We start from the raw sequence: 142,465 nt of genomic DNA, 5'->3' as shown, positions 1-142,465 counted from the left end.
TCAACATGCGTAATTTCTGCGTCTTCAAATGCTCCTGAAAACCGTATGCAACACTCGATTAGTTAATAAAGATACAACAAAACGATGTGTAATTAATTAGTTAGTAACTAAACCTTGCTAAAGAACATAAATTTGAGAAGTGAATTACATGGACTAGTCATTTTGGGGTCCATTAGAACTACAAAATATTTATCATTTTTTTATATGTAATACAAGGTATCAGCACACAACGAGAAACAAAAAGGGAAAGGATGCTAAACCAATTATTCAAACAGCTATGCATATGTTGTGAATAGATAACATATATACTGATAAGAATACACAGTTGCCAGCTTCTTTGATTATCACTCATTAAATAATCACAGATGTTGTTTGCAACAAAATGAAGCAATATGGTAGCCCTATTTTCACTTAATATCCGAGCAAACTTCTAGTTTATATGTAGTACAGACTAAAGAAGCATTAGATCAATCGAACAACTATAAGACTGACGGTATCTTAAAAACCAAATGCATGATCTGCAACACAGCAGTAGATGTTGATTAAAATAATGCATAATAATTTGTTAGAATACTAAATACCAACATTAACAACATTAGAACAAAAACATACTTAGGACATGAAAGATTCCATCAACAGCACGTATATGTGAGAGGAATGCATTGCCCAGGCCATCCCCAGCGTGAGCGCCTCTAATAAGCCCAGCTATGTCAGTTACTTCCAGATATGCAGGCACCTGCACAGAATTTCAACGACCACAATGCACATGAAACACGATTTGAACAGTCATTGTACATCTGGTGATCTGAAACATAACCTTAGAAGCTAGTCATTACAATATGAGCCCCCTCCCCCCATTGTCTCTGCCACTGAATATGAGTAAAGAAAAGAAACAAACCTCACTCTTTGGCTTGTAAAGTTTGCAAAGCCAATCAAACCGTTCATCTGGAACATTCACACGCGCCTCATTTGGTTCAATGGTACAGAAAGGGAAATTCTCTGCTGGGATTGCCAACTTTGTTACTATGTTGAAAAAAGTTGATTTGCCAACATTTGGCAACCCAACCTGCAGAAACATCAATCCGGAAACTGAATTAGACCTCATCTTACTGACTTACATTGCCATCTTATCAATGACAAACATGAATGAATTAAATGTCCAGTGATGGGATTATAGCCAAATACAAATGTAATTTTGTCACCGAGCTAATCACATTTGACCACAAAACTTGATGCATAGTCAGCACTCAGCGCAGAATGACCAAACAATTGAACCATTCGTAGCTTAAAGAGTGACCAACATGCGCAATCTAAAGGTAGGGCATTATGATTTGTGAAGCCATGATAGTATACTACTCCCTCCGTTCCAAAACAATAGCTGACTTTAGATTTGTCATAAGTCAAACATCTCCAACTTTCACCAAGTTTTTGGGAAAAAAAAATATATTAACATCTAAAAGTTCAAATAAATGCACTACCAAGACATATTAATGAAACTAATTTGATGCATTTTTCTATAACTTGGTTAAAGTTAGGATAAAGCTAAAGTGAACTATAATTTAGATCGGACGGAATATATAAGACTCACAAATGCCATAGGCCTCTAACATGCCATTAAAGCAAGCAGTACAGCACCACAATAGCTACAAGAGAAACATACAGAATTACTGCAAGATATATGCTACGTCACTACATGCACACAGCAAAAACATGTATCAGTGCTATTATGCCAAGTCATATCCTCAACGACCACAAGTAAAAAAAGAACAACAAGAAGCACAGAAACCAATAATAACAATTCGATCACACCTGGCGCTCACTATCCAACTTCCAAGGAACAACACGATAGCAGGATCAGGTAAATCCGTGCCAACAACAACCCGAGCCTCTGAAGCGAATATCTCCGTGCACCAGGGGCAGCACGCGTAACGCGTGCCTCGAATCAATTAACCACGAAATCAATCAATTAACCACGAAATCGAGGCATCCACAGCTCATTAGCTCAGAGCCCGTAGATACTACCCAGAACGTCAGGCGAGCACGGACATGGTCACACGGACGACGGCTACCAAACGAAGGCCTTAAAAATCCAAACCCCCGGCAGCCCCACAGCCGCGCTGAGCTCGCTCGATCCATTCGAGGTGCCCCAGAACGGCTACAAGATCCAGCAACTCGCAGCGGCTACAAGTAGAACTAAGCGGAGGGGAGTGTGCGTGGGGGAGGGGGAGGGGGATGGAATTGGGCTTACGATCCCGATCTTAAGGTGGGAGGAGAAGCGTCCAAGGATGGGTCGCTCAGCCGGCGCGGCGTCCTTCTTGGCCTTGGGAGGCATCGTCGGCGGTCGGCGGCGATGCGGCCGGAGGGATGGCTAGGGTTTTTGGTGGGAAGCGGAGGGTCGGCTCTTGCGGTTGCCGATCGAGTGGGGGAGATGACACGGATTCGCGGCGGCTGGGCTGGGCTGGGCTGGGCTGTCAGATGGGCGATAGAATGAGGTGCTGTGGGGAGATTTTTTTTTTCTTTTCCTTTTCTTACACTAGGTTTTATGCTTGTGACTTTGAGTTGTAACTGGAGCAAGAAATTTAGGCCACTGTATTCTGTCCATATAACATTTTTTTATTGGCACCCTAAATGTTTCTTAGCTGGCTGTACTTTGAGATAGGAGCAGTGACGGATGCAGAACAGGATTGAAGAGGGGCTGATCTCTTCTTCCTCTCTCTATTTTTCTTCTTCGCTCCACCTCTTCTTCTCCCTTACCCTCCCCTTATTTACATTGATGCACCAGCTGTATGGGGGCTGGAGCCCCCAGCCCCCTATAGATCCGCCCCCGGATGTGAGGCACTTAAACCGTGACCTGTCATAATATACATGGAGCGCGCCCATTGGCCGCCCTCGCCCTATTCATCTCCGTGGGAGCACCCACACTGTTATCATACCCACACCAATATCTTTTTTAGGACTTTTTTATGTTTTTCGGGGCAAGAGATTAGTTGACAAAAGAAAAAGGAACGTAGACACGTACATGTTGCATTTACCTTACTTCATAGCGATGACATTACTCTACGAGTACGAAAACTTTAAGATGATGAGTGATGAATAGTAGACCTACTGCAAATCAATGTCCTTGTACACAACACATACATCTGGATCTTTTTATACGACTCTAGAGCTCAAACAGAAATATTGTGCCATGTGTGCATGCCCATTGTGTTGAGTCTCATCCTGTTTCACCATAAGAGTAGAGTGACAATAATAAAGAGGGTAGATCAAGAATGGGAAGTGAAATCAGTAAGTAAGGCCTCGTATAGATCTAGGGTGTAAAGTTTTGAGGTGTCACATTGGATGTTATATAAAGATGTTGCATGGGGTGTTCGGATACTGATAAAAAAATAAATTATAGAATCCGTCAATAAACCGTGAGAAGAATTTATTAAGTCTAATTAACCCGTCATTAGCACATGTGTTACTGTAACATTTTATTGTCAAATCATGGACTAATTAGGTTTAAAAGATTTGTCTTGCAAAGTAGTCGCAATCTGTGCAATTAGTTATTTTTTTAATCTATATTTAATACTTCGTACATGTGTCTAAACATTCAATGTGATAAGATGTAAAGTTTTAGTGGATGATCTAAACAAAGCCTAATTTAGCCAGAGATGCGTGCATATGCAATCATCCGAAAGGGAGGCATTAGGAATCGCATTGAAGCTAGACTTCACATGCTTCCGCCTAGCAAACTGTTGAAGCGAGATGCAGTGATCGAGAAAGGAATCTATTAGCTGCACAAGCTCAGTGTTGTACGTACCCTTAGCGAAAGAGTGAAGGAGTTCAGACGCATATCAACACCAAAGTGAGAAGCCTCTTAATCTTCACCCCGTTCGCTGGATCGTATCAGCCATGTTTATCAGCTATGATATAATATTTTTCTCTCATAATAAAATAATATCAACCGGTTTATAAGCTACAGAAACGATCGGCCAACAAGATACCTCTGCCAAATGCCCGATACAACGAGCTGATGAAAAGAGAGAATTTCCGTGAACGGCGACGCTTCCGGTGGGAGCAGTACCATCAATAATGGCACATCTCTCATGTATACTAGTTTAATCATGCATCTTTTTTAATAAAAAAAACCGAGTCCAGCTTCATCTCTTATGGCTAAGAGAATCGGACCAACCATTACAAAAAATAGTCACAAGTGTCCACATCGAAACTCAATTCTAAAATATTATACAAATTTAATTTGCAGTGCATCCAAATAGAAGGACTAATAGGTGAGTTAATTTTTTAGCTAAGTTTCCAACTAGTTTTCTTTTAGAAAAAAAAACTAACAAATTTAAAGATTTTAGGCACAATAAGTATAGGAGCCCAAGTCTCCAACTAGTTATTAGTCAACTAAGTAGTCAATCATAGCTAATTTAAGCTAATTTTTAGCCTAACTAGTAACTAACCCTAACTCATCAAACAGGTCTTAAATTGTGTTCTCTAATTTAGATGGGAGTAACTACTATCTCCTGCTTTATTTGGTTGGCCAGAAATAACGCGGTATTTGACAAAAAAAAAATTTCTCTACTTACAGATAAGCTTCAATGCCACCTAATGGTAGTGTTTCTAGTCCATTCTTCATAAGGAGCACAACAAAACAATAAAGAAGCAAGCTTGTCTTTGCTACAAACTGTGGCAATGGAGATCTTCACAAGGAATGAATGAGTATCTTCTAATAGGCTTAGTGCTTAGTACGTACGTCATTGAGTTTGAGTTTATCTCAAAATCTACTTTAGTTTTTGTGAGTCTTTAATCAGCCACAGGCTGGATCTGTGATAATGAATGGTTGGGTACCCAAACTGTTATCTTACCTGCACCAATATCATTTTTGGACTTTTTTCCATGTTTTTTTTTCGGGGGGAAAAACTTCGTACATTTTCTTTATTTATTTTAGGAGAAAAAAAGGGAGGTAGACACATACATGCCTCGCCTTACTTTATAGCGATGACATTACTATAGGAGGGCGAAAACTTTTAGTTGAGTGATGAATAGTAGGAGTACACGAAAACTACTATGAATCAATCAATGTCCTTGTACACAATACACACAGATCTAGATCTCTATATATACACACGACTCTAGAGCTGGGCAAACAGAAATACCGTGCCATGTGTGCATGCCCATTTTGTTGAGTCTCATCCTGTTTCGTCCTAGAGTAGAGTGACAATAATAAAGGGGCAGATCAAGAAACGAGGAGTGAAATCAGTGAGTAGTTTAGCTAGAGATGCATGTATATGCAACCGGAATGGGAGGCATTAGGAATCGCATTGAAGCTAGACTTGAGGATCCGTGCGCCAAGCAAGCTGTTGAAACGACACGCAGTGATCGGTGACGCTTTCAATGGAGGCAGATCTCACAACTACTTTAGGTAAGTAGTTTAATCATGCATCTTTTTTTTAATAATGAAAATAGAGTTCAACTTCATCTTTTATGGCTAAGAGAATCACCAATCATTACAAAAAATGGTCACAAGTGTTCAACTCGAAACTCAATTCTAAAATGGTATACAAATTTAATTCGTAAGTATGGCTAAAGTCTCAACACGTACATACTAAATTGTGTTCTCTAATTTGGGTGGGAGCAATTGCTATTTACTGGTCAATTTGGTCAATTCCTACTTACAGGTAATCTTCAGAGCCGCCTAATGAAAACATTTCTGGTCTATTCTTCATTTGGAGTATTCACATGACCGCACCGCGTCATCGTCTCGTCAATGCCTTGGCTCTCTTTTGTCTCGGGCACTGCACTGCACTTGAACACGCCAGAGACCCAGAGTTGGCCGAGATGAGTAAGAACGCCTTTTGCAAAAAAAAAAGAGGAACGGACGTATCCTCCCTTCCCTCTTCTTTTTCTGCTGGTGGTTCAGAGTTCAGTCATCGAGGCCAACATGCTGAAACGTTCAGTTTTTCAGTCGTCAGGACTTAAATTTTGTTTGCCTTATGAACGTGTCCGCTCAAGCCTCTACCAATTTCTCTGCAAAATCAATACTTTCATCAGCATGAATCCACAAGAAAAAAAATCTGTTACTAAATGATTTACCGAGAATACATGTACGATGGGTTACTTTCGTTAAGGATAATGGTGTGGGCAGGAAGTCTGTCCGGACGCCTAATTCCCCGCGCAGCGTTTGGGCCCAAACAGACAATGGGCCTGTGGCCTCCTAAACTCATCTGCTTGCTATGAATATTTTTCCACTCCTGTGGCCTCCCCAACTCATCTGCTTCCTACGAACATTTTTCCACTCCTGTGGCCTCCACAACTCATATGTCCGCTGCGAACATCCCCCACTTCCGACTACAGCGGCAGCTTTCACCGTGTCCACTGGTCCCACCTCGTAGCGACCATCCCCGTTGCGCCCCATCCCGTGCCATGCCACGCCGCGCCGCGGCTCCATCCCGCGTTGTGTGGGGTGTCCTCTACCGCGCCCCCGTCCACCTTGGTAGTCGCAGCTATGGCGTGCACCGCACCACCAGGAGGAGGTCGCTAGCTGTTGCTCTCAATGTCCCTATTACCTGAACTTGCTGGCTACCATAGTTCCACACCAGGTAGCCCGTGGCCGCCGGCAATGTTCTGTGTTTCAAGTGTTTCAGGCGTTTTCAGACGTTGTGTTTCAAGTGTTTCATCTGGATGTTGTAAAAGTAGATCTGCGATGTTGCATATGTTGCAATGACAATATATACATGTTGCAAGCCTATGTTTCAAGTATTTCAGGTATTTCAAACATATGTTTCAAGTTTTTTATCTGAATGTTGCATATGTTTACTATGGCTCTATACGCATGTTTTAATCGTATTTCAGATGTTTCAGACTCATGTTGCAAGTGTTTCATTTGGATGTTGCAAAAGTAGATCTCGATATTGCATATGTTGCTGTGGCTATACACGCATGTTTTAAGCATATATTTCAAGTGTTTTATCTGATTCAGACATATGTTGTAAGTGTGTTATCTTCATGTTTCAAAGTAGATATGGGAGAGCACATGTTTCAATGACGCCGGTGGCTGACGAAAGCTGCCTGTTGGTGTTGGGGGCACCATCGTGGATCACTGTGCGGGCACCTGTGGCTAGCAGACGCCTCTGCGCCGTGCATCCGCAGGCAGGGCAGGTGACAGGACCCACGTGCCTGAGAATGGGTGCGGGTGCGGGATGGGCTGCTAGGGCGTGGGATGGGCGCTAGATGGGATGCGGACTCGGGTGGTGGGATGCGGTGTGAGATAACTCACAGGTGCTGTATCCAGATGCGTCGTCCGTCCGTCCAGACGTTCGGGCGCTTGCCCTTCTGTTTCGTCAATGTAAAAAAATCTAGATAACACGCCATCATGTGTGCGTCTTTTCTTAAGTCTGACGAATAGCTAACTCATCTCATTCATGGTCATCGTGCACGCGCAACTGAATTACAACTGACGATGCTAAAATCAAAGAGGTGATCGTCGTGCATGCTTGAGCCCCGCTAGCTCCAATTCTCAGCCATGGACCATGGTGATGTTAGCCATGACGTCCACAAGGGAAAGGTAATTCCATAGATGAATCGTTATCGCAGCACCATTAATGTTTTTTTTTCACAAAGAAGGTTTTGCGATTAAATTATCTTTCAAGACATGCAACGGTAAACTTTGTTTTCGATGAACCAAAAAATTAACGGGAGGGGAAACTACAGCTTGGACCAAAGGGTGCTGGCACCAGCGACACAGCAGCGTTTTGGTGGCTAAGTGTGCTCTAAACCCCCAATACCAATGTGACAGTCTCAAGAACCGCGGTGACAAACTTTCCTATGGAGATGCAATAGTAAACCTTGGTGGGTAAGAATACTTGGGATTACTCCAACAACTTAACCGCATCAAGCCACCAAGAAGTGACTCCCATATGTCAGTTCTAATGGATAGATGAGAAGTGCCTGCTGAATAGTGTAAGTCACTAGTTATAATTCACAAAATAAACATTTATTCGGTTGTTATCCACGCTCTTGGTATGTATATATTTCATCTCTTATGATTGTTTTTCACCTCTATATTTAAATCCTGGCTCTGCCCCTACATACTTCAAGTAGGAATTGAAGACAATGGCAATGCATATGAGCTGTTAGGCTGAGCTCAGCGGTTTTGCTTTATTATAAAAATAGGACTACCCAAACTGTTATCTTACCCACACCAATATCATTTTAGGACTTTTTTCGATGTTGTGGGAGGAGATTAGTTGTCAAAAATTCATATAGGTCCTTTCCTTTATTTATTTTAAGAGAAAAGAAAAAGAAAAAGGGAGGTAGACACATATATGCTACATTTGCCTTACTTTATAGCGATGACATTACTGTACGAGGACAAAAACTTTAAGATGAGTGATGAATGGTATACATACTGTGAATCAATGTCCTTGTACACAATACACATAAATCTATATCTATACATACGACTCTACAGGGCAAACATAAATACTGCGCCATGTGTGCATGCTCATTGTGTTGAGTCTCATCCTTTTTCGTCTTAGAGTAGACTGACAATAATAAAGGGGTAGATCAAGAAATGCGGAGTGAAATCAGTGAGTAATTTAGCTAGAGATGCATGCATATGCAATCGGAAAGGGAGGCATTAGGAATCGCATTGAAGCTAGAATTGAGATCCATGCGCCAAGCAAGCTGTTGAAGCGAGACACAGTGATCGGCGACGCTTTCGATGGAGGCAGATCTCACAAGTACTATAGGTAAGTAGTTTAATCATACATCTTTTTTAATAAAGAAAACAGCTTCTTCTTTTATATGCCTAAGAGTATCGGACCAATCCTTACAAAAAATATTCACAAATGTTCAACTCGGAACTCAATTCTAAAATGGTATACAAATTTAATTTGTAAGTATGGCTAAAGTCTCAACATGTACATACTAAATTGTGTCCTCTAATTTGGGTGGGAGCAATTGCTATTTACTGGTCTATTTGGTTGGCCGTAAATGATGCTGTGTTTGACAAAAAGAAAGTATTTTCCTACTTACGGGTAATCTTCATAGCCGCCTGATGGAAGCGTTTCTAGTCTATTCTTCATAAGGAGCACAACAAAATAATAATGAAGGAAACTTGTCGTTTGCTAGAAACGGTGACAGTGGAGATCTTTGTAAAAAAAATAGGTTGATGTCTTTTAATAGGCTTAGTGCTTAGTACATTATTGAGTTTGAGTTTGTCTCAAAGCCATTTTTAGTTTTTGCGCGTTTTTAATCAGCCACAGGCCAGATCTGTGATAATGAATGGTTGGGTGCAAAACTCTTGCAAAGGTCGAAATAAACTTTACTTTTCTAAACAAAAATGGCTACAGCCTCAAGAAGCGCTATCAGCCTGTCACATTTGTGCTTGTGACTGATGAAGCAAAAGAAGAAACCCGCTGACTGTAGAACTACACACATCTGATTGATGAAGCAAAAGAAGAAACCCGCTGGCATGCAGGCACACTTCAGATGCATCCAATATAAGATCGATTATTCAAACAAACAGAGTAAGAACAAACTAATTGTGCATGGTGAGTAAGCTGCTCTTTTGTACCACTAAATGTGCATGGTGAGACTTGTTGCATCATCCCTTAGGAGAGAGGGATCTGTGTTTTAGTGATTACTCATAAAATTTAGGTATTAGAGCTATGATAACATAAAATTTAGGTATTAGGGATAAGATAAGTAATCTGTTGGAGCAGCACAAATATCGATTTTTTAGCATTGGAGATAGGATATGTAATATGTTGGAGATGCTCCAAACCCCCAATATAAATCTGGTTTGTAGAGGCCAGAAATATGGTCACATGCTTTCCTATAGAGATGCAATATTAGACCTTGGTGGGTGAGAACTTGTACTCCAACAATTAACCGCATCAAGACACCAAGAAGTGACTCCCATATGTCAGTGCTAATTGATAGATGAGAAGTGCCCGATGAATAATTTAAGGCAATAGTTATGAACTTATGATTCACTTAACACAAAAATCAATATACAGTATGTACTACTCATCATTCATCAAATATAGGTTGCAAACAACACATGCACGTCCACAAGAGCTTGAGCACCGCGTCATCGTCTGGTCAGTGGCTTCGCTCTCTTTTCTCTCGGCCACTGAACTCAAACGACGCCAGAGTTGGCCAAGAGCCCAAGATGAGTAACAACACTAGCCTGTTCAAAAACAGAGGAACGTCTAGATCCCCTTCCGACTTCTTTTTGGTCCAATGGTCTAGTCATAAATGACAACGTGGTAGAAACCTCTTGTAAGCACGCCATGGAGCAAAGCCGCTCTGCAAAACCAGCTTAGAGGGGAAAGTGGACAGGATTAGCAAATTCAGGTTGTTCAAACATGGAGTTAGTTTGGGGCATGTCCAAAAAGGTTAGACAAGATGCTTCTGTAACAAAGCTAGATGCTTTTGGCACGTTATGTGCACCATGTGCTTATATAAGGAGGATATTATGTTTATGTTTGCTCTATGGTGTTTAGACTGTGTTGAAAAGGTAGCTGAGTGCATTTAAGCACCGATGTGCATTGGAGAGATTAATCTTTTATACAGGTGTTTAATGATATGGCAATATTCTCTGTTTCTTAAGAACTCAAGCTTTAGCAAGACTTGTAAGTAAAGTTCATAGAGTATATGGATTTCCTCCAAAAAAAAAAAAGATACCATCAGAACTTAAAATTATGTTACCTTGTGACCATGCTTGCTCAACCCCATCTAGTAATTATCTGCAAAACCAACAGTTTCATCAGCGTGAATCCTAGTTCACAATGATGTCTTGCGGGTAGCAGGCAGTCATTAAATGGTTTATCTGTTGTAATATAAAAGACAAATTTCAGAAGGAGATGGACAATTGCGTAGTGAAATTTATCAAAATTGAGCTGTCCTTTTGATACAGATCATATAAAATTAAATGTCATATAGTATTTCTCTTAAATACAGAACAAAATAACATTTTAAGTATAAAAAATAACATCATGAGAAGTGCAGTCAGTGCAAAATAAGAGCACGGTATGTGAAGCTGTCCTACCTTTTCATGACTATGAGTGCTGGTGTTCTATGATGTTACAGCAGCTCAACTAATGAAAATTATTCTCTATCCATACTCCCATCACATCCAGATTCCGGACTACAAATCTATCCAGTTGTCTTCTCTCTTCTGCTTCCAAGAGGTGAGGCCAATTTTATATGGACAACATATGAAACACAGAGCAACCAAAATGTCTGAATTGTCCACACAAAAATGTAGTCTTACAATGTCGTCTCAACAGAAATAAAATAACTATAAAAGTTACCTATATATTGCCATAATACTATAATGGAAAAAAATAAAGGCACACTTACGTACCTTTCAAGTGAATCAACAACAACATTCATAACTCACATGAGAGTGTCAATATCATACTTATTTCTTCTTGCTCTCTTGATTATTTCCCTCTACATAGTGAGTCAGATAGTCACAAGTGTGCAATATAGAAGATTTCCTAAATCTAGTAAAGAACTAACCTGAATCTGTGTAGTAATGCATCCAGCACCCTAGTTTTGAATTTCGACAAATATACAAACAGGCTTTAATATCAGCAAAAAAGACACTAGGAATTGCATACCTGAAACTTCTTCACTGCCCAAGGTACATCGCTCCAGGTTTTAGATTGTATGTAGTCCCAAAATAAAGGTATTTGAACTGACTCTACATGCTGGATAAGCCTTAAACTACCTGTTACAGTTATAAGGTATACGTTGTATCAAATAGCAGCAGGCGATGTTCAAAATAAGGTCATCATGTACCAACAGGCCTTGTTATCCGAGATTCTTACTTGTAACGGGAAATTTACATTTTCACCATTATAACGATCGCCACTCGTCCGATTCTCATCCTTAGAATTGAAATTACATATTACCAGAGGAGAGAGACGAAATCTTACAAGTTTGCCAAAAACGAGTGTTTTTGCGTACGTGGCGTGCAAGGTAAAAAATGTTCGTTTTTGGCAAACTTTTAAGATTTCGTCTCTCTCCTCTGGTAAATATGTAATTTCAATCCTAAGGATAATCGGACGAGTGACGATCGTTATAATGGTAAAAATGTAAATTTCCCACTTGTAACAAAGGCCTCTTTCCAACATTCATTCTTGGACCATGACGGAGAGATCTCTCGTACTGGGATTCTAATATCATGGCACACCCTGTTTAAAACAAAATACAACTTCTGTTACAAGGCCTCAGCATTTGGTAGTATCTCTAACTCATAATATCTCAGTGTGGATTCCAGTGTCAACCACTCTCACTTATGCAACCCGTTTAGTATGCAATTATTAGGTATAGCTACTTTTACCAGTATCCTGAAATTTTAGGATGTGCAACCCGTCCACTGCCTAGTACAGAGAGTGCAGAGGTACAGAGTGCAAAACTGTGAGATGAAATAAGGTAATAGCAAAGTAGGCATAAGGTTACTTCTAGCAACTTTTATCAGTACCCTGAAATTTCTCTCTTTAAAATCATATAACAAATAAAGCCAAAGCACGTGAAATTCAGAATAATCAAAGAATATTTACTCTATCACTATCTGACTTATAATCCCAGGAAGGACTCCATCACTAAGTGGCGCTGTTTGCACTTCAAACTTAGCAGCCATTGTTTCATGATTAGAGAATTGCCCATTCCTCTCACGTTCTTCCTGTAGATAAATACATCAGTTATTGTATAAAAGGAAAATTTTATTTAAAATTCTAACATAACAATGCACTTGGTTGGATTCAAAACGTAGTGTACACTCATAATAGTGAAGATCCATGTGGCTGGAAACAGTATGTTGCGAGTGCTTTTAGAGAGATCAAATCAAATCAAAATAGAAAATCTGACATGTGTAAAGATCATTGGTCATTAGGTGGAGAATTGGACATCGTAAAATCAATTCATATGAAGTCACCAAGGATCATCATTTTGGCCCAAACTCTAATCAGTGCATCTATATGATGACAGAACAACAACCAAGGCAACAGGGACATGAAGAGTAGAGTACAACTGACTAGAAATGATGAAAAATAAAATTTGTGAAAGGAAATAATGCATACGACTTTCACTTGTGCCTTGCCATTACATGGATGGTTATACTTCATTTCTCTGTTCTGGTTGAACAAAAATAGCATGAGACGAATGAAGTAATGAGTACCAAGAACTCTATAATATAATTGACATCCAGTGTAAGTTCTAAGTGTCATTGCACACAGAATATTCTTGCCTGAGTATTTATAAAAATCACAAGAACATGTCGCTCATAGACAACTAAGAATTTGGACTCGCCTGTTGGCAGATAACAAAAAAGTTCGTGACAGCGCCTTCAAGGATGCGATCCCCGTCATTAGTCAACAAGAGCTCTGTGATCCCAGGAGGCCTCATCTTTTCCATATTCTTCCGCATCCTGCATGCATAATTGCATACAGAGGTAAAGAGAATGGAATAATAGCTCAACGAGGCACCAACCAAAATACTTGCAGCAAGATTGACACTGAACAATGAATTACATTAGACCGAAGAGAAGAAAATAAAAGAAGAATAAACGGTACAGTGGAGCACCCACCTGACCCATGGGGCGTACTTGGCGGCGGCGGCATCCCTTCCCCTGCGCCGGCAACAGCAAGTCTAGCCCCCTGCAGGCCGAGCAGGTGAGGGTGGGAACGGGCAAGGAGGGTGGCTGATTCGGCGAGGCGGCGAAGGTGGCGGGGCCACCAGAGGAGGGTGCCGCGGGCGGTGGTGGTGTAAGCGCCCGGGGTTGAGTTGAGTAAGGCGGCGTGTAGAACGGGCCAGTGTGGCGCGTCGTTTGTTCCATCGAGGCTTTCTTCGATCAAGAGAACGCCAACTGCAATTGCGCTGTTATCAGAAAAGAAAGTGCAATTGCACTAAAAGCCATCGACTACTACTTTGTTGCCATTAGTCGCTGTAATTTCTTATACTGTTCTATAAGTCATGTCCATATCATAGGTATCTAGAAGTCGTTAGTGGGGGCGAAAAATGTCGAGGGATATGTGACTTCGAGTCAAGAAAACCAGCTTTTTTAATATCCCTCAGCATTTTTCGTCCTCGTGAACGAGTTCTAGATACCTGTGATATGGACCTGACTTATAGAACAGTACATGAAATTGCAGCGACTAATGGCAACAAAGTAGTGGTTGATGGCTTTTAGTGCAATTGCACTTTCTTTTCTGATAACAGCGCAATTGCAGTTGGCTTTCTCTTGAGTCTTGATCGAAGAAAGCCTGGAACAAACGACGCCCTTTTCCGTTTACATACATGGCCGAAGCCCAAGGGCAGCCCACGTAACGCGGACTCACGTAGGCCAGTCGGGGTCTGCGAAGCCCAGGCCCACTGAATGGAAACGGCCCACAACGACCACTACCCGCATCGCGGCTGCGTTCTCTCGTCTCCCGTAGCGACCGACTCCCGCCGCCGCCGCCGGCCTTCTCCCCTCATGCGGTGCGGCGGCGGGGGTGGGAAAGTGCTGCCTCACCATACTTGGTGAGCGACCTCTTCTTATTCCTCGCCTGCGTATAACGCCTCCGCAGCCACCACAGTAAGATACTGTATTCTTCGGTTCAAGCAAGCAGCCATGGACGAGTGGGTTCGCCAAGCCAAGGTGTGGGTCGGCCAGGCCGAGAGCTGGACCCGCAGCAGCCCCCGGAGCAGATCTATTTGACTTCACAATCCTGGTGCGTATCGTAGCCTCGTAGGTGCGCTGCCAAACCTATACTTCTCTTTGGTTGTCCTTCATTCAATTTAATTCACTGGAGAATAGAATGGTTGCTCATCGGTAATTGCATATTTAGCAACATATGAGATAAAGAAAAAGCACAGCATAGTTTCTTATGAAGAAACATACATTTCTTGACTGCAATATGTTTGCTAAACCTTCCTATTGCCCTTTCCAGAATGGCAAAGCAAAGCAAAACCTGTGTGTGTATGTTGCTGATGTCCCAGGCGATGCAATGCAAGGCTCAAGCCCAAGCTTGATGAAATCCTGTCTAAAGCAGCTAGAGCTGTTTTCGTTGTTGATGCTCAAGATTTCTTGTCTAGCATGCAAGCTGCTGCAGAGTAATTCTTGTGCCCTCTGTTTTACTTTTTATCAAATTACTTTGGTGTTCATTATTGAAATTAGTAGTGTGTTTAGAATCCTACCTCATATCCCAAGATTGCAGAAACTATTGTGTTTTCAATTTCTTATTGTAGTTAACATCGTGTGACTATGTGAAGAGAGATCGGGAAACACCGCACACCCTTTTTTTGGGTTTGGGTGACTAGGTTGAAACAGCTTATGTTACAAGACATGTGTACACGCACTCTATCACCCACCCGCACTCAAAAGCAGGACAATAACGGATGCAAAAACTGGACCTAAACTGAGGGCCCATTTGGTACGGCTTCGAGGGGGCTTCGGCTTCATACACTGTTTACTCACTGTAGCATGCAAGGACCGGAGCCGTGGAGCTAGAAATCCGCTGCTACAGTGAGAGGAAAAAGGTGGGAATAGAAGAACAGCTCTGATGCTACAGTGTTGCTACAGTGTGTTGTAGGGGTGTCAGCCGGAGCTGCCGGGAGCCCGGCCAAACAAGGCCTTAGTAACTTACAGCGTGTTTGGTTAGGCGGAGGCGGAATGCTCAAATCGGAATCATCCGATCCTAGGTCCAGTTTAGTTCCAGAAAATTTTACAAAATTTTTCAAGATTCCCTATCACATTGAATCTTTGGACATATGCATGAAGCATTAAATATAGATAAAAAATAAAACTAATTACACAGTTTAGCCATAATTCACGAGACGAATTTTTTAAGTCTAATTAGTTCATGATTGGACACTAATTATCAAATAACAACGAAAACGAAAAGTGCTACAGTACATTTGCAAAAAAATCGTCATCTAAACACAGCCCTAGCTCCGAACCTAAAATGGGTGTTTGGTTTGCATCTTCAGTCCACGCGGACTGCTCAAATCGGAATCAATTTGTTTGTAAAAAACGACGGACGATTCCGTATGCATGCGGAGCCAACCGGTGCCGACGGAGCCAATCCACGAACCAAACACGCTGTAAAGTGATTCAAAGAATTTCGGTATCTAGTTGTTAGTTAAAAGATACTATTTATTAAAATACAAAAAAAAGATTGAATAATTTTACTTTCTAATTATTTTTGTATTTCTTTCTGTTAAAATAAAAGAGCTCTCTTGTTTTGTTTCTAAACATCGTGTCTCGTTTCCACAAACTCTGTATGTCTATCTAGACAGTAGAAACGAAAACCTTTTGATTTTTCTGGATAGCCAATGAAATGACAACTCACTGTTTTGAGATCTAGCTTTCCAATGTTCGGATTAAATACTTTAGCCTCAGCAGGACTCTCCCACACACGAAAGTGGTTTAGTGAGGGTACTTTACCTGTCCACAACTCATACGGTGTTTTGGCCACCGACTTACTTGGTACTCTATTGAGAATATGAATGGCGGTTTTTAACGCCTCCATCCACAGGCTCAATGGTAAGGTGGAGTAACTTATCATACTACGTACCATATCCATCAGTGTACGATTACGTCTTTCAGCTACTCCATTCTGCCGAGGTTCGTCCGATGTAGAATACTGGGCTACTATGCTATTCTCCTATAAGAATCTTACAAAAGGTTCAGGAACTTGGTCATATGGGGTATGCCGACCGTAGTACTCTCCTCCACGGTCGGACCTGACTATCTTAATCTTTAAATTGTGTTGGTTTTCAACTTCTGCCTTAAATATTTTAAATTTATCCAATGCTTCTGTTCTTTCTTTGATTGGATAAATATAACCATAACGGGAGTAATCATCTGTGAATGTTATGAATGAATCATAACCATCCACACTCTTTATAGGAAACGGACCACAGATATCTGTGTGAATAATCTGTAGAATTCCTGCACTTCGTTTGTTATCTTTCTTAATTTTCTTTACATACTTTCCTTTTATGCAGTCTCTGCATTATTCTAAATCCGAGAGCTTTAATGGAGGAAGAATATTATTTTTAACTAGTCTTTCTATTCTCTCCCTCGAAATATGGCCTAAACGACAGTGTCATAATTTCGACAATGCATCATGAGCTCTCTTTCATTTTCTGTTTACATCTGCAGACGAGGATACATTCACAGTGTCGCACGCAACGTTCCTATTATCGCATACAACATTCACATCATCACGTAGTGATAACAAATAAAGCTCATTTTGTAAGATAGCAAGACCAACACATACATCATTAAATGTTATCTTACATTTGCTATTTCCAAAATGACTAATCATAACCATCATTGTCCAAACATGACACACTAATCAAATTCCTCTGTAACGAGGGAACATAAAAAAACATCTCTAAGTATGAGGTTGAAACCATCAGCAAGCTCTAGAGAAAGATCGCCAACGGCTTCAACTTCTGCTTGGACTCTATTTGCGACTTTAACGTGTCTTTCGCTTCTTTGCATAATCATCGTCGAACAGAACCTCTATAAAGAATTAGCAACATGAACAATTACACCTGAGTCAATCCAAGTAGATTTCGAATACTGTACATACAGGGATTCATTTATGAACGTAATAATGTTTTCACCTTTCTTTGCCATGATCATCTTTAGGTAATCGGGATAATCTTTCTTATAATGTCCCATCTTCTTGCAGTAGAGACATTGATCTTTCTCTACTGTGAACTTAGTTTTGCTGAGGCTGATGCAGCATAGGGACCCTTTCCCTTTGACTTTGAGGAGAAGTTAGCATTAGTATTCTTTTTCTTGTTATCTTTCAGATAATTGATAGTGCCACCATTGACAGCTTTCATTCTCTCCTTCTCTTGCATACACATAGACATGAGTCTCTCCATGTCCTATTTTTCAGGCTGTATGTTATAGTTGACAACAAAAGTGTCAAACTCTTTTGGCAAGGAAGCAAAAACCAGATGGATAAGGAACTCATCCTTGAGAGCCAGATCCATTGGTTTTAGCTTGGATGCCAAATGACTCATCCTTAGTATGTGCTCTCTTATGCCACCATTGCCTGAGTATCTCTTTGTCACCAGCTAGGTAGCATATGTCTTTGAAGAGCCAGTGAACTGACTCTTTATTTTTTCGAGATACTCAGTGACGGTGTCACACTCTGGGATTGAGCTGTCACACCCAATTTTAAGGATAAAATGGGGATGTAAAACCTTATGTGCGCCCAGAGATCAGTCACACACATAAGCCGACAAATTATGAATAGTATCATCACCAATGTTTATTACATCATGAATAATACAGAGTTATTACATAAGTATAGCAGAAAATAATAAAAAGATCTATCGCGGAAGCTCCAATTCACTAGGGACATCGACTAGGTTGACCACAAGTCTAATAGTCCTCAGGGAAATCATCATTCTCAAGGTCATCTGTTATCCATCCAGGATTTTTATCCAAATAATGAAAATAAACAAACATAAGTACATGTCGTACTTAACAAGTGTAACACGGGGTTCATGAGTCTCAAAAGGCTAGACACAGGTTTAACAGCGTTCAGATTTTAGTTGTCACAATTTTAGCTTATGAGTAGCATCAAGTTGTTTCAATTCCCCTTGCCAAACACATGATCAAATGTAAACATGAGTAATGAATAGTATAAACAGATATTACTTAGTGATCATCTATTCTATAAATGTTCCAAGGCCACTCGTGACCGTGAGCACGACTGATATACCAGTTTTACACTCTGTAGAGGTTGTACACTTTCACTGTGAGTCGTGATTCCTATATGCCTGGGTTTATAACTTCCAAAACACTTCCAAGGTGAGCAGGCAGGGGTCACTATGAAGCCTTTCAAAGGTTTGTCTAACAAGTTAGGGCCGCTAGGTTTCTGTGACCTATGAATGTAGAGCTCTCCTTCCGACAGGCACAATGACGCGCAGCCTATACACTGACGGACAGAGGTCGCACTATATCGAACCCGGAACACACCCCTCTTGCGCCATAAAGGTAACCACTAACAAGCTAGAAAAGGTCCTCATACTAAGCTAAAGCCAGAGCTATGTAGCACTCACAGCTGTACTGTAAGTCTCGGATGATCACTTACAGATAAGTCCTTAAGGAGAGGAATCTAAGGCATTTAGAAAGCAGCTAAATACTCTAGCCCCCTGTTTCCATGTTGCTAAAAAGTCATATTTTATGTTTATTGCATATACCATTAGTCAAGTTATAAGATCATGGTTTAACCGAGCTCTAGCAAAGCTACCTAGATGCATAACCCATAGGTGACAAGGCAATAGTCCAATTCTAGGAAATTCCTAACAAGAAGACACATGCAACATGAATTTAATGAATTAAAGTGAATAGGAAACAAGGATGATCTCATGCTATACTTGCCTTGAGCAACGTACTCCTGCTGGTCCTACTCGTCAAAGTCGTACCCTTGACCTTTCGAGAACTGCTCATCGTCTATACTCAATAACCATAGCAACATACAAGCATCTAGGAGCAATCATGCAAAGCAAACAAGGCTATAGATTAGAACAGTACACCAACAACAAAGAATCAAGATGAAAAGTTTGGAAAACGAATCTACGTCTCGCTATGAATACACAGACGCGAAGATCACAAAAATCAGATCTAAAACGGAAAAGTTATGATTTATACAAGATTTCCTATAGACAAATAATAGATTAGATCTAAGCTCGAATTATAAAAGTTGGAAACCTACTTTACAGTAGCGTAAACGTGTAGATTACTTAATTACGAACCCAACACAACTTGAATGGATCAAATCGGAGTTAAAACGGAGAAATTATGGCTAAAACAAGTTGAATGGCAAAACTGTAAATCATTGAAAATGTATTTCAGTCCAAACGAACGAAAATACGCTTTTGAAAGAAAGAAACGTAAATGGTGAAACACGCAAAGGACCACGGGTTAACACCAAAATAATTATAAGGGTGTAATTGCAAAATCGGCATCGAAAGGGTATCTGTAGATCTGGGCCGTTGGATTAGAAATCGACGGCTAAAAATAAATCCGGCGGAAATAGAAAGAGAGAGCTCCGGAACAGTGCTCCGGCGGCTTGAGCAACGGCGGCTCCATGGCCGGCGTGCTGGAGCTCTCCAACCTCGACCTCCAGTGCACCATTCGATGAAATAAAAATACAAGGGGAGAGAGGAAGGAACGGCGAACTCACTGGACCCGAGCACCGAGAATGAGAGGCAGTAGAGGCGGTCCGGCACGAGCTGTCAGCGGAGGTCGGTGGCGGCGCTGGATCGAAGCTCGGCTGTGGCGGCTAGGGCAAAAAAAAAACGAGCGCTAGATGGGATAGGGGATAGAGGAGAGGTGCGGCCGCTATTTATGGGGATGGAATTCCTTGGGCGCGATGGCATCAAAGATCGTAGCAGCGTCGGACTTAACGGCGACGGCACAGTGTCCGCCTGGGACACGAACAAGAGGAAGGAGGTGGGTCTAACTTGTGGGCCCGGCTGGTCAGCGGCGGAGGAGGCTTGCGCGGCATGGCTTGCAGCTGGCACGCGACTGGGCTAGGGGAACTAGGCTTTGGCCCAATCAGTGAAGCGCGCGGGCCGGCTCTGGGGTGGCCGAACGGAGCACAGCGGGGAGAGAAACGTAGGCCGACGCGGGAAAAAGATGGGCCGCGGCAGCAGCAGGCCTTCGGGCCAAAAAGAAGGAGGAGTGATTCCATTTTTTTTCCAATTCCTTTCCAAAGCAAATTTTGAAAGCAAGAATTCAAATCAAATTCAAACTTGTGTTCAAATCAAACCACTCCAAAAATTGATATGCAGCAGCATGAATGCACATTCATTGTTGTTAAACTTTATTAAATTTTAATTTGGCATACTTTATTATTCTTCCTAAATTTAAATGCTCACAAAAAATGCTTAGTAAATCAATTTCCCCTATTTAAAAGTGTTGAAAAATTTAGGGTGTTACAATTCTACCCCCCTTAAAATGAATCTCGTCCTCGAGATTCGGACGATGCTTACTCAAATAACGGTGGGTATGTTTTCCTTAGATCCTCTTCTCTTTCTCAAGTGGCCTCATCTACTGTATACCGATTCCACTGAACCTTGCATATCTTTATAACTCGGCTCCTTGTAACTCTTTCTGCCGTCTCCAAAATCCTTACCGGAAACTCCTCATATGTGAGATCCTCCTTAACTGTAAGCTCTTCTAATGGTATCTGCTCCTCGGGTACACGCAGACACTTCTTCAGTTGAGACACATGGAACACATCATGTACACCTGACAAACTCTCGGGCAATTCCAACTGATAAGCTACCTCTCCATGTCTCTCTAAAATCTTAAAAGGTCCAATATACCTTGGCGCTAACTTCCCTTTCATGTTAAACCTCCTCACACTTCTCATAGGTGACACCTTCAAGTACACATAATCACCTACTTTAAAAACCAATTCTCTTCTTCTAGTATCGGCATAGCTCTTCTGTCGAGACTGAGCCACTCTCAAGTTATCCCTGATCAACCTTACTTGCTCTTCTGCGTCTCTCAAAACATCTGGCCCAAACACTTGAGTTTCCCCCGTTTGGTTCCAAAACAACGGGGTTCTACACTTTCGTCCATATAAAGCTTCGAAAGGTGCCATATTGAGACTTTTCTGATAACTGTTGTTATACGAGAACTCTGCATAAGGCAAACTCTTGTCCCAACTTGTACCATACTACAACGCACAAGCTCTCAACATATCCTCTAATATCTGATTAATTCTCTCAGTTTGCCCATCCGTCTGAGGATGATATGCTGTACTAAAATTTAACTTGGTTCCCAACGAACTATGTACTTGCTGCCAAAAATGAGATGTAAATTGGGTACCTCGATCAGACACAATTTTCTTGGAAACCCCATGTAGACAAACTATTCTCTCCATATATAGCGCAGCCAATTGGGGTCCAGTATAAGTAGTCTTAACTGGTAAGAAGTGGGCAACCTTAGTTAGCCGATCTACTATTACCCAGATGGAATCATATCCTCTCTGAGTACGTGGTAACCCAACTATAAAATCCATACCAACTTCTTTCCACTTCCACTCAAGTATCTTCATTGGTTGTAACAATCCTGTAGGCCTTTGATGTTCAGCTTTGACTCTCTGACATGTATCACACAAAGCAACATATTCAACAATATCTCTTTTGAGTCCGTACCACCAATACTTCTCTTTTAAATCCAAATACATCTTGGTACTTCTAGGATGAATAGAATAAGCAGACTCATGGGCCTCACGAAGAATTGCCTCTCGTATAGCCTTATCGTCAGGCATACACAGTCTTTTCCCAAACCACAGAGTTCCATTGTCATCCATACTAAAACCTGGTGCCTTACCAATCACTATGTTTTCCGCTATCTCCTTCAACTTCACATCCTATAACTGTCCCTTATATATTTCTTGCTCCAATTTAGGCTCCAACACCAACTCCACTGCATTGGTAACAAAGCCTAAATTCAGTCGCTCAAATTTAGCACACAACTCACTTGACATCGATGTCACTTGCACCTCATTGACATAACTCTTCCTACTAAGAGCATCGGCAACAATGTTCGCCTTCCTAGGATGATAGTGTACCTCCAAATCATAATCTTTGATCAACTCTAACCATCGACGCTGTCTTATATTCAGATCTGTCTGAGTGAAAATGTACTTTAGACTTTTATGATCAGTATAGATGTCACTCTTATGTCCAATGAGATAATGCCTCCATATTTTCAAAGCATGAACCACTGCTGCTAACTCCAAATCATGGGTAGGATAATTCAACTCATGCTTTCTCAACTGCCGAGATGCATAAGCCACTACTCTGCCTTCTTGCATAAGAACACATCCAAGTCCCTGATGAGATGCATCACAATAGATCGAAAAGCTTTTATTCAGGTCTAGCAAAGTCAACACTGGGGCTATAGTCAACCTCTTCTTCAACTCTTCGAAGTTAGCCTGGCACTTCTCGGACCACACAAACTTAGCATTTTTCTCCAATAAGGCTGTCATTGGCTTGGCAAGCTTAGAGAAACCTTCAATAAACCTTCTGTAGTATCCAGCTAATCCCAAGAAACTACGTATATGTCCCACATCTATTGGTGGCTTGTAATTCAACATATCTTTCACCTTACCGGGATCTACTGCAATTCCACCGTTAGAGACAACATGACCAAGGAAAGAAACTTCCTTCAACCAAAATTCACACTTGCTTCGCTTGGCATACAACTTGTGTTCTCTGAGCTTCTGCAGGACCAACCTCAGATGTTTAGCGTGCTCTTCTTCTATTTTGGAGAATATCAATATATCATCGATGAACACCACCACAAACTTATCCAAAAGCTCCATGAACACCTTATTCATCATGTACATAAAGTAGGCAGGTGCATTGGTCAAACCAAATGATATAATAGTGTACTCATACAAACCATACCTCGTAGTAAAAGCTATCTTGGGTATATCTGTTGCACGAATCCTCAATTGATGGTAGCCCGAACGAAGATCAATCTTAGAGAAAACATAGGCACCTCTCAACTGATCAAACAAATCATCAATTCTAGGCAACGGATACTTGTTCTTGATGGTAACCTCATTGAGTGACCGATAATCAACACACATCCTCTGAGTTCCATCCTTCTTGTCAACAAATATAACTGGTGCTCCCCAAGGTGATGAACTAGGACGAATAAAACCTTTCTCCTGTAACTCCATAATTTGTTTCTTAAGTTCTTCTAATTCTTTAACCCCCATTCTATATGGATGCTTAGCTATAGGTGCAGTTCCAGGTAATAATTCAATAATAAACTCAATATCACGGTCAGGCGGCATACCTAGCAAATCATCGGGGAACACATCTGGAAATTCATCCACCACTGGGTCCTCCTTGTTACCGCTATCATCAAGCTAGTTCACTGTGGCGGTCGGCTGTGCTTGTATGACAACATCAACACGGATTCTTTCTCCACTGGGTGCGGTCACAACAACTACCTTTTCTTTACACTAGATCACTGCTTGTTGTTGCTTCATCCAGTCCATACCCAGAATCACATCTATACCAGATGCTCTCAACACAATAGGGCTCACTTTAAACTCTACCCCCCTTAAGGATAGACTAGTTGGAAGACAACGATATGAAGCTTGCATACTTCCACCCGATGAGTTTACTAACATAGGATTTTGCATGACACATAATGGTATGCTGTGGTTTCTAACAAATGCTTGTGATATGAATGAATGCGAAGCTCCAGAATCGAAAAGAACAGTAGCGGGGGTTGAGTGGACATTGAACGTACTGAGCATGACTTCTGGTTCAGCAACCGCCGTCTCTGTAGACACATGATTCACCTTTCCATACTGTGTTGGCTTCTGGTTGCTGTTCTGCTTCTGAGGGGTTTGCTGATTGGGCTTCTCAGGGCAATTATAAGACAGGCGACCTTCTTTGCCACAACGGAAACACTTGCTGGGGGTGCTAGGGGCACTAGTCTTCATAGGAGTGTTATTGGGTGCTCCCTGTCGTGGTGTCTGCTGACCACTCTATTGCTGAGGACGTTGATTAGCATTCTACTGCTGGTTCTGGTTGCGCTGGGGATACTGATCACGATTCCATTGACTGGGTGGTCCCTGAAACCTCTGCTGGAAACCTTGTTGAGGATTGGTACGTGGACGAGTATTGCTCCCAAAGGCCTGACCCTAAAGCCTCCTCTTCTTGGCCTCCATTTCTTTGCGCTTGTTGTCAATAACAATGGCGCGATTTACCAGTGTCTGAAAGTTGGGATATGTGTTTGACATAAGCTGGAGTTGCAGGCCATCATACGGACCCTTGAGAAAGCGGCGTTGCTTATCAGCATCGTTAGCCACTTCATTCGGAGCATATCGTGACAACTGGGCAAACTTGTCATGGTACTCAGCGATGGACATAGATCCCTGCTTCAAAGCTCTGAATTCCTCTTGCTTGAGCTCTATCAGTCCCTCTGGTATGTGATAAGATCTGAAATTCTCCTTAAACTCCTGCCAGGTGACAGGAGGAGCGTTGGTAGGACATCCATACTCGAATGACTCCCACCAATCATGAGCTTCTCCCTGGAGCTGTCCTGAAGCGTACAACACTTTCTGCTGATTATCACATTGAGCTATGTTGAGCTGCCTCTCCATCGCACGAAGCCAATCATCTGCTTCCAGTGGATCAGCGACACGAGAGAACACTAGGGGACGGCCCTTCAAGAATTCACCATGCTTATCACGTGGTGCTCCACCACCCTATTGGTTCTGCTGATTCTGCACCAACGTTTGCATGAGCTGCATCTATATTGCCAAGAGTTGTTCAATAGTCGGTGGTAGTGGTGGTGGATGTGGGGGAACACCTCCATGACCTCGGCCTCTTTCTCTTCCAGACATCTGCTTATCAAATATTCAAAATTTATACATTCCCAGGTTATAATACATTCTGAAAATTTTCTGGACGAGTCTCAACATCAGCAGTTCTGTAAAACAGTCATATCTCGAGTTCCAGAAATCCAAATAGGGTGTACTTCATATGGTTGGAAAGCTTACGAAATTTTCTACAACTTTTATTCAGACCACTTTCCCAGATTCTGTCGTTAGATTATTCAAAAACAGGATACAACTGAAACTGTTCCCAGATTCCAGACTGTGCAGTAACTTTAACTTGAAACAGAGATATCTCACGAACCAGATCAGATATGGGGGTGATTCCAGAGGCATTGGAAAGATAATTAAGTCTAGTTATTCTCACAACAATTTCATAATTTTTGGTCGTGTATATTTTATTTGGTATTAAGATAAAGGCAGACTGCTCCGAAAAACAGATTCCGAGAAAGCAAGATGTAACAAACCCAACTATTTATTTATTGACCCAAACTTTAATATTCTTAAATATGAAACTTGCGGACATGCCCACAAAGTTCCAGCACACATTACAAAGATCCAACTCATGCATAAACATAATATCAAATCAACTAAACACACAATGTTCACACCGCACTAAAAACTCGACTCGACCCGACTCGACTCACTCGTTCTGCTATCGTGTTATTACATAAAGAGGGACTCCAACATCTAGGGGCAATACCTATGAGGAAGCTCCTCATACATCTTGGGCAAATTGAGGCACACCCTTTGCTCGTCTATCACTTGCTGGTGCCTCTTGATTGCTTCCTGCTGCGCCTTCAATTGATTCTCCAATCGGCGAATCCTTGACATAGACTCATAACCAAAGTGTACCATCGCTTCAGTGGTTGGATCCGTGCCCTACGGGTCCATCATCGCCCATCCCAGTTCTGGGTGTTGATGAGGAAGGAATCGATATTGATCATCCTTCCTATCCTTGAATCGGTGACCACGGAGGCCTATGCAAGCTTCAGCGGCTGCATCTTCTATGCCGTCCTCCATGGTAGCGCGGTGACCATGGTGTGCATAGTTTGAATCCAGCTGATACGCGTCTTTCTGCTCATCCTTGATGGTGATGCACACCCTAACCTTCTAGTATGCTCTTCGCAAGCGTATTCTACAGCTGCATCCCAGTCACTGTAGTATGTCTGAAGTAGGCTCATGAGTCGGTGATGTGAAATGGAGAATTTACATCCCGGCTTATACCACACCTTTATCGTCCACCTCAATGGCGGGATCGGCTCATCCTCTTCATTTTTGGACAAGTCAACGATCTCGACTTCTTGAGGGTCATCCTAGGCTGGCTCAGGTGTGGACTCAGGCATTGGCGGTGTTGGTGAATCCAATTCCTATTCCTAAGGTTCTTCCTCCTCAGGCTCCATGGACAAACCTTGTGGCGGGTAGTACCCCCCAGTGCTGATGCGGGCAGTCTTATGGGCACGAGGCATCTACAGAATTAGATTTAGTTAGATTAGGTTAGAAGCAAAAGTTTTCATAATAGAATAAGACAAAAGAAGCATAAAACTTTAGCAAATACCAAGGGTGAGATAGAAAGCATGAAATGAGTGAAACAAAAGAAGCTAAAAAAGACCATTGCTAACTAGGCTTGCGTCCTACAATCAACACGGCTCTGATACCAATCTGTCACACCCAATTTTAAGGATAAAATAGGGTGCAAAACCTTATGTGCGCCTAGAGATCAGTCACACACATAAACCGACAAATTATGAATAGTATCATCACCAATGTTTATTACATTATGAATAAGACAGAGTTATTACATAAGTATAGTGGAAAATAATAAAAAGATCTATCGCGGAAGCTCCAATTCATAGGGGCGTCGACTGGTTGACCACAAGTCTAGTAGTCCTCAGGGAAATCATCATTCTTAAGGTCATCTATTACCCATCTGGGATTTTTATCCAAATAATGAAAATAAACAAGCATAAGTACATGTCGTACTTAACAAGTGTAACACGGGGTTCATGAGGCTCAAAAGGCTAGACACAGGTTTAACAACGTTCAGATTTTAGTTGTCACAATTTTAACTTATGAGTAGCATCAAGTTGTTTCAATTCCCCTTGCCAAACACATGATCAAATGTAAACATGAGTAATGAATAGCATAAACAGATATTACTTAGTGATCATCTATTCCATAAATGTTCCAAGGCTGCTCATGACCGTGAGCACGGCTGATATACCAGTTTTACACTCTGCAGAGGTTGTACACTTTCACTGTGAGTCGTGATTCCCATATGTCCGGGTTTATAACTCCCAAAACACTTCCAAGGTGAGCAGGCAGGGGTCACTATGAAGCCTTTCAAAGGTTCGTCTAACAAGTTAGGGCCGCTAGGTTTCTGTGACCTACGAATGTAGAGCTCTCCTTCCGACAGGCACAATGACGCGCAGCCTATACACTGACGGACAGAGGTCGCACTATATCGAACCTGGAACACACCCCTCTTGCGCCATAAAGGTAACCACTAACAAGCTAGAAAAGGTCCTCATACTAAGCTAAAGCTAGAGCCATGTAGCCCTCACAGCTGTACTGTAAGTCCCGAATGATCACTTACAAATAAGTCCTTAAGGAGAGGAATCTAAGGCATTTAGAAAGCAGCTAAATACTCCAGCCCCCTGTTTCCATGTTGCTAAAAAGTCATATTTTATGTTTATTGCATATACCATTAGTCAAGTTATAAGATCATGGTTTAACTGAGCTCTAGCAAAGCTACCCAGATGCATAACCCATAGGTGACAAGGCAATAGTCCAATTCTAGGAAATTCCTAACAAGAAGACACATGCAACATGAATTTAATGAATTAAAGTGAATAGGAAACAAGGATGATCCCATGCTATACTTGCCTTGAGCAACGTACTCCTGCTAGTCCTGCTCGTCAAAGTCGTACCCTTGACCTTTCGAGAACTGCTCACCGTCTATACTCGATAACCATAGCAACATACAAGCATCCAGGAGCAATCATGCAAAGCAAACAAGGCTACAGATTAGAACAGTACACCAACAGCAAAGAATCATGATGAAAAGTTTGGAAAACGAATCTACGTCTCGCTATGAACACACAGACGCGAAGATCACAAAAATCAGATCTAAAACGGAAAAGTTATGATTTATACAAGATTTCCTATAGATAAATAATAGATTAGATCTAAGCTCGAATTATAAAAGTTAGAAACCTACTTTATAGTAGCGTAAACGTGTAGATTACTTAATTACGAACCCAACGCAAATTGAACGGATCAAATCGGAGTTAAAACGGAGAAATTATGGCTAAAACAAGTTGAATGGCAAAACTGTAAATCATTGAAAACATATTTCAGTCCAAACGAACGAAAATACGCTTTTGAAAGAAAGAAACGTAAATGGTGAAACGCGCAAAGGACCATGGGTTAACACCAAAATAATTATAAGGGTGTAATTGCAAAATCGGCATCGAAAGGGTATTTGTAGATCTGGGCGTTGGATTAGAAACCGACGGCTAAAAATAAATCCGGCGGAAATAGAAAGAGAGAGAGAGCATCGGAACAGTGCTCCGGCGGCTTGAGCAACGGTGGCTCCATGGCCGGCGTGCTGGAGCTCTCCAACCTCGACCTCTAGTGCACCATTCGACGAAATAAAAATACAGGGGGAGAGAGGAAGGAACGGTGAACTCACTAGACCCGAGCACCGAGAACAAGAGGCAGTAGAGGTGGTCCGGCATGAGCTGTCAGCGGAGGTCGGCAGCGGCGTTGGATCGAAGCTCGGCTGCGGCGGCTGGGGTAAAAAAACGAGCGCTAGATGGGATAGGGGATAGGGGAGATGTGCGGCCGCTATTTATGGGGACAGAATTCCTTGGGCACGACGGCATCGAAGATCGTAGCAGCGTCGAACTCAACGGCGACGGCAGTGTCTGCCTAGGACACGAACAAGAGGAAGGAGGTGGGTCTGACTTGCGGGCCTGGCTGGTCAGCGGCGGAGGAGGCTTGCACGGCATGGCTTGCAGCTGGCGCATGACTGGGCCGGGGGAACCAGGCTTTGGCCCAATCAGTGATGCGTGCGGGCCGGCTCTGGGGTGGCCGAACGAAGCACAGCGGGGAGAGAAACGCAGGCCGGCATGGGAAAAAGATGGGCCACGGCAGCAGCAGGCCTTCGGGCTAAAAAGGAGTGATTCCATTTTTTTCCAATTCCTTTCCAAAGCAAATTTCGAAAGCAAGAATTCAAATCAAATTCAAACTTGAGTTCAAATCAAACCACTCCAAAAATTGATATGCAGCAGCATGAATGCACATTCATTGTTGTTAAACTTTATTAACTTTTAATTTTATCATACTTTATTATTCTTCCTAAATTTAAATGCTCACAAAAAATGCTTAGTAAATCAATTTCCCCTATTTAAAAGTGTTGAAAATTTTAGGGTGTTACAATTGAGCCTACAATTACAGGCTCAATCGTGTTCTTTATCATAGCCAAACAGTTCTTTTTGGCAGTGACCCATTTCCTATGCTCAAGGTCATAGGACATTCTTTGGGATGCAAAATCCCTGTCTCTGGTTGCCCAAGCGGCATCAGCCCCGTTTGTCTCCCTCACCGGTGCCATAGGCTCCGTAGGGCACGGTGTTGTGACTACCCAGTCCACCTCAACAAGGATGAAAGCTAGGTCGATCTTTTTCTTCCACTCAATATAGTTATCACCTTTTAGAGTGGGGATCTCTTTGATACAACTCATCAAGTTGTTTCCGCCTGAAACCACAATTCAAATAGAGTGAGAACATAAATATAATAATAACAATTGCATGCCTTACTTCCAACGTTGGTCAAAATTAAAACATACAATTGTCCTCTACACTAATTCTACATCACCGTTGGGCAGAAATAGAATTAATGCAAGACAAAACATCATAATATTGCCATTAATCAACGTTGGTCAGAATAATAACAATATTATAATAAATTAAACCATATCCATTTTTCAAAATTAAATTTCCCTGTTGGTTCGAATTTAATAATAAAAATAACATCTTTAAATACGCAGCGGAATAAATGAACTCATATTCTTGAATTTTAACCACAGGGAAAAATACTTTTTCTATTTTTCTTTTGAGCCAATTTCTATTTTCAATTTTCTGGAAAAAAGAAAAAAAACAAAACTGGGCTCATTCTTTACTGTTTCGGCCCAAAACCGGCAAAAGCCGGCTCGGCCCATCGCTCCGCGCACGCGCAGGCCACACCCAGGCCGCAACCTAGGCCTAGGCCGGCAAAGTCGCGCGCCCGCCTAGGCTACGAGTTGGCCTGCTCTATCTCAGTCGTCCGTGCTGATCCGTTTAGATCCGACGGCCGAGCGGTGAGATCGGGTGAATAAAAAACCCACCGACGCCAGCCTCCTCAGAAACCCTAGCTCACTTTCTCCTCTGCTCTCTCTCTTAGCCGCTCTCGATTCTCTTTTCAGTACCGCAGCATCGAGCGACAAGCAGGCGAAGCGCTGGAGCAACAACAGTGGAGCAACGGCGCCGTTGCCGGCCCCCTCGCCGGCGTGCGCGCTCTCCAGCAGGTGAGCGCGTCGCCGTCGAGTGGCCTGGCCACGGTGCCTCTTTGGCTGGAGCCCGGCGAGCAGTGCCCCTGGCTAGGCCCTTTCTTTTCCCCGCGTGCCGGCGTGACAGCAACGCTGCGCAGCGGCGAGGTAGGTCTCCCTTTCCCCTTCTTCCCCAATCAGATTTGGATCAGTTTGCTCTTCTTGGTTTTGACCGATTAGGATGGGTTAGGGTTTAACTGTGTTAAGGTTAGGGTTTCGGGATGACACTGTTTATCTTCCCCAGAGGGGGACTCTATGATTTTAGGGTTCGGCATCTTACATTCTTAAGGCCAAAAAACCCTCGTCTTTCTTTTACCTAGTTAGGGTTAGGGTTCATTCGAACCCTCTTCTTTTCTCAGATCTGAAGGGATCGAAGTTAGGGTTCAATCAAACCCTTTGTCGGCCGAAACCCACTTCTTCTTCTTAGACCTGCACTGGATCTAATCTACTTTTTCCTTTTCTAATCGGTTTACCCATTCTAGATCTAAAATCCTAGAAACCGATGGCTTCGATACCATTGTTAAACTATTCGGATCGTCTAGGAGTGGATCTAGCCGGGGTGCTTGATGAATCAAAGACCTAGGATACATTCTAGTGCAGCAATAGAGAGAGGGAGAGGGAAGGGGAAAGGTACCGAACCTAACACGGTTGAGGGGGAGGGTTCGGAGGCCGCCATTGGGTTCGTTGATGTAGTTTGCGCACGGGCAACGGCGGTTGGGGAAGACGTGTCGGAGATGCGGTGCCGGCGGTGAAGATGACGACGGCACAGTGCTGTGGCGGAGGTACTTCCCATCACTAGCTGTGCCCCTCACTTAGATCGGGTTTAGGGTTTGTCGGTGGAGAGGTCGGCTCAGGTCAACCTCGTGATAAGAGCCATTGGCCCCCCACCTCTTTTTATAGCATAGGGTGACAGTAGCCCTTCACCCATGGTGGGCTGGGCGCCCCTGATCAGAGCGCAAATCAAAGGCCCAATTGGACCGTTGGGTCCAGTTAGGTTAGAGATCAATCTAACATGGAGCACCAGCTGGGGATCTCATCTTCTACTCCCTGGTCTATACCGGTGTAGGGAAACTCGGATTTGGGGACTAGCTGCCGATGAGCACCGCATCATCATCTCGTCGGCGGCTTTTCTACCGCTGCACTCGAACGACGCCAGAGGGCTTGATGAGAATGTCGTATCCCCTTCCCTCTTTCTTTCTTTTTTTCCTATCTGGTGGTACATTCACTAAGGCCAGCAAGGCTGAAACATCTAGTAGGCAGGCATTCTGGCAAAGCAGCCCCGCAAAACAAGCTTAGGGGCTTAAGTGGACTGGATTGGATTAGCAAATTCAAGATGTCAATCAAATTGTACTAAGCAACCACTAGCACCATACCCACCTAGAGGAGGAACCGAGACTCAGCGGTGCGCACCTCCTCCTAGCCGCTCTTGGTGTCACCTACGACGCCGCCGGCGCTGGTCGGCCCTCCTCCTCTCCGGCAACCCAGCCACCATGGGTGGACACCATCGATGCCCCGCCTTTAGTTGCTCCTTCGCTTCATGAGGTTCCTGGCTCTAACTCAAGCAGCTGCTGCCATCGTCGGGGCTTCCGCTACTGGTCATGGAGCTCTAGGGCATAAACCCTCGTCCTGGTATTGGTGTCCAAAAGGTGATCAAGAGCAAGTTTGGCTGCTCGGTGTCCCCGACAATATGGGGCCAAGCATTCTTCTTGGTCGCTTCTTTTGGCCGCTGTAAGTACAAGCTCTCCCCTTCTTCAGTTGGAGCCATTCTTTAGTCTACGATCGGGGGTGTGGCCTTGGATTTTGTGGTTCTTCAGCTTTCTGATAGGGTGTTTCAATTCTCGGTTTCCTCAAAATCTATTGGTTTTCATGTTGCCAATTTGTGTTCTTTTGAGTGTTCGTCTTTCAAAGTCTTTTTCCACCTCTAGAGCAATGGCGGCTTGAACTGGATTTGGGAGTGGAGAAGTTTCTATGCCGAGGAAGAAGCCTTGTGGACTGCTATCCAGAAAAGTGCAGTGACCGCAAACGGAAATCTGATCAGACCTTCAACCACCTTTGCTGATGCCGTGAAAAGCACTCTGCTCACTAGAGCCAACAAAGTTCCAATTGCTTCTCATCAGCCTCGAATTAGCGTTTTTGATCATTTGCTTTTCCCTGCTAACAAAGGGCCTACTTCTGACAAAGGAAAGAATCCTATTGGGCAAGTTCATCAGGCTAGGCCAAAGCCTATTGGCTCCTATTTGAATTTGGAGCCTGGAGCAGCCTTGGGTCAATGCTCCGCTGCAGGCAATCCTTCAGCAGCTTTGACGTCTAGGATTTGTTCACGCTGTTTGACCGTGGGACATGTTAGGGAGGCGTGCAAATCTCCCATAAGATGCTTTGTTTGCCTACATGGGGGACACATCGCGTTTAATTGCCCAGGCAATAGTTATTGGGGAGGAAATGGAAAAGGGCCGAGCAGATACGAGAAGGTGGCCGGGGTTGATTTAAATGAAAGGCAAATTGTTGAGCAACCCGAGCCCGTTGAGTTGGAAACCGATTTGGGGACTAGGCCGCATCACAGCCCGCCAGTCTTTGGTTTACACCAAAATTTAGAAGGAGTCTCGCAGAGATTTAAAAGTTCCTAAGATCATGTCATCAAGAAAGCAATTGTGTGTAGATTGGAATTAGCTGATTCGAATGTATCATCAGAATCATCTTTCTTCGGGTAGCGCTGATAGATAATGACAAAGGCTATAATCGGCGCCAGGACAAAACATGATGGACTCTACAAAATGGGGAAGATTAGGGTCCAAGTTATCTTAAATTAGGAATGTTTTCTTTTATACCGGAAAATTGTAACGAATCGTGCTCGAGTAGTATTCACGTTTAGACTCCAGGAATAAATACCAAACCCTAGCTATTGTAAAGAACAACAATCAATCCAATATACAAGTCATTTACTTTTTTGGCTTCGGCCACCTCTTAGGAGTAGGAGTAGAGTAGATCTCGGCGAGTTCTTCAGCAAGTATGGCTGCATCGATCCGGTCGACCTCCACTGCTTGTTGTAAGTAACGTCATGGCTTATACCTCTGTTCATATGGCTGCATCGATCCGGTCGACCTCCACTGCGACTCTGGTATAAGTTAGTTATCGATTCTTGCCTAGTTCAAGTATGACTGCATCGATCCCGGTCAAACCCCACTGCATGAACTAGATCAAGGTCAAGTTATCGGCTCTACCTTAGAATGACAGTCTTTGGTAGATTCATTAAGTTATCGATATTGCTTATTGCTTTCATTATTCATCTAAATTACAACAATATCACTCTGTCCGATTGGGATTATCTAGATCGGCTTTATATCATGTTTAACCCATCGTTTGTTAATCTAAAACCGATCTAATATGTACATTAAACGATGAGTTACGTTTTATCGGCTGTTTTACATCAATCTTGATCGTGCATAGCGTGCGGTTAAAGCATGTTACGTCTTGAGTAGATTTATTGGCTAGGAAAAACCGTTCCATGGCCCGTTATCATGGCCTGTGTGATTCTGTCTCACACCCCATTGTTAGCACTGTGAAGTGGGGATCATTATTCGGTAGATCTATTCCTGATAAGGCATGACTTTAACTGTGCGCTATGCCTGAATCGACTATTTAGCCGATATCGAGTGCTTTCACGAGCAGTTCGCATCATGAGACCATTGAAGTAAAGATAGGTTGAAAGATATGTTAGCCCTATGATCTTATTATTGTATTACGGCCTGCATGATTCTACCACATGCCCCACTGATATTAGTAATGAGTTAGAGTCGTTGAGTCTATTGTTATTTCTATGGCCTGCATGATTCTGTCTCATGCCCCACTGGTCATAGCGATAGATGAGATCTAACATATTTATTAGATTTATCTTTATTAAACAGTTAAATGGTGTTGAATTGTTTCTTTATATAAAATGCGTTCGGTTGCTTGTAATCATTGGCTCAGCATAAACCAATCATTATTGACATCTTATTGCCATTGATTAATATCTGCTCAAATAACGACATTTATCTTGAATGATAACCGATTCTTCTTATATAACCCAATGAGCTTTAACTGATTTATTCTCATGAATATGCTGGAATCGACTGTTTAGTTGATCTCCTTTCATATCGGCTCTCAGAGCCGCACATTCGGGACTGTTTGGCAACACCGGCAAGTTCTGCCCTTAATTACTAATAAGCTTTCTCTCCTTGTCAATTACAGGATCAAATTGATTGGCACGTCTCGGGAGGAGTGTGTAGGATCGACCATCCCTACGCTGAAGCTAGGTGGATTTATAGCTCCATCGAGCAGACCCTTCCGGCTTGCTGCATGTGTCATCGGCACGGGACGAAAATTCTGTGTCGACACATGTTTTTGGCATGCCCGGTGGGACCCCACAATCGTCATGGCGGTTCACAACAACAACGACATCCTTATGCTGCATTATGAAGATCTACCTGATGGGGTTAAGGGTATCATCAGCAAAGCTACAGAAGAGTTTCAGAAAAAATATTTGTTGTCCTACACCAAAACACATGACAACACAATTGTTTAGAAATTTCCACTATTAAGAGTTCTGTTACACGGGCAGACAGATACAACTGAAGATGAAGACAGGCGTTTCTTTAAGGAAATTGTAGACAAATTTGTTCGTGATGCCATATCAAGCCATAACGAAGCTTTCGTGGACATATTCCACAATGCCATGAGAGAGGCGATTCATGGATTTCTAGTTGGTCAAGGCAAATCGGCTTATTACAACATTCCAGATCCATAGACCCAAGGGACTAATCAAGTTGACACCAGCCATCAAGAAGCAGCACCAGTTGGTAATGGTGATGTCCAGACAGTTCAGGGTTCATCTGAATAGGCTCAAGGAACTACTACGAATCAGATATAGTACAATCCTAGACTGTCTGTACAACATATGCAACAGCCGGCAGGGCAAAGTCAGAACCAGGTGATCAATTTTGGCACAGGCCACGTATCGTCGTCGACTCAAAAAATAGCACCATCAATTCAAAGGATCCATAGGGATATAGATCCTTATGTCTACAATCAGAGACTTCAAGCAGTAAGCCAGCAAAGGACCTAGCAGATTGAGATTCCACAAGGATATCACTATGGCACAGATTATAACACCCTTCACATGATGCCAAATCTAGGATACCAAGGCACACGAGATTTCATTCCACAGATGGGTCAGTAGGTGCAAAGAAATCTAAATCCGTAAGCTGATGAATTACTGTTGAGGGTGACCGAGATGATGAAGAATCAGTTCAATCTGAAGCCAAAAGGGCTGACCTTTTCATACAAACGTCATATCCAGAATAGTATGATTTGGTCGCTTTTCCCACAAATTACAGGCTTCCAGAGTTTGCTAAGTTTACTGGCCAAGACAGTACAAAGCACGATAGAACATGTCAGTCGGTATCTTACATAATTGGGCGAAGCATCAGTTGCGGATGCCCATTGAGTTTGTTTCTTCTCCTTGTCCTTATCAGGGCCAGCCTTCACTTGGTTTTCATCATTGCCAGTCAATTCCATTGCCAATTGGGCTGACCTGGAGAAGAAATTTCATACATATTTTTACACTGGGACTAGAGAAAAGAAGATTACCGATCTAACAACTATAAGACAAAAGACTAATGAACCGGGCACTGAATTTCTTCAGAGGTTCCGAGAAACCAAGAACTTGTGCTTCTCCTTAAACTTAGCCGATGATCAGCTAGCTGTTTTAGCTGTTCAAGGAATGCTGCCGATGTGGAAAGAAAAGCTGCTGGGACAAGAATTTGACAACTTAGGTCAATTAGCTCAATGAGTAGCAGTGCTCAATAGCTAATTCCAGACTATACGTAGAGATACCTAGTTCCAGAAGAGTACCACAGTAGCCAAAGCTTATGATCCATACTCAGTCGATGACAACTATGAAGATGAAGAAGAAGAGGTTGCTACGGCTGAATGGAATTGGGGCAAGAAGAGAGTGATGGTGCCAAATCCTTGGGGAAGAGGAGTTGAGGAGAGCTATGACTTTGATGTCACCAAATCAGACAAGCTCTTTGATTTCTTACTTGAGAAAGGGCAGATCAAGTTGCTCGATGGTCATGTCATGTTGCCCCCTGATTAATTAAAGAATAAGAAATTCTACAAGTTCCATAATGCTACTTCTCATTTCACCAACGAATGTAGAATTTTCTGACAGCATATACAGAGGGCTATTCAGTAGGGGAGGCTCAAATTTGATACGCCTCGGAAAATGAAAGTTGACGATAATCATTTCCTAGGAGATCTAAACATGGTTGATGCTGGGCTATTCAAAGGAAAAACTAAGGTCCTAACGTCAACCAAATCAAAAGAAGCTAGAATAGTCGATCCCTAGATGCAAATATCGGTTGATGAGTACAGAGAGATTAGAAGACATCGTGTCGAGCAAAAGAGCCGAAACGAGCAGGGGGAGACGTCAAAAGCAGAGACGACAAAGCCACGGGTTACATCTCGGATTCTGTTGAATAAGTGGCAGCGATAGAAAGAAAAGGATTATCAGCGTTGGTTAAAGGATCAAGCGTACCAGCATCAACTGAAAGAAGAGAGGTATGAAAGGAAACAAGCCAAATTACATTGGAATTGTCCTTTCTTCAGACATTGCTGGAATGAAGATTTGAAGTTGCCTACCAGATATGACTATCCAGAATGTAGCAATCAATATCAGAAGTATAAGCAGTCTCAAACCAGTCGCCGGTCTATCCATGCTCAAGATGCATATCATCATAATAACATGGATCGGCGCTTAAAAAATAAAAGAGTTCATGATTGGCTTGGAAAAAGGGTTGTTGACCAGGACTGGGCTGAGCATAAAGAGGAAGGCAACAAAAGAAAGTATGTTTGGTAGGGAGGTCAATGGTGTCTAGGTGGTTTAACAAGGAGCCAAAAGAGAAGGGTGTAGCGCCTAAGGAATAAAGAGATGGAACAGGCTCAGGCATCCAGTAAACCTCAAGTATGGCGTACCAAGCAGACAGCCGATAGAAAGCAACCATTGGCTAATATTCAAATAGCTTTTCTGTTGCCATCAGAATTCAGAGCTCCGGTAGATCAAGAAGTTTATTTGGATTTCGATGAATCAGAGTATGAGGAGATAGTTGCCAAGTTAACGGTTGTACAGCAAGCAATATTTGACAAACCAGTCAAACATCGATACTTAAAAGCTTTATATATGAAAGGTCTTGTTGATGGGAAGTCGATGAACAAGATGTTGGTGGACGGAGGTGCTTCTATCAATGTTATGTCTTACACTACTTTTTGTAAACTTGGCAAAGGACTAGAAGATCTGATGGAGACTGATATGATGCTTAAAGACTTCGGAGGTAATACGTTAAGACCCGGGGGACAGTAAACATTGAACTAACAATCGGGAGCAAGACTCTGCTCATAACATTCTTCGTCATCGATGGAAAAGGGTCATACAGTTTGCTCCTCGGTCACGATTGGATTCATGCGAACTGCTGTATACCATTGACCATGCATCAGTGTTTGATTCAATGACATGGAGATGATGTCAAACTGGTTCATGCTGATGAGTCCGTAAGCATCACAACAGCCGATCCAGTCTTTTGGGAACTAGGAGACTTCGAATGTTTTTCAGGCAAGTCATGGGAAGGAGTCTTCATTAAGATCAGCAATGAAAGCCAACAACCGATGCAAGCAATCAACTCTGAGAGTTTGTTTTAATAGAAAAGTCACAGCTTCACGTCGGCCGTCAGATTAAAGGAAAAATAAGCATTGAGTCTTGGAGATGGATTTAGGCCGATGTATGTGAATGTTGAGTCAAAGTGTAAGTGTGATTCAGTGTTAATGGATTTCTTAAAGAAGTTCTATTTCACTTAACAGGATGCTTGACCTAGGTTTATTTATCGTTTGACCTTTGATATGAAAAGTTCTGCGGGGTGTTATCCTAACATTTGATCAACACTTGATAGCCGATTCGTTCTCGGCTCTAATAGCCGGCACCAGGAGGGTATCGCCTCTAGTTTAAAAAATGAAAATCTTCAAAGACAATGAAAGCCGATACGATATGTATCGCCTATAGAGCAAAAACAAAAAGCAAAAAATAGTCATACACAAGGGCATTGCACTGAGGCGCATACATGAAAGAACATGAGTCTTTGTTCATTAGATTATCCTAAGTATAGACTAATCAAATACCTTGTTCACCACATCCTAAGCGGATGTGATGTCTACTATGGCCTCCACTGCCATGAATTCTTCGAGCAGGTCCTCATGCTCCTTAGGGCCATTGCCCATTGGGAAACCAGTCTCCATGGCATGGAGCTCGTACCTAGTTTGGACTTGTGCCGCGGTCAGCGCCACCGCCGCACCATGACGAACACCATGGAGGGCTATCTCCCAAATGCGGATCGGGACGTCTTGGAGACGAGCGTCGATAGGGGAACCCCATGCGTTGACAGCATCCGTGACCATGTTCGTCGCCAGTTGGAGAGACTCTAACTGCACCATCAGGGCTGACAGTCGTAGGAACAAAAGATTATCATGATAAAGATAATGAAAATCGGAATGAGGCATTCTTGGAATTTATCTTACCCGCCACCATGGCGTTAGACTCGGCCAGCCGCGCTCAAATGGCGCTGGCCTCCTCCTCAGCCATGTGAAGGGTGGCTTGAGACCCCAAGGTGAATCTCCAGTTGGTCGTTCTCCCAAGTCGCCTCGGAATAACAATTTTGAGCCATCCTCCACTCATGAAGGTAGCATCGGTCGTCGTCGCCATTGTAGGAGTTGAAAGAATCCGACGACGAGGCCGGCACAGAACATGCGGCGTCAGAAGGCCTACCGACCCTAGAAAGAGGATGGAGACTGTCATTCACAACAAACCTATAGGCGAGTCAGAACTGTTCATCATCATAAACAAAAAATATCAATCTCACCTCATGCGTCGGAGACACTGGTTCATCGGCATGTTCTCCTTCGAGATTTCCTCCGCCACATGCTTGCCTCGGTTGTTTTCGCCGGCCATGAGGGATGATTGGATCTATGAAAGGGAGAAGGAAAACCGCTATAGGGTTTTGGCAGGTGGAGAAGAGCAAAGGAACAGTTGCGAGTGGAGATGTGTTCAAGGCCGAAGCCACTGGCTAGTATTTGAAGACCTGAAGCGAAGAGGTGGACGCCCCGAGACACGCAAAAGGCAACCATAATTAATGGAAGGCAAAGCGCCACTTCACTAATGTCGATGGGAATACGGCGTTGAGCAACTGAAGGCAGGAAATCGAAGGGTTCTCTTAATAAAAGCCGTGTTTTTAGACTTGATTGGATTAGAAGTCTAGGATCGGTTGTATCAAATCGGCTCTTTAGCTGAAAAAAGAAATGTAATTAAATAACGGAGAGTATGATCAATTCTACACAAGATACGTGTTGACATGCAGATTTTTGTCGCTCTCAAAATTTCTAAGCCGAATAGCATCAGCTCCCACGATCTGTTTGACTCCTTCGGCTGATCTAGGGATGCTCTCGAAGATGTACTTATGACGGTCAATGGCAATGAGACTCCAGAGAAAGCTGGGATGGATTACCCTTGATGGCCAAAAGTGAGATAGCCAGTATGGTTGCCTAATCGGGAGAAACCTTATCGGATCAAACATTGTGCGCTTGGTAATATTTACATTTTTGGAAACACTAAGAGGAGAAGAGGAATTCGGCAGAGCAATCGAATGGGGAATATTTAAAGGAATATTACCCTAATGTTTGGAGTAATACTTGACAACCAATTTGCTCAGTTGTCAGTTCTAATAACCGATACCAGAAAGGTATCGCTTCTAGTGCGAAGATAAATCTAGAAGGATAAAAGCCGATACGATACGTGTCGCCCGCAGGAGCGAGGCAAACACGGACAAAGTGGTGCATGAAGTAAAAGGAAAATCATTAGAGACGATGGAAGTTTTTGCTTGATGTCACTTATTACAAGCTATAGACCAGAAAACACTTTGTTCACTATATCATCGGCCTGGGAGGTTAGGACTATAGAGTTGGCGGCGTCGGAGAAATCCTTGACTAGGCGCTCGTAATCTCCATGGTATCCGGTGGCTGGAGTTCCACGGGGAAGAAGCCGAAGATCGTGGCCGGAGTGAACTTGTGCAGCAGCTAATGCCATGGCAGTGCCATGACAAACGCCATGAAGAGCAACTTCTCTAACGTGGTTTGGGATGTCATACAAGCGAACTACTAGAACAGCGCCCCTAGCATTGACGAATCCCGCCGCATGGTCTGTAGCTAAATGGAGGCTTTCCAGCTAAGCTGATAGATCTAAAGGATTTAAGGAAGAGGTGATCAGGGTATTGGAGGCAAAAGTTAAGAAGAAATAGAAAATTATGGTAAATGTCTTACCAGTGATTTTGGCTTCAACCTTGGCCAACCTCTCGCACCGGGTTAGCCTCAGGGGGTGATCGACCCTGAACTATGGCCAGAGCTGACTCCGCAATAGCGAGGCAGTCGGCAAGTTTCTTGTTGGTTCGATCAATGGAAGCGATCAAGTCATCGTTATCTCTTTGCCTCCTCAGATAGCGGGGAAGCTAGCGACAAATTGGTGCTGAGGATGACCCCAAAGGCTGAGCAGAGTCAGCCCTCTGCTCTGAAATGACAGGAGCATCACGAGGTGCACCCTCTTGACGATGGATGCGCTGGCATGATGATGCAGATCCATCAAGAGCCTCCTCAGCAGATCTGTTGCTGTTCTCCATGATCTCAAGCCTACGGAAAAAGCAAAAACTATACTAAGGATGTAGGAGGTTTGAGACAAAGCGGGTGGTTTTTCAATCCAGAGCCATGGCCCGTATATATAGCCTAGGAAGGCAAGAAGATAGACTTCGCCGGGGGTGTAAAATAGAAATCAGGAACGAAAACGGATCGACACTCTAGAAATTTAGGGGACAGATAACGAAGAAATAACAAATTTGGACTTATTACTTCCCCAAATTACAAAAATATCATGGGGCGGATACAAAGAATTTACATTAACCAGAGACCGACCCACCAAGACTTCTTTGGATTGAAGGGAGTGGTGGATCCCCACAAGGCCAAAGGTCATCGTGAACCGAGTCACGTCGACCTGTTGATAGAATTATGCCAGGAAAAGGGGAAAGGTCACCCAACAGATGCCCAACTGATTCTCGGTGGCTAGGAAACTATGGGAAAGAAGCCTGTGGCTTTCTCGGTGGGCATTTGGTGGAACGAACAAGGGGAAGGTGTCCACATATTTTAGCCCTTGCAAACACTAGAACAGCTCTACGAGCATTGTGAGAAGACACAGGTGATATCACAAGACTTCTTCTAGCCGCAGTAGCTGATCCTCTTGCTCGACAAGGCGCTAGAATAAGCGACACAATCACCCTATGCACAAGGATTCTTCTAACCACTCAAGATCTTCATAGTAAAAGAATGGACCATGGAGGGTCCGGTGGAGCTAGAAGCACTCGAGGGAACAGTTGGAAGAAAAACATGGCTGGATTGTTGAGTTGCTCTCACCAGGGCCGGATAAACATTTTATAGCCGACACAGAAAGATGAATCCAAGTGCCCGTGAAGCAGTGACGCTCTTGTAAAAGTTTTGAGGCATAGGTTCATGAGCTGCGGACGGCGACAAACAGTAGACCCTAGATCATGATTCTCTGCCCGTGACAGCGGACGAATCAGGGATACAAACATGATAATTTTGGAATAAAATTACTTTTGTCCCAAAATTGGGGGGCATGTGTTTACACCAAAATATGGAAGGAGTCTCGCAGAGACTTAAAAGCTCCTAAGATCATGTCATCAAGGAAGCAATTGCGTGCAGATCGGAATTAGCTGATTCGAATGTAGCACCAGAATTAGCTTTCTTCGGGCAGCGCTGGCAGATAATGACAAAGGCTATGATCGGCGCCAGGACGAAACATGATACTCTAAAAAGAGGAAAGATTAGGGTCCAAGTTATCTTAAATTAGGAATGTTTTCTTTTATGCCAGAAAATTGTAACGAATCGTGCTCGAGTAGGATTCATGTTTAGACTCTAGGTATAAATACCAAACTCTGGCTATTATAAAGAACAACAATCAATCCAATATACAAGTCATTTACTTTTTTGGCTTCGGACATCCCTTAGGAGTAGGAGTAGAGTAGATCTCGGTGCGTTCTTTGGCAAGTACGGCTGCATCGATACGGTCGACCTCCACTGCTTGTTGTAAGTATCGTCATGGCTTATACCTCTGTTCATACGACTGCATCGATCCGGTCGACCTCCACTGTGACTCTGGTATAAGTTAGTTATCGATTCTTGCCTAGTTCAAGTATGGTTGCATCGATCCGGTCGACCCCCACTGCATGAACTAGATCAAGATCAAGTTATCGGCTCTATCTTAGAATGACAGTCTTTGGTAGATTCATTAAGTGACCGATATTGCTTATTGCTTTTATTATTCATCTAAATTACAGGAATATCACTCTGCCCGATTGGGATTGATCTAGATCGGCCTTATATCCTGTTTAGCCCATCGTTTGTTAATCTAAAACCGATCTAATATGTACATTAAACGATGAGTTATGTTTTATCGGTTGTTTTACATCAATCTTGATCGTGCATAGCGTGTGGTTAAAGCATGTTGCGTCTTGAGTAGATTTATTGGCTAGCGAAATCGTTCCATAGCCTGTTATCACGGTTTGTGTGATTCTGCCTCACACCCCACTATTAGTACCATGAAGTGGGGATTGTTATTCGGTAGATCTATTCCTAATAAGGCATGACTTTAACTGTGCGCTATGCTTGAATCGACTGTTTAGCCGATATCGAGTGCTTTCACGAGCAGTTCGCATCATGAGACCATTGAAATAAAGAGAGGTTGAAAGATGTGTTAGCCCCATTATCTTATTATTGTATTATGGCCTGCATGATTCTGCCTTATGCCCCACTGATATTAGTAATGAGTTAGGGTCGTTGAGTCTATTATTATTTCTACGCCTGCATGATTCTGCCTCATGCCCCACTGATCATAGCAATAGATGAGATCTAACATGTTTATTAGATTTATCTTTATTAAACAGCTAAATGGTGTTGAATTGTTTCTTTATATAAAAGGCGTTCGGTTGCTTGTAATCATTGGCTCAGCATAAACCAATCATTGTTGACATCTTATTGACATTGAATAATATCTGCTCAAATAACGACATTTATCTTGAATGATAACCGATTCTTCTTATACAACCCAATGAGCTTTAATCGATTTTGAAGCGACCCGATTTCCACGAAGGGAAATCCACAGAGTCGTAGTGTAATAAGACCGTTGTAGATCATATTACCCAAATTCCAGTCGAATATCACATCCATACAACGTAATTTTAGAGTACAAATAATGCGGAATAACATAATTTATTACATCGCCGTATCGGCGGAATCAAAAGTAGCATTCATTCAGAACAGCTTGAAGATAAGATCGCCAAACTCGAGCGTAGGAACGAACCCCTCAACCATCAAACTCCTTGGAGCTATATTTCTCAGCAGAACCTGTGTGCCAAAATTTATTAGTATGATTTGTACTGGCCACTCCCACCCTATGAGCATTACTTTGTGGAAGTTGGATGCAAGTTGGATATAATTAAAAAGGAACCTATAAGGCTGGGGTTTCCTATGTTTTAGCATATCAAGTAAATAATAATAGTTGGTCAAGTTTTAACTCCATTCCCACACACATTCCACCCCATTCCCTTTCTAGAGCCATGTTTTGATCCTGGGATCGATATACCACCATTCACACCATCACCATACCATCACTCAGTCGATAGGCCAACTCCCTCTCGGCACTGTCTCAAGGCTCGTAGCCCCTGGCTACGACCGACACTCTCTCATAGGGGAAGAAGAGAAGGACTCATCTCACTATCTAGTTTAAGCGAAACCCAGGAAATGTCCATAGCCAATAAGTCGGCACATGTATCGATCGATCAACCATACACTCTGCAGAGGTTTTACATAACCACAAGATCTGCCTTCTTCGCTGGCTGTCGTCAGCTGGGCTGATTCTGGCCGCTTGCTAGCCTAGGATTATGCCACCATACCATTCAGCCTAGGTACACCCCAAGTCTAGTCTGGGGTGGCTGAAACTGTGAGTCATGAGCCGGGTCCATAAGGTCTCCATGAAGTCTCGGAAGGGTGTGGGGGAAATCCTCTATGCCCCGTACCTCCTTACACTATCCGCTATCAACCTAGCAGTAGTGGCAATACCCTACCTAGTAGTCCGGCCATCCCGCACCATATAGGGTGAGTGGTACGTAAGGCTTCCTAGTGAATCCGAGTACTAGTAAGTCCTTAGGGATGACCAAGCCAGAATGTCTCCATCAGGGTTTCCATTTATCGTGCCACCATAGCACCTCCATCCTGGGCTCCTCCCATCACAGGTTCACACCCAGGACCACCTCATATACCATTTACCCACCACAGGTATCCATTCTAGGGGTGCCCAGGTAGCACCCCATGGCAAGACTTGCCCTAGGCTCGTCGTATACTCCAACTTGGTCGACACAACCCTCACCCTCCACACACCCAAGTCACACACACAGCACTCTCCCCATAGTCCAGATAACACCAGTTTCCACCACGCATTAATGTAGTATAAGCGTAGTAGAAGTGTAAGCAATGATATATAGCAGTAAGTGCGTGTCTAGCCTAATAGCAGGGTATGCAGGGGTAAGGTTGCGTCAAGGTAAAGGCCATCAAGTAAGCATACTACCATGCAAGTCCCATCATTGTATGATTATAATAGTAAGTAAAGCAATAGCAGTTCTATATTAGCCATACGTAATAGGTGCTACAAGATTGGGTGGGACGTGGCACCTTCAGTGTAGTCATCTCTGTTCTCCTCACAGTACTCATGATCCTCGTCTGTCTGGTTCTCCTCTGAGTCTGCAACGATCGTATTATAGTCGCGTTAGCGACGTCTATAGAATAGCACAAAGAGCAATGAAAATTCTAAAGAACCAAATGCACTCAAATATGGGTTCACTGCGAAGGGCTCGATTTTAGATGAATTTTGGTCCTAGTTTCGTATTTTTCTAAGGTCGTATGAATTAGTTATGAATTTCTGAAGTTTAATTCCTCTCTAAAAATGAAAAAGACTGAATTAATCCTCAGCTGACACGTGTCATGCTGTGACTGGTCCACGGGGCATGCTGACGTCAGCATGACGTCATCATTTTGATTCCGAGCTGATAGCTGGGGTCCTGCTAACGTCAGCTTGACGTCAGCATGACGTCATCAATGTCATCCGTTCCGACAGGTGGGGCCAGGGTCACTGACTTGTGGGTCCAGTCAAAGTCAACGTCAAGTCAATGGGTGAGTCAACGATCAACGATTCATAGTCACTGACGTGTGGGGCCAGGGCTGCTGACATCATCGTGACGTCTGCATGACGTCACCTCGGCTGTGTCGTTACTAACAGGTGGGACCCGTCTAACGTCGTCATGACGTCAGCATGACGTTATTTACTGACAAGTGGGTCCGGAGTCTCTGTGTCGCTGACATGTGGGGCCAGGTCAACCATCAACATTGACCGGTCAACGGTCAACACGGACCGGGTCTCGACTGGGCTTCGGTGGCCTGGACAGGGCTAGATTTGGGCCGGGCTCAGCCCACCACGTCGCCTCGTCACAGAGTGCCATGTCGCCTTCTAGGTTTCGGGTCGAGCTCGAGTCCACGGCTCGTGGTCCACGGTGGATGCATGCGCCGGTCTATGGTGGGCCGCTTCTCCTTTCGGTGAACCACGTCCACCCTTCTCCTTGTCTCTCTGTGGTCTACGTGCACCGGGTGTACGAGTGGGCGGTCCAGGGAAGAAATTTCCCCCCTTCCTCCAAGCGGTGGGTTCCCACCGGTGGCGTACCTCACCGGCGAGCCTTGCCAGAGGCATAGGGGTGTGGTAGTGTGGTGCTACGGCTTCTCCAAGGTGCGGTGACTCCAACGATGGCGCTATCACGACGGCCAAGGTTTCCTAGGGGTCTAGCCATGGCGTCAGCTGCTCAAGCCGGACATGTGGTGCACGTGAGCATCACGGTGCTCCAGTGGGCTCGTCGGGCAGGTCGAGGGGACTTCTAGAGCCTCCAGTGGCTTTGGCCACGGTGGCGGCTTGATTCGGCCATGGCGGTGATCCGGTGGTGAACGGCGCAAGCTAGGTGGCATAGCAGCGGTCCCCTTTTCTCATGAATGAGCGCGTGGCATGTTCGTTCCTTGGCCAGTGTGCATGCGTGTGTACCCAGAGGCCGGAGATGGCCTTGGCCTACGCGCTCCCGGTGTGGAGCGCCATGGCCGAAACAGCGAGGTCTGGCAGCGAGCAGGGAAAGACCGAGGCTCACCGTTGGTGTCATGGGAGATAGGATGGTGACACAGTGGCGGGTCGTGGCCATGTCGAGACGAAGCTGTGCAGTGCCGAGCAACGTCGACGTGGTGGATCGAGGCGTCGTCCTCCGCTGCGGCGACACCGATGACGCCGGGCGGCTTCGGCGCTCCTTCTTCTCCCTCTATCCCCTCTCTCTCTTGGCTCGGGTGTGTGGTGGATGGCCACAAGGTGGCGGCGGGCACGGGGACGCGTTTGGGCAACCGGGGCCAGGGCTTTTATAGCCGAAGCTTGGCCAGGCATCGAGCGAGTGGCTGTGGATGGCCAAGGGGCGCGCGGAGGGCTATGATCGCGTCGAGGCCAGGGCTACGGGGTCATGACGCGGCCGCGGGTGCGATGGCGAAACCATTTTCGTGTTCCTTGGTCAGCAAGGCAGGGGACAGGGAGGCAACAAGGTCATGGCTCGGCCATGGCCATGGCAGGCGCACGTGAAGGGGGGCAGGGTCACGCCATAGGCGTGACTTCTGTCAAACTCAGTCGGTCTGGCTGGCGTCCTTGAGCGCGTCCGATCGGTTGATGGCGCAATTATGCGACCGAGGCAGGTTGCGTGGAGCTCCCGCTCCCGTCTCTGCTCTGCAGTCGGGAAAGAGCAGGGGGGATCGAGGTGGGTGATGACACCTGGGCCCCGCTTAGTAGCGGCTTCCGTCGGGTGATGGCGTGCTAGCGTGCTGGCGCGTTGGGCCAGCGCGGTCAGGCCAGGCCTGCTTGCGGCTGCGCGTGGGCCAGCGAAGCCAGGTGAGTGAGCTAGGCCAGCTAGAGGAAAAGGGCAGGCTAGGCCGATCGGTTGCTTGGGCTGTGAGGCTAGCTCGTCCCTTTTCTCTTTTTTTTGTTTTTCTTTTCTTCTCCTTTGTTTGAATTCAAATTTGATTTTGGAATTCGAATTCAAATTGGTGTACCTTATTCATTAGAGTTTTAGGTATGAGGCCCACAACATTCTTTTAAATATATTAGGAATTTTATTTAGCTATTTTGTATAACAAAAATAGGTGTAGTTTTGTTATACAAAAATAGAAATAGTTTTCTCTTTATGCATCTATTCTTTGGTTTGATTAATGATTACTTTATGGTTTATTTCTTTAAAGAAGTTGTTAAGCATTACATAAAGCAAATGGAAATCCAAATCACCATTTGAGTTAACAATGTATGCTATATTTTATTTGTTAGTTTTTGAATAAACATAATTAACAAATGACATGCCATGCTCATGAAATTGTCTAGTTGGGTTACTTCTAATGCAACACCTAGGGTTGGCTCCTATAGATGTCACTCAACATTGCATGGGGTAATAATAAAAATTTTGTAGTTGTGATTTTTGGTGTGTGGATTTTTGGGTTGTTACTGTCCTACCCCCTTAACAGAATCTCGTCCCCGAGATTAAAGCGTAACGTACTCTTCAAAGAGGTAAGGGTATCATAGCCAGAGGTTAGACTCTTTCTCCCATGTTGCTTCTCTCTCAGTGTGGTTGCTCCATTGGATCTTGCACATAGGAATAGTTTTGCTTCAAGTCTCTTTGGTATCTCTACCTAGAATTCTGATAGGATGTTCTTTATACTCGAGAGTGTCTTGAATATCAAGTGTATCAGTTGGAACCACTTCATCGGGCACCCTCAAACATTTGCGTAGCTGTGAGACATGGAATACGGGATGTACACCTGCCAATTCCTCAGGTAGCTCGAGTTTATAAGCGAGTTTTCCAATTCTCTTACGAACCTTGTATGGCCCAATAAATCTAGGGGCAAGCTTTCCTTTCACATGGAATCTGACAGTTCCACATAGTGGGGATACCTTGAGATAGACGAAGTCTCCCACATTGAACTCCAGTTCTCTTCTTCTTTTGTCAGCATAGCTCTTGTATCGACTTTGGGCAATTCTCAAATTCTCCTTCACTTGAGCAACTCCTTCTTCGGCATCTTGAATCTTAGCAGAGTCAAAGAATGATCTTTCTCTTGGTTGGGACCACATCAAAGGTGTCATACAAGGTCTGTCATACAGAGCTTCAAATGGCGACATCTTGATACTGGCTTGGTAGCTGTTGTTGTAAGAGAACTCTACATAGGGTAGGCATTTCTCCCAATCAGAGCCATAATTCAGTACACTAGCACGAAGCATGTCTTCTAAGATCTGATTTACTCATTCTGTCTGTCCATCTATCTGTTGGTGATAAGCGGTACTAAAATCAAGTTTGGTTCCAATGGACTTGTGTAGAGCTTCCCAGAATCAGGACACAAACTATGGACCACGATCAGATACAATACTAGAGGGAGCTCCATGCAGTCTGAGAATATGCTCAACATATAGATCTGCTAATTTTTCGGCATCGGTTTTAGTCTTAACTAGTACAAAGTGAGCAATCTTGGTCAAATGATCAACAATCACCTAGATGGAATCATTGCCTTTCTGTGAACGGGGCAATCCAACTATGAAATCCATGGATATGCTCTCCCATTTCCACTCGGGAACGTCAAGAGGCTTTAGCAAACCTGCAGGCCTTTGATGTTTAGCCTTAACTCTATTACAGGTGTCACATCGTGCCACATGTCCCGCAATGTCTGTCTTCATGCCTTTCCACCAAAAGTGTTTCTTCAAGTCTTGATACATCTTTGAACCTCCAGGGTGAATACAATACTTGGAATCGTGAGCTTCTGACAGAATTTCCTCTCATAGTGCTGGATCAGAAGGGACATAGATTCTGTCCTTGAACCAGATGGTTCCTTGTTTATCTTCTTGGTGGTTGGTCTTATAGCCTAGTTTCATCAGACCATGGAGATATTTGATCTCTTCACAACTTTTCTGAGCTTGACGGATGCAATCTGTGAGATCATACTGTATGCGGAGCTCATTCAACAAGTCATGTGGTAGTATCTTAAGTTGGAAATCATCAATCTCTTCCTTAAGTTCAGGTGGTACGGATTCAGTGATCAGAGTGTGACAGTCTTTCTTGTGACTAAGAGCATCTGCGACTACATTAGCTTTTCCTGGATGATAGTGAATTTTTAGGTCATAGTCCTTGATCAACTCTAGCCATCGGCATTGCCTCATATTTAGATCTTCCTGAGTGAAAAAGTACTTCAAGCTCTTGTGATCTATATAGATATCACACTTGTTGCCTATCAAGTAGTGTCTCCAGATCTTCAAGGCATGCACAACTACTGCTAACTCAAGATCATGGGTTGGGTAACGGTTCTTGTGTTCTTTCAACTATCGGGAAGCATATGCTATCACTCTTCCACCTTGCATCAATACACAACCAAGTCCTTGATGGGATGCATCACAATAGACCATGAAATCTTTACTGATATCAGGTAATGCTAGCACAGGAGTTGTGGTAAGCTTCTGTTTCAATTTCTAGAAGCTTTGTTCGCACTTGGTCGTCCATTCAAACTCCTTAGTCTTCTTTAGAAGGTTGGTCATTGGACGGGCTATCTTGGAGAAGTTTTCGATGAATCAGCGATAATATTCGGCCAATCCCAAGAAACTTCTGATTTCTGTCACATTACAGGGTTGATCCCACTCTTTCACAGCTTTAATCTTGGCTGTGCAACTATGACACCTTCAGCTGATAGTACATGACCTAAGAAGGCAACTTCCTATAGCCAAAATTCGCATTTGCTGAACTTTGCGTAGAGCTGATGTTGTGCTAATTTCTCCAGCATGGTTCTCAGATGATGTTTATGTTCTTCAGCGGTGGGTGAATAAACAAGGATGTCATCAATGAATACTACCACGAACTTATCCAGATCATCTATGAAAACCTTATTCATCATGTTCATGAAGTATGCGGGAGCATTCGTGAGTCCAAAGGACACCACGGTGAACTCAAACTGCCCATACCTAGTCATGAAAGCTGTCTTCGGGATGTCACTCTCTCAAATCTTCATCTGATGGTAGCCAGATCTGAGATCAATCTTGGAGAAATACTTGGCACCTCGAAGCTAATCAAGCAGATCATCGATTCTTGGCAGAGGGTACTTGTTCTTGATGGTGACTGCGTTCAAGTTCTGGTAATCAATGCATATTCTCATCGAGCCATCCTTCTTCTTAACAAACAGAACAGGTGATCCCCAGGGTGAAGCACTGGGTCTGATATATCCCTTCTAGATGAGCTCATCAAGCTGTTTATTGAGCTCGGCCAGTTCATCAACTGACATACGATAGGGTCTCTTGGCAATGGGTCCTGTTCCTGGCAAAAGATCAATGATGAACTCTACATCACGGTCTGGTGGCATACCTGGTAGTTCTTTAGGGAATACATCGGGGTAGTCTCTGACCATAGGCACATCATGAACTGTCTTCTCCTCTTTTTGTGATTCTGAACTGACTTTAAGGGCACATAGGATAGAAGTGGACTTTTCGGACTCGGGTTCACATCTAATAACCTGGCCTAATGGGTGGGTCACTTGGACGTATCTAGGTGAACATGATATGATACCTCGGTGAATGGTTAGCCAATCCATACCTAAGATGACATCTAGGTTTGTCGAAGGTAACAGGGTTAGGTCAGCATTAAAGATAAGACCCTCAATGGTAAGACTCACTCCCTTATAGATGTGGGTGCACTTTAGGTCTCCTAAAGGCGAACTAGTGATGATAGGCTTCTCATGTGGGGTTATAGGCAGGTCATGTTCTCGTGCAAATTTGGATGATATGTAAGAACAAGTTGCTCCAGAGTCAAATAGAACTGATGCAGTATTGCCATTAACTAAAAACATACCATACACAACATCAGGGGCAGCTTGTGCTTCCTCGATGTCCAGATGGTTGAGACATCCATGGGTAGCAGATCCCTTGGACTGAGACTTCTGAGCAGCTGAGTTCTGCAGGCACTCAGTGGCTTTGTGACCCGGTTGGCCACAAGCAAAGCAGGTGAAAGGCGTACCGCCTGTAGGGGTTGGCGTGGGTGTCTTCTAGTTTTCAGTGCTTGGTGCAGGGTGGTTCTGTGCTAGGCGTTCATTCACAGAGCGGGGACGGTTGAAACGGTCCTGATTGTTGTGGTCCTGAGCATAACGGTCCTAGGTATAACGATCCTAAGCAGGGCGGGAGTATTTGGCGGTGTAGCCTCCACTACCTCTACTCGATCTAGGGTTGTCATCCCTGTTGTGGCGAGAGCGTTCCCTAGGTGGTGCATCTCTGTGGAACCTCTTGCGATCACGGCCACGGAGGGACTCCTCAGGCTTAAGCTTCCTCTCCCTGTACTCCTCTCTAGCTTCAGCACGGTCCTTCTCAATCTGGATGCAGCGATCCACTAGAGCACGCAACGTGTTACTCTCAATACCGCCAAACTTTAGCTTGATGTGTGGGTTAAGTCCCTTGCGGTAATAGTACAGCTTCTCCTTCTCAGAGTTCACAACATAGGTAGGTGCATAGTGCAGAAGGTTGGTGAAACGAGTAGTGTACTTAGTCACCCTGTCCTTTCCCATCTTGATGTTGCGAAACTCCTTAGCTTTGGCCTCCATGATACCCTTGGGAATGTGATACTCAGTGAATGCTTCGGTGAACTCATCCCATGAGATGTTGGCAGGGTTCTCATGGGAATCACTGAAACTGTCCCACTAGGCACGTGCTGCACCTATGAGCTAGTGTGTAGTGTGAGGCAGCTCCAACACACTCATCGTCGGTGAAAGTAGTGAGGTCAAGATTCTTCTCCATCTCCTTGAGCCAGTCATCGGCTATAAGCGGGTCAGGGTCAGTGCCATCATAGGTAGGTGGCCTTAGCTTCAGAAACCCTTCTAGCTTTCTTTGGAAGTCATTCTGCTGACCTCCCTAGCGACGGTTTGCTCCATTAACAAGGGCTGCAAGAAGTTGGGTCTGTTGTGCCATCACTTCTGCTAGGTTCGGTGGTGGTGGTGGTGGAAGGTTCTCTTCAGGCGGCGGGGTATTCTCTAGGTTGAAGGGTATCCCTCAACGTCCACGGCCATGGCCACGACCACAGTTGTTGCCACCATGCCCCCCATTTGGTTTGGCTGGTTCAAGGGTGGGCGCACGTCCATGGTTCATTAGGCGATTAGATCGGCGGTTCAGCATCTGCAACACGGATCATAGGAATTTTAGTGTTTATGCCATAAGTGCTTTTAATTTAGTATGATTTCATAATTTTGACGATTTAAAGAAAACATTTATTCTATCCAACACTCATTACAAAGAAGCAATAAGATCCATAAAATGCAATAAGATCCAAAACATTCATTACATGGGTTTTATTACATAGCATCATCTCCAGTAGCTACACTTGGAGACTCACGAGAATCGTACTACGCATAGTGTTTCATATTACATCTCATAAGGGGTACATCATGGGGTACAACTTATGGAAGCCACTGACATGACTCATGACCACACAGGGTCATCTACTCTAACTCGTACACCGCAGCTGGGATACGACTATTCTCGATCTCGATATCCTCGTTAGACTTGTGAAGTCAGGACACGTACTTCAAGGCCTCGGCGAGCTCCTCAGTAGGCTTGGCTCCAGGTAGGGTAGGGCAGGCGTCTAGGTTGAGGCGAGTCGGGGCTAACTCAAACTCCTCTATCCTAGGCTTTGTCTTGTTGCGAATCTCCTTGGGTAGCTGATCCCATATACCCTTCATCTCCCTGAGGCGCTTCTTGTCAAACTTCTGCCAAGCCTGCCATGTCCTCTCATACTTGTCCTGTAGGTACTCGTTCTGCCTAAGTGCCTCGATTAGGTGACCCTAGTTGCGAACGGCCTTCTTCCTGAACTCCTCTAGATCCTGAGTCATGGTCTTGTTCCGAGATTGGATTTTCAGCATATCAATCCCCTTGGACCTCTCTTTGTCTCCTCTGCGGTTGAACTCAGCCTTCTTGTCATCCAACTCTCCCTGCAACTCCAAGACCTTGCTATTGAGGTAGCAGTTCCTATTGCCTAGGTCGGCGGCTTTGTCCTGTAAGTCTGCGACCTCGGTTCTGTGGACTTCTTCACGAAGGTTGAGCTCATCCTATAGCTTGGCAACTGTCTCAAGTAGACTAGCTCGCTCCTATGCTCCCTGTGAGTCTCGATCCTGGTACTAGCAGAGAAGGGCCTGGTCCTGATGTCTCCTCTGCTCTAGACGGGTCACGTACCTGTCCTGCTCTAGTAGGTGGATAGCCAAGACGCGAAGGCATCTATCCTCCTCGGCAATGATAACTCTATCGGCTGCGAAACTCTGCTCACTAGGGGTAAGGCTGAGGTCGAGGGCCTAGGGAAGTAGACCGAACTCTATCGTCTTCATGTGCTCGTAGTGGTCCCTCATCACTCTATGAAGTGCCTTGTGTGAGATAGCTTGCAGTCCCTCCTCGACTATGTCCTCTATAGTCAACTCGGTGAAAGCTAGGACAGAAGGTAAGATAGTGCTAGCTGGGAACTCGACTGAGGTGACAATCGGTCCTTTGATTCCTCCTTCCTGAGCTAGCTTCCCGGTGTAGGTGACCTTGACAAGCTCGTTGGGGACTCCTAACGTGACGAGAACTCGGCAGAGGGTTTGTGCAAAACCCCCGAGCTCACTTAGGTCGAAGATAAGCTTGGCGTGGTCCAGAGGTAGCGGTCCTAGAGGTGGCCAGTCGACGTTCGTTGCCATCTGCATGTTTTAAGGAACAGGTGTTAGCAGGTCAATAATAGATGAGCCTTGCATAAAAGTAAATGCAGGGTCGGTATATAACCGAAAGAAGGGTTGTTCATGTCCTGTTCTATCGTCCATTTCTGAGGGTTTCGTCCTATGGTCAAGTATGGCTCTGATACCAACTGAAGCGACCCGATTTCCACGAAGGGAAATCTACAAAGTCGAAGTGTAATAAGCCTGGCCGCGTCGTGGCTATCGATAGTCCTTGGCCCAATGGCCAAGCTGGCCGCAGTTGCGGCAAGCATCGTCTCGTGCCGGCTTGTGCCTGCCGGCGGCGCCGCCCTGGGCGCCTCCACGGGCATCACCCTCGGCACGTCCTCGCGCCCTGGCCTGGGCATCTCTGCGTGCCTTGCGTGGCTTGCCACGCTTGCGGCCGCTTGTCGCGGAAGAAGGCTCCCCCTTCCTCCGGTCACCTTGGCTGGCAAGCCACTGCTCCCGAGTGAGAAGGAGCTTCCCGCTAGTGGTGATGGGCCCCGAGAGGGACTGTGGCTCATCACTATCGACGACCTTGAGGCGACCTATCGCCTCCTCGATCGACATCGTGGAGAGATCCAACAGAGACTCGATTGAGCGAGCCATCTGCTTATACTTCTTGGGGACGTAGTGGAAGAGCTTTTCGACAGCTCTCTCCTCATCGTAGGTGTCGTTGTCGAACTGCACCATCTTCTGCAACAGAGTGTTGAGACGGAGAGCAAAGTCATCAACGTCCTCACCTGGCTTGATGGCCAGGTTCTCCCACTCCTTGCGAAGTGCCTACAGTGTGGACTTGCGGGCGCAGTCGCTGCCGATGCGTGCCGCAGCGATGGCGTCCCAAGCCTCCTTGGTAGTCCGCTTGCTGGTAAGCGAGAACTGCATCTCGGGCGGGACTGCAGTGATGAGAGCATCCAGCGCCCGTCGATCTAGGTCGTAGTCGGCGTCGCCGTACCGGACTACCTCCCACATGTGCCGCACCTGGAGCTTTACCCTCATCACCGTAGCCCACTCGACGTAGTTGGTCTTGGTGAGGGTAGGCCACCCACCGCCGGGACCGACGTCCCTAACAACAGCCTAGAGCCCGTGGTAACCATGGTACCGATCCGGGGAGAGAGAGCCACGCTACTTGTGAAGGCCGCGTTCTCCATCGACCCGTCGGTACCGATCCGGGGAGAGAGAGCCACGCTGCCTGTGAAGGCCACACTCTCCATCGACCCGTCCGCCACCGTTGCCGTGCGCGCCTCCTCCAGGAGCGCCGCCGCCATGCGCGCCTCCTCTAGGAGCGCCACCGGCGCATCCGCGCATGTCTGGGCTACCGCCACGCTGGTGGGCGTGCGCGGCTGCCCTAGGAGCGCCACCACCATGCGCGCCTCCTCCAGGAGCGCCGCCAGTGCGTACGCGCCTATCTGGGCTACCGCCACGCTCGTGGACGTGTGCGGCTGCCCACTGCACCACCTACGCTCGCGCTGCCTCCCTCTAGCAGCTCGAGGTCCGCGTCGGCGATGTCGTCAGCGAAAATGGAGCTGCCGATGCTGCCGCGTAGAGCCTCGACCTCCGCCGCCGCCGCACGCGCTGCATTCACCGCCGCCGCTACTTCCACCTCCGCTCTAGCTGCTGCCAGCTCCGCCGCTGCCAGCCTCGACGCCCTTGCCGCTGCCGCAGCGGTCTCTACCACCGCCGCAGTGGTCTCTGCCGCTGCTCGCTCGCGTTCCTCTATCGTGGCAAGTTCGGCCTCCTGTCGACGCCGTGTGCTCGAGGCGACCGAGCGCTGAGACTGTCCTACGGACATGACACGCTACTGGGGGGCTGCTGCGTGGGGAGAGGGCTACTTTAGACGAGCTGCTGCTTGTCTGCATGGGGGAGGAGTGAATAGGAGCGGCCGGAGGAGCTGGTGCTGTCAACAGCTAGGGCTGTTGTGGGGCTGGGAGAGAAGATGAGCAAGAGATGCTCAGGCTACAGGATAATACGGCTCTGATACCAGTTGTTAGTCGCTGAATTCTCACTCTTGGTAGTAGGAGAATTCTTACTCTTATCAAGAGAGGATGACACTAGGAGTTGGGGCAATTTTCCGTTGTTAGTCGCTGAATTCTCACTCTTGGTAGTAGGAGAATTCTTACTCTCATCGAGAGAGGATGACACTAGGAGTTGGGGCAATTTTCTTATCTATTTCTTATACAAGCTCACACAAATGCCATACCAACCTGAGGGGTTAGGGTTACATACTTATAGGCTGCTAGCCAGCCAAGCATATGCCAAGATACTAGTCTAAGATGCTAGTCTAAGATGCTAATATGCTGTCCTAGCTAAGATGTTGTCCTCTAGTCTAAGATGTTGTCTTCTAAGATGCTGTCCTCTAGTCTAAGATGCTGTCCTAAAAACAGAAAAATAGCCACAAGGACCATGTGAGCAGCATAACCCCACAAAGACCAGCCACACATGAGACTTATCCATCACCCTTGCCTCTTCGTATTCGTTTTTGGATGACTTTGCAGATGATGATACGGTGCTCCCTGGTGCTCCTGCGCCTCTGCCCGGCGTGCTCGGCTCACTGCCGGCAGGAGGACCTGCCCCATCGCCCGGCACACCTAGATCCACGGCGCCGCACGGGCCTACCCCGTCGCCTAACGCGACCGAACCGGCGCCATCCTCATCGCAAGCTGCTGCAAGAGTGCCGGCGTTGCTGACCGGGCCAGCCCCGATGCACGGCGCGCTCGGTTCAACATCAACGTCGCACGCCACGTGCGGCCCCTCCACGCATGGCGCTGCTGGTGTGGGCACCTCTTCATCGGCACCAAACGACTACAGCACCAGGCCACCTATAACAGCTGTCTATACTCGCCGTCCACGTCCTGTGGAACTCTCCATCGAACAGCGCGATCCCGCGCCGGCACCACCTGCTCCTCAGCAGGCCTCTCATGCATCTGCTCCAGCGCCGATTCCCGTCTCTCAGCGGTCTTCAGAAGCTCAGAAAGTACCCATTCCACCTATCTCCAATGACCATCCAATGGTTACTCGGGCCAAGAGTGGGTTCTGCACTCCAGCCACTTTTCAGGTTGCCGGACCATCGCCCATTCCAACATCCTACAAACAAGCTCTTATTGATCCTAATTGGAAGAATGCAATGGTTGAAGAGTTCAATGCTCTCACGGCTAACAGGACTTGGGATTTAGTGCCTGCCCCACCCAATGCCAACATTGTTACTAGGAAGTGGATTTATCGCCAAAAGCTTAAGTCTGATGGGTCACTGGATCGTTATAAAGCCCGTTGGGTGCTTCGTGGTTTCTCTCAGCAACCAGGTGTCGATTTTGAGGAGACCTTTAGTCCAGTGGTGAAACCTGCTATGATTCGCACTGTTCTTTCTCTGGCAATCAGTAGCAACTGGTCTATTCATCAACTGGATGTGAAGAATGCCTTCTTAAATGGTACTCTGGAAGAGATAGTTTACTCTCAGCAGCCATCCGGGTTCATCGATCCAGCCTTTCCACAACATGTTTGCAAGTTGAACAAGTCACTATATGGACTTAAACAAGCCCCACGCGCTTGGTATACTCGCTTCCAGTCTTTCATACTCTCTACTGGATTTTGCAGTTCCAGATGTGACACCTCCTTGTTCATTCGCAAGTCTGGCAATGACATTGCGTACTTGCTACTGTATGTGGACGACATCATTCTGACGGCCTCCTCCTCGGCACTACTTCAGCAGATCATTGCCTCCCTTCAACAGGAATTTGCTATGTCCGATCTTGGTGAACTTCAATATTTCCTTGGCGTCACTGCATCCTGGAATACCTCTGGTTTGCTGTTGACTCAAGATAAGTATGCCTTGGAGCTTCTTACCCATGCCAAGATGCAGCACTGCAACTGAAAGGATCAAGATGCCCAAGAGGGGGGTGAATTGGGCTAATTCTAAATTCTCTTGCACTAATCAAATCCTACGGATAGCCCAATTAACCCCTTGTGTCTAGAAAAGTGTTTATATCAAACTAATGCACAACAACCTCGCAACCTATGTTCCAAACTTACTCTAGCAAGCAATTCTATGGATATAAAACAAGTATTGAATTGCTCAAATTAAATACTCAAAGTAAGTGCTCAAAGTAAATAGAGAGAGAAAGGAACGCGGCGATGTTTTGCCGAGGTATCGGAGAGTCGCCACTCCCCACTAGTCCTCGTTAGAGCACCCACGCAAGGGTGTAGCTCCCCCTTGATCCGCGCAAGGATCAAGTGCTCTCTACGGGTTGATTCTTCGACACTCCGTCGCGGCGAATCACCCAAAGCCGCTCACAACTTGAGTTGGGTCACCCACAAGCTCCGCCGGGTGAACACCAAACTCCCGATCACCACCAAGCCGTCTAGGTGATGGCGATCACCAAGAGTAACAAGCACGAACTCTCACTTGACCACGCGAAGCCTAATGAGAAGATGGATGCACACTTTGCTACTCTTGATTTGCTAGTGAGGCTACTCTCTTGGATTCTTAAATCACAAACACCTCACTAGGACCTTGCTCTTCTTGGCACTCACAAACGTGTTTCTCAGCTGTTGGAATGAGCAAAAGTTACTCCACTCACGAGTGGAGCCTCTATTTATAAGGCAGCCTGAAAAACGAACCGTTATGAGCTTCTGCGGGATGACCGGATGCTCCGATCGTTTTGACCGGACGCTCCGGTCAGTTCAACCCGCGAACAGTTTTCAAATGATGACCGGACGCTGTCAGGGTCCGGTCAGTACCGACCGGACGCGTCTGGTCGCTCTTAGATGCTTACTATAAACGACCGGATGCTAGATACTCAAGGTCCGGTCACCACTGACCAGACGCGTCCGGTCACTCTTTCCCAAGTCTGGACCCTTACTGGAGTCGACCGGACGCTAGCCCTCAGCGTCCGGTCACACGACCTTCCAGCGTCCGGTCACTCCAGACTTGTTCTTCACGGTCAAATGAACTGACCGGACCCTGCGGCCAGCGTCCGGTCGCACTGGAGCCAGCGTCCGGTCAGTGTTTGACCCTCCATTCACTTCCAACATTCGAACATATATGAATGAAGTTTGCTCCATAGGATCTTAGGCATTCATAGGAGCTACCTAGATCTAGTTTAAACAAGTGTGCACCACACCTAACTCACTAGACTCAACTAGGTCAAGCTACCCATTCATACCCCCCCTTCATAGTATGGCCAAAGGAAAAACAAAGTCCTAAACTACTCTAAGTGTCTCTCCAACTCCAATCGACACTTAGAACTAGTTATTCTTAACCTTGTCGTCCATCCTTTGAAAACCGAAATGATTTCCATCGTAGGGGCATGACAACTTCGATTGCCTAATCGATCTCCATTACCATGACCTAACTTAATTGCCTCTGCAAAACACACGTTAGTCATAGTAATCTTGTATTGACATTAATCACTGAAATCCAACTAGGGGCCTAGATGCTTTCAATCTCCCCCTTTTTGGTGATTGATGACAATACTACCTCGAGTATGTTGTGGAGTGAGGTTTTTGATAGGCTTGGTTCATATAAGCTTTTGTCAATAAGAACAAAAGAGTTAGTCAAGCTTATATGACCCAAGCCAACACAATGTACTCAAAGGATATAAATTAAGCATGAGTACAAATAACAAAGCTCATTTGCTTCAAAGTATAAACGCGGAAGCAAAAGGCAAATGAGCATTACACAAGTGATATGACATATAGATAATGCAAAGTAGAAATCACACATGTCAAATATCACAATCACGTAGATAGCACTATCACATATATATAATAGTATGCATGAAAGTAAACACACGAATGCATAAGTAATAGTGTATCACACAAATAAAACTCCAAATGTATATAATAAGCTAATACTAGATAACTAGCTCCCCCTAAAACTCGCTCCCCCTAAGTCTACATACTCAAACCCTCTCCCCCTTTGGCGTCAAACACCAAAACCTAAGGGTCGGTCGGCGGGGCTGCAGCGGACGAGTCGGGCGCTGAAGTATGTGGAGCAAGATGGAACTGGGCGCCATCATCATCGGACCCTGAGCTCTGAACTGACTGACCCTCTAAAGCAGGAAGTGTCGCTGAAGCGGTCTAGGTCTGAGCTAGGGCTAGTGCTGCCTGTGAAGCTACAAGTATGTCTGTCGTAGGATCTAACGAGGCGACAGACGAGGGGAGCCTCTGAGTAGTCATGATAGCTGGAGCTGCTGCAGACGGACCGGCAGTATGCATGTGAGGCGGAGTAGGCATGCCGGTCAACTCGCTGAAAGATGCTCCAAGACTCCTGGAGACTGACGTGTCAGGCACGAATAGCGAGGAAGACTGCTCTGGTGAGAAACCCGTGTGATAAGGAGTGAACTGTGGGGCTACACCAGGTGAGGCTAACCACTGGGACACCTGTACAGGAGGTGAAGTAAACTAAGCTGGAGGCTGTCCCTGACTCTGGAGCCTGATGGGCTATACTACTGGAGTCGTCGAAGTGGTAGGAGGCTGTGCAAGCTGGGGCGAAGTCTGTGGTAGTGGGATCCCAATGGCTGTCACTACATGCTGCATGAATCCCATGAGCTGCTGCTGCATAAGTAACTGCTGGTGCTGAAGGAGCTACTGCTGCCGCTGAAACTCATCCTGACGAGCCTGAAACTGTGCGAAGTTGGTAGCTGTCTCCTGTGCCTGTCGTGTCTGATCCTGCTGCATTCGCTCAAGAATAGCTATGAGAGCGAGGTCTATCTACGGAGCAGGTGGTGCAGAAATGGAGCTACCAGCCTCTGCATCATGTCTGCGTGGAGGCATCTGAGGTATAGGCTGGTAGTCATCATTGGAGCTGTCACTATACTTGCTCAACTCCTGATGTGCCTCTAGCTCCTCCTCCTCAGTGGCTGCAATCCCTCTGATGATCTCATCCTGCTGAGCTGCAGACTCTGGCACGTCGGGACGATGGCTAGGCTATCTGGGTGCCTGAGGAGTGGTGTGTCTGATCCTCTGTGACAGGTTGTAGGCTAGGAACTCTGTAGTGGCACCTGTATACTCATCCATCATGCTAGGGGGCTTATCAAGCACAACTCTGTGGATGAGGAACATGATCTAGTGAGCATAGGGAAGCTGCCTACGACCCTTGAATCCCTCAGCTATAGTATCCTCCATCTCTGAAAGAAGGAGGTCCCAGATGTCAAATACTGTCATCTGCATGATGGCATTGAGGAGCTAGAGCTGTAAGCGAGTCAGGCCCTCCCTGTATCCCAACCTAGGAAGTAGTGTCCTCCTGATGATGGCCTCTAGTATCCTTGCTGTAGGAGTCAAGTCACTGGGGTTCCTGCTCAACCCCTCTCCAAATGGCTCCTTGAAGCAATGCCGCACTAAATCTATAGGGGGCACCTGCCCTCTATGAGGACACCTGGGAGGCTCCTGCTGTCCATAGCAAACCTCATGCATCTTTACAGGCTGCTCCTGTAGTCTCAGTATCTCCCTGGCTCTGCCACTAGTCACTCTGTAGTCTTTGCCTTTGAAAGCAAAGTGAATGAATCTGTGATGAGGATCGATGTAGAGCAAGGCATAAAACTGACGGACCCAAGAAGGTACATATATGCCCGTCCGTCCAATCAAATCTATCAGTCCTGGCAAATATGACAAGTATTGCTGAATGCTCTCTCCGGCTGCTGCCACAATGGACTCTATCTGACAGACCCTCTGTGATCTAAACACTGCCCCACTGTTAAGATATGCATTGTAGAAATCCTCCTACAGCGACGTGTAGAACCCCTCAGCTGCTCTCTCATCCCTCCTCAGAGGAAACCAAACCTCAAACTCAACAAACCGCAGCTGATGAACCTGCCTGGCTGTAGCGGCCCTCAAGTCGAGGTGAACCACTGGAGGCGGACCCTGTGGTCTGGGCAGAGGGCGTGAACCCCTACGCTATGTAACTGGCCTCAGTGGAACTGCAGCACTGGTATGACTCGAGCGGCGTAGCTGAGGTGCCGGCTCGGTCTCCTGACCCTCCTGAGTCTCCTGGGCTGGCTAAGGCTCTGCTGGTGGGGGCTGCTGCTGTGCTGACGGACCCTCCTCAACGGCAACCCGTCGTCCTGCAAGCATGGCAGTCCCAACTGGACTACCGTGACGACGCTCAACATCCTCGATCGTAGCTCTGACTGTGGGTGAAACTGGCTGATATGCAATGACAACTCCGCTGCGGGTACCACCTCTCTCGGCATGCTCTGTGGCCTCCGCAACAGCTGCTGCTCTCGCTGTCTCTGCGTCGGGGTACTTCCGCTTCTTGGATGTTACCTGCTTGGTTGACTTGCCTTTAGATTCGGCTGGCTGGCGAGGCGAGGGCCTCCGATCATCATCACCTGGGCCACCACCAACATTCTTGGTGCGAGCCATCTGAACTGACAAGATGGTGAACTGTCGCTGATGAAGATCAACTATCAAACTGCCGCTTTTGAGGCTTGGCCTCGATCCTTACTCGCGAGCTTGGCTCTGAGTTGACTGCCAACTGCCAGACGAAACACAACGGAACCGACTCGCTGCACGATAGAATAGATGGATATACAAATAAATACCATATGTCTAATAGATGCGAAACCCTAATAGAGAAAGCAATGTAGATGCGAATTTGAATCATATGGCTTTCTACCTGACGATCCGCAAACCGAGAATAGATAAGATGTCACGCGAGGGATCCTTGGAACCGGGCTAGGGTTAGGGTAAATGTCCTGAATGTAATGGAGAATCAGAGACAACAAATCGATCTAGGTCACCAATGTATAGATCAAGATTGAAAAATAAAGCTTGCCTTACCAATCAAGGGGATGGTAAGGCTAGGGCACTTCGGCGTGAAGACCGGCAGCCTTGGCGACGGTGGAGCGGCGAGCTGAGGCGCGAGGAGGCTGGAGCATGGCGTGGTGCTGAGCAGGCGCGGTGGCGCGCGGGACAGCGACGCGTGGCTGCAACGGGCCAGTGGTGGCGCGCGAGGACGGGGCTCGTAGCTCGGCTGGAGCACGGCTGACGAGCGGGGGCCGAGCACGGTGGCGTGGCGAGGCGAGGGCACGGCGGCGCGGGCGCGTGGTGACCGGCGTAGGTGGCGCGTGGCTAGGCTGCGGCGGTGGCTTGGGCTAGGTCACGGCGGGTTGAGGTCGAACAGGGGTACGGTCTTACTGTTAAATAGTTCCCCACACGCGACAGAAAAGGAATCGGAGAAAGGAGTCCTGAAAATGCGCGAGATCCACTGACCGGACGCTCCGGTGGTAGCGACCGGACGCTACCACCTAGCGTCCGGTCGATTCCAGAGAGGTCCAAAACCTCTGGAATCGGGACCGGACGCGTCCGGTGGTCCATGACCGGACGCAGGCAGGGTCCGGTCAGTACTGCTAGTCCTTCCTTGATCGATCGGACGCTGAACCCTTCCTGACCGGACGCACAGACGTAGCGTCCGGTCACTCCTTCAGTAGCAGTTCACCTCCTGTGAACTGACCGGACGCTGGACAGCAGCGTCCGGTGCAGCGTCCAGTGCTCCTTTTCCAGCAAACCTTCAACCTTCCTTCGCGTTGCCTGTTCCCAATCAAGTCCCAACTTGAATAAGATCCAAATAAACACCAACTGGGACTGATGTGAGTGACCTCTCTCAAACCCTCATATTTTTCAAAATATTTTGCCTTATGCTATAATTCTTTTTAAGAAAATAGGCAACAAGAGGGCAAATGGAACAAAACGACAAAACAACATTCATGCATATGTAATACTTGTAAGTAAATCTAGTTGCTTGTCAAGTTTGATCCAAGGTTAAGCTTCTTCACACGCTTTTCGGCGGTTATCTTAACCATGTTAGACAAGCCCTATATGCATTGCCACAAATTAAACGTGTTGTATATTACAATGAATGCAAGGGACAACACAAGCTCAATTTTTAGTGAAGTTACTAAAATCAAGTATATTGAGCTCATTCCGCAATCTACAAAATGTAGCCTCATCTAGCGGTTTAGTGAAGATATCCGCTAATTGATCTTCGGATCTTACACCTTCTAGTGATATATCATTTTTAGCTACATGATCTCTTAGAAAGTGATGGCGGATATCTATATGCTTGGTGCGAGAGTGTTGAACCGGATTATTTGCAAGTTTTACCGCACTTTCATTGTCGCACAAAAAAGGTACTTTCTCTAGAACTACTCCATAGTCTAGTAAAGTTTGTTTCATGTATAATATTTGTGCACAACAAGCACCCGCGGCAATGTATTCCGCTTCGGCGGTGGACAAAGCCACACTATTTTGTTTCTTGGAGGACCAAGACACAAGTGATCTACCAAGCAAATGGCACCCTCTGGATGTGCTCTTTCTATCAACTTTGCATCCGGCGTAATCCGAATCGAAATAGCTAATTAATTCAAATAAAGCTCCTTTGGGATACCAAAGACCAATGCTTGGCGTGTGCTTAAGATACCTAAGGATTCTTTTTACAGCAATTAAATGTGTTTCCTTAGGACTAGCTTGAAACCTAGCACACATACACACACTAAACATGATGTCGGGCCTAGATGCGGTTAAATATAACAAGCTACCAATCATAGAACGGTAGAGAGTTTGATCAACCGAGTTACCTCCCTCATCTAGGTCGAGATGTCCATTGGTAGGCATTGGGGTCTTGATTGGCTTACATTCATCCATCTTGAATCTCTTGAGAAGATCTTTTGTGTATTTCTCTTGAGAGATGAAGATGCCTTCTTTCATTTGCTTGACTTAAAAACCAAGAAAGAATGTAAGCTCACCAATCATTGACATCTCGAACTCCTTAGACATCAATTCACCAAATTCTTTGTATGAGTCTTCATTTGATGATCCAAAGATGATATCATCAACATATACTTAACAAATGAAGATATGCCCATCAAGCTTCTTGGTGAATAGTGTGGTGTCGACCTTCCCAATGGTGAAGCCCTTCTCAATAAGGAAATTCTGAAGGCACTCATACCAAGCTCTTGGGGCTTGCTTAAGCCCATATAGTGCCTTGGACAACCTATAAACATGATTATGATATCTAGGGTCTTCAAACCGGGAGGTTGATCAACATAGACTAGTTCATTAATAAAGTCATTTAAGAATGCACTTTTCACATCTATTTGATATAGTTTCATTTCATGATGTGATGCATATGCAAGAAGGATACGGATGGCTTCTAATCTTGCAACCGGTGCAAAGGTTTCTCCAAAATCTAAACCTTCAACTTGAGAGAATCTCTTTGCAACTAGTCTTGCCTTGTTCCTCACAACAACACCTTGATCATCTTGCTTGTTGCGGAACACCCACTTTGTTCCAATGACTCTTGCACCTTTTGGTCGCTCTTTAAGATTCCAAACTTCATTGCGAGTGAAGTTGTTCAACTCTTCATGCATGGCATTGATCCAATCCGGATCTATAAGAGCTTCTTCTACCTTGGTAGGCTCATAGCAAGAGACAAAAGAGTGATGAGCAATAAATGAAGTAAGTTTTTGAGATCGAGTCATTACACCCTTTGATGGACTCCCTATGATGAGATCTTGTGGATGATCTTGTAGGAGAGGTGTATTTCTTCTATTGACCACTTGAGGAGGAGGTTGTGGAGCATCAACATCTTGTGCTTGTACCACCATTTGCTCATAGGAGATATGAGTATCTTCATTTTCTACTCTCCCATCTTTTTCACCATCTTGTGGTACATTTGATGAAGAAGGTTGGTTAATGACTTGTACATCATCTTCATCATCTTTTGGCTTGATGTCTCCCACCAGAATATTCTTCATAGCCTCCCTCAATGGTTCATCACCTACATCATCAAGATTCTCATGTGCTCCTTGGGAGCCGTTAGATTCATCAAATTCCACATCATATGTTTCTTCAATCAAGCCGGTGGCATGATTAAATACTCTATATGCTTTGGACTTCAATGAGTAACCAACAAGAAAACCTATATCACAACGCCTTTGAAACTTCCCTAGGTGTTGCCGCTTCTTGTAGATGTAGCACTTGCAACCAAACACCCTAAAGAAGGAGACGTTCGGCTTCTTTCCATTGAGCAACTCATATGGTGTCTTAACAAGGAACTTTTGAAGAAATAGGCGGTTGGATGCATAACATGCGGTGTTGATTGCTTCCGCCCATAGAGCTTCGGGGGTGTTGTACTCATCTAGCATTGTCCTTGCAAGAGTGATCAAAGTCCGGTTCTTCCTCTCAACTACACCATTTTGTTGAGGAGTATAGGTTGCGGAGACTTTATGTTTGATTCCAACTTCATCACAATAAGCTTCTATGTTTGTGTTGTCAAACTCTTTGCCATTGTCACTTCTTATCTTCTTGAGCTTCACTTCAAATTCATTTTGAGCTCTCTTGGCAAACTTCTTGAAACAAGATGCAACTTCGGATTTGTCATGAAGGAAAAACACCCATGTATATCTTGAATAGTCATCCACAATCACAAGGCAATAGAGATTTCCTCCCAAACTCTTGTATGTTGTTGGTCCAAATAAATCCATGTATAGGAGTTCTAGCACTCTTGTGGTTGACATGAAAGCTTTGGTTGGATGAGTGTTTGCAACTTGCTTGCCGGCTTGACATGCACTACAAAGCTTGTCCTTCTCAAACTTCACATCCTTCAACCCTCTCACCAAATTATTCTTCATAAGCTTCTTGAGTGAGCTCATCCCAACATGAGCAAGTCTTCTATGCCATAGCCACCCAAGTATTGTTTTGGTGAATAGGCAAGTCTTCAAGTTTGTATCTTCGGAGGTGAAGTCAACTAGATATAAGTTGTTGTATCTAAATCCATTGAATATCACTTGATTGTCATCTACTTTGGATACAACAACCTCCTTCTCGGTGAATAAGCATTGAAAGCCAAGATCACACAATTGCCCAACGGATAGCAAGTTGAAGCTCAATGAAGCAACATAGAGCACATTGGAGATGGAATGATCATTTGAGATTGCCACTTTGCCCAATCCTTTAACCTTGCCCTTTGAATTATCTCCAAATGTTATTTTCTCTTGTCCATCTACCTCTTCATCTAGTGAGGTGAACATACGGGGATCACCGGTCATATATTGAGTGCAACCACTATCAATAACCCAATGACTTCCACCGGTCTTGTAGTTCACCTACACACAAGAGATTCAAGCTTTAGGGATCCAAGCTTGTTGAGGGCCCTTCACCTTCTCAACAAGTGACTTAGCCACCCAAATTTTCTTAGGCCTACTCTTGTTGGGGGGACCTAAGAACATGACTTTCATCTTTCCACTCGAATCTTTTCTAAGCATGTAGTGAGCATTGAAAGCAAAGGGTCTAGCATGCTTGGGCAAGGGTTGTGGTGGTGGAGTTTGACACTCATGAGCAAAGTGGCCTTCTTGTCCACACTCAAAACATCTCTTTGGCTTTGGCTTTGGCTTTGATTGTTGGTGTTGAGCTTGAGCCTTCTTCTTCTCTACACTTGCCATATATCTAATGCCACTTCTATCCATCTTCATGACGGTATTCATGAGTAGCTCACTTTGGAGATGCTTGCCTCTAGCAAACTTGCTCAATCCCACCTTGAGATGCTCTTTCTCCATCTTGAGCTTCTTGTTCTCTTCCTTGAGAATATCATTGTTCTTCTCCTCCTTGAGTTTCTTGATTTCTTCTTTTAGCTTCTCATTCTCAAGGATCACCTCTTTGTCATGATCAAGAGTTTCTAGCACAATGGTGTTGTGACTTTTCATCTCTTCAAGATCTTTCATGAGCTTCTCACTGTCACTCTTGAGCTTGACATACTCATCATAGTCATTGCACTCAACCACTTGCTTGCCCTTGCTACTAGATCCATGCTCAAAGCTTTCATCAATTAAATCATCACATGAGGTAGCTATATCAATCTTAACAACATGGTTAGTAGCATCATGTGGCTCATTTGGTAAGAATTCTTGTGCAATAGTAAGGGTATCATAATTGATCTTTAGAGTTGTATATTCATCTTTTAGCTTATTGTGACTAGTGATAAGCTCATTGTGCACCCACTCAAGTTTATCATTTTTATCTTTAAGCTCTTTCTTAGAAGATTTGAGCTCCTTGAGTTTGGATGATATAGAATCATTTGTTTCTTTGAGCTCATCATTAGCCTTTTCTAATGTGTCACACTTAGCTAAGAGTGAATCATTTTTAGCATCAAGTTTTTCATTTGTAGCTCTACTCTTTCTAATGATCTTAGTATATTTTCTTAGTATTTTGACAAGATCATCATATGTAGGTGAGTCATCATCATCACTATCACTATCATCATCACTAGCATGTTCATCATCACTACTATCATCACTCTTAGTTACCTTGCGTTCACCTTTGGCCATAAGGCATAGGTGTGTAGAGGATGATAGCGATGATGGCGGTGAAGATGCAAGATCAATAGCAATGGCGGCCACCTTTTCATCGTCACTATCATCATCGGATGATCCACTTGATGAATCAATGTCCGTGAGCTAATCACCGACAATATAGGCCTTGCCACTCTTCTTCTTCTTGTAGAACTCCCTCTTTTTGCCATCTCTCTTCTTGTATGGCTTGTTCTTCTTCTTTTCATCTTCATCGCTTGAATCATCTTTCTTGCCCTTATTCTTGAACTTGTCTTTCTTGGGCTTCGTGCATTGATGAGCTAGGTGGCCAAGTTCGCCATAATTGTAGCAATCCATCTTGGAGATTGGCTTTCTTCTTGAGCTAGTGAAGAACTTCTTCTTCTTGCCATCAAACTTGATGCCACTCTTGTTTAGCCTTTTTAGCATCTTGTTGGTCTTTTTCACCATGAGGGCAAGGCTTTCTTCATCATCTTCATCACTTGAGCTCTCATACTCAAGTCTTGCTTTGCCCTTGTCTTGGCTAGCTTTGAATGCTAAGTCCTTCTCTTTCTTCTTTGTAGAGGATGAGCCATCTTGTGGTGTGATGTGCATGTACATCTCATGAGCATTGATCTTTCCCAAGATTTGTGTCGGTGTAGCGGCGGAAAGATCACCTTGATGTAGCACGGTCACAATGTGCCCATATTTGTCAATGGGGAGGACACTCAAGATTTTTCTCACAACGTCGGATGGTGACATTTGAGTGAGTCCAAGCCCATTGACTTCCTCTACAAGAACATTTAATCGAGAATACATCTCATTAGCACTTTCTTTGGGAAACATCTCAAAAGAATTTAGCTTTTTAATCACAAGATGATAGCGTTCCTCACGCTCACTCTTGGTTCCCTCATGGAGCGCACAAACGTCCGACCATAGTGCATGGGCGTCTTTGTGGTTCCTTACACAATTGAACACATCTTTGCAAAGGCCTCGAAAGATGGTGTTGCGAGCCTTTGCATTCTATTTTTCATAATTCACTTCATCACCTTGAAGTTGTGCGGCATTCCTAGGTGCTGGGAACCCTTGAGAGGCGGCTCTTAGAATTCCAATATCTAGAGCTTCTAAGTATGCCTCCATGTGGATTTTCCAATATGGAAAATCATCTCCCTCAAAGATAGGAGAAGGTCCATCCCCGTGAGACATCTTGCTCTAAGCGATTAAGCTTAAAAACGTGAGCACGAGGCTCTGATACCAATTGAAAGGATCAAGATGCCCAAGAGGGAGGTGAATTAGGCTAATTCTAAATTCTCTTGCACTAATCAAATCCTACGGATAGCCCAATTAACCCCTTGTGCCTAGAAAAGTGTTTATATCAAACTAATGCACAACAACCTCGCAACCTATGTTCCAAACTTACTCTATCAAGCAATTCTATGGATATAAAACAAGTATTGAATTGCTCAAATTAAATACTCAAAGTAAGTGCTCAAAGTAAATAGAGAGAGAAAGAAACGCGACGATGTTTTGCCGAGGTATCGGAGAGTCGCCACTCCCCACTAGTCCTCGTTGGAGCACCCGTGCAAGGGTGTAGCTCCCCCTTGATCCGCGCAAGGATCAAGTGCTCTCTACGGGTTGATTCTTCGACACTCCGTCACGGCGAATCACCCAAAGCCGCTCACAACTTGAGTTGGGTCACCCACAAGCTCCGTCGGGTGAACACCAAACTCCCGATCACCACCAAGCCGTCTAGGTAATGGCGATCATCAAGAGTAACAAGCACGAACTCTCACTTGACCACACGAAGCCTAATGAGAAGATGGATGCACACTTTGCTACTCTTGATTTGCTAGTGAGGCTACTCTCTTGGATTCTCAAATCATAAACACCTCACTAGGACCTTGCTCTTCTTGGCACTCACAAACGTGTTTCTCAGCTGTTGGAATGAGCAAAAGTTACTCCACTCACGAGTGGAGCCTCTATTTATAAGGCAGCCTGAAAAACGAACCGTTACGAGCTTCTGCGGGATGACCGGACGCTCCGATCGTTTTGACCGGACGCTCCGGTCAGTTCAACCCGCGAACAGTTTTCAAATGATGACCGGACGCTGTCAGGGTCCGATCAGTACCGACCGGACGCGTCCGGTCGCTCTTGGATGCTTACTGTAAACGACCGGACGCTAGATACTTAGGGTCCGGTCACCACTGACCGGACGCGTCCGGTCACTCTTTCCCAAGTTTGGACCCTTACTGGAGTCGACCGGACGCTAGCCCTCAGCGTCCGATCACACGACTTTCCAGCGTCCGGTCACTCCAGACTTATTCTTCACGGTCAAATGAACTGACCGGACCCTGCGGCCAGCGTCCGATCACACCGGAGCCAGCGTCCGATCAGTGTTTGACCCTCCATTCACTTCCAACATTCGAACATATCTGAATGAAGTTTGCTCCATAGGATCTTAGGCATTCATAGGAGCTACCTAGAGCTAGTTTAAACAAGTGTGCACCACACCTAACTCACTAGACTCAACTAGGTCAAGCTACCCGTTCATACCCCCCTTCATAGTACGGCCAAAGGAAAAACAAAGTCCTAAACTACTCTAAGTGTCTCTCCAACTCCAATCGACACTTAGAACTAGTTATCCTTAACCTTATCGTCCATCCTTTGAAAACCGAAACGATTTCCATCGTAGGGGCATGACAACTTCGATTGCCTAATCGATCTCCATTACCATGACCTAACTTAATTGCCTCTGCAAAACACACGTTAGTCATAGTAATCTTGTATTGACATTAATCACCGAAATCCAACTAGGGGCCTAGATGCTTTCAGCAACCCCTGTGCCACTCCCATTGAAGTGAGCCCCAAGCTACCTGCAGAGGCGAGTCCTCCAGTCGTCGACGCCTCCCTCTATCGCAGTCTAGCTGGTGGTCTTCAGTACCTTACTCTTACACGGCCTGACATCGCTCACGCCGTCCAACAGATCTGCCTGCATATGCATGATCCGAGGGAGGAACACTTCTCTCTTCTGAAGCGCATTCTTCGCTACATCAAAGGCACTATCAAGTATGGTCTTCAGATCACTCGCAGCTCCTCTCATGATCTGCTCCTTTACTCCGATGCGGACTAGGCGGGCTGCCTCGATACTAGGCGCTCTACCTCTGGCTTCTGTGCCTTTATTGGCGATAATCTGGTGTCCTGGTCTTCCAAACGGCAACAGACAGTCTCTCGTTCGAGCGCTGAAGCTGAATATCGCGACGTTGCTAATGCTGTGGCCGAAGCATGTTGGCTCCGCCAGCTTCTTGCTGAACTTCATCGCCCGTTGTCTAAGGCTACGGTGGTTTACTGCGACAACATTAGTGTTGTATACCTCTCCACCAACCCGGTTCAACATCAGCGCACCAAGCACGTGGAAATTGATTTGCACTTTGTGCGTGATCGTGTTGCTCTCAGGGAAGTTCATGTTCTACATGTTCCAACAACACTTCAATATGCGGACATCTTCACAAAAGGATTGCCTACTGCTGTCTTCCAGTCCTTCCGATCCAGCCTCAACGTCCGATCCTCTCCCGGTTGATACTGCGGGGGGCTGTTGGAATATTGTTACACATGTATGGTAGGCTTGTATAGTTACGGTTGTTACGGTTACACATGCATGGTAGGCCTGTATAATAAGCTATTATTGGTGTCTATCACCTCCTGTAATTTAGCCCATTGGCTTATATATAATGGCGCCCCTGGCTGTTGCCCAATGTGGCCTTTGCCCCCAATCTGATCTTCCCACTCTAACAAAAACTATACTCACCAGAGTCATTTGCAATCTCACTATATTCATAGGTGTTGTCAACTTGTCATCAGTCTCAATAATCATACTTGTAACCAAGTGCAAATCCTTCTAGAGGGGCACCAAATCCATATCCAGCCTTGTACTTCTGATTGTCATCATCTTCATCAGTGGTTTCAGCAAGTTCATCCTTGCTGAAGTCTTCAAAATCGTCGCTGAAGGCATAACCATCAAGTATGATGGTGCCTGCAACAAGAGACCCCATGTTCTGAAATGATGGAGCTTGGGTTATTGGTGAGATGCAGCGCAGCAGTACAAGGTTCAGAGCAGCAATAGATAGGTTGGCATTGTTCTGGCACTTGAACATGGTCAAAATCTTGAGAGATGCAGACGAAATCTCATGGCCAGTAATCACGCAATCTTTAAGATCCAGTTCTTCCAAAGACGAGCAATGACATGAAAGCTGCCTGAGGATGCTGTCATCCAGCAGGGCATAGGATAGCTTCAAGATCTTGAGGTGGCACGAGACAAAAGATGAATGCTCAAGCGTCGCAAGGCGGCCGCCACAAAGCCAAGCCCCCTTGCGATGCCCTACAAGATGAATTACTCGAGCACCACGCTTGATCGCAGTACGGATCCACAACCTGGCATCATCTTCATCATGCACACCATCAACATTGCTCCACCGCAGACGGAGCGTGTCCAGGGCCGCCTTCTCATCACGGCGACGGAACAGGCGGCGCACGAAGTTAGGAAAGTCCTCAGGTACCCCGTCGTAGTCATCCTGACCGACGCGGAGATCGACGCAGGGCACGGATGCCCACAGGTGGCGCCACCGCCGCGACAGCACGCAGGTCCGCACCACCTCCCACGCCTTGAGGAAGGACATGATGTGGTGCAGCAGCAGCACGTCCGGGAGCGCACTGAGGCGGTCGGCGTCAGGGTCGCCTCCCTCGCGCCAACGTGAGGATGACGCTCCCCCAGCCCGGTTGACCGGCACCCACCGCATGGTGCTCGTCGCGGGCACCCAGCGCCGGTACCGCATGGTGCTCGTCGCAGGCAACAGGCGCTGGTGCAGAGGCGGGGGCGCGACCGGGAGCGCGCTGAGGCGGTTGGCGTCGGGGCCGCCTCCGTCGCGCCCGCGGGACGCTCCGGCGTTCCCGTTGACCGGCGCCCAGCGCTTCGTGGTCTTCGGCGCCATTACGTCGAGCAGGTGGCCTGCAAGGCCACGATGGCCAGGAACACTGGCGCAGAGATCAGAGCTTTTCCAACAGCATTCCTGCAAGAAAAAACCCCGATTGAAGGAGAGCGTAAACCTACGGGAGGATTGATCGGGTGCAGATTGGAATTCTTGCCAGATTACTTTAGCCGATCGTACCGAAATTTTGCAGGAAAGGAATATACGGAAGAAAATTGCATCGCATAACGAAACAGGAGATCAGCCTAGGGGAAGGAATGGATCGAACTTACAGGAAAAAATTTCTTGTTAGGTCTTCAAGGGATGCGGGCTGAGTTTTCGGCTCCCATATTCCCCGCTTCGAAAGTTCGAAATGAGGAGAGAAGAAGAGTGAGGCGGCGGCTGGTCGTTCGTGAACCAGCATTTTCATTTTGGAACCGAGCGAATGGGCTTTCGGGCATTGGGCCGTCTAGATATCGGGCTGTTTCGTTCGTGACCAAACCAACCATGTACTTCGGCTGGCATTTGGTTTAAGGCCGAAATTTGGCTGGCCCACGAAATTTTTGGCAAATGTCCTCCTTCACAACACAAAAAAGAAAGAAAGACGAAAGAAACAAAAACCCGGCAAGTTCAAAGAACCTGACACAGTGCGCACGTGTCAGCAGCCGGTAGGTCAAGACAATAAGATGATGTGTTCATACCGAGGCTTCAAATGATCAACTTTGTAATATTAATCTATATTTATATAATCCATTTGACTGTTTCCTAAAAAAATTATTGGGACTTGCTAGCATCCGGACGTCTAGACGGACGGGACGTCCTAACGCCCACGCCTACCATCATTTTTCTGCACCGTTTTCGTGCGCCCACATGGGTCCCGCACCACCCCGAATGTCACCACATCGAGAAGAGAGGGAGGAGGCGGCGGATACCCAGCCGGACATCGGAAGGAGACACCGATGCGAGGCAGCAGAAGGCGAGGAGGGAGATATAGCACCCAATCTACTTTTAAAACATTCAGATGCAACACTTGCAACATATGTCTGAAGGCGGATGAAACACTTGAAACATGCATCTGAAACGCTTGCAAAAACATATGGAAAACACTTCAAACCATTGCAAAAACATACGCAACATCCAGATAAAACACTTGCAAACATATGTGTGAAACATATGCAACATCTAAACAAGCACACTTGCAACATACATTTGAAAAATAGATGAAACATTGGGAATAAAAGCTTGCAACATTCGTGTACAACCATTGCAACATATGCAACATCTCGATTTACTTTTACAATATCCATTTGAAACACTTGCAACATACCTCTGAAACATCTGAAACACTTGAAACAGACGCTTGCAACATGTGCTTTCAAGCACAACATCTACTTACTGCTTGGACGAAAATGGAGGCTCGTCGACACGGAGCTCGACACCGGCATGGAGCTTGATGCTACAGAGTAGCGTGGAGGTCGCCGGTGTGGAGTTCGTCGGCGGCACGAACCTCAGCAGGGGCCGCGGCAGTCGGAATGAGCGCAGCCGCAATGGGAGACACGAGTCGGACATGGGAGGGTGAGATCCGTCCCACGAGCAGGTAGGCCAGGGCGTTCGTCTGATCGAACCGAATCGATCGGTTCTTTAGTTATTTTGAAAGTTTGGTCATCTAAAAATGAAGACCGATCGATTAGTTTCAGAACTTAGAACCGAGCAAGTTCGGTCTCGGTTTGTTCGGTTTGGTTTCGGTCATAACTAAACTAATAGACAAAACAACTACTAAATAGTATAATTTTGTATCAAATTTTAGCGATATTTTTCTATTTTAAAGCAAAAATGACAATACAACATTTATATTAAACAAAGTGATAAGAGTGATGGTTGATATAAACAAATTAGAATAAATATTATATCACTATTAATAGTCTAAAGTACACATTATGTCAACAAAATCTAAATATTCGGTTAGTTCGGTTACCAGAGACATATAACCGAACTAACCGTAAAAAAGTTTGGTAGTATGGACTCGGACCGAACTAATGACCAAAAACTTCGGTCTCGGTCTTGGCTAGTTTGGTTCGGTCTTCGGTCTTCTGTCAATTATGCCTAGGGCTATGAGCAGGGTCGCGCAGTGGGGGCGCGCGAGCGTGCGGGGGCGATACGGGGGAGGGCGGGATCCGTTCCGTGAGCATGAGCGCGCAGCGCACAGACGCTGCCGAGCGAGCGGGTGATGCGGACGGGGGCGGCGTGGTCTGTTCCACGAGCGGGCGACGTGAGTGGGTCCGTACATGAGCGTTACCGAAACTTATTCTGCAAATCAACTTGCATATTTGTTACTACAAGCTTCCAAAATTTTGATTTAGCGCTTGAAGATGGGAAACCCAAATAAAATATATAGTAGTTCCTTAAAGTGGGAAATATGGGAGCCCAAAAATATCTTCTCGCTTCTAAAAGTTCCGAGAGAAGTCCTAGAGATATAGATGAGACATGGGAAACCCAAATAAAATACTTGGTGTTCATAAAAATATCACTACAAGCTTCCAAAAATTTGATTTACCTCAACGAAAATGGAAAAAACTATACCTAGAATTTTTTTTTGGAAAAATCGACAACGAAAGCATGAGATGCGATTGTCATGAATGCTCTCCGTCACATGCTTGCACGATGGGTACTTTTTAAAAACATTATACATTGATTAATGTTTTGGGATTTGTCTGGATATTTTTCCCATTTTCATAGGGCTAAACCTTTTTTTTTTGAAGTTTCTAAAAAAGTTTTCAGAAGACCTAAATTTTTTATTTGGATTTTTCTTATCCTAATCTATCTCTATAATTTTAACAATTTTTAAAAGCTTAGAGACATTTTATATGATTTTAAAACCTTATACAGTATTTATCGATTTTTTAAACTAAAGAAAGGACAAGACCGTCTTTAAAACCACTCAAACTAAGTAGGGAGGTCATTTGAACTGTCTTGAAAGTTTAGGGGGTAAGAGGTTTGGTTTGGTGTTTGGGAAGAAATCAGACTATGGGGATAGTTCATGGAGGTAGAATATTTTTTTTCCTCACCGGGAAACAATAGACGAAGAACTAATGGTGTGGGCCTTTCGTGGTTGGGCCTGTTGCAATTGTCCATCAACTGGGCCAAACCTGAGGCAAAGAATTGTCCATCAAATAAAATCAACGCTATCGCTAATTCTCCTATTCATCTTCCGCCGCCAGCAAGGATGGAGCGTTTCTCAGCGCCGTGCCGCCGTGGCTAGCTGGGGCAGCTGCTCGAGGCCCGAGCCTGCCGCATGGGGAGCTCCGACTGTCACCGGTTCATGGCTAACCGGCAGGAGGAAGAATTTTGTCTACAAATGTTTACCTGCACCAGTGCATGCAATCCCCAGCAGCGACCTCTCCAAGTCACCCTACACAAGAAAGATTGGCTGGCCGACAACAACCTCCGCCGTCGCTTTCCTGCGGGTACGTCGGTCATCACGCTCTGTATTGTTAATGTTGCCTGTCGTATTGTTTCGGATCCAAACCTGTTTCCGCGACGTCGTTCGCAAGAATTTTGTCTACAAATGTTTACCTGCACCATTGCATGCAATCCCCAGCAGCGACCTCTCCAAGTTACCCTATACACAAGAAAGATTGGCTGGCCGACAACAACCTCCGCCGTCGCTTTCCTGCGGGTACGTCGGTCATCACGCTCTGTATTGTTATTGTTGCCTGTCGTATTGTTTCGGATCCAAACGCGTTATGCTGTTTCCGCGACGTCGTCTTTGCATAAATAGATCCACCCACCAGGTTCATCTTCCTACCTTTCTTGAACCAACCACTCGGATCAAAGCCATGCTGCACTGCCCTTAACAGGTGATTGATTTGGTTCCTTCTATCTGCCTGCCGCTCGGCTTATATATAATTCCTCAATAGTTTGTTCTACTAGGGGAAAATGTTATGTTGTTTCATCTTTTATGATTCTAGGATCTGGTTTCGTAGTGCTTCACTTCTTATAGTTCTTGAAAACATGTATATATTCCTTTTCTCTTCCTTGGGTGCTTCAATTCTCAAGGTTTCCGAAGAAAAGATGTTTATGCCCTTTGGTCTTTTAGTAGGATTTTGAGATGTGTGTGCCTTGCTTAGCATGTGATTGTTGAAACGCAATTCTATCTGTATCAGATCCACGCAGGATTTATGAATTTGACAGGCCACACCCAGGGATAGTTGAAAGTTGTCTAAAAATTTGGGAAGATACGCCGCATTTCCGTATTAATGGAGAACCAGTCAGCTCACCCTCAGCATGGTATGGTCGATCAAGGGTTTCGCACGTTCACTACTATTCCACTGAGTTCTTCAGTCCCACCGATTATGATGCCGATCTGTGCACCAATTCAGATGCCGGCTTTGCCATCTAATTCAGCAGACGATGGGTACATCTGGAAGAATTTGGGTCTGCAGGAGATTCCGGGATCAAGCCGATTGATCTGCTACGAATGCTCGCAGGCAAACTGCATGGTCAAGAAATCGGTGACACTATCTGCAGATAATCAGATTTTGCAGACAGTTTTCACGGGTAGTCACAACCACCCCCGTCCAACAGAAATGTTCCCCAGAGATGTTCCAACAGGATACATACCAGACTCTCAACACTACTCCTATGTGCCATCTGAGATGTACGTACCAGGGACTTCAATTCCTCAGACTGAGGGAGGTGAACAAGAACAACTTGGCAGTTCTAGTGACAGCGACGAAGAGGATGATGTCGAACAAAGAGACGATGGCCATGTTGCCAGTGCCAGCACAACGGAAAGGTTCTGACTGTCTCATGAAATTCTCGAGCTGAAATCGTGGTTACAAATTAATTTCTTAATTTGTCTTTCGACACTTAATTAACTGTACTTTCACTCGACAGACAAGTGGTAGCTCCAGCTGAAAGGAGAACCAGGAGCGGGACTCCTCACCGAAAGTATGCATCGATTTTGAATAAACCGGCTCTTTCTGTCTTCTTCTAACCTTTCTATTTCCCTTTCCCCTTATTCTGCAAAGTTTAAATAAACGCACTATCAAGACATAGGACAAAGTTAAAGTGACCCATAATTTGAAACGGCGGGAGTAATAGATCTGTCCAAACAGAAATTTTTCATGCAAGTAAAAATTGTTAAATGAAGAATTGATGGGCAATGATATGCAATTAATTAAGTCTCCCATTCTCTCTCCTTGGGGCCATGATATGCAGTTTTTTTATGCATTCTTAATTAATGCTTTATGAAGTGATGAGTAAGCAAAAGGCATGCAATTGAAGCATATGAGAATTTGACACTTGTATTTCTGAGCGTGTGCTTAATGATCAACGAATGTTATCGGTGCTAAAAAAACTGTGATACGTGGTCCATCCCTGAAATTCTAAAAGAAAAACTGAGTAGGATGCTCAGAGTTTTACAGTAAGTGAAAAGGGCCATATTGTATTGGATTTACTCTGTAACCTGGATCATACTTTGTCTTGGTCTCTGTATGAATTCTGTTTTCGGAATTTTGGTAATTTCGGAGGAGGCCAAAAGGAAAATCCAAAATTTTGTATTACACTAATGCATATGCTTTATAGTAAATATGTAACTCTAGGCTCATGTTTCCTATTTTATGTTGCATATTTTTCTACTCAATAGATGTGTAGTCATAAATCATGCTAACATCTTGTTTAGATCTAAATTTTTTTCAAAAAAATCATCACTTGTTGAAGTCTAAAATTTTTTGGTAAAATTTCATGAATTTTGGGGATGGCCGAAAAATTTCGAATACCGAAATGGAAAACCTGGCAGTTTCTGTGGTTCAGTTTAAATTTACTTTTTTTTGTCACCGTTCTAACAGCACACATTTCGTTGTTTTCATAACTCTAATTCCTACACTAACTGGTATTCATAATGCCATTTCTCTGACATCGGTGAAAAAAAGAAGGCTGAAGTCCAAAGTGTGGGAGGAATTTACAAAAGTTTTTAGAGATGGAAAACTTCAAGCAGCAGTCTGTAAACATTGTGAAAGCTCCCTTAGTGCAAAAACTACAGGTGGAACAAGCCATCTGAAACGACATCTGCAGTCCTGTCCTGCACGACCTGCAACAGGTCGGGTGCAGCTGCAACAGCCATCTTCACATCCCAGTTCATCAGTTGAGAAGAACCCAACTTTTGATCAAGACATGTCTCTTGAATTGCTTACTAAGGCTTTAGTATCCAACCTTTGCTCCTTTTCATTGACAAGCACTACAAGTTATAGGCGATTTTTGGCTGGAATCTGTCCTACATATGACATGGTATCGGAATCTGCTATTCAAGAGAAGTTTCTCAGTATTTTTCAGAACCAAAAGCTGAAGCTGAAGGAGGAAATATCACTTGCACCTGGGGGATGTTTCCTGACACTAGCAAAGTGGGTCCTTGGAACTAAATACTTCTTATGTGTGACGGTACATTTTATTGACAAAGAATGGAACATGATTAGAAGAATCATTAGATGTAGCTTTGCAGGGTCTAAGGAGGAAAGCATGGATGGTTATACTAGCATGTTTCCCGATTTTCAGTCTTACGAAAGTTTGAGTGATAGCTGGAATGTTTATGATGAGGATGCAGAACCTGACGCAAAAATAATATTAAAAGAAGTAATCCAAAGTTGGAGTCTTGACGGGAAGCTTATAGGAATTTCATTCCCCATGCCATTATTTCATAAAGATATATCGGGCTTACTGAAGAGTCTTACAGAACATAATTATCTTGTCAGAAACAACTTACTAAGTTTACCTTGCATAACAGAATTTCTCGGTGAGATTATTTATTTATACAAAGAAGAGAGTGTCCAAAATCTAAGTAAGGACTGGTTTAAGTACATGACATGCTCCCCATTGCGTACGGAAAAATACAAAGAAATCCTTCTGCAACTGCAAATAAACCGACCCACTTTTAGTTCCCAGAAATGGTACTTGGCTTTCTACTCCCTGGAGGCTGCTCTGCAATTTAACAAGGTCTTTCCAAACCCTGAGCTGATAGATTCAAAAACTTATCCATCTAGGCCATCTCATAAGAGAGTACAGGATACAGAGGATTTTTGTAATATTGCAAGGCTGGTTTATGACGCTATTCAAGTGTTGTCCAGGTCCAGCCCAAGCAATGTGACATTGAATTCAAATTTTCACACAATTTGGAACTTGAAGATAGCTCTGACGAGGTCATCTGAAAAGGCACAAGATCTTTTTTATCATTCTTTAATGAAGATAAAGTTTGATGAGCTTTGGGAGAAATGGTACCTGTGGCTATTTTTGGCTGTCGTTCTAGACCCAAGATATAAACTCAGGTTTCTTGATCGTTCCTTGAAAGAAGCTTTCGGTGGTGATGCTAAAAAGTACACGCTCGAAGTGCGTGGAAAGATTTGCGAGCTTTCTTTTCGGTACTCTTTTCACGCTAATCAGCAGAGTGGCGAGTGCTCAAATGACAGCAACACTGAAGATGTACCCGTACATGAGGAACTGGGAGAGCTCAACCATTACCTTGAAGAGGAATGTGTTCCTGAAAATGTTCCTTTGGATATTCTGAAATGGTGGAAGGGCAATGCTTCGACGTATCCGACTCTTGCCTTGTTGGCACGCGACATCTTAACGATACCTGCATGCGTTGTCTCTGCTGAATCTGCATTCGATGAAACTGATGAACGGGTGAGCCTTTTCAATCGGAAACTGAGTCCTGAAGTAGTTGAAGCCCTCATCTGCACCCAGGATTGGATCAAATCTTCAGGTACAAGTACCACTGGCTCCTCATCTTTCGAAGTGTTACCGATCTCTTTCATTAATGGTAGATAAAAACCAATATCCTGTAAGTGTAATGTTGCTCTTCTTTAATTTCTCAACAGAAACAAAGGACGATGTCTGTGGAAACACAAACATGCCAGCTTAATGCATGGCAAGGTATGCTTGCCATCTTTGTCTTCTTTTCTCTTCCATGTATAGGTTCTAAAGTCTATTGAAATTATAAACCTCTCAGAGGTCACATTTTTTCTTTTGTTTTTGTCACAACTGATAGCCCATTGTCTCGTCCATCAATTGGCACCGTAAACATGTACATGCACCCAACATAAGACTTAAGACATACACCTCAATTTCCACTACCTTTTTCCGTTTGCTCAAAGGGAAACCCACATTATATTGGAAGTCAGCCACAATTGGCAGTGGATCAGTTGCTAGCCAGATCTTTAAGGAGATTTTTGTTCTTCTAGTCCAGATGTTAAGTCACTTTGCTATCTTTTTCATCTGTATCTGCTAAATAATTCTCAGCATTGAAACAGAGACAAGAATACCTGATATTTGAATTGGGAAAATAATGAATCTGATTAGTCTCAAATTGAATAAATTATTCGAAACATTCATTTTCATTGTTCAAAGTTGCATGAAGTTTCAATTGGTCTCTTGCATTTCCTATTTTAAATAATTAATGTACTAGATATAATTACACGGCATACCATTCTCTATCTAGTCACACTTTGATAACCATATTGGAACCTCGATCTAGTCCCGCATACTTGTCTCATATAAGGTTCACAAAAAAAAACATGTGGGTTGTGAGGGGTTGTGAAGTTTTCCCTTTCCTTTGTTAATTGTTTAAATATAGATCTGATGCTGTTTTGATTAATTAGTCCTTTGATTTGTGTTTAAACAGCTCCTTCGGTCTTTTCACTGGTTCAACAAGAAGTGAAGAGTGGTTTCGACCTCATCTGCACCTATACCTATCTCAGTATAATGCATCAGTGTTGGGTGACGCCTTGACAGAATGCGAACTGCCCATGGTTTGTAATAACTTAATTGTTTTACTGCATTCACTGTGAAAATATAAACAATACTTTCCTGTTTAGTAATTATTGTGCAGTACGGAGATGTACTAGTGTGATATATACTCCTATGTAGTAGTGAAAGATATGGAGAATATTTGTCCATTAAGTCATCACTAAAAATATGGAATAAATACCATTCTGCCGTGCTGCATTGGGCTGTCGACACCTCCACCCATGATTTCTGGACTATTTTTTTTTGAAAATAATACATTTTTTTTGCTGGCATGGCAAAACAGTACCATTTGAGAATTTGAAAGATATAAATACCTTTCTCTTTCGCCTCATCAAAGGACGAGTTTTCAAAAGAAAAAAAATTATTGTTCTCGTGTTCTAAATTATAAGTCGTCGTTCTAACTTCTCAGTCAAACCTATTTATTTGGTTCAAGTTTATTGAAAAAGATGTTAACATCTCTAAAATAAATCAAATCCTGTAGTTGTACTTAGTCAAACTATTTTATTGACTAACTTTATAGGGATGAGCACAACATCTATACACCAAACAAGTATAGAGTGAAAAAAAAATCATGATATATCTAATAACACTATTTTGGTGTCATAAATATTATTACACTTTTTCTCTAAAGTAGGCCAAACTCAAAATAGTTTGACTTTGGACAACTCTATAATTTGATTTATTTTGAAATGAGGAGGACGTATAATATCAAATAAATGCATTATTAAAAGCATATTTCATGATATATCTAATGAATTTTCTTTGATGTTGTAGAGGTTTGTGTATTTTTTTATGAACTTGGTTAAATTAGAGAAGTTTGATTTAAAACAAAACTATAATGACTTACGATTTAGAGCGGTAGGACCGTAGGAGTATATACTTTTATAGTATTGCCTAAAGGCATGCCTAACAGGTATAGTTAGCGCGTGTTCAGTTGCATGAAGTTTGGATTTTGGGCTACTGCAGTACTTTCGTTTTTATTTGGCAATTAGTGTTCAATCATGGACTAATTAGGCTTAAAACGTCCGTCTCATAATTTCCAATCAAACTGTGCAATTAGTTTTTTTTCGTCTATATTTAATACTCCATGCCTGTATCGTAAGATTCGATATGATGGGTACTGTAGCACTTTTTTGGAAATTTGGGGTTCAACTAAACACGCGCTTAAGGTATGTTCAAAGAATAAGTTTATGATAGGTGTGGGCCAGTGGCGGAGGAGAAAAAGATTTAAAGTTTAAGGTATGACAAAGTAATTAACCAACCAAATTTTACTGTCTTTTACCCATCTTTATTTGATAATCTTCACAATCTCACTGTGCTTCATAACTCAAGTAACTAACCAGCCAAATAAATTAATAACCAACAAATTGAACAAACAACAATGAGAAAAAAAAGTTTCAGGTTTCAAAGTTGGCCTTACCGTGCGTTCTGCCATCGACCGCTTGTGGTGTCGTACTCGGGATATTAGGTTAGGATACAGCAAAGTTGTTTCCACAACTGTAATTTTAGCTTGCAGATGCGTACGGAAAGTACTGTAAAAAAAAGTCTGCACAACGAAAAATACAAATTGCTTTATGCCTATGTGACTTATATATCTACTGTCAGCTGATTCGACCATTTCCACGAAAGTTAGAGGAAAGGTCACTTCCGAGATCGCGAATTGAGGATAAAGGAGAGTCTATCTACCCGACAACCATGTGTTTTATGTAGTTTCTAACACATGAATTTTTTTACACCATAGAATTAAAATCTAACAGCATCCATCCTCCTTCTACTTCTAGCCGTCTTCTACCTCCAGCCTTCTTCTACCTCCAGACAACCACAAATCATAAGATCACAGATCCATAGATCACAAAAAAAACAATTTTTTTTCTATGCAAGGACAAAATGACAAATCGGATCCGGCCGCACGCGTATGCGTAGAGGACCGGCGGGTTCGTGCGGCCCTGAAGAGCGTCCACGCAGTCCAGACTCCATAGTGCACGGGGCCCGTAGGGCAGAAAGGTGGATGGGGCCGCGCGGGTCAGTGAGGGAAGGGAGGAATCTGCTGCGCATGTGAGCGTGCACACCTGTCCGTATCCGTATCTCTCTCCGACCAGACAAGCCTGGAAACGGAAGAAAAGAGAGGGAGAGAAGGACAAACAAAAATCCATGTGTTTTTTTTTTTTTTTTTTGCTAACCTTGTAATAAACAAAAACGAGCAAATAGCCGGTCGTCTCGCCAACCACAAGATTCGATATAGAAGACAGAAACATAGAACAACGCCTTTCTCAGCTGCAAGCCAGCAGACCATTGAAACACTAAACAGACAGATTTACTCATTATTGATTGAAGGCAAAATTAACTGAATGCATTATATGTAAGTCTTAATTCATTAACTAGAGAAGACAATATCGTTCATACGGAAGTTCAATCTTACGACTTAATGTTACCCAAACGAGGCATCAAGAGCTGAGTGCTGAGTCACAGTTTCACAAGCAAGATCAGTGCTTCGTGAACTCAATGAAGCCTAACAATCACATGTTTGCTAACAAAGAACTATTAAACTCATCGCTTAACATCAGATAAGTGAAGCTGGATAACTGGACATCACATTAGCCGTCCCCCCAAAACTTGTCTCCCCAGAACTCTAGTTCATGCCTGGCAAGATCCTTCATCGTCTTCTTGCCACGGAGATCTGTTTGAATGAGGGCATAGATTACAACTTATAAGAGTACAGAAGAACAAAGCTTTAATAAACAGAATGGTTTGCTTACCCAATTGGTACAAGAATATACTGGAAAAAAATATCATGTAGCTATACTTCAATTGAGCCATGGTATACAGCATTTCAAGGACAAATAAAGTAGTAGTAGTATAGCACTGGCATTGTAAATAATTATGAAAATCAGTCGTATCAAGAGAGAAGGTATGACTCACATGTGCTACCAGTACGACGGACAAAAATCTTCTCAACTGATACACCATTAGCCTTGAACAACCGTGCCAGCTTATGGACTCGTACGTCATCCTTAGAGCATTTGATCTTCACCATTCGAAGGTGTTTGCAGGCAAATGATCTTCCATTTGGTTTGACACCGAGTTCCATTGCCTTCCTCACATTGAAGCTCTTTTTCCACAAAAACACAATTGTTATTAAACATGTACTGAGATACTCGAAAACTCAAGTAGCATACAGAAGATATGTAAATGTTCATACCAGTTTAAGTTCAAGAAAAAGCTTCTCCAAATTAGGTGAACACTGCAGAAAGAGGAGTAATCGATCAAAGTCAGCAGCCATAGACCACTCGCCAAGGCACAAGGTCTTCAGGTTGCTAAAACTTGGGCAGCTCTTCAGTTCTCTGGTCAGAATCACCTTGGTAGCATAAAAATAAGGTTTTAGTCTTTCAGCAAAGAAGAATAGGCATTGAATCAACCTTCATTTGCGAAGGCAAGCAATTAATTGACAATTCAATAACCAAAGAAGGAAAATAAACATAAAGAAATGACAAGTGATTATCCCCTACAGTGAGATGCATCTTTATTTTCTAGTATGAACGTGTGAATGGGGATTGTCCAATAGAGTTGTGTCAAGCCACAAGGTTTCTATGAAGTAATCATGTGCTTATACATAAACAGCAGCTATTTGAGGAGATTCAGCTGTTATGCTTCATGAGGGAACTCATGAGGGAACTCAAATTACTATCTTTAGCTGAACTCTTTCTTAAGTCCGGCAGAGTAAAAATCAGGTAGTGCTAGTATGCCACTAAAGAGCAAAATGTATAAAATAATAACACAGTGATGTATTGCCAAAAGGATATCATGTTTTGCTAAAATGGGATGTGATTTTCTTTTCGAATATGAAGGTAAAAATGGCAATAGTCCGTAGACTGATGTCGAGACTAAAACAACTCTAATAAATTAATACTATGCTAATGCATAGTTAGCAATTATTTCAGGAGATGCCCTGTTGCAAAAATAAGAAATGACAAACGATGCTCCCTTGGCCAATCTATTCCTTGTCTACATAGATAATGGAAAACATAGAACTGCTATCTATTCAAATTCTTTCACAGATTAGCTTCGAGTAATGAAACAAGGCGATGCTACTAGCACGCTACTAATAAAGGACAAAATGCACAAAATATTTGCCTTTGACACCCTGTGATTTAGTGAAAACTTAAATAGGGATTTCATTGGAAAAAACCAAGAATAGACTATTCCAGGATGATAATTATGACTATGTCCAATGCACCATGAGAGAACATACTCCACAATAGATACAGACATAAGACAAAAGCAAAAGGAAATGATTTTTGTACCTCTCCAGCATCTGCTAACAGCTCCAAACTTGTAGCGTTTGAAAGGCTGTGAATAATATTATGGCCACCTGAAATTTTACTGTCACTGCATCCAGAATTTTCACCATGCGCCCAAAGGTTACCATCTTTCGTTGAACTATGTCCAACATCATTATAACCAGATCCATCAAAGTCACTTGCAATCTCACTATATTCGTAGGTATTCGCCCTGTTCGTTTGGGCTTGTTTGGCTTATAAGCCATGTCTGAAAGTACTGTTGGTTGGTTTGGTGTGAGAGAAAAACACTGTTCGTTGGCTGATAAGCTATGGCTTATAAGCCAAATACGACCAAGCGAACAGGCTGATTATCATCACTTTCGATATCGCTACCATAATCAATAGCATCCTTGTATCCACTAGGCCTATGTCTTTTCTGAGGTAAACCAAATCCATATCCAGCTCCAGTCTTGGGCCTCCATTTGTTACCATCATCACTGTCATCATCAGTGGTTTCATCAAGTCCGTCCTTGCTGAAGTCCTCAAAATCATCACTGAAACAATAGTCATCAAGTATGATGGTGCCTGCAACAATCGACCCCAAGTTGTTAAAAGATGGAGCTTGGCCGATTGGCTTAACGCAGCGCAGCAGCACCAAGTTCGGAGCAGTGATAGTGAGGCCCCAAAACATGTTGCATTTGACCATCGCCAAGGTCTTCAGAGAGGAGGACGAAATCTCACTGCCCGAAATCAGGCAATCCTTGAGATCCATTTCCTCCAAAGACGGGCACCGAGAAGAAAGCTGCGTGAGGAGGTTGTCATCGAGCCGGGCGTAGGACAGCTTCAAGATCCTGAGGTGGCGGGAGACGAAGGCCGCGTGCTCCAGCGCCGCGAGGCCGTCGCGATGCCCGATCAGATGAATGACTCGAGCCCTGCGCTTGACCGCGGTACGGATCCAGGACTTGGCGTCGTCCTCGTCGAATGCGCCGTCGACGTCGCTGGACCGCAGGCGGAGCGTGTCCACGGGCGCCGACGCGTCCCGGCGGCGGAAGAGGCTGCGCGCGAAGCGGGCGAACTCCTCCGGCGTGGTGTCTCCGTCGGGGCAGCCAGGGCGGAGGCGGAGGTCGACGCAGGGCGCGGACGCCCAGAGGTGGCGCCACCGCCGCGAGAGCACGCAGGTGCGCACCACCTCCCACGCCTTGTGCGACGACATCACGCGGCGCAGGAGCGCGTCGGGGAGCGCGCTGAGGCGGTCGGGCGATGGATGCGCATCTTCCTCCTCGCCCGCACGGCGCCGTCGCGGTGGCGACCGCCGGCGCATTTCGTCGAGCAGGTGGTGGCCCTAGGTTTTCGCCGAACACGAGGATGTGAGGAGGAATGGTGCCGGCCTGGGTTAGCCTGTTTGTTTGGGTGGCTGTAGTAAATTTCCAGGTGAAATAGTATTTCTCTCTCACATAAACTGGCTAGTAGTATTTTTTTTATGAATCAGCAATGAAATGAATCAGCCATTCAAATAGACTTACGGCCTGTTTGGTTCCTTAGACTGAATTTTAGTTTATGTCCTATCGGATGTTTGGACACATGCATGGAGTATTAAATATAGACTAAAAAATAACTAATTATACAGATTACGACTAATTTACTAGACGAATTTTTTAAGCCTAATTAATCCATGATTTGATAATGTGGTGCTACAGTAAATATGTGCTAATGATGATTAATTAGGCTTAATAAATTCGTCTCGTAAATTAATCTTCATCTATGTAATTAATTTTATAATTAATTTATGTTTAATCTTTCTAATTAGCATCCGAATATCCCATGTGACATGGTGTTGTCCGTGTAACCCAACACCGCCTTGCATGTGTCGCCCGCTTCGGGACCCGTGATTTCAAAACTCAAACGGAGGAATGGTGCCGGCCTACGGTGGCGTTTGGACTGTGGGAAATAGAGGGTGGGATAGGGAAAGGTGTAGGATAGATTGTATCCCTTGTTTGGATACCAGGATAGGGAAATGAAGAAGGTTTGGGATAGGGATAGGGATAGGAGGCAGCCTTTTCTCAGTGATCTTTTCCCAACGAAGGGGGTGGGTTACGCAGGGAAATCAGCTGCGTTCTGCCCAAATCTGAAGCGACGAGAGACGACGAAGATGGAGTTGTACCGACTCACCCGCCACCGCACGGGTCGCCGGAGCTGTAGCTCAGGCAGAATGCGGAAACCACCGGTCGTGGGTCGCCGGAGCCGCTGCTCGCGTCGCGTGCGTGGGACAGCAAAACCGCGCACGTGCTTCACTCGCATGCGTCGGAGCCATCAGGCGTGTTGGAGCCGCCGCTTCACTCGCGTGCACAGGGCGCAGGAGGCAGGACCCTCCGCTCATCACGTTCTGGCCCTCACGGCCTTACCGAATGAGGATGGGGACAAGCTGACGCTGGGTACGAGAAGAGGTCTTCGGGATGCAGACGAGATGACTCTCCTCGCTGGATTGAGCGGGTGAGGATGAAGTAGTACATGCGTGTATGTGCTCATGCGTTGCAATGGGAAAACAATAAGACAATGGCACTTTAAGTTTACACGTGTGTTATATCATACAAATATAGCCAAACATCTTTTACACGAGTGTCAATGAAACACTAAAAAATTAACACTGGAGACACATAATTCAAATTTATCTTTAAAATACAACTCTCTATTTCAAAATATTATGTCTGTCTATAAATCGCCAGGAATTTCCATCATCATACATTAATAGTTCAATCATGAAAAAACATGAAGTGTCTAAATTGTTATAGGTCAAGAAGTTCAATAGAGTGATGATAAAAAAATGATCATTTGCTACGACATTCATATTATATGGCCCCGTTCTTCTTGCTGAATTGTGGCTGAAACTGGCTGAAAATACTGTTCTGGCTGAATTCTTGTGAGAGAAAAACATTGTTTCGACTGAAAAAACAAGTTAAATAGTGCCGTTTTTTTGGGTAAGCAAAACGGGACCATAATAATCCAATATTCAGCACGCCAGGCATCTGACACCGGCAATCCCACAACCATTTCTCATCCCAAAACAATGTCTTGTTTTCAGTCATCTAACACCAATCCCACAACCGTAAGTGCCATGTTTCACCCCTCCGGAAACCATAATAAAACATGATCGCCCCTGTTATCCGAGACCGCACCTCACCTCATCCCAACCATCTCACTTACCTGTGTCACTGCCATGAACACACTTGTTAAAGATTCCCAATCTTACTGCATGTAGTAATCAAATCAATAAGTTATTAGGCATCCTTCATATCTAGAGCGTGTTCGGCTGGCTTAAAGCCAGCCGGCTGGCTTGTTTTTTCTCTCACAGAATCACTGTTTACGTCCTACCATAACAGTGTTTTTCTCTCACAACAATCAGTCGGAACAGTATTTTTCAGTCCTGCCGAACAGGCCCCTAGTGCACAATCTCATTAGCAGGAAAATTCAGTAATGTAAGCACAATCTCATTAACAACTTAGAGCTATGATAACTCAATCAAATAGACGTTTAACTATTGCCAGACCTGAAAAGTAGCCGGAAACACCGGAGAAACCATGATAATCATGCATTATTATAGGAATAAACTTCTCTTGTAGAAAAGATTTAACATTTTAAAGAACTGATGTGAGCCTGGCTGGGCTGTCATCGTCTGATTTTTTTTGCGCTAACCATTTACAAGACCAGACAATAACCAATGACAAGCCACTGACCCTAGTTTTACGCTTGACGAAGGCGAATCTGTCAATGGTGGCGCTAGTCCTCGAGCACCTTGTAGGCACAACAGATACCACTTCAGGAGAATGATCTGCTATGTCGATGATGGTTGAAGGATCTGTAAGGAAAATGGACCCTAGGTCTATTTACTTTGGATTTTGGTGTTTGATGACCAACACAACTAAATTGGACTAATGAATTTGTAAATAATTGTTTTGTGGTTCAATAGGATGCAAGACGTGACTTGAAGGAAGGCGACATGGTGTTCCTACAATTAACACCATAAGCAAGACCCTAGAAGCACAAGAGAAGACCTAAGATATTAAGCAAACTCCAAGCATGAAGATAGGAAACAAGCCGGGCGTAAGATCGCGAAAAAACGTGCTCACAGAGGTGACCGGATGCAGCGACCGGACACAACCCTTATAGGGACCGGACGCGTTCGATTAGTTGCTCGGCAACAGCAGGCGTCTACAGCAGCGACCGGACGCTGAGGACCGAAAGTGACCAGACGCACCGATGACACTGTTCATCATCCTGGCAACACATTCAGTACTGACCGGACGCTGGCGGCTAATCGACCGGACGCAGGAACTGCAACGTCCGATCGAGTACAGAGAGGTTTTAGAGCGGCGAAATTGCGACCGAACGCGTCCGGTGACATGTGACCGGACGCCAGCAGCGTTCGATCAGTTGATCGCACGCTCTAACGGTCGGGACGACCAGATGCGTCCAGTCAGGACGAAAGCAGCGTTCAGTCAGTAGCAGAAAAGCGAGTTTCGTCCACAACGGCTACTTTCTTAGTGGGGCTTATAAATAGACCCCCCCAACCGGCTATTTGAGCTGTGTGGAGCTGAGAAAACATACCAATGGTGTTGAAACACTATTTTAGTGATCCCCATATGCATAGTGCTTAGTGATTCATTAGGTGATTAGCGTAGGTGTTTTACGAAGTGCTTAGGTTGATTAGACCACCGCTTATGCGCTTGCTCTAGGTTTAGGCCTAGTATTTAGTGAGGTTTGCATACCTCTTACCACTCGGTGCTTGCGCGCGCCATTGTTGTACATCGGAGGGCTTGTAGTCTTGCGAGATCACACCAACCACGTTTGTGGTGTGGCCGCCACCGTGTACCGGAGGAAAAAAGGCCCATGACGTTTCAATCGAAAGCTTGATAGTGAAGATGGCGGGGAGCGATCTGGGAGAGGCTTTTACCACGAGTGGCTTAACCGGAGACCCACTTGCGTGTGGTGAAGGCCCGGAGCTATCACGGAGTTACCTGACCGGGAGCTTGGCCCTTGCGAGGAATTCCTTGCGAGGGGCTCCAACGAGGACTAGGGAGAAGCTTGCGCGCTTCTCGATACCTCGGTAAAAATACCGGAGTCATCGATGGGAGTTTGCATATCTCTACCTTACTCTTTAGCTTTCGCATTTATATTGTTTGCATTACTCCTTTTGCGGTAGAGATAGCAACACACTAGCAAAATCGTAGTTGCATATTTAGATAGTTTATCTTTTGCATATGTTTTGGTAAAGTTAGAAAAAGATGTCATAGTTTAAAGTTAGAGTTTTAAGTTGCCTAATTCACCCCTCTCCTCTCTTAGGCGTTACGGTCCTCTACAAGTGGTATCAGAGCCAGGCTGGCTCAATTTGGACCTTCGACTTCATCGCCGTTGAGCCGACACTATTTAGAGTGGTTGGGATGGATACTTCTAGGCCTCTGTATTTTGACGGCACTAACTTCCCTTACTATAAAGCTAGAATGGCTTGTCACCTTGAGATGATAGATTTGGGTGTTTGGAGAGTCACTCGTGACGGGATAAAACTCATTAAGAATCCCGATAAACCCACAAAGAGTGAAGAAAAAGAAATGCATTTCAATGCTAAAGCTAAAAATTACTTGTTTGAATCTTTTAGCATGGATGTGTTTAACCAAGTGTTTACTTTAAATACGGCACATGAAATTTGGTTAAAACTCCAAGAGCTCTATGACGGCACAACTAATGTATGTGAGCAAAAACATTGTCTAGCTAAATAAAATTATGATTCCTTTAGAAGTTGAGGGAGGTAATTTAGACTTTCACAAAAGTTGAGGGAGATAATGCAGACTTTTTTCTTTATTTTTTTATCGGGTATAACTTGGACGTATACAACCCACATACTTCACGCTCACACCACACGCACACACACACATGCGCTTCCATACACACGCAAATAAGAGATTGGGATGTGTCGTCTCCGGTCCACGTTCCCGCGTAGTACCACTGGACGCGCACGCGTACGTGTACTCTGAAGATTCTGGAAAAATTTCAAAAAAAGATACGCAAACTCTGATGAGTAACGTCCCACTGAATAACCCTACCAATGAACCGACCCATTCACTTTTCCTTTATTTTTTAAATAAACATCATAGTATGTAGGTATATCTCTTCTCTACGCGTAGACTTTAGCGTCATCATCTACCACACATGGGCTTCCATTACTGGGCCAAAATGACCCAACCCACGGTTGATCGAACCATGACCATCAACACCCACGGTTATGCCTGCCAGAGGATGAAAATCGTACCATCAACACCCACGCGGACACGGCGGCCGAACAGAGGAGAAATCCCCACCGTCTCCGCTAGTTCAATCCCATCCCCATACCCCATACCCCATATACAAGCCGCCAAACCAGCAATCCCAATCTCCTCGACCTCGAGTCGAATTGCAGAGGAGTTCCGCCGGATAGGTTGGATGTTGGGGTGTCTCAGGATCAGGATCGATTAGGGTTTGCCTGCGATGGCTGATCCGGCCCGCGACGCTAGCTGCTCGCATGGATCAGGAGGAGTCTCTGCGGCTGCAAAGCAAAGGAGCGCTTGTGCGGGAGAAGGGAGGAGCATGAGGAACAACCGTGCAATTTCGGCAAGTGACGGGATAGATGTTGCTGTTTCGGAGATTGCGAGATCCACTCGGCCGAAGCAGCACTCTGGAGGACATGCCCTCGACGTTCAGGCAGCATTAGGAGAGGCGTCTGCCCCTCCTCCAATGGAGAAAAATAGCAAGCAAAGCAGGCAGGAGAGTAGAAGCTTGGCTGATGGGGTGGATCAACAGCAGGATGAACCCGGCCGGCCAGAATCACTCGCCGCTCATGATGGTAGCAGATCATCTGAAAAAGAAGAAGCATCTTTGTTAGTCATGGACACACAAGGCACGTGCAAGGGTGAGGATGAAAAGGCAGATATGCGTGTCAGCAGGATTGCTGGGGATATTGGTGAACACACTGACAAGGTTGCCTCTGCCGCCAACGATGAGGAGGAGCAACAAATGGAATCCGTTAATTGGGATCCTTATGAGCTCACAAACTTTTTTTATTCTTATATCGATAAGTTGGCCAGTACACCTCCCTGATGATAATGCCGAGTCTTGGGCCAAAATCGAGGTACTTGAGGGGTCAGAGATTACAAAGCTGAAGGAACGGCTAGCCCTGTGTCGGATCAGAGCTCATGAGGTACCTCTCCTCACCCCCCCCCCCCCCCCCCCCCCCCGCCCCCCCCCCCCCCCCCCCCCCCCCCCCCCGGCCAACACACACTCTCTCTCTCTCTCTCTCTCTGATTTTGTGTTTCATTTACTTTCTGCTCTGTATTTGTAGTTATTGAAAGAAGGGCAGGCACGGGATGTTGAAGAGCTGAAAACAGAGTACTCTTCAACCGCTCTTGAGGCCAATGGATACTTTGACAGGTACGAGCAGAGTTTTGAATGATACTTCGACACAGAATTCTGCGAGATTGGTGGCTTCCAGGACTATCAGCGGCTGGTGCTTCGTAACACTGTGGGTAACGCTTGACTCCATGCATTTAGTTCACTGCTTAAACATTCAATCATGTTAAATCAAAACAAATTGGGTTGCTATGCACACATGACCATATATTTCTTAGCTTAATAAGCTGCTTCTGCCCCATTGGAAAAATGAAATGCCATCCTTGTAACCCCTAATGGTGTAGACATTGGAGTGTTGGGTTGCTTAAATGGCACTTTTGCATGGGCTGTTTCTCCATGTGGGGTGCTTTGCTCATCCAGGAGTAATCAATGCAGAAGCACACCCTTTAGTCATAAGGCTGCAATGGACATACTCCCCTGATGTCACTTCTGCTGCTACTAGCAACCTCTAATGTCACCTCTCCTGTCACTAGCAACTTATGTGCCATTGGTAATGTTCTCTTTGTGCAGTATTCGTATCTCAACCCGGTCATGTACCGCGAAACTAATGGTACATATGAGGTTGATCAAGAATTTGTCAAGTTCTACGAGAAGGGCGGGCCTGGTGCAAGCGGTAGAGTCTTACCGCCTGTGACCAGAAGGTCCCGGGTTCGAGTCGCGGTCTCCTCGCATTGCACAGGCGAGGGTAAGGCTTGCCACTGACACCCTTCCCCAGACCCCGCACAGAGCGGGAGCTCTCTGCACTGGGTACGCCCTTTTTACGAGAAGTTAGAAATGGAAACTAAGGTATCCATGTGTTCCATTGTTATCTAGCATATGTCATCTTGGTCTGATTGCCTTTATGTTATGTGCAGGGGATTGAGACTGACCTGGAAGACAGGAAGCTCCAGGTAAATTATCTCCCTAAAAGTCTGTGATTAATAGAAGTGTGTTGATGCTACAGTCTCACCCCCATTTTATAACCATTTCTGTTGCTTAGTGGAAAGGATTTGAGGCTCTGTCTTTTCTTCGAGCACTGAAGATTGCTGTAGGCTTTCGCAAGATTTATAGGAAACTGTTTTTCTCCTCAGTCCAGGTAACACCCCAAGAATATTAATTTTGTGGTTGCTCAAGTAGGGATGGTATCTGACAATTCTGGCTTCTATTCAGGAGTTTCTGTGGAGCATTCGGTTTGATTGTACTTGCCATAATGAGTGTGCTCGACTCTATTTTGAGATTTGGAAACGGGTTACTAAGCAAGAGGTTAGGTTATTTGCCTCAGTATGCAGAATTAAGCAACTTATGGTGCCTTCCCCCCCCTCCCCCCTCCCATTTGTTGCAGCTGTATGTGCTTAATGACAGGCATTTCTTTCTTTCAAAATTGCTAGATGGATTTCTATCGTGCTTTGAGGCAAATACACGAACAAAATATTTGTCCCTTGTTCAGTGTGCTAATGGAACCTGAGCTTAAATATGAAGAAAATCCTAAGAACCACAGTCCAAAGCCTGGTTCCATTAAAAATACTGTATGTCTTTCTTCTTCAGAGGCTAATATATTCCATGATGGTTTTCCATTTTTTTCCCAACTTTGTCTCACTAATTCCTCCACTTGTCTATTCTCCAGTATGATACCTTCCTGGCTGAAATTCCTGCCGATGTAAGTTCAGTTTGTTTGAGATACAAGTCTAATTGAATATCCGTCGCATTTGTAACATTTGTCTGTCTTCTGCAGGCCACAGAACATCTAGCTCAGCAGTTGATCAAGGATGCTGTCAAAAAAATTGTTAGTTGCTTCTGTTTCTTCATTCTGGTTCCTAATGCTTGTCCACATTGGCTTTATTTTACTAATGTGAAAGCTTTAACATACTTTCAGGTTCCGAAACAAAAGGCCTATTATGATTATATAAAAAAGAAGTTGGAAGTTGCAGAAAAAATCCAGTTGATTCCCTGTGAAAGTAAGCACAATTTCGTTAGTAGGTGAACATGATTACATGTTTACATCACCAAATTAGATCTGGGGCGTTGTAACATGTCTTGTATTATTTTACTCAGGCCAATCAACAACTGATAGATACCTAGGTTTGGAACCGCCGACCCAAGTCAAACACAAGTCAACGAGTTCATAGGCTTTGCTAGTTCTAATACGCAATCAATACACAAGAAGACAGTGTACTATCCGTCATTTGAGGAGCCTAAACCTATGCAAACCATGCGTTGTCAAACTGTTCTGTTGTGACCTTAGTGATTGCGAAATTACTTAATAATTTTTTTGTGTGTTAATTTTTTTTGTCATCAGTCTTGATGTCACGGGAAGGGAAAGTGGTGGAAGGGATTCAGCATAGGTTGCATTTGGAGCTAGCAACAAGACGTGGTCCTGTACCTTGCCTGTGCGCGGTGCCATGGCGTCACCGCACCAATGAGGCAGGACAGGAAGAGGAGATAGGCGTACTTCTTGCTTGACAAAGAATGAATGCCGGGTCTCTGCTTATATGGAAAGAGCCGGCCATAACAACTTGATCTTTAAGTTTACTCCTAACAAATCCTCAACTGAAACTAACTTATCTCTGAACAACTTAACTAACCTGAAGATGTGCTGGCTTATCTCTAAGTCGATGGTGTGCATGGTGAAGCTACCATGCTGTCCATATACTACATGACACATGATGTGTTCTTTGTAATTTCATTAGGCTGCACGGCTTGAGGATGATAAGCTGCTATTTCTAGTTAATGTAGTGGTTGGATGATCTCAGAAGGAAGAAACTACTGCATAAGATGTTCAACAATCTCGTAGTCATGCCCTGGTTTGAGGAAAATGGTTCAATATTAGATTGTTCTGTTATTGCAGATATTAACCAAGTTTTCAGGAAATATATGCCCTCTTGATTCAATCCACTTCAGGGATTTTTGGTAGTTTATTAGGAAGCACGGCTCAGTTAAGCGACGTAGTGTTTTCAATTCGAGAAAGAACTAATGCAGAATTCTGACCTAAATTTATTGTTTGTAGTATCCTGAAGCATGTTACATGCTTACTGTGTACAATACTAAAACTTGGTTTCATTCTTTCATGCTCAGGAAGCACTTATATTTATATTTTGTTATGGAGTTGCGGACATTTTTTCTTAAGCGTAATGTCAGTGGCATCATTACATCTTACTTTGTTTTGTGTTGGTAATGGCTTGTTCTGTATTTTCTCAGGCTGCTAGCCAAGGGAAAGACGTAGATCCAAACATAACAAAATATTCTGTTGAAGTTCTACCTGTAAGTAATACTCAGAATCTATTGCTATACTTGTTAGAGTAATGCTTCATTGATGGATTTAAGTTTTCTCGTTGAGCTGACAGGTTATATTCTCTCTTATGCAGTTCAACTATGACCAGAGCGTGTATGGATTTCAAGAATATTTCAAGAAGCATGGATTCAGTTATTCTGAAACAAAGTTGGTCTGTTATCAAGAATCTGCATTGCGATAAGCCCTAGAGACTTTTACAGCATGGAGGCTTAGTTGGTCAAAATCTGAAGAAATATCGTGACGCTCAACGGGTGACTTGTTTAAGTGTTTAACGAATGTGTTTCATGCACTCATTAGATCGATTCAGATTTATATGTATATAGTTTTCCATGTTAGAAGGGCGGGCCTGGTGCAAGCGGTAGAGTCTTACCGTCTGTGACCGGAAGGTCCCGGGTTTGAGTCGCGGTCTTCTCGCATTGCACAGGCGAGAGTAAGGCTTGCCACTAACACCCTTTCTCAGACCCCGCACAGAGCGGGAGCTCTCTGCACCGGATATGTCTTTTTTTTTTTTATAGTTTTCCATGTTAGCACACTATTAGCAATCCTATAGACACATGGTGCTATATTATGTGTTAGAGACCGCCACTGAGCTGTGCGTCTCCCTTACTTGAGTTCGAGTGCCCATCACCACCTTAGTATTGAGGACTTGAGGCAGCCAGCGGTACCCTTTAAAATGAAATGAATTATGTCATATGTGTCTAAATAAGTATTTGCAGTATGAAGATGACTTAAATAATGCTATTTCTTGGCCTCTTGGGAACCACCTAGCATGGGTTGATGGGGTCTTTAAAAGTACGATTATCCACTAGGATTTTACTTATAATTTACACAGAGAGGAGTCGTCTTCTACTATAAATCTAAGGACGTGGTGGAGATTCGCGCGTGTGATTTCTAGGCAGTGTGCGAGTTTGTCTCTTGTTTCATTACTACATTGGATTCTGAAATTGAATAATATTTTCAGATTCATGAATCCCAAAGGCATTTGAATAATACGAAGTATTCAGAACTGAACAATGTTATCAAAATTTTTTTATCTAAATTGTACTATCGAGATTCAGAATTGTTTATTTGGCTTATTAATTTCTTGAGTAAAACAGAATAGTTGTTTTTTAACCTGCCCATGTGTGTCACTGAAATCAATGATATTCAAAAAGTTATTTTTAACCACTAAACTTGTAAGTGCTTCACTGCAAGCCTAAGGCTCGTTTTGGATACAAATAATTTTTGTTGGTTTCAGACAAAATATAGAGATCTCGGAACTTCCAGTACAATTTTCTCAACCCGTAGCAAGGCCATGAGGATGTTAGTACTTACAGCCAGGGCAGAAGAGAACAACAGTGTTCAGAATTGCAAAGGTTGCTCTTCACCAGGGAAAGAACTGCTATGCCACAATCGGTGCCTGGGCAAGGATTAAAAATTATGCACGAGTTCTTTTCAAACTTCATGAATAGGGGGAAAAATGTCCTTGCGTAATGTAGAACTCTGATACAACAGTATTCCGAAACATACAGTCACATTAAGCCTACATAATATAAATGGGATTTCTCATGGCAATCCTAGTGACTCTACGGCCTTAGCCTTCCACCTTGACTTGCAGTGGATCTGAAGCTGTGTTCAAATCATTTCCAGCTTCTTCTCTTGCTTCAACTGCCCTGTTTTCAGTAGCTTCTTTCTGTGAAAGCATCTCCCTCAATCTTCCCAGCTCTAAATCCTTAGCTTCTAATTCCTCTTGCAGAATGGCCACCTGTATAAGTTGCCGGTTCAAAATCGTTTTTTTCTCGAATACGCAAAAGATTTGTGCATTATTGTAATTAAGAAGAAAAGTTGCCGGTTCAAAATCGTTAGCAAACAGGGAGGCAACCATATTATCGAAAGCCTATAGTACTGTAGAAACAGAGCGAATTAACTTGATATGTTTCAAAATGTATGCATATGAGGATGCGTCACGTTACCAGATCCAATATTTTCTTTAAAAATAATTCACACAAATACGGTGGTCCCACAGCAGTTGAATTGAATATTTTGAACATGTTAGTACTGGCCCAGGATCAATACAAACACATAGCATATTCATACAATTTTGTGTTTATGTAGAAGCAGTTGAATTGAATATTTTGTGTTTATGTACGGAGAGGCTACGCTGTCCGTAGTGATGTCACACTCATTCAATGGAGTTACATCTTGAACGCCTTTGTTGGGATCTGCTGATGTTTCCTTACATAATCAATGAACTCTTTTACACGAACCCAACATCCACTGGAGCCGCACGTGGTGCCCGCACAACAATCCAAAGGCGCAAGTGCTCACTTATCATGTGCGCTATCACTGTCGTGGTGACGTTCATATCAATCAAACACTTTCTTCTTTCTATGCTTGCAAGCCACCTACTCCCTCTGTCCACAAATAAAGGGAAAAATCTATTAATTTACTTTGTCCGTTTGAACCTCCAAACTAAATTGTGGCTCAATTTACTATCCGAATAATTCAAATACAGTCAATTTATCCCCTAGTCATATTTACCTTTTTTGTTTCTCTTTGTATAATATAATATGTACTTTGAATCTAAATTTTGTAGGACCATAAAAGACATTATAATTATTGTTCAGAAAATTTTTAGAATTTTTTCAATACCTTTGATGTATTTTTATACCTCGCCGTTTAAAAAAAATATCAAATGATCAAAACCAATGAAAATAATCACAAAACGTTTCTAACACTTTTTACAATGTGCATTTTGATGTCTTCAACGATCCTTCAAAATTTGGGTTCAAAATACAACTTATACAAAAAAGAAACAAAAAAGACAAATCTGACTAGGTGGTAATTTGACCCAGTTTGGATTGTTCGGGGTAGTAGATCGAGCCACAATTTAGTTCGGGGGTCAAACGGACAAAGTGGATTGTCGAGGGTAGTAAAAGATTTTTTTCCCCGGAGTAGGGAAAATGCACCCTATATATATGTTTCTAATGGAAACATGTTTATGTTTTATTTTCGAATGAACATCATGTTTTACATGTAGATACTCCTTCGGTATAAATAGATGAAACTCTTTAGACCCTGGACCCGTTGGCTCAGGTTTTGCCCTTTTTCTATGCAGCTGTGCCCCTGTTTCCTCCAGTTCAATTGTTCAAACGATCTACAACTCTACACAACCAAAGGAGTCATGGGAATCATTTTTTTTAATTTAGCCCTTTTTACGTCAAAATTTCATATTTATACCCCTGAACGTCAAAAACACATCTTTAGACTAGGTGAGCTGTAATGCTTAGATAGAGGAGAGATAGGAGGAGAGAGAAAACAAACGGGTTATAAGCTTACAGCCAGCTTATGCACAAGAACTAAGAATGTTGTGAGACAGATAAGTGGGCTATAAACCGGCTAACTATTATGCAAGTGGGCTATTAGATTGGCTGTATACAGCCAACAACCGGCTCTATTATTAGCCTCACTGTTAGTTTGGTTTTGGATAATTGATGAAACCTAGAACACTAGTACAGAAACAAGCTGTACTTCCGATTGGGAAACTCCTTCAGTCTCGGTTTTCCAACCGAGAGCATGAATCCGGGACTAAAGGGCCCATCCTTTAGTCCCGGTTTCTCGTTCGGGACTAAAGATCTTAGTCACGGTTGGTAATACCAACCGGGGCTAAAGAGGCCTCCCGGTCTGGCCACGTGAGCCAGCCCTTTAGTCCCGGTCTAAAGGTTTTCTTTTTTTTTCTTTTTTTGTTTATATTTTCAATTGATGATTCATTTTGGTTTTCGAATAGGTTTTCGAATACGCATTCTACGCCCACCAGATGCAAGAGAACCAAATTGAGGACACTCTGCAACAGATCGAGATCAAAACAAGAGCACAGATCTAATCAAACTGAACAAATCCAAACCACCACAGACAACTAGATTGAGACCAAATCGAAACCACCATGAACAACTAGACCAAATCCAATAGAAACATACTGAGTCATAAATCAAGGAAGCATGAAGGTGGGCACAAATCAAATATGAGCGGAGACCAAATTACAAATCCCTAGATTTCCTAATAGACGAGCATGCGAAGGCGTCGAGCTTGGCCAACTGCTTGACGCTGTGGGGACCTCATCCGCGTCGAAGCCACCACCGGGCTGCCACGTGCAAGCAGCTGCAAGCCTGCCACCGTCTGGCCGCCGCGTGCGAGCTGTTGTCGGCCGCCCTACGCATGCCGCCGCTGGGCGCTCTGCGCGAGCCACCACTGGGCCACCGCTGATTCGAGAGAGGCTCACATGGTTTTTGGATTTTGGTCAAGAAGCAAAGAGGAACGAGGATGCTTGCCAGCACTTGCGAACTTCAGGGCCTGGCTACCACACAGCAAGCAGATAATAGAGAGAAGCCATAGGAGGAACAAAGGGATAAGGACAGTGGTCACTGGAAAAGGTGATGGACTGAGATTATGGACAGTGAATCAGCTCGCGCGGCTCAGGGAGGAAGATATAGGAAGGGAGCTTTAGTCCCGGTTGGAGACAGCAACCGGGACTAAAGGTCCCTTTCTAGTCCCGGACGGAGCCTCCAGCCGTGAGTAGACTTTTACTCCCGGTTGGAGGGACCAACCGGGAGTAAAAGTTAACCTTTAGTCCTGGTTGGTAGCTCCACCCGGGATTAAAGGTCCTCTGCAGCAAAAGCCTGCCGTAGTAGCCGTTGGGCAGGGACCTTTAGTCCTGGTTGGAGCTACCAACCGGGACTAAAGGTTTCTCTAGTCCCGGGCACGAAAAATATCGGGACTAAAGCTAAATTTCGAAGTGAATCAAAAGTCGTTTCTCTACTAGTGGAACTAACCTTTGATCTAAGTGTGTGTATTAGATGAGATAGTCAAATCCAAGTAAAGTAGCAAGATGAGGTCCACGGAGATAGAGGTGGACATGAAATGATGTTGATCAAGTGCTCTAACTTGAAAAAGAAGAAAGAGAAAAAAAATCAAGAAGATCAAGACAAAGATATAAGATAGGTTTTTATTTTGGCACTTAAGACACTATAGAGGGTGTTAGTGCATTTAGGATCGATAGCGTACTATAAAAGAGGGAAAATCTTTGGCTAAGCGGTTATCGAGTGCCACTAGGTGACATGATTGTAGCATATGCATTTAGGGACCCAATGTGCTAACAATTGACCCTTGAAAAATATTTTTTATTAAAATGCTAACACACGAGCACATAAGTTATACACACTATGGTTAGCAACTTGGAAGCAAGGGTGAAGAGGTTGAGTTAGAAAAAGAAAAGGAGGCGAAATTTCTCGACCGGACTCTGGAGTGTCCGGTCATTTTTACCGTGGAAGCGCTGCACTTGGCCGAGAGCAACTGGATCGATTGGACGCTGACCTCGGACACGCACGATGTGTTCGGACACTTGATCCAGAGGCGGCATAGAGGGAGCGATCGATTGGACACCGGAGAAGAGACGTGACCGGACGCGCAGGGGGTGCGTGAGGTCGTCGCTGACGTACGCTGGCATCACTGCCCTGCGTGAGGCTTGTACTGACCGGACTCTGGGGCGCGTCCGGTCCCTAGTGACCTGACGCGTCTGGTCCCTAGTAACCTGACGCGTTCGGTCCTTAAAAATCGTGTCTAGTACCTTACTAGAATTGATCTGACGCTGAACAGGTTCCGAGTCCGATCCTTCAAGCGGTGCGTCCTGTCACTGGCGTGTGCGGGCGCGCAAAGGCGGCAACGGTCGAATTTGAATAGGCGTGACATGGCACTCGCTGGTTGGCTGGCAAGTGCGACCGGACGCACCTGGCTAGATTCTGGGGTGAGTCCGGTCGTAGAGTCCGATCACCCCCCCGAGCTGTGTAATGATTTGATTTTCTTGGGGGTCTTTAAATAGACCTTGGCCGGCCCTAGGCTCACTATTATGGCACTTTGACATACTTGATATCCTTGTGAGCCTGTAACACCCTAAATTTTACAACATTTTAAAATAGGGGAAATTGATTTATTGAGCATTTTTGTAAGCATTTAAATTTAGAAAGAATAATAAAGTTTATCAAATTAAAATTAAATATAGGTCAACAACCATGAATGTGCCTTCATGCTGCTGCATATTAATTTTTGGAATGGTTTGATTTGAACTCGAATTTGAACTTGATTTGAATTTTGTCTTCAAAATTGCTTTGGAAAGAAATTAGAAAAAAGAAAAGGATAAATTCTTTCTCCTTCCTCTGTTTCTGGCCTGCTCCATTTCTTTCCCGCGCGGCCCATTTTCTTTTCCAGGCCACTGCTCTCCCTTCCTCTCTGCTCGGGCCGAGGCCCAGCGCTCCCCTCAGTGCCAGCCAGGCCAGCTCGGTCTCCCTTTGCAGGCCGTTGGCCCAGCCGCAGGTCGTTGGCCCAGCTAGACGCCAGCCGCATGCCCGCTCCCATAGCCGTGCACCTTTCCCCACCACTGACCAGCCAGGCCCACTGGTCAGGCCCATCTTCCTCTCGCTGTGGCTGGGTCGGACTCTTCTGTCCGCGCCGTCGTTTGAGTCCGGCGCTGCCACGACCCACAGTGCCGTGACGCCCAAGGGATTTGGCCCCATAAATAGCGCCCGCGCCCTCCTCCATCTCCTATCCCATCTGTCACCCAGTTTTTCACTCAAGCAGCCGCAGCCACACCTCGCTCGAGCGTCGCCGCCGACCATCGCAGTCCACCGAGCACCGAGCCGTCGTCGCTGCTTCCCACTAGCGTGTTCCTGATCCGGTGAGATCCCCGTTCCTCTCTCTCTCCCTATACTTGTCTTTCGTCGAATCATGCCCTTGAAGCCGTGTACCGTGAGCTCCAGAAGCCGGCCATGGTGCCGCCGTGCTCACTGCCGCCGACACTGTACCGGTTTGGGTTTTCTCTCTCTCCCTGTCAAATCGATTCCCGACCGTTGATTTCTAATCCAATGGATCAGATTGAAGGATACCCTTTCGCTGCCGACTTTGCAGATACACCCTTACAATTATTCCTGGCTTAACCCGTAGTCCAAAGCGCGTTTATAGATTTTGTTTTCTCTTTTTAAAAGCGTATTTTGGATCGGTTATATTGAAATACGTTTTCAGTTATTTACAGTTTTGTCATTCAACTTGTTTTAGCCATAAAATCTTCGTTTTAACTCTGATTTGATCCGTTCAAGTTGAGTTAGGTTCATATATAAGTGATCTACATGTTCATGCTACTGTAAAGAAGGTTTCCAACTTTTATAATTCGAGCTTAGATTTAATCTATTATTTGCCTATAGGAAATCTTGTTTAATTCATAACTTCTCTGTTTTAGATCCGATTTTTGTGATCTTCGCGTCTGTGTGTTCATAGCGAGACGTAGATTCATTTACCAAACTTTTCATCTTGACTCTTTGCTGTTGGTGTACTATTCTAATCTGTAGCCTTGTTTGCTTTGCATGATTGCTCCTGGATGATTGTATGTTGCTGTGGTTATCGAGTATAGACGGTGAGCAGTTCTCGGGAGATCAAGGGTATGACTTTGATGAGCAGGACCAGCAGGAGTACTTTGCTCAAGGCAAGTATAGCATGGGATCATCCTTATTTCCTATTCACTTTAATTCATTAAATTCATGTTGCATGTGTCATCTTGATAGGAATTTCCAAGAATTGAACTATTACCTTGTCACCTAAGGGTTATGCATTGGGTAGCTTTGCTAGTGCTCAATTAAACCATGATCTTGTAACTTGACTAATGGTATATACAATAAACATTAAAACATGACTTTTTAGCAACATGGAAACAGGGGGCTAGAGTGTTTAGCTACTTTCTAAATGCTTCAGATTCCTCTCCTTAAGGACTTATCTGTAAGTGATCATCTGGAACTTACAGTATAGCTATGAGGGCTACAAGGCTCTGGCTTTAGCTCAGTATGGAGACCTTTTCTATCTCATTAGCGGTTACCTTCATTGGCGTAAGAATGGCTTGCCGAATCGGATATAGGGCGGCCTCTATCCTTATGAGTATAGGCTGCGTGTCAATGTGCCATCGGGAAGGGGGCTCTATATCTATTTGCCAAGTGAATCTAATGGCCCTAACTTATTAGACGAACCTTTGAAAGGCTTCATAGTGACCCCTGCCTGCTCACCTTGGAAGTGTTTTGGGAGTAATTAACCCGGGCATATGGGTATCACGACTTACAGTGAAAGTGTACAACCTCTACAGAGTGTAAAACTGGCATATCAGCCGTACTCACGGTCATGAGCGGCCTTGAAACATTTATGGAATAGATGAACACTAAGTAATATTTGTTTATGCTATTCATTATTCATGTTTATATTTGATCATGTGTTCTACTTTGGGAATTGAAACAACTTGATGCTACTCAAAAGCTAAAAGTGTGACAACTAAAAGATGATCGCTGTTAAACCTGTGTCTAGCCTTTGAGCCTCATGAACCCCATGTTACACTTGTTGAGTACGACATGTACTTACGCTTGTTTACTTTCATTATTTGGATAAAATCCCGGATGGGTAACAGATGACTTTGGGTATGAGGATTTTCCTGAGGACTACTAGACTTGTGGTCAACCAGTCGCTGTCCCTGTAAAATGAAGCTTCCATGAGAGATCTTTTTATTACCTTCGCTATACTTATGTAATAACTCTGTCTTATTTCGTGATGTAATAAACATTGGTGATGATACTATTCATAATTTGTCGGCTTATGTGTGTGACTGATCTCTAGGCGCACATAAGGTTTTGTACCCTATTTTATCCTTAAAATTGGGTGTGACAGATTGGTATCAGAGCTGTATTGACTGTAGGACGCAAGCCTAGTTAGCTATGGTCGTTTTAGCTTCTTTTGCTTTACTCATTTCATGCTTTCTATCTCACCCTTGTTATTTGCTAAAAGTTTTATGCTTCTTTTGTCTTATTCTATTATGAAAATTATTGCTTCTAACCTAATCTAACTAAGTCTAATACTGTAGAAGCCTCGTGCCCACAAGACTGCCCGCATCAGCGCTAGAGGGTACTACCTGCCTCATGGTTTGTCCATGGAGCCTGAGGAGGAAGAACCCTAGGAACAAGAATTCGATCCGCCAACACCAGTATCTACGCCTGAGCCCGTTCAGGAGGAACCTCAAGAAGTCGAGGCCGTCGACTTGTCCGAAAATGAAGAGGAAGACATTGTTGAAGAGGATGAGACGATCCCACCACTGGGGTGGACAACAAAGGTGTGGTATAAGCCGGGGTGTGAATCCTCCGTTTCACATCACCGACTCATGAGCTTGCTTCAGACCTACTACAATGACTGGGATGCAGCTATAGAATACGCCTGCAAAGAGCATACGCACCCTCTTGAAGACACCTACTGGAAGACTAGGGTGTGCATCACCATCAAGGATGAACAGAAAGGCGCATATTAGCTGGATTCAAACTACGCGCACCATAGTCATCGTGCTACCATGGAGGACGGCATAGAAGATGCAGCCGCTGAAGCTTGCATAGGCCTCCGTGGTCGCCGATTCGAGGACATGAAGGATGATCAATATCGATTCCTTCCTCATCAACACCCAGAATTGGGATGGGTGATGATGGACCCGCAGGGCACGGATCCAACCACCGAAGTGATGGTACACTTTGGTTATAAGTCTGTGTCAAAGATTCGCCGATTGGAGAATCAATTAAAGGCGCAGCAGGAAACTATCAAGAGGCACCTACGAACAAAGGGTGTGCCTCAATTTGCCAAAGATGTATGAGGAGCTTCCCCATAAGTATTGCCTCTAGATGTTGGAGTCCCTTTTATGTAATAAGACGATAGTAGAACGAGTCAAGTTGAGTCTAGTCGAGACTATTAGTGCGGTGTGAACATTGGTGTGTTTTGTTGATTTGTTATTATGTTTATGTGTGAGTTGGATCTTTGTAATGTGTGCTGGAACTTTGTGGGCATGTCCGCAAGTTCCATAGTTAAGAATATTAACGATTGGGTCAATAAATGAATAGTTGGGTATGTTACATCTGGTTCCCTCGGAATCTGTTTTTTCGGAGCAATCTGTCTTTATCTTAATGCCAATTAAAACCTACATGACCAAAGATTATGAAATTTTTATGGGAACAACTAGACTTAAGCATTTTTCCAATGCCTCTGGAATCACCCCCATATCTGATCTGGTTCGTGAGATATCTCTATTTCAAGTTAAAGTTTCTACGCAGTCTGGAATCTGGAAACAGTTTTGGTTGTATCCTGTTTTTGAGTAACCTAACGACAGAATCTGGGAATGTGGTCTGAATACAAGTTGTAGATAATTTCTTAAGCTTTCCAACCATATAAAGTACACCTTATTTAGAATTCTGGAACTCGAGATATGACTGTTTTACAGAGCTATGGACGTCGAGATTCGTCTAGAAAATTTTCAGAAAGTATTCTAACTTGAAAATTTATAAATTTTGAATATTTGATAACAGATGTCTAGGAGAGGAAGAGGACGAGGTCATGGAGGTGTTCCCCCACATCCACCACCACCACCGCCACCGTCTATTGAGCAACTCTTGGCAGTACAGACACAGATCATGCAAGCGTCGGTGTAGAATCAGCAGAACCAACAGGGTGGTGGAGCACCACGTGATAAACGTGGTGAATTCTTGAAGGGCTGTCCCCCGGTGTTCTCTCATGCCACAGATCCACTGGAAGCAGATGATTGGCTTCGAGCAGTGGAGAGGCAGCTCAACATAGCACAATGTGATAATCAACAGAAGGTGTTGTACGTTTTAGGACAGCTCCAGGGAGAAGTTCGGGACTGGTGGGAGTCATTCGAGTATGGACGTCCCGCCAACACTCCTCCTGTCACCTGGCAGGAGTTCAAAGAGAATTTCATATCCTACCACATACCGGAGGGATTGATAGAGCTCAAGCAGGAGGAGTTCAGAGCTCTAAAGCAGGGATCCATGTCCGTCGCTGAGTACCGTGACAAGTTTGCTCAGTTGTCACGTTATGCTCCAAATGAAGTGGCTAATGATGCTGACAAGCAACGCCGCTTTCTCAAAGGTCTGTATGACGGTCTGCAGCTCCAGCTTATGTCCAATACCTACCCTAATTTTTAGACACTGGTGAATCATGCTATTGTTATTGACAACAAGCGCAAGGAGATGGAGGCCAAGAAGAGGAGGCTTCAGGGATAGGCCGCTGGGAGCAATACTCGTCCACGTACCAACCCTCAGCAAGGCTTTCAACAGAGGTTCCAGGGACCACCTAGTCAGTGGAATCGTGGTCAGTGTCCTCAGCGCAACCAAAACCAGCAGCAGAATGCCAATCAAAGTCCTCAGCAACAGAGTGGTCAGCAGACACCACGACAGGGAGTGCCCAACAACACTCCCATGAAGACTAGTGCCCCCAGCACTCCTAGCAAGTGCTTCCGATGTGGTAAAGAAGGTCACCTGTCTTATAATTGCCCTGAGAAGCCCAACCAGCAAACTCCCCAAAGGCAGAATAGCTATCAGAAGCCAGCACCCAACACGAGAAAAGTGAACCATGTGTCTACCAAGATGGCGCTTGCGGAACCAGAAGTTATGTTCGGTATGTTCAATGTCAACTCAACCCCCGCTAATGTTCTTTTTTATTCTGGAGCTTCGCATTCATTCATATCACAAGCATTTGTTAGAAACCATAGCATACCATTGTGTGCCATGCAAAATCCTATCTTAGTAAACTCACCGGGTGGAAGTATGCAAGCTTCATATCGTTGTCTTCCGACTAGTCTATTCTTAAGGGGGTAGAGTCCAAAGTGAGCCCTATTGTGTTGAGAGCATCTGGTATAGATGTGATTCTAGGTATGGACTAGATGAAGCAACAATAGGCAGTGATCCAATGTAAAGAGAAGGTAGTCGTTGTGACCGCACCAAATGGGAAAGAATCAATGTTGATGTTGTAATATAAGCACAGCCGACAGCCACAGTGAACCAGCTTGATGATAGCGGCAATAAGGAGGACCTAGTGGTGGATGAATTTCTAGATGTGTTCCTCGATGATTTACCAGGTATGCCACCTGACCAAGACATTGAGTTTGTTATTGAATTATTACCTGGAATTGTACCTATAGCTAAGCGTCCATATAGAATGGGGGTTAATGAATTAGAAGAACTTAAGAAATAAATAAAGGAGTTACAGGAGAAAGATTTTATTCGTCCTAGCTTGTCACCTTGGGAAGCACCGGTTATATTTGTTGATAAGAAGGATTGTACTCAGAGGATGTGTGTTGATTATCGGTCACTCAATGAGGTTACTATCAAGAATAAGTATCCGTTGCCTAGAATTGATGACTTGTTTGATCAGTTGAGAGGTGCTTGTGTTTTCTCTAAGATTGATCTTCGTTCTGGCTACCATCAATTGAGGATTCGTGCAACTGACATACCCAAGACAACTTTTACTATGAGGTATGGATTGTATGAGTACACTATTATATCCTTTGGGTTGACCAATGCACCCGCCTACTTTATGTATTTGATGAACAAGGTGTTCATGGAGTTTTTGGATAAGTTCGTGGTGGTATTCATCGATGATATATTAATATTCTCCAAAATAGAAGAAGAGCATGCTGAACATCTGAGGTTGGTCTTGCAGAAGCTTAGAGAACACAAGTTGTATGCTAAGCGAAGCAAGTGTGAATTTTGGTTGAAGAAAGTTTCTTTCCTTGGTCATGTTGTCTCTAATGGTGGAATTGCAGTAGATCCAAGTAAGATGAAAGATGTATTGAATTGGAAACCACCGATAGATGTGGGAGAGATTCATAGTTTTTTGGGATTAGCTGGATACTACAGAAGATTCATTGAAGGTTTCTCTAATCTTGCCAAGCCTATGACAGCTTTGTTGGAGAAAAATGCTAAGTTTGTGTGGTCCAAGAAGTGCCAGGCTAACTTTGAAGAGTTGAAGAAGAGGTTGACTACAGCCCCAGTATTGACTTTGCCAGATCTGAACAAGAGCTTCTCGATCTATTGTGATGCATCTCGTCAAGGACTTGGATGTGTTCTTATGCAAGAAGGCAGAGTAGTGGCTTATGCATCCCGACAGTTGAGAAAGCATGAGTTAAATTATCCTACTCATGACTTAGAGTTAGCAGCAGTGGTTCATGCTTTAAAGATATGGAGGCACTATCTTATTGGGCATAAGAGTGACATCTATACTGATCACAAGAGTCTAAAGTACATTTTCACTCAGACAAATTTGAATATGAGACAACGTCGATGGTTAGAGTTGATCAAAGATTATGATTTGGAGGTACACTATCATCCTAGAAAGGCAAACGTTGTTGCCGATGCTCTTAGTAGGAAGAGTTATGCCAATGAGGTGCAAGTGACATCGATGTCAAGTGAGTTGTGTGCTGAGTTTAAGCGACTGAATTTAGGCTTTGTCACTTATGCAGTGGAGTTGGTGTTGGAGCCTAAATTAGAGCAAGAAATACGTAAGGGTCAGTTACAGGATGCGAAGTTGAAAGATAGCGGAAAACATAGTGATTGGGAAGGCACCATGATTCCATATGGATGACAATGGAACTCTATGGTTTGGCAAAAGACTATGTTTGTCTAAGGATAAGGCTTTACGAGAGGCAATTCTTCATGAGGCATATGAGTCTGCTTATTCTATTTATCCTGGAAGTACCAAGATGTATTTGGATCTAAAAGAGAAGTATTGGTGGTACGGACTGAAGAAAGATGTTGCTGAATATGTTGCTTTGTGTGATACATGTCAGAGAGTCAAAGATGAACATCAAAGACCTACAGGATTGCTACAACCAATGAAGATACCTGAGTGGAAGTGGGAAAAAGTTGGTATGGATTTTATAGTTGGGTTACCACGTACTCAGAGAGGTTATGATTCAATATAGGTAATAGTGGATCGGTTAACTAAAGTTGCTCACTTCATACCGGTCAAGACTACCTATACTGGCCCCCAATTGGTTGCGTTGTATATGGAGAGAATAGTGTGTCTACATGGAGTTCCCAAGAAAATCGTGTCTGATCGAGGTACTCAATTCACATATCATTTTTGACAGCAAGTACATAGTTCATTGGGAACCAAGTTGAATTTTAGTACAGCATATCATCCTCAGACAGACAGGCAAACTGAGAGAATTAACCAGATACTAGAGGATATGTTGAGAGCTTGTGCGTTGCAGTATGGTACAAGTTGGGACAAGAGTTTGCCTTATACAGAGTTCTCGTACAATAACAGTTATCAGAAAAGTCTCAATATGGCACCTTTCGAAGCTTTGTATGGACGAAAGTGTAGAACCCCGTTGTTTTGGAACCAAACAGGGGAAACTCAAGTGTTTGGACCAGATGTACTAAGAGATACAGAAGAGCAAGTAAGGATGATCAGAGATAACTTGAGAGTGGCTCAGTCTCGACAAAAGAGCTATGTCGACACTAGAAGAAGGGAATTGGTTTTCAAAGTAGGTGATTATGTGTACTTGAAGGTGTCACCTATGAGAAGTGTGAGAAGGTTTAACATGAAAGGGAAGTTAGCCCCAAGGTATATTGGACCTTTCAAGATTTTAGAGAGATGTGGAGAGGTAGCTTATCAGTTGGAATTGTCTGAGAGTTTGTCAGGTGTACATGATGTGTTCCATGTGTCTCAGCTTAAGAAGTGTTTGCGTGTACCCGAGGAGCAGATACCATTAGAAGAGCTTACAGTTAAGGAGGATCTCACATATGAGGAGTTTCCGGTAAGGATTTTGGAGACGGCAGAAAGAGTTACAAGGAGCCGAGTAATAAAGATGTGTAAGGTTCAGTGGAATCGGTATATAGAGAATAAGGCTACTTGGGAAAGAGAAGAGGATCTAAGAAAAATATACCCATAGTTATTTGAGTAAGCATCGTCCGAATCTTGAGAACGAGATTCATTTTAAGGGGGGTAGAATTGTAACACCCTAAATTTTACAACATTTTAAAATAGGGGAAATTGATTTATTGAGCATTTTTGTGAGCATTTAAATTTAGGAAGAATAATAAAGTTTATCAAATTAAAATCAAATATAGGTCAACAACCATGAATGTGCCTTCATGCTGCTGCATATTAATTTTTGGAATGGTTTGATTTGAACTCAAATTTGAACTTGATTTGAATTTTGTCTTCAAAATTGCTTTGGAAAGAAATTAGAAAAAGAAAAGGATAAATTCTTTCTCCTTCCTCTGTTTCTGGCCTGCTCCATTTCTTTCCTGCGTGGCCCATTTTCTTTTCTAGGCCGCTGCTCTCCCTTCCTCTCTGCTCGGGCTGAGGCCCAGCGCTCCCCTCAGCACCAGCCAAGCCAGCTCGGTCTCCCTTTGCAGGCCGTTGGCCCAGCTAGACGCCAGCCGCATGCCCGTTCCCGTAGCCGCGCGCCTTTCCCCACTGCTGACCAGCTAGGCCCACTGGTCAGGCCCTTCTTCCTCTCGCCGTGGCCGGGTCGGACTCTTCTGTCCGCGTCGTCATTTGAGTCCGGCGCTGCCACGACCCGTGGTGTCGTGACGCCCAAGGGATTCGGCCCCATAAATAGCACCCGTGCCCTCCTCCGTCTCCTATCCCATCTGGCGCCCGGTTTTTCGCTCAAGCAGCCATAGCCGCACCTCACTCAAGCGTCGCCGCCAACCATCGCAGTCCACCGAGCGTCGAGCCGCCGTCGCTGCTTCCCGCTAGCGTGTTCCTGATCCGGTGAGATCCCCGTTCCTCTCTCTCTCCCTATACTTGTCTTTCGTCGAATCGTGCCCTTGAAGCCATGTACTGTGAGCTCCAAAAGCCGGCCATGGCGCCGCCGTGCTCACTGCCACCAGCACTGTACCGGTTTGGGTTTTCTCTCTCCCTGTCAAATCAATTCCCGACCGTCGATTTCTAATCCAATGGATCAGATTGAAGGATACCCTTTCACTGCTGACTTTGCAGATACACCCTTACAATTATTCCCGGCTTAACCCGTAGTACAAAGTGCGTTTACAGATTTCGTTTTCTCTTTTTAAAAGCGTATTTTGGATCGGTTATATTGAAATACGTTTTCAGTTATTTACAGTTTTGCCATTCAACTTGTTTTAGCCATAAAATCTTCGTTTTAACTCCGATTTGATCCGTTCAAGTTGCGTTAGGTTCATAAATAAGTGATCTACATGTTTATGCTACTGTAAAGAAGGTTTCCAACTTTTATAATTCAAGCTTAGATTTAATCTATTATTTGCCTATAGGAAATCTTGTTTAATTCATAACTTCTCTGTTTTAGATATGATTTTTGTGATCTTCGCGTCTGTGTGTTCATAGCGAGACATAGATTCGTTTTCCAAACTTTTCATCTTGACTCTTTGCTATTGGTGTACTGTTCTAATCTGTAGCCTTGTTTGCTTTGCATGATTGCTCCTGGATGATTGTATGTTGCTGTGGTTATCGAGTATAGACGGTGAGCAGTTCTCGGGAGATCAAGGGTACGAGTTTGAGCAGGACCAGCAGGAGTACTTTGCTCAAGGCAAGTATAGCATGGGATCATCCTTGTTTCCTATTCACTTTAATTCATTAAATTCATGTTGCATGTGTCATCTTGATAGGGATTTTCTAGAATTGAACTATTACCTTGTCACCTAAGGGTTATGCATTGGGTAGCTTTGCTAGTGCTCAATTAAACCATGATCTTGTAACTTGACTAATGGTATATGCAATAAATATTAAAACATGATTTTTTAGCAACATGGAAACAGGGGGCTGGAGTGTTTAGCTACTTTCTAAATGCTTCAGATTCCTCTCCATAAGGACTTATCTATAAGTGATCATCCGGTACTTACAGTATAGCTGTGAGGGCTACATGGCTCTGGCTTTAGCTCAGTATAAGGACCTTTTCTAGCTCGTTAGTGGTTACCTTCATTGGCGTAAGAATGGCTTGCCGAATCGGGTATAGGGCGGCCTCTATCCTTATGAGTATAGGCTGCATGTCAATGTGCTATCGGGAAGGGGGGCTCTATATCTGTTTACCAAGTGAATCTAATGGCCCTAACTTGTTAGACGAACCTTTGAAAGGCTTCATAGTGACCCCTGCCTACTCACCTTAGAAGTGTTTTGGGAGTAATTAACCCGGGCATATGGGTATCATGACTCACAGTGAAAGTGTACAACCTCTGTAGAGTGTAAAACTGGTATATCAGTCGTGCTCACGGTCACGAGCGACCTTGAAACATTTATGGAATAGATGAACACTAAGTAATATTTGTTTATGCTATTCATTATTCATATTTACATTTGATCATATGTTCTACTTTGGGAATTGAAACAACTTGATGCTACTCAAAAGCTAAAAGTGTGACAACTAAAAGATGATCGTTGTTAAACCTGTGTCTAGCCTTTGAGCCTCATGAACCCCGTGTTACACTTGTTGAGTACGACATGTACTTACGCTTGTTTACTTTCATTATTTGGATAAAATCCCGGATGGGTAACAGATGACTTTTTGTATGAGGAATTTTGTAAGGACTATTAGACTTGTGGTCAACCAGTCGACGTCCCTGTGAAATGAAGCTTCCGCGAGAGATCTTTTTATTACCTTCGCTATACTTATGTAATAACTCTGTCTTATTCGTGATGTAATAAACATTGGTGATGATACTATTCATAATTTATCGGCTTATGTGTGTGACTGATCTCTGGGCGCACATAAGGTTTTGCACCCCATTTTATCTCATCTCCATCATTGATTCATCATCATAGTGTGATTATGATTGATTCCAAGTGTATTTACTTGAGTGATTGCATCTAGTGGCACTTAAGGATCATTGTGGCTGTGGAGTTCTTGTTACTCTTGGTGGTTGCCACTACCTAAACGACTTGGAGCAGCGAAGGAGCATCGGCACGAGTTGGTGATTGTTTGTGGCCGTCTCCCAATGATTTGGGAGGGGTCTTGTACCTTCCTCGTCGGAAAGCCGAAAGATAACTCTAGTGGATTGCTCGTGTCATTGAGTTATTTTACTTGTGTGTAGGTTCTTACGGCACTATTTGTTGGCTAGGTGTGTGATACCTATTAGCCGTCGAACCACTAAGTGTTGGTCGACACAACAAAGACTAGCGTGCCAGTAAGCACATGAACATCGGGAGAAAATTATTATGTTGTTTGTCTCTTGGATTTCTCTCGGTGATTGATTGGTGTTCATTTTGTGATTAGTTCATTACTCGACATGACAGTATAATCATCTACTCACTCATTTACGTTCTTGCAAACTAGTTGTGTAGCAAGTTTTTTAGTGTAGTTAATTTTAAAAGCTTGCTTACTAGCTTAGTTTCACCTAATGGAGATCTTTAGTGTAGCTTGTTTGAGAGCTCTTAGTGAGTAGTGACTTAGTCTCTTATGTGTCTAGTGATCATAGCAACTAGAATTATTGGGTAGGTGACCTCCAACCCTTATAGAGCTAAAGCAAAATTATATTTTGTCTTTTTGATTACTAACCTTATACTTTAGTAATTTTATAGAGATTTTATTAGACTATTTATCCTCTTTAGCCTTATTAGGACCTTAGCCAGTGACCTGGGGGCCTGCCGTGGCCTATGGCCTGGCTTGCACGCATGTCTGTCTTTGCCGTAGCGATGTGATGTGTCACTGCTAAAATCCAAAATGCCTGCAATCTGCGTGCGTTATATTTACTTGATTTTAAAGATAACATATATTTATTTGCTTATTAATATGATTAACCATGTTAAAATTAAGATTTATATATCATTAATAATATTAAAATTACATTGGTTAGTGCATGTTTTGTAACCCGAGAAAATAATAGAGATTGGTCTCCTCTGCATTATAGTTTGTTTTTTGTCATCAAAATTGTTGCACTGAATCGCCTAAAGTCACAGGCTGTGCTACTCTTAAAAACTGATAGAACCAAATAAATTTAGATGGTTCTATCAGCCTTTTAAGTTTGAATCTTGATACATGTGTATCAACTTTTAAACGTCGAATGATAACTATTGAAAAACTACAATTAAAAAAGCGCAGACTAATATTTTGACCTTGGCCCTTTGATGCAACTTGGAAAAAAATACCTGTGTTGCAACTGAAAAAAATAATATCATAATAATTCAAATTCCAACGTGTGTTGTACCATAAAAACATATTTTGAGCGATATGTCCCTGTTCGCTTGACTTATAAGCCGTACTTTTTCAGCCAACGAACAATATTTTTCTCTCACAATAAATCAGCCAACAGTACTTTCAGCCATGACTTATTAACCAAGCGAACAGGGCAATTATTAGCTAGATCCGTCATTAAGAGACAAGTTTAGACTAATACTCCCTCTGTTCTGAATTTAGAGGCACACTAGTTGTTCACAATATAAATCTTAATTTTAATTAATTATAACATGGCTAATCATATTAATAAGCAAATAAATATATGTTATCTTCAAAAGCAAGTAAATATAGTGCAGTATAACGTTTTATTATCTTAAATTTGGTCAATTATAAATAAAAAATATTAATATTTATGGTATCAAATAAATACCATTGAATTGATTACGAAATGTATTTTCATAATAAATTGATTTAGCCATAAATGTGGATATCATTCACTAGAAATTTGGTCAATTGTGAACCACTTTAATTGGCACGCAACTTATAGTTGTATTTTGGGGGGGGGGGGGGACGGAGCTAGTACTAGTTACATGTCACATCAGATGTTCGGCTGCTAATTAGGAGAACTAAACATGAACTAATTGCAAAACTAACTACATAGATGGAGACTAACTTGCGAGATAAATTTATTAAGCCTAATTAATCCATCATTAGCAAATATTTACTGTAGCACCATATTATCAAATTATAAACTAATTAGGCTTAATAGATTCGTCTCGCCAATTAGCTTCCATCTATGTAATTTGTTTTATAATTAATCTATATTTAATACTCCTAATTAGTATTAAACATTCGATGTCACGGGAACTACAGATTAATCCATCAAACCAAACACCCCTGTCTTCTTTTTCTACTGCAAACTACAGCACTAGAGCGCGTGAACATGGCCTTGTTTAGATTGGGGTTAGGAATCAGTATTGGGTACTGTAGCACTTTCGTTTGTATTTGATAATTATTGTCCAATCATGACTTAACTAGGCTCAAAAGATTCATCTCGTAATTTACAATCAAACTGTATAATTAGTTATTTTTTATCTATATTTAATACTCCATACATGTGTTCAAAGATTTGATGTGATAGAAAGAGAATGAAAAAACTTGCAATCTAAACCAGGGACATTGAAAATAATCCTCCTAAGTCCTAAGGCTACGATGTAGACTTCTAGCTGGCTAGTATCGCAAGTGGGCATGCATGCACCTCCAGAGCATTTCGCAGAGCACACATTCACGTATGCCAGGGCCCTGTTTAGTTCACTCCAAAATGTTAAAATTTTTAAGATTTTTCGTCATATTGAATCTTTAGACACGTGCATGAAGCATTAAATATAAATAAAAAATAAAACTAATTACACAGTTTAGATGAAATTCACGAGACGAATCTTTTAAGTCTAATTAGACTATAATTGGACACTAATTATCAAATAACAACGAAAATGCTACAATAATATTTCGTCAAAAAAATTGCCAACTAAACGGTACCTAGGAGAAAAAGCTAGCAGGTCAGCGTGACACAAGGCACCAAGGTTGGCGCCGGGCTTCACGGCGATGTAGACTTCTAGCTGGCTAGTATCCCAAGTGGGCATGCATGCACCTCCAGAGCATTGTTGTCTTTTATCTATCAGTCACTGGCAGAGCACACATTCACGTATGCTAGGAGAAAAAGCTAGGAGGTCAGCCTGACACAAGGCACCAAGGTTGGCGCCGGGCTTCACGGCGTCGAGGTCGGCGCCACCTCCTACTGTGCCGAGCTCAGCCACCTAGACGCCACGTCGAACATCCACGCTATCAAGGTCTCGAAGCTCGGTGTCATGATTTATGGAGCACGCTATCAAGGTCTCAAAGCTCGGTGCCATGAATTATGGAGCAAGCTATGTTACCTTAGCGCCGACCCATAGGGTCTAAAGACAGAATTTTGATGTTCAGGGGTGTAAACGGATTTTTTTGACAAAAGGGGCCAAATAAAAAAAAGTCATGGGAGTATGAGATCCTAGCAAGAATCAGTAACACTGAATTATGATCACTAGTCATGGGGATATGGAATCCTAACAAGAATCCAGCATTATGGTCAATGGATGGAACCATTAGCATCAGTCTCCACTCCACCACACCATCACTACATATTTCGGCCCCTACTTTGGATTTTAGTGCTCCCCCTACTTTTGTTGGCATAATATTTTGCTTCCACCGTAGCATCAACCCCCAAATCCATATTAGCAAACAATGACATGAGGTCCCAGTCATCATTGGGCCAAACCTTTCTTCCCCATGGAGCGGGACACCAGGTGGGCACCACTCGAGCTAGGGAGTGGCGAGGAGGGACTAGACGGCGGCGAGGCATGGCCGGGCGACGAGGAGAGGTTGAACGGCGGGGAGCCATGGCCGCTCTCGAGACGGAGGAGAGGAGGCGCGGACACCGAGGGCTCGAGACAGGACCAAAGGAGGGGATTCTGCCACATTCCCCGTGGGCCACTCGACACGAATCTATGGCGATGAATCTCGCTGGAGGGGCCGCGCATCAAGCTGGCGTCGAGTGGGAGGAGAGGGGAGGGCAAAGGAGGGTCACCGAAGCGGAGGGAGTTCCTACGAGTGGGAAGCAATGCAAGATGGGGCATGGGGGTAAGCCCCAAGAATGGGGTGTGGAGGGTGGATTTAGGTGCCCACCTAAATTTCGTGGCTCTAGCTTGGAGCACGTTTTTTTTTACCTCTTTGGGGGCTCAAGTAGGGGCTGTACTAAAGTTGGTGTTAGAGATTAGAGAATATGTTGAACATAGATGCAACATAAATGCCCGTACCATATACAGTAGAAACTTGAAACTGAACCACATGGTACTAAACCCACGTTGTGTTAAAAGAAAACAGTGCTGACGATTAACCCAAGGCACTAAACCACAGCTTATAAACCCCAGGTACTCCAATCTGAATTTTGTTCTTCAAACGATACCAACTGACAAGACAACTTGATAGAGATGTGCGAAACAACCATGCATTCTATAGCTACATGTCCTGCAATTTCTCTGCATAAATGATGTTCCAATCATCAACTAGAGCTGAAACAGGTCTACAAGGTACTGAAAAAAGAGTACATATTTGTCATATCGCACATTTCTGCTTTCAATAGGAATGAGATCAAGATTCATATTCACGCAGTTCACCGAGGGTAATGCTCCTCTCCAGCTTCAAGTTACGGAGGTCTGCACAAAACAACAGAAAGTTAGTGAATGCAAAGATTAACATGAACAGAACAAGGAAAAAGGTTCAGGATATAGGATAACAAAACATGAGTGGCCAGAAAAAGAAATCCTATTGCAACAGAAACTTCAATGGTGTGTTGTATGACAAAAGAGTGAAAAACAACAATAGTGCACAGACCAAAACATACGGACACAATCACACAAGGTACTCACAGAAACTCCCACTCCGACAGACATAAATCTTCTCTAGTGGCAGGCCATTAGACCTAAACAACTGCGCCAACATATGGACTCTTGGATCGTCCTTGGTGCATCTGATTTTCACCATACTAAGATGTTTGCAAGCAAATGATCCTCCCTTTGGCTCTATACCTCTTCTCAATGCCTTCTGGATGTCACAGTTCTTTTTGAAGGACAAACAAAAAAAATCAACTTCATTAATCATCTGCTAAAATTTTGAGTCAGCATTGAGAAACACCGAGCATGTACGTACCATTTCAAGCTGAAGATAAAGCTTCTCCAGACTAGGTGAATGCCGAAGCAAGAGAAGTAATATGTCAAAATCAACAGCTGTACTGATACACCATTCTCCAAGGGCCAAAGTCTTCAGGTTGCTAAAAGTTGGACAATTTAACGATTCTCTCCTCATAATGACCTTCATATTTAAACAGGAGTGAGTTGTTTACAACAAACTATAACAACAATGAATAATAATAACCCAACTGGAAAGGCACAAAACTCTTCAGATAGGAATTATCATCCACCATTTTTTATGGCTAACAAAATTACATTTGGAAAGTGTAGGTTTTTACCTGGTGAATGAAACTACATGTCGAAATTGTTCTGAAACAGATGTGAGTTTATAGGATAGAATGAAAGAAAATCTATATAGCAAAATAAACACCAAATTCGCTTCAAAAGAGATAATATTTCCATCATATATAACATGCTTAGTTTTTTCTCTGCAGTTAGCTGATTGACTTAATTTGAATACAGAGGTATTTATGGCAGTGTTCGGCTGGCTGGTAGCCGGCTGGCCAGCCACCTCACGAAATCACTGTTCACGTCCTGCTAGAACAGTATTTTCCTCTCACAACAATCAGCCGGAACAGTATTTTTCAGTCCTGCCGAACAGGCCCATAGACAGTGAAAAGTGCTCTATTGGCCTGAAAGATTAACTCTAATTTTTATTATTGTAGGCTAAGGGCCAAGAACTGAAGACAGTGAAAAGTAAATTAATTTACACTATTCTGGTAAAAAAATATGTAAAGCAAACATGCAGTACAATAGCATAAAAATAGACAGCTCACATTGAACTAATAAAACACACCCCCTATGAGAAAATCATAAATTTTGATTTAGTGATTTTTTTGTGATCAATTTTGATTTGGTGATTGATGTTCCAACTTGCAACAATTTAGGAGGGTTAGAAACTTGGAAGCATCTGATGTTTGGTGCACTAACCATTTCAGTGTTGTGAATTCAATGATAGTATAAAAAGCTGGATCCACCCCTAAAATCAGCAATGATATGGAAAGGAAAATGTTGAATGATTACTAAGACACCCTCAAATTCATAATGTATTCAACAGAACAAGAGACACTGTATAAAAAATGCACTGGACAAAAGAATTAAGGAATTATGAAAAAATTAAACAACGGAATTATAGAATGTAACTACCTCTCCAGAATGACCTAACAGCTCCAGATATCGAACATTTGAAAGGCTATTGAGAACATTCTGGCCACCAAATTTTTTATAATCATTAATGATATGCTTTGCACTGCAACCATGATCTTTATTGCCCCTAGTGCGATCAAGTCTATTGGCACGGTTTCCAAACTGCTTATCTTCATAGCCATTTGCAATCTCACTGTACTCATATGTGTCACTATCACTATTGATATCACTTCCATAATCATAATTGTCCTTGACATCATCTGCTAAATAATGCTCATCATAAAAATCATCTAAGAATCCAGAATCATCACTGAGGATTTCATCACCACTGTCATCAGAATCAGGAACATGTTTAGGGGCAAATGCAATGTTGTTGTCATCATCGTCGTCACTTGTTCGAGGATATTCATCAGCGTCCTCTTGGTACTTTTTAAACTCCTTACTCAATAAACAGTCATCAAGCATGACACTACCTGTTACCAGCACCCCAAAGTTCTTGAACACAGGGACCCAAGACTCTGGCGCGATGCACTGCACAAACACAAGGTTTGGAGCATCAACAGAGAAGTTAGCAAAAGTGCATTTGACCATGGTCAACCTCTTCAGAGAGACAGATGTAAACTCACGGCCCTCTACCAAGCAGTTCTTGAGCTCTAGTTCCTCCAAACAAGGGCAACGAGATGACAGCTGCCAGGTGAAGCTATCAGACACTTCAGTATAGTTCAGTTTCAAGATTTTGAGGTGGCGAGAGACGAAGTCCATAGGATCCAGCTCCGCCAACAAATTGGGGTTGGGGTGACCGGTTAGCTGAATAACACGAGCATTCCGTCTGATTGCATGGCGGATCCACATCTTAACATCAGAATTGTCGAAATCTTCGTCCTCCTCACCGGGTGACCGCAGGCGGAGAGTGTCTATCGGTGCAAGGGCCTCCCTAGCAAGCAGCAGCCGGTACACGAACTTGGCGAAGTCCTGGGGCGGGTCCCTATACCTCCCGACACGGACATCCACGCAGGGCGCGGAGGCCCAGAGGTCGCGCCACCGGCGCGAGAGCACGCACGTGCGCGCCGCGTCCCACGCCTTCATGAACGACATGACGTGGTGGAGGAGCGCGTCGGGCAGCGCGCTGAGGCGGTCGGCGGCGGGGTTGACTCTCCCACCTCCTCCTCCTCCTCCTCCTCCCGAGTGTCCGCGTGAGGACGACGAGGCTTCCCCCGGCCGGTTGACCTGCACCCACCGCTTGGCGACCTTCGGAGGCATCTCGTCGAAGAGTACAGGTAGTCTGCACTTCTGAGAAGGACGAGATCACCAGGCACAAATCAGAGCTTCGCGGCGGATTCTTGCAGGGGCTGTCCGGAGGGGAGAAGGGAGGGAACACTTACGAGAAGATCGGCTGCGACGGCGGCGAATCCTTGATTTTTCACAGCAGGCGACGGCGGCGAGTGGCGGCAGTTCCGCCGATCATTGGGTTCCGTGAAGAAATGAGGATTGAGAGTCAGTCAGTGAGGCTCGAAACGGGGAGGAGACAGGAGACTGGGGGTTTGGTCTGATTTTTAATGCGGTTTTCTTCCAGGCCACGAAGCCAATGCCATTACAAGCGGTTGACCCGACTCTTTCCTCTACAAAATAAAAATTGCGCCAATTCCTTAGTTATTAAATTAAATAAAAAATAAAATAAAATTACGCCAAATTAAATAGAAGTCTGTGATGTTTATTTGTTAGACTAATAAAATGAAGACAATTGACACATTAAATCGAGAATCGTCTCGATAAAAAAGATCTAAAAATACTAACATGAAATCCAAATATTGTGTTGGATAAAAAATAGGTCGGAGGTTTTTGTTTAGAATCTGGGGTTGCCCTGCCAGGTTGCAATGTCTCCTTGTTAGTTCTAAAAGGACACGGTTATCGTGGGTTACGCGCTGAGGGAGCACACAACGGTTCTAAAAGGACACAGTTATAGCGTGACGGGTTACGCGCTAAGGGAGCACGTGACAGTTCTAAAAGGATATAGTTATCGCACGACGGGTCACGCTCTGAGGGAGCACGCGCTTAGGGAGCACACGATAGTTCTAAAAGGACACAGTTATCGCGCGACGGGTCACGCGCTGAGGGAGCCCGCGACAGTTCTAAAAGGGCACAGTTATCGCGCGACGGGTCACGCGCTGAAGGAGTACGCGACCCGTCTTCAACCTCCCGCCGCGCCTCGTCCTCGCCCCGCCTCCCCCGTTCCTGATCATCCTCACACCCCGTAGCATACCACCGCCACGTCGCGGGCTCTAGGGTTCATTGGAGCTCCGACAAACCCTAGTGGCCGTGGCAACCGCCTTCTTCCCCTCACCTCCCCCACTGCCGCCATCTTCTCCAACTCCGGCGAGCTCGGCTGCTGCCGTCTTCTCCAACTCCGAAGAAACTCCCCCGCCTGACCTGGTCCGACCGCCACTACCACCGCCAGGGCCTCTAAAACTGCCTGGCCTGCTTGCCTCCCCCCAGACGGCCCCTTCTATAGCCGCCGGAGTTGGAGAAGAAAGAGGGGGAGAAGCTCGCTGGAACCCTAGCCACCGCCGCCGTCATCTTTTGTCTCCGGTGGGCTCAGATCCAGGAGGAGGAGGAGGAACCGGCCTACCTCGTCAGAGTCGCCGCCGCCGCTGACTTCGTCTCCACCGTCGTTGTCGTCTTCGGGAGCGGGCACACGGTCGCCAAGGAGCTCGTGGAGGGAGGGAGGAGCCGTGTCAGGGAGGAGGGTGTGGGAGCGTGGGGAGGCGCTGCGTGAGAGAGGGCGCGCGTGACGGGTCGCGTGGTCGCGCTCCAGCGCGAGGGGTCGCATGTTAGAATTTCTGTTCTGAAATGGATAGAAATTTCGATGGTTCGGAATAACACTACATGACTAATAATACAATCTACAACTGGCTATATTTATAGCTCATCTATCACACTACACATATAGTAGTTGGCTAGCAGTAGGACATGTTTCATCATTAATACATGCTTCACTTTCTTTGCATCAGATGGCTATATAATTATAGCCCACCTCTGTAAACCCTAAACCCTAAATAAAAAAAATCTAAAAATACCAACATGAAATCCAAATGTTATGTTGGATAAAAACTAGGTCAGAGGTTTTTGATTAGAATCTAGGGTTGCCTCGCCAGGTTGCAATGTCTCCTTATTAGTTCTAAAAGGACACAGTTATCGTGTGACGGGTCATGCGCTGAGGGAGCACGCGACAGTTCTAAAAGGACACATTTATCGTGGGATGGGTTACGCGCTGAGGGAGCACGCGACAGTTATAAAAGGACACAATTATCACGTGACGTGTCACGCTCTGAGGGAGCACGCGCTGAGGGAGCATGTGACAGTTCTAAAAGGACACAGTTATCGCGCGATGTGTCACGCGATGAAGGAGTACGTGACCCATCTTCAACCTCCCGCCGCGCCCTCCCTCCATGCATTGTCCTCGACCGCCCCCCTCCGTTCCTGATTGTCCTCACCCTGCAACCTACCACCGCCCCACCGCAGGCGCTAGGGTTCATCGGAGCTTCGGTGAACCCTAGTGCCTGTGGTAGCCACGCCTTCTTCCCCTCCCCCTCCCCCACCGCCACCATCTTCTCCAACTTTGGCGAGCTCGGCTACTGCCGTCTTCTCCAACTCTGACAAAACTCCCCCGCCTGACCTGGTCTGGCCGCCACTACCACCGCTAGGGCCTCTAAACAGCATGGCTTGCTTGCCTCCTCCCAGATGACCCCTTCTATAGCCGCCGAAGTTGGAGAAGAAAGAGGGGGAGAAGCTCACTGGAACCCTAACCACCGCCACCGTCACCGTCATCTTTGTCTCCGATGGGCTCAGATCCAAGAGGAGGAGGAACCGGCCTACCTCGTCGGAGCTGCTGTCGACGCCGACTTCATCTCCACCATCGTTGTCGTCTTTGGAGCGGGCGCATGGTCGCCGAGGAGCTCGCGGAGGGAGGGAGGTGCTGCGTTAGGGAGGAGGGTGTGGGAGCATGGGGAGGCGCTGCGTGCGACGGGTCGTGCGGTCGTTCTTCAGAGCGAGGGGTCGCGTGTTAGAATTTTTGTTCTGAAATGGATAGAAATTTCGATGGTTCGGAATAACACTACATAACTAATAATACAATTTACAACTAGGTATATTTATATCTCCTCTATCACGCTACACATATAGTGGTTGGCTAGCAGTAGGATATATTTCATCATTAATACATGCTTCACTTTCTTTGCATCAGATGGCTATATAATTACAGCCCACCTCTCTTCTCTTTCATCTATATATATATATATATATATATATAATATTGTGTCACAAAGTGTTCACAAAAGAATTTGTTTTTATGCTTGGGATTGCATCAGAAAGTCTCGACATATCCCTAAATTTGATCATAAATCTTTACATAGGAGAGAGTGTGTGAAGAAAGAAGGTGTTATGACCGGCGTCTACTATAACAGGCGCAGGCCCATTAGTGGCTAGAGGTGGACACCGGCTTTAGGGGCTAACAAACCATATTAGTATTATTAGCTATTTATGATATTTATTCCTTAATTATAGGATCCTAGAGAGGATAAAGACTCTATAACAATTGAGATTGAAATTAAGCAGAAGCAACCTAATTGTTGCCGGCTTCCCTTGGGAGCCCTAGCCACACCTTCTCCTCTTCCTCGCGCCGTGATCACCATGGCGCCAACCCGCCGCCGCTGCCCTAAGCCTTGTCTACCGCTCTTCCATCCCTACAACCTTCACAGCAACTCCAGTAGGGCATCTAGTCCTATTAATCTGGTATCAGAGATGTCAGGCCCTCTTTCCACCTCCACCAGCCCACCGCCGCCGCTGCCAATCACCACTGCTACGCAGCTGCTGCCATCCGCTTCGACGCCCACTCCGTCCTCCACGAGCTGACCTGTTCCATGCAGCGATGCAGTCCTACCTCGCCTCGCAGCAGCCGCTGTCCTCCTCACCGCGCCCACCGCCACCACCGCAATCGGCCATGGCCTCCCTGCCGCTGGTGTTCCCTGCTGGGAGCCCCTAGTCCAGTGCAACCGGCGTGCCCATCCATCTACTACAGATGCCACCCTCCCCATCGCCGATCCCATCTTATGCCCTAGCCCCGACGGTAGGGCCGGTGTATATGATAGCAACGTTTCCAGCGACCACGATGTTGGCTGCCCCAGCCCCTACCATAGGCGTCCTGATCCACTACGGTGGGGGGTACAACAGCCCTACTACACCGAGGGGGTTTTCTATGGAGGCGTTGATGGTCCTATACTCTCCGACGGTAACATGTAGCACCACCACGCCGCCTCATCGTTCGCATCCTTTGCTCTAGAACCAGCAGCTCTGGGTGTCAACCACGGCGCTCACCCTCCACGCTTCTACAAGTTGGAGTTCCCCACATACGATGGTGCCGAGGATCCCCTCAATTGGCTCAATCATCGTGACCAGTTTTTCCGCGGGCAGCATACCCTTGCCTCGGACCGTATTGGCTCGCGTCATACCATCTCACCGCGTGCGGCCCAAACATGGTACTACGCCCTTGAGCAAGACGAGGGCATGCCTATGTGGGAACGTTTCAAGGAGCTATGCAATCTGTAGTTTGGGCCGGCTGTTCGTGGGACACGTTTATCTGAACTTGCTTGCCTGCCCTTCACCTCCACGGTACAGGACTACTTCGAACGCTTATGGTGCTATGTCATGCTCGGAACCTCTCCGCATCCTAGAAGTCGAAGTTGTTTGTGGGCGGCCTTCTGGAGCACATTAAGGTCGGCGTGGAGCTACGGGAGCCCTAGAACCTCCAAACGGCCATGTATTTGGCTAGGGCCTTTGAGCATCGTGCCGCTGCCACGACATCGCCCACTGCTCAGCGTGGCGCCCGGCCTCCTCAGTGCCTGGGCATCCCAGCGCCGCCATGGCCTGCTGTAGCGGTACCAGCAGCCCCGAGGGCGACCACAACTCAAGCACCAGTGGGTGCTGTAGCCCCTGCTCGTCCTTTCCACCGGCTGTCCCCAGCGGAGCAACTAGAGCGCCACCGCCAAGGTCTCTGCTATAATTATGATGAGCCCTACGTGCACGGTCATGTGTGCCAGCGCCTATTCTACCTCAAAGCGGTGGATTACCTCGACGATGACATCCCAGCGAAGGTGGCCGCTGTGGCTGCCTTTCCGGAGGAGGCTACTATGCTTGCGCCTGCACTAGCAGTGGGGCAGGAACCTGTAGCCTAGCCTCAGGTGTCCCTCTACGCCATTGTTGGCATCCAGACCGAGAATGCTATGCTCCTTCCAGTCTCCGTACATGGCCACCGGCTTGTGGCGCTCCTTGACTCCGGCTCTACGCACAACTTCATCAACGCTGATGTCCTATGCCGTTTACACGTCTCTACAGCACCACACCCTACCATGTGGGTACTGGTGGCCAACGACGATCGTGTGCCTTTGCGAAGGTGTCGCCCGGGATGTGGCCCTGGCCATTGGTACAGCGGAGTTCACCATCAGCTGCTATGGCATCAGACTGGGTGGTTTTGATCTTATTCTTAGCGTCGAGTTCCTACGTACTCTGGGTCCTATCCTCAGGGATTTTGAGGATTTGTGCATGGCTTTCACACGAGGCGCCCGATGCATTCTATGGAAGGGCTTGGGGTCCCCTCACGACGACATCTGGGAACCGATAGCGTGGGCGATCGCTGCTGCCCCCTCCCAGCCACTACTGGACCACCTCCTAGAGCAGTTTGAGCCAGTCTTCGCTGAGCCACAGGGGCTCCCTCTGATGCGGCCGTATGATCACCGCATCCACCTACTGTCGGGTACAACTATAGTCACCGTTCGCCCCTATCGCTACCTCAGCTGCAGAAGGATGAGTTGGAGCGTCAGTGCGCTACTATGCTCGCCCAAGGCATCATCCGGCCGAGCACGTCCTCGTTTTTCACCCCCATGCTGCTGGTACGCAAGGCGGACAACTCCTGGCGCTTTTGCATCGACTACCGGGCCCTCAACGCCAAGACGTCCAAGGACAAATTCTCGATTCCGATCGTCGATGAGCTTCTTGACGAGCTTCACGGGGCTCGCTTCTTCACCAAGCTCGATTTGCATTCAGGCTACCATCAAGTGCGGATGCACCCCGACGACATCGCCAAGATGGCATTCTGCACTCACCATGGCCATTTTGAGTTCCTGGTCATGCCGTTCGGCCTTTCCAACCCACCGGCGACTTTTTAGGCTTTGATGAACGACGTGCTCTGCCCCTTTTTGCGCATGTTCGTGCTTGTGTTTTTTTGATGAGGCTTAGGGCAGCGGCGGTGGGTTGGCGCCTTGGTGATCATGGCGCGAGGAAGAGGAGAAGGTGTGGCTTGGGCTCCCAAGGAAAGCCGACAACAATTAGGTTGCTTCTGCTTAATCCCAATCTCAATTGTTTACAGAGTCTTTATCCTCTCTAGGATCCTATAATTAAGGAATAAATACCATAAATAGCTAATAATACTAATATGGGTTGTTAGCCCCTAAAGCCGACGTCCACCTCTAGCCACTAATGGGCCTGCGCCTATTATAGTAGACGCGGGTCATAATGTGTGTCTGCGCCGACCCCTACACCGCCGCTTCCGTCACCCGTGCTTTCTTCGACGGCATCGTTTGACTCCATGGGTTCCTTTCTTCCATCGTCAGCGATAGGGACCCCATGTTCACCGATCACATGTGGCGCGACCTCTTCAAGATGGCAGGTGTCACCTTGCGTATGAGCATGGCCTTCCACCCTCAGACGGACGGCCAGTCGGAGGTGGTCAACAAGGTGATTGCGATGTATTTACGTTGTGTTACAGGTGATCGGCCGCGAGCGTGGGTGGACTGGTTGCCTTGGATGAAGTATTGCTACAACACCTCCTTTCATACCGCCCTGCGTGCCACTCCATTCGAAGTGGTCTATGGCCGGCCGCACCAGCCGATACTTCCATACCAGCTGGGGTCGGCGCGGACTGACACGACCGACGCCTTACTCCGTAGCCGAGATGAGGTGCTGGCTGAGGTCCGGCAGCGCCTCCTTCAGGCGCAGTAGCTGTCTAAGAAGTACTACGACGCCGGCCACCGTGACCTGGAGTTCTCTGTGGGCGATTGGGTTTGGCTGCGCCTGCTTCATCGGACCACGCAGTCTTTGGAGCCCCGGGCAAAAGGGAAGCTTGGCCCTCGCTACGCGGGGTCTTTCCAAGTGCTGGAGCGCATTGGCAGGGTTGCCTACCGGCTGCAGCTTCTGGCCGGCGCTCGACTGCATGACGTCTTCCATGTGGGCTTGCTCAAGCCGCACAAGGGGGATCCTCCGGTAGCCCTGCTACGCTACCGCCGCTGCTGGATGGTAGGCTCCTTCCTGCTCCTGAGCGCGCCCTCCGAGCTCAACTCCGGCGGGGCACATGGCACGTCCTCATCCAATGGAGTGGACTGCCCAGCGACGAAGCCACCTGGGAGCTCCTCGACGACTTCAAAGGCCTCTACCCCGACTTTCAGCTCGAGGACGAGCTGTTTGCGCAGGCAGGGAGAGATGTTATGACCGGCGTCTACTATAATAGGCGCATGCCCATTAGTGGCTAGAGGTGGACGCCGGCTTTAGGGGATAACAACCCATATTAGTATTATTAGCTATTTATGGTATTTATTCCTTAATTATAGGATCATAGAGAGGATAAAGACTCTGTAAACAATTGAAATTGGAATTAAGCAGAAGTAACCTAATTGTTGCCGGCTTCCCTTGGGAGCCCTAGCCGCACCTTCTCCTCTTCCTCACGCCGTGATCACCACGGCGTCAACCCGCCGCCACTGCCCTAAGCCTCGTCCGCCGCTCTTCCATCCCTACAACCTTCGCAGCAACTCTGGTAGGGCATCTAGTCCGATCAGAAGGAATGAGAACTCCCAGCACAAAGTGAAAAAACAGCATTCACCATGTGCCTCAGAGCCTCAATCATCACACATAGACACGACTACCATCAACAACTTTATGCAAAAATGTTAGGCCTTATTCAGAGACCAGATTTATTCAATATGAATTTCTCCATGTGTACGTATCACTCCTCAGCAGATGACATCAGGAGCTGCTATTCTTGGTCTCTATACATTCTGAGTTTTCAGTCAACCTTTTCCACACAACCTAGTGAACACATGTACAGTCAAACCTATACTGAGAAGTTAATGAACCAAAGGATTAATGCCTAGCAAGTACGGCTACCTTTTGTGTTCAGAATACAATCTAAACCATGCAACTCACTGGCAGCTACAAAGCTGCCCCAACTCATAGTGTACTTCACCAACACAATTACAGTTTTGATATCAAGGAAAACCTCATCATGTGGGGCTTCCTCAGTTTCCTGCATTCATCTTCTTTGCTTATCTCTTTTCAGCTAAAGCTTTGCACCTTGCGCTTCACCTGGAGCCTTCCTTCCCCGACATCCAGAGCAGGCAGTCCGATGGACAAAAATCATCTCAGGTGGTATGCTATTCTCACCGAAGAATTCTGCCAATCTATGGACCATCACATCACGCTTACAGCATGTGATCTTCACCATCTTCAGCTTAGTGCACACGAATGAGCTTGTACTTTGAATGAATCCCAATCTTTTGTTATATGCCTATGCAAAGGAAAATAATAACAAGGTTTAGGCAGTGTTGCAGTGACCATGCACAAAATAATAACATTTATGTGAATTTATACACACCATGTCAAGGTGAAGAAAAAGCTTCTCTAAGTTTGGTGAGTGCCCAAGTATGGATGCTAACTCATCAAAGCCAGGAGTTATACACCATTCACCAAGGGACAGAATCTTCAGGTTTTTGAATTCAGTGCTAGATTTCAATTCCCTTGTAAGCAGCACCTGCACATTTTGTATTAGAAATAATTTTGTCATCAATGTGCTTTTCAACCATAACCATTAGCTGAATGAACTACAACATTATAATACTTCAACATAGGATAATTGAAAAAGCACAGCATTGTAATCAATAATCATAACGGACCAACATTATGTGGTGGAAGTTATATCCCTTTTAGCACTAGGTTCGCAAATGAATTAGAAATGAACATTCCATAATGAGTTATATCCCTTTTAGCACTAGGTTCGCAAATGAATTAGAAATGAACATTCCATAATGACAACCTATAATTCTCTTGATATGGAAGGTCGCAAGTTATTATATTTTTGTTCTACCTCAAGCCATTCTGCAGTGTTTAAGACAGTTTGCCCTTAAAATGCTGAAGTAACAAATATGCTGGCCATGCTATATCAAGAAAATGAAAAAAAACATATTCTGGCCAAATCCAAACAAACAATTTCCATAGAAAATATTAATTAAATCCTAATTCTAGGGGACTATAAGTTAGGATCAAAGTCCAGTAACAATGGTAGTGATTGAAACTTTTTTTGACATTAAAAAATTGCACTATTACATAGGAAACATACTAGCAATTAAATACGTGGGCGATACTAAAAACAGTAGAAAGAATTATTAAAGACAAAAAGCTTTTTCCTGTAGCTAAATTTGTTCACATGAACGGCCCATATCCCACAGCCCCTGAATTTTTAGTGAAGAACTTTATGACATTTCCATCATAAAAGTACAATAGGGACCCACAGAAAGTATTCTGATTGAATGGAGACCAATACGTTATTTTAGACCTGCAAATATTACCATTGTTTTAAATTTCTGAACTTCAGAATATTGATCTAATCATTTAACAGCCGATTTAAACATTTAAATTTTATTCTACATAAATTTATCAAGAAAATGATCTATTACTCTCTCTGTTTTCAAGAGCGTGTCCTTGTGACACGTATTTCATTAAGCAGAAAAAGAGTTTGACTGGTTACAACATCCCCGAGTAATCCATAGATTATCGTTGAAGGATGGAAGCTAACACGTCCCAAATAAACCTAACTTAAATTACATTACATGAAAGTTTTGCAATCAACTGGGTAGGTGCCAACGAGACTAGCATGCTCCTTCCCATGCATAGCCATCACTTTGCGAAGTGTTGAGAAAAGAAATGTCTACAGTGCACAAAAGCATATAAAAACTAAAAGGTACTAGTATCAGCAAGGTGACTGAAGTGTACCTCTCCTGGATGAGCTAACAGGTCCATTGTTTTAACATGTGAGAGGCTCCAAAGCATACCAACACCACCAAAGTCACTAGAAATCTTGCTCCCATACTCTTCATCACAACTTTTCACAGGTTCATGTCCATCTCCTCTGCGTTTATGGCCATTAATCAAATACTTGGATTCTCTGTATCTGTCCACTGCAATCACACTATAACTCAGAGTACAGTCATCGTCCTCTTCATCACTTGGTGCGGACCGATCGCGATCAGAATCATAGTAGATACTACTACCATCAGATTCGTTGTGTTTGCTATCACCAGAGTCACCATCAGATTCATTGTTGCTGTTATCATCTGACTCATCCTCCTCCTGTGGCCATTGACAATCAGAAAGTAAGCAAGAGTCATCAAGAACTATAGCTGCTGTGACTAGGAATTCCATTTTCTGGATCTGAGGGAAGTGTTGAAAAGGCTTGATGCAGTGCAGCAAGACAAGGTTTGGAGCATGAACCCTGAACCCAATAGCGAATTTGCAGCTGATCGTAGTCAAATACTTGAGCGAGATGGATCCAATCTCCCTGCCCTCTACCGAACAATCCTTGAGCTCTAGTACTTCCAAAGAAGTACACCTAGAACAGAGCTGCCTGAGGGTGGTGTCATCCAGATGGACATGAGAGAGCTGCAAGATCTTGAGGTTGCAGGAAACAGGGTCCGTGTATTTAGGGTACTCATCTGGTGTCCGGTGCATGATGATATTGACTATACCAGTACCAGGTGCTCCCAAGTTTTCGATCCAAGGAACATACCCAAAAGGCCTGCTGCAACAGAGCGAAACAAGGTTGGGAGCATAAACCAAGCAGCCGTTGGGGATTTTGCACTTGATCATGGCCAAACGCTTCAGCTTGGTGGTCCGAATCTTGGCGGCCTCGGGTATTTGACAGTCCTTGAGCTCTATCTCTTCCAAACAAGTGCACCTAGAGCTGAGCTGGGTGAGGGTGGTGTCATCCAGCCGGACATGGATAAGCTTTAAGATCTTGAGGCGAGTCTTGATGAAGTCGTCGTCAGTAATAACGAAGCTCGTGTACTCTGGCGATGGGTACACGACATGATGCTCCCCGGAGAGCTCGATCTCCTCCGCGCCGTGCCTGACGGCGTAGGCGATCCAGGTGTTGGCCTTCCCGTCGAGGGCCTCGTGGCTCCAGCAGAGGCGGAGCGAGTCCAGCGGCGCCAGTTGCCGCCGCCGGTGCAGCAGGTTCTTGACGAATTCAGCGAACGCCGTCGTCCGGGGATGGTCGGCGCTGATGTCGCCGTCGTCGACGCAGGGGCACGGCTTGCGGATGTCGAGGCGGTTCATGGAGGCCCACAGGTGGCGCCACCTCTGGGAGAGCACGCACGTGCGCACCGCCTCCCACGCCTTGAGGTGCGACATGACCCGGAGGAGGATCTTGTCCGGTAGACGACTGAGGCGGTCGCCGGCGGCGCCACCGCCTCCAGGCGTCCCCTGCGCTGCCGCGTCTTCCGGGAGCATTCTGTCGAACGGGTTGCCTGCACGGACACAACGGCCGGCATGAACACCTCGGAATCAAGAACTGTGCAGCGGGCAAGAAACCATGGACGGCGTTCCATCAACAACAAATTCACACGCATGAGCCCGCAAGAGAGTGTCGCACGAATCAGTAATGGAGGGGAGGAAAGAAGAACTGACCAGAACAAGAGATGGAGGTCTGGAGGGGACTCGCTGGACCGGTGACGGGCGGGTTCTTGCTGTCTCGGTGCCGGCAGCAGCAGAGGCTTCGCCTCTCGTTTCCGCTGGGGAAGGGAGGGAAGGGAAACTAACTAACGGCAAAATGGGAGAACGGGTGGCCCCTCAAAGATCGTCTTATATAGCCTCCACATATGTTAACCTCTATATATCTACAGCACGTGTTACCTGTCTTGTATTAATTCCATAATATACCTCCTTAATTACTATTACCACCTCTTTTCTAGTAGTGTCTTCTTATTACTTACCAGGACCTGAAACACCAAGCTGAAGCACCACATGACTGAATAAAATCTGGCAATAGAAATAGGCCTCTGCTCACTGACAGGGCTAGGTCTCCTCACTAAGTATCTAGCAACAAAACTCCACTACACAAGCACAAATCAACTCAAGATATATATAACCTTTAAGTGAGGGATTAAAAAAAATGAACAACTGCACACCCCAAACTGGTACTTTAGAGCTTGACTTAAACAAGGATTGTTTCAGGGACCACATAGGTGAACTCACTAACTAACTGATCATGAATTTTTTTTACAACAGATGCACTTACATTGGCGTTGATAAGGCTTGCAGTTCGAAAGGGTTGTCGACTCCATATATCAGCACTGTATAATAAAGGGAGAGGAAAAAAATGGAAAGATGGACTTGTTTTACTGTATTTTTCCCTTTCTTACAACAGTAGCCAGTTAGATTATACAGTCACCTGAAAAAATGTCAATCATATGCAGTGAAGCTGTCATGAAGATACGGCAAGACCTATAATTACTTGAAAAAGTGCCCATTTGGGTGCCGGAGGGAGAAAGAAGGAATGGCAAGAGACGGGCTTGGTTTGGTTCAGGGAGCCTTGACTTGATGTAGGAAAGAGGAAACAACCGGGCTTGGAGCTGACATATGAGGCTGCAAACCTGCAATGGCGGCTGGCCGCAGGAGGACCTGTGTTACTCCGCCAGGCGCCAGAGTGGGTAGGTGTCACCCCCTCACCATCAGTGGCATTGCCACAACTGTTCTTTTTTACTGTTAAAGGGTAAATAAATAATTTAACAGCACAAAGTACTCTTGAAAGGATTCATTTTCATTTTTTCTGTTTGGGGCTGCATCAGAAATTCAGAAACATAATTTTTTAAAAAGGGGGAGAGGGAATCAAAATTAATGACTACTGTCAAGTAGAAATATAAACACACAATGAGAAACAATCATGACAGTACGCAGAAACCCAGGTGAATTCCATGGCCAGATATATTCAGTAAGCATTGCTCCTCAGCAGAGGACGTCTGGAGCTTTAGTTCTAAATCGCTGTACATCTGAATTTTATATGAACCCTTTCAATACAAGCCAAAGGACACATGTACACTCATAACTACACTGAAATGTTGATGTACCACAGGAAAATGCATCACACTTCTGCCACATTCTTCCATTCAGAATAAAATCTAAACTAAGCAAGCAGCAAGCTAGCCCAACTCACTGTCTTCACCAACACCATTGTGGTATCACATCAGCGTACCCTCATCAGCTGGGGCTTCCTCACTTCCCTGCCTTATTCTGCTTTGCTGGTATCTTCTCAGCTTCAGTTTGTGCCTTGAGCTTTGCCTGCGAACCTGTACCTCTCCCGACAACACAATTGCTGGCAGTCCAATGGAAGGAAATCTTCTCACGTGGTATGCTATTCACATCGAAGAACTCTATCAATTTTCAAACAATATCATGCTTACAACATGTGATCTCCACCTTCTTCAGGTTAGTGCATGCAAATGAACTTGCCCTTGGCTTGAAGCCCACTCTGACCTTGTTGGCCTAATGCAAAACAACAGACTTAATTTAGGGATTGAGCATGTGCCTAAAACTCTGAACAAACATTCATTGGGCTTGTGAATTTATAGTTTTATACGCACCATGTCGAGGTGAACAGAAAGGTTCTCTAAGTTCGGTGAGCGCTGAAGCATGTCTGCTAATACATCAAGGTCAGGAGTTATACACCATTCACCAAGGGAGAGAGTCTTCAGGTTTTTGAAGTCAGTACACGTTTTCGATTCCCTCACGAGCAGCACCTGCACATAGTACACAAAAGTGCATTGTCCAAATTTAACCACTGATCTAAACAACCAGAATTTCTTGTACATCTAATTATTAAATTGGCTCATTTATGCATAACCACAAATGTTGACATTTGACAAGTATTGAGAAAAAAAATATTATCCAGCATGTAGCAATGCATAGAGTAGGAGACGATTAAGCTGTACCTCTCCTGAATGGGCAAATAGGTCCATTGTTCTAACTTTTGAGAGGCTGCAAAGGATACCATCTCCCCCAAACATTCGTCCACAATCATTGTTGTACTCCTCTGGAATCTCTTCATTGCCCACAGTATGGCTATCTTCGTCATCACCAGGTCCAGAACAACCGTGATTACCATCAGAATCTTCAGCGCCAACATGTGTACCATCATGGTCAGACTCATCTTCTTTGTCCGGAGTGGATTCATATTCACTATTATCATCTGATCCCTCAGCACCAGAATGTGCACCATCATAGTCAGACTCATCTTCTTCGTCCTGAGTGGATTCATATTCACTATTATCATCTGATCCATCAGCACCAGAATGTGCACCATCATGGTCAGACTCATCTTCTTCGCCCTGATCTGATTCACTATCATTGTTATCATCAGAGTCCTTAACCCTAAAATGTGCAAAAAAGTCACCATCATCATCGAATTCATCTTTGTCATCCTCCTCCAATGTCCATTGACTATCACTAGACATGCAAGAGTCATCAAGTGTGATACTCGCTGTGACTAGAAATTCCATGTTCTGGAACTGAGGAACATGTCGAAATGGTCTGGTGCAGCATAACGAGACAAGGTTTGGAGCATGAACCACTGATTCAATAGCGAACTCACAGCTGACCATAGTCAAGCACCTCAGTGAGGGGGATCGAATCTCCTTGCCGACCACCGAACAATCCTTGAGCTCTAGCTTTTCCAAAGAAGTGCACCTAGAACAGAGCTGCGCGAGGGTGGTGTCATCCAGCTTGACACGAGAGAGCTTGAAGATCTCAAGGTTGCAAGAACCGAGGCCAGAGCAGTCAGGGTACTTATGCGTTACCCGTTGGTTTACATTGGATGCTGCTAGCAACTCCAAGTTCTGGATCCACGGAACATAGCCAAAGTTGCTGCTCAACTGCAGCAAGACAAGTTTTGGAGCATAAACAGAGAGGATTCCCTTAGGAATTTTGCACTTGATCACGGTCAAACACTTGAGCAACTTGGACCGTATCTCTGTGGCCTGGGGTATGAGACAGTCGTTGAGCTCAATCTCAATCTCTTCCAGAGAAGTGCACCTTGAACAGAGCTGCGTGAGCGACTGAGGGTGGTGTCATCCAGACTGAGATGGGTAAGCTTCAAGATCTTGAGGCCAGTCTTGACGGAGGCTTCGCCAGCAACACCTTGTTTTCGAAGGTCTTCGCCATCAACAATGAAGCTCATGTACTCCGGCGTCGGGTACCCCTTGTGATGCTTGGCGGAGAGCTCGATTTCCTCCGCCTTGTGCCTGACGGCGTGGGAGATCCAGGTGTTGGTGTCGCCGTCGGCCGTCGCGGGTCTCGTGAGTCCAGCAGAGCCGGAACGAGATCAGCGGCTCCAGCGGCCGCCGCAGGAGGAGCAGTTTCCTGACGAACGAGTTGAATGCCTTGTCACGCGCCCTGCGCTGGTAGGCGGAGAGGCCGCCGGCGCTGCCGCAGCGGCGGCAGAGGCACGACTGGCGGATGTCGAGGTGCCCCGTGTAGGTCCACAGGTCGCGCCACCGTTGCGAGAGCACGCAGGTGCGCACCGCCTCCCACGCCTTGAGGTGCGACAAGACCCGGAGGAGGACCTCGTCCCGGAGGCCGCTGAGGTGGTCGCCGCCGCCAGGGTCACCGCCTCCGGACGTCCTCCCCCGCGCCGCTGCGTCTTCCGGAGCCATTTCGTCGAACGGGTTACCTGCACAGAACACGGCGACAGAAGCAAGAAGCAAGAAGCAAGAAGCAAGAAGCAAGAAGCAAGAACTCTGTCTGCACTCCGCAGCGCGCGCAAGGAACCAAGAAAGGCGAACGGCTTGTGGCATTCCGTTTCCGTGGGAATGGATTCACATCCAAGAAAGACGAAGGCACCGATCAGCAATCGAGGGAAGGGAAGGGAAGAATACAAGCACGAGTTCTTGCCTTCCTCTGGTTTGTTGCTGCCTCGGTGCCAGAAGCGACAGCAGTTCCTGGCTTTGGATTCCCTCGTTTCCGTTGGCAGCAGGGCAGGGAAATCAGTCGCCGTTCGGGCCTGTAAGCGGGTTGGCTTATATAGGAATCAAGGAATGTGTGTGTTTGACTTGGGCTGAAATTAACATGGGCCTCGTGTGAGCTTATCAGCAAAGCCGGTTGGCCAAGCCTGTTAGATGGGTTACTTTTGGGCCAATGTCTCCCTCCCCGTGCTCAGCTCAATCAATGAACGTCGGCCTCTTTCGCCGCTCGTTGGTTTGGCATGTTGAGCCCATGTTGTACTCGTCCGAATCGAATAAAGCATGCTAATCATCACCGAAATAGCATGCTTTGTTCCCACTGTATATACTTTCCCCCCCTTTATTTATAAATTGTTATTATTCCATATGAACTAGCATCACATGATTCTTTCAAGGGGTAGAACTTTTTTCGCCATCATAGATTTTTGTTTTGCTTCAACAAACTTTTATTCCAGTAATTAAATAATCATTAATTGTTATTACACAATCTAAAAACTGGAACAATGATTTCCAATTTGAAGCAAGGTAACAAATAGCCGGCTATAGTTTCCGCTATAGCCCGCTATAGTTGTTTTATACAATATACTATAGTGAAAATTAGCTCGTTAGGAGCCCATCCAAGATTGTTGTAGACCTAACGAATTAGTAGTTCCCAACCACGGGTGGAATGAAATCCAAAAAAATCAGTAACTAAAAGAATAAAAAAAGAATTTGTTGAATCATTTAAGTTATGCAAAAAATTCTTGAACCCAAGAATTCAAAATAACAATTCTTCTTTACCTAGGAAAAAAAGAACCACTTCGAATAGTGTTGGAAAGTTCGGTTTCCAGCGATTGAGACAAAGAAGGACAACGAAGGCCTTCACCCAGCCTTGTGCCCTGGGCGAAGGTATGAGTAATGAAAAGTGGGCCCTAGCCAGATTAGGGTTTCATAAATGTATCTCCCACGCTTATACAGAGTTTTAGTCCCCTTTTATAGGGCGCTGTTTGTTAGAGCTACTCTTTACATTTCCTAGCCCTTGTCGGTTACAGTACATTTCTGGAATATTCCTATGCTAATACAAGTCCCCTGGGGCAGTTTGGGCATCTTCTTCCTCTATCGCCTTTGCCTGTTGGGCCATCATCGACGACCCGTCATTGGCCCACGACCCAGTAATGCTTTCCCTGGTTCTGGGGCCTCCGCCCAGGAAGCCTTTGCTGGAGCTTCCCGACCTTCGCTTCTGACGCCCGAGCCATGGCCTTCGCTCATACCACGAGAGCCTTTGCCCCCGACCACGTCCTAGTGCCTTCGCCGTAGCTTCATGGCCTTCGCTTCTGACGTCTAAGACATGGCCTTCGCTTGTACCGCGAGAGCCTCTGCCTCCGACCGCGTCCTGGTGCCTTCGCCATAGCTTCCTAGCCTTCGCCTCATGCGATCACCCAAGTAGAGGCCTGTGCTTCCTTTCCCTACACACTATTCATAAAACTCGTTAGCCGTTAGTTCTTATTGCTATTGCGAACTTTGTTCTCCGTGACTCATAACCGTGTCCCAACAGTTCCCCCTTGAGGGCTTGGTCTGATGCTGGTGGGCCTTGCCCTCAAAACATAGTCCTCAGGCTCTAAGGTACGGTGGCTTCTCCCCTAGTGGGCCTTGCCCTTGAAACCTAGCCCTCAGGCTCTGAGACGCGGAGGCTCTTGCGCACGCGGAGGCTTTCCCCCCTTCCCCCCTGGGACGCCTAGATCAGACTGCTATGTTGGTGACATGTCACTATTTGATTCATCGTAGTGGCTGTGGAACCGACGTATTTTTGAACGGACGTGACCGTTGGCCCCGGAAGTCAAAGCGACATGGCGGGGGTTATATAAGGGTCGGTAGGTGAAGGCTCCCCCTGTCCCTATCCGAGCCATCGCTTTCACTGCTGTTGCTTTCTACAATGTTCCTTTGCACCTAGTTTTCGCTTAGTTGGTGTTTGCCTTCGCTCCCTTTGGGCTGTTGCTAAGTCTTAGAAGTGGCTATGCCTGTCAGTCCTCCTCCGCGCCAGGCTTCCTTCTTTAGGCCGTACCGTCGCCTTCTCAGTGTTAGGTCTAGTGGGTGGTCTACGTAGTTTGAGGAGTGTATGATTGTCAGCATGGAGGCATTAGGGCTTGAGGAGGATCTTTCTAGAGTTGAGGCCTCCGTTGCTGATTTGATAACCGTTGAGGAGGCAGGAGACATGGCTGGCTCATCCAAGACGTGGGATTTTGGACCTTCGCTTATGACAAAGGACATAATCGAGGAGTTATGGTAGCTGGGCTGCTTTGGTGATGCTAAGGTGAAGCCTCCGAAGGGGGAGATAATTCCTAAACCGAAGGCCGCTGATGCCGTGGTTTTTAGGGATTTTTTCCTTTCCGGCCTTCGCTTCCTGGCGGCAAGCTTCCTTCACCAAGTCTTGGAAGCATTCGAGGTACAATTGCATCATCTTACCCCCAATGGTATTGTTACTCTGAGTAAGTTCTGCTGGGCCTGCTTGTCTTATGGTGCAAAACCCAATGTTGGTACTTTCTACGAGTACTATGAGATCCAGCACTAGCCTAAATGAGTTAGCGAAGGCCAGATGGTGGCGTAGTATGGAAGCTATGCTTTTATGCCATGGAGGAACTAGAAAGGTGAGAATTTGGAGATCTCCTTCGCTCAGAAGAACAAGTGGTCAAAGGATTGGATGCAATACTGGTTCTATGTGAGGACCGATGGCATGGCATCTACCGGCTCAGACGGGAAGAAGAATACCCGCTATCTATTGGCATCAGTGATGACTCTAATGAGGCTTTTGACTCAAGGGATCCTAGGTCCGGGGATTGATGAGGGTCGTGAAGCCTATGACAAGGCTTTTGCTCTGGCCTGCCGGTACTTTGGAGGCTGTGATTTGGTTGAGGAGATGGTGGCGGCTAACTGCTAGCCCCTTGGTAGGAACAGGCCTACCATGACCATTGAGATGGTCAATCTACCTATTTTTGGTGAAGGTATTGGGGTTCCATTTCCTCGCTTTGGTTTTGAGAAGATGGAGGGCTGGGCTGCTGAGAAATTGGTGAAGTCCATCAAGGCGGGGGTGCGTGAGATACCCGGCGAAATGTTTGACAGGGAGTATATGGCGCGCCGATCCATCGCCGGTACAATGCCATGGCTCAACAGAGTTTTTGAGGAGTTCAGGGTCCACCACGAGGAACACGATGTTCCTGCGAAGGTGCACAAGTCCATAGAGGACAAGGCAAGGAAGGCTACCGCCAAGAATGTAAAAGGCGGAAAACTATGGATGCTTCTGCTGCCGCCTCCGCCGATGCATCCGCAAACGCCTCCGCTAATGAGGATGAGGAGGTTGCTAAAAATGTTAGTGGAGGTTTTGGCTCCATTGCTGTCAGAACAGGGGGCGAGCGCTCTGCTGCCTCTTTGGATCTTGATGGCG

The 142,465-nt window shown here is 44.9% G+C and overlaps 8 protein-coding genes and 2 pseudogenes across 20 annotated transcripts in view; 2 read left to right on the top strand and 8 right to left on the bottom strand.

The window, feature by feature from the left end:
* Positions 1-2,450, bottom strand: part of LOC136471970 (obg-like ATPase 1) — a 6,054-nt gene extending 3,604 nt beyond the window's left edge. For all 3 annotated transcript variants that reach the window (XM_066469717.1, XM_066469719.1, XM_066469718.1), the window contains exons 1-4: positions 2,249-2,450; positions 899-1,066; positions 613-736; positions 1-34 (exon numbers count right to left, since the gene is read on the bottom strand). The exon at positions 1-34 is cut by the window's left edge and continues 58 nt beyond it. In XM_066469717.1, coding sequence (XP_066325814.1) covers positions 1-34; positions 613-736; positions 899-1,066; positions 2,249-2,332 — 410 coding nt within the window. In that variant the 5' untranslated portion in view covers positions 2,333-2,450. The remainder of the gene's footprint in view (positions 35-612; positions 737-898; positions 1,067-2,248) is intronic.
* A 7,636-nt stretch (positions 2,451-10,086) lies between these two features.
* On the bottom strand, positions 10,087-14,413 carry LOC136469042 (uncharacterized; annotated as a pseudogene).
* A 10,291-nt stretch (positions 14,414-24,704) lies between these two features.
* Positions 24,705-25,166, bottom strand: LOC136469041 (uncharacterized). Its single transcript, XM_066467384.1, has one exon. The coding sequence runs from the start codon at positions 25,164-25,166 to the stop codon at positions 24,705-24,707; it is 462 nt and encodes a 153-aa protein (XP_066323481.1).
* Positions 25,167-54,841: 29,675 nt separating this feature from the next.
* LOC136471969 (probable FBD-associated F-box protein At1g32375) lies at positions 54,842-74,657 on the bottom strand. Of its 2 annotated transcripts, XR_010762184.1 has the most exons (3): positions 74,536-74,657; positions 73,087-74,344; positions 54,842-54,972 (listed from the first exon to the last, which is right to left on the bottom strand). XR_010762184.1 is itself a non-coding variant. In XM_066469716.1 (2 exons), the coding sequence occupies exon 2, from the start codon at positions 74,264-74,266 to the stop codon at positions 73,142-73,144; it is 1,125 nt and encodes a 374-aa protein (XP_066325813.1). In that variant the 5' UTR covers positions 74,267-74,344; positions 74,536-74,657; the 3' UTR covers positions 73,007-73,141. The 2 variants fall into 2 exon arrangements, 1 of the variants encoding a protein (XP_066325813.1); XM_066469716.1 differs by lacking the exon at positions 54,842-54,972 and having other exon boundaries at positions 73,007-74,344.
* Positions 74,658-77,503: 2,846 nt separating this feature from the next.
* On the top strand, positions 77,504-83,236 carry LOC136471968 (zinc finger BED domain-containing protein DAYSLEEPER-like). 6 transcript variants are annotated; one of them, XM_066469714.1, is made up of 7 exons: positions 77,506-77,706; positions 77,841-78,099; positions 78,406-79,037; positions 79,139-79,192; positions 80,179-81,998; positions 82,114-82,168; positions 82,917-83,236. In XM_066469714.1, the coding sequence occupies exons 3-6, from the start codon at positions 78,499-78,501 to the stop codon at positions 82,155-82,157; spliced, it is 2,457 nt and encodes an 818-aa protein (XP_066325811.1). In that variant the 5' UTR covers positions 77,506-77,706; positions 77,841-78,099; positions 78,406-78,498; the 3' UTR covers positions 82,158-82,168; positions 82,917-83,236. The 6 variants fall into 6 exon arrangements, with proteins under 6 accessions (XP_066325812.1, XP_066325809.1, XP_066325808.1 ...); XM_066469713.1 differs by having other exon boundaries at positions 80,176-81,998; XM_066469715.1 differs by lacking the exons at positions 82,114-82,168; positions 82,917-83,236 and having other exon boundaries at positions 77,504-77,706; positions 78,406-78,529; positions 78,622-79,037; positions 80,176-82,101.
* A 2,002-nt stretch (positions 83,237-85,238) lies between these two features.
* Positions 85,239-88,728, bottom strand: LOC136471967 (putative F-box/FBD/LRR-repeat protein At5g22610). The gene is made up of 5 exons (XM_066469709.1): positions 87,684-88,728; positions 87,343-87,550; positions 86,241-86,396; positions 85,961-86,150; positions 85,239-85,718 (listed from the first exon to the last, which is right to left on the bottom strand). Exons 1-5 carry the CDS (start codon positions 88,637-88,639, stop codon positions 85,636-85,638), a joined length of 1,593 nt encoding a protein of 530 aa, XP_066325806.1. The 5' UTR covers positions 88,640-88,728; the 3' UTR covers positions 85,239-85,635.
* Positions 88,729-93,558: 4,830 nt separating this feature from the next.
* LOC136476359 (uncharacterized) lies at positions 93,559-98,309 on the top strand. Of its 5 annotated transcripts, none has more exons than XM_066474163.1 (12): positions 93,559-94,543; positions 94,685-94,864; positions 95,263-95,538; positions 95,607-95,642; positions 95,732-95,827; positions 95,902-95,994; positions 96,120-96,257; positions 96,356-96,388; positions 96,464-96,514; positions 96,605-96,686; positions 97,028-97,989; positions 98,094-98,309. In XM_066474163.1, the coding sequence occupies exons 3-11, from the start codon at positions 95,527-95,529 to the stop codon at positions 97,189-97,191; spliced, it is 705 nt and encodes a 234-aa protein (XP_066330260.1). In that variant the 5' UTR covers positions 93,559-94,543; positions 94,685-94,864; positions 95,263-95,526; the 3' UTR covers positions 97,192-97,989; positions 98,094-98,309. The 5 variants fall into 5 exon arrangements, with proteins under 5 accessions (XP_066330260.1, XP_066330262.1, XP_066330261.1 ...); XM_066474166.1 differs by having other exon boundaries at positions 93,560-94,543; positions 97,419-97,989; XM_066474167.1 differs by having other exon boundaries at positions 93,565-94,543; positions 97,927-97,989.
* Positions 98,310-119,922: 21,613 nt separating this feature from the next.
* Positions 119,923-123,480, bottom strand: LOC136471966 (uncharacterized). The gene is made up of 5 exons (XM_066469708.1): positions 123,325-123,480; positions 121,943-123,232; positions 120,756-120,917; positions 120,476-120,665; positions 119,923-120,262 (listed from the first exon to the last, which is right to left on the bottom strand). The coding sequence occupies exons 2-5, from the start codon at positions 123,200-123,202 to the stop codon at positions 120,198-120,200; spliced, it is 1,677 nt and encodes a 558-aa protein (XP_066325805.1). The 5' UTR covers positions 123,203-123,232; positions 123,325-123,480; the 3' UTR covers positions 119,923-120,197.
* Positions 123,481-131,284: 7,804 nt separating this feature from the next.
* On the bottom strand, positions 131,285-134,821 carry LOC136471965 (uncharacterized). The gene is made up of 4 exons (XM_066469707.1): positions 134,723-134,821; positions 133,031-134,562; positions 131,637-131,792; positions 131,285-131,549 (listed from the first exon to the last, which is right to left on the bottom strand). The coding sequence occupies exons 2-4, from the start codon at positions 134,543-134,545 to the stop codon at positions 131,322-131,324; spliced, it is 1,899 nt and encodes a 632-aa protein (XP_066325804.1). The 5' UTR covers positions 134,546-134,562; positions 134,723-134,821; the 3' UTR covers positions 131,285-131,321.
* A 1,198-nt stretch (positions 134,822-136,019) lies between these two features.
* LOC136471964 (uncharacterized) lies at positions 136,020-139,056 on the bottom strand (annotated as a pseudogene).
* Positions 139,057-142,465: the final 3,409 nt, after the last annotated feature.

The sequence above is a fragment of the Miscanthus floridulus genome, chromosome 8 (assembly GCF_019320115.1).
Source record: "Miscanthus floridulus cultivar M001 chromosome 8, ASM1932011v1, whole genome shotgun sequence".
NCBI lineage: Eukaryota > Viridiplantae > Streptophyta > Magnoliopsida > Poales > Poaceae > Miscanthus > Miscanthus floridulus.
Note: the sequence above shows the minus strand (reverse complement) of the source record. Positions and strands in the feature narration are given on the sequence as shown.

What these genes read in the sequence shown, in the direction of transcription:
- LOC136469041 (XM_066467384.1), bottom strand. Translation starts at nt 25,166, where the DNA reads ATGGAGAGGCAGCTCAACATAGCTCAATGTGATAATCAGCAGAAAGTG.
- LOC136471969 (XM_066469716.1), bottom strand. Translation starts at nt 74,266, where the DNA reads ATGGCGCCGAAGACCACGAAGCGCTGGGCGCCGGTCAACGGGAACGCC.
- LOC136471968 (XM_066469711.1), top strand. Translation starts at nt 78,499, where the DNA reads ATGGAGAACCAGTCAGCTCACCCTCAGCATGGTATGGTCGATCAAGGG. An exon ending in AGTGCCAGCACAACGGAAAG is followed by an intron (nt 79,038 to 79,138) that starts GTTCTGACTGTC and finishes TTCACTCGACAG; the next exon opens with ACAAGTGGTAGCTCCAGCTG. An exon ending in AGCGGGACTCCTCACCGAAA is followed by an intron (nt 79,193 to 80,175) that starts GTATGCATCGAT and finishes GGTGAAAAAAAG; the next exon opens with AAGGCTGAAGTCCAAAGTGT.
- LOC136471967 (XM_066469709.1), bottom strand. Translation starts at nt 88,639, where the DNA reads ATGCGCCGGCGGTCGCCACCGCGACGGCGCCGTGCGGGCGAGGAGGAA. An exon ending in ATCGAAAGTGATGATAATCA is followed by an intron (nt 87,551 to 87,683) that starts GCCTGTTCGCTT and finishes CCAAACGAACAG; the next exon opens with GGCGAATACCTACGAATATA. An exon ending in TTTTTCTTGAACTTAAACTG is followed by an intron (nt 86,151 to 86,240) that starts GTATGAACATTT and finishes TTGTGGAAAAAG; the next exon opens with AGCTTCAATGTGAGGAAGGC.
- LOC136476359 (XM_066474163.1), top strand. An exon ending in TGGAAGACAGGAAGCTCCAG is followed by an intron (nt 95,643 to 95,731) that starts GTAAATTATCTC and finishes TCTGTTGCTTAG; the next exon opens with TGGAAAGGATTTGAGGCTCT. An exon ending in CCAGTTGATTCCCTGTGAAA is followed by an intron (nt 96,687 to 97,027) that starts GTAAGCACAATT and finishes TTTTGTCATCAG; the next exon opens with TCTTGATGTCACGGGAAGGG.
- LOC136471966 (XM_066469708.1), bottom strand. Translation starts at nt 123,202, where the DNA reads ATGCCTCCGAAGGTCGCCAAGCGGTGGGTGCAGGTCAACCGGCCGGGG. An exon ending in TTTATCTTCAGCTTGAAATG is followed by an intron (nt 120,666 to 120,755) that starts GTACGTACATGC and finishes TCCTTCAAAAAG; the next exon opens with AACTGTGACATCCAGAAGGC. An exon ending in CTGTCGGAGTGGGAGTTTCT is followed by an intron (nt 120,263 to 120,475) that starts GTGAGTACCTTG and finishes TGTTTTGTGCAG; the next exon opens with ACCTCCGTAACTTGAAGCTG.
- LOC136471965 (XM_066469707.1), bottom strand. Translation starts at nt 134,545, where the DNA reads ATGCTCCCGGAAGACGCGGCAGCGCAGGGGACGCCTGGAGGCGGTGGC. An exon ending in TGTTAGCTCATCCAGGAGAG is followed by an intron (nt 131,793 to 133,030) that starts GTACACTTCAGT and finishes CAAAATGTGCAG; the next exon opens with GTGCTGCTTACAAGGGAATT. An exon ending in TTTTTCTTCACCTTGACATG is followed by an intron (nt 131,550 to 131,636) that starts GTGTGTATAAAT and finishes TCCTTTGCATAG; the next exon opens with GCATATAACAAAAGATTGGG.